Here is a 144179-nt window from a genome sequence, read left to right as displayed (position 1 = left end):
TGACTTATGTGTGACAAACACTCCCGACAAAATTAGTAAGTCAGGTGTGTATCATCTTGGCATCAGTGATCACTCTTTAGTATTCATGACGAGAAAAATTCATTACGAGCCGTCAAAGGCTCGCAAAATTGAGGTACGTAACTTCAGAAATTTCGATCAAGACAAATTTTTGAGTGATCTCAAACAACTGCCATGGTCAGACATCAAGTCTTACGATGATCCGAATGATATGTGGATTCGCTGGAAAACCTTGCTAACCGAGTGTATTGATTCCCACCTGCCTGTTCGCCACAAGCGTGTGGGAAGGAAAAACTCACCATGGATCACAACGGAGCTAATACAGAAAATGCGGTCACGTGACCAATTGAAAAGGAAAGCCATTTCCACTGACAGTGACTTATTTTGGAAAAAATACAAAGAATCGAGAAACAGGATTAATAACGAAATTAGATTAGCGAAGAAAAAATACTTTACGGAAAATTTAGCACTAAATAAATCTGATCCTCGGAAAACATGGCACCTCCTTAATGATCTAAGTGCTCGAAAGGCTAGCAAATTTTCCGGCGTTTCCGAAATTAAAGTTGCCAATAAATCAGTAACCTCACCAAGTGAGATGGCCGAGATTTTCAATGAACATTTCACAAGTATAGGCCAGACTCTAGCCAATAAATTACCTCCATCTGACATTAAATTTGAATCATTTCTGAAACCTACAACTGGTAAAACTTTCGCTATCCAACCTCCAAGTGAGCAAACTGTTTGCGACTTGTTAGGAAGTATAAAGGAAAAGAAAGCTGCAGGCTTAGATAACATACCCAACAAATTGCTAAAAATGTCCGCCTCTATAGTGGGACCATCTCTCACTGTGATTTTTCGACAATCTATTAAAATGGGCATTTTTCCTAGGGAGTGGAAAATAGCGAAAGTAACGCCTATATTTAAAAAAGGGGAGAAAACTGACCTAAACAATTATCGCCCAATCTCGGTTATTCCCACTGCTTCAAAGATATTTGAGAAGATCGTTTATGATCAACTATACGATTATTTGAATGAAAACCAGTTATTGACGGAATGCCAGTCAGGCTTTCGCTCCCTGCACAGCACTGTCACCGCGTTGCTCGAAGCAACGAACGAATGGTCAGTTAATATAGACAAGGGACTACTTAACGGAGTAATCTTCATAGACCTCCAAAAAGCCTTCGACACCATAGATCATGAAATTCTTTTGTCCAAACTATCGAATTATGGTGTAGATGAAGGCTCACTCAAGTGGTTCCGTTCTTATTTACTGACGAGGTCTCAGCTGTGCAGTGTTAACGGAAGTCTGTCTGAGCCTTGTACTGTGAGCTGCGGTGTACCACAAGGCAGTAATTTAGGCCCACTTTTATTTCTCCTGTATATTAATGACTTACCAAATTGTTTGGCGCAAGCCATAACAAGAATGTTTGCTGATGATACCAGCATCAGCGTTCATGGTAAAAATGTAGGAGACTTGGAACCAAGCATCAACACTGAACTCACTAATATACATCAGTGGTTGTTAGCAAATAAGCTAAGCTTGAATGTAGCGAAAACGGAATTTATGATTATTGGGTCCCGCCAAAAGTTCACAGCGCAATGCGATTCCACTATTAATATTGCGATTAATGGAGCTAGCGTTAAACAAGTTGATCACACCAAATCTTTGGGTGTCACTATCGATAAAAACCTTAATTGGTCAGAACATGTTAACAACATTTCGAAGAAAATCTCTTCAAGTATAGGGGCTCTAAAACGTGTTCGCCCATTTATTTCGACCGATAGTGCCATCCAAATCTACGAAGCCTTAATTCTACCCAAACTGGACTATTGTAGTGCAGTTTGGGATGGATTAAGTGATAAACTATGTGTTCAACTACAAAAGCGTCAAAATCGAGCGGCTAGAGTTATCACAAGATCTAACTATGACATAAGATCTAGCCATCTCCTTGACCAATTAAACTGGGATACACTTGCAGTTCGTCGTAAAAAACAAAAAGCCCTACTAATATTTAAGACGATGCAGGGACGTACACCAGTTTACTTACAAAACCTTTTCTCCGACTACCATACTAAATACAACCTTCGAAATCATGATCATAAACTGTCAATACCTAAGCCACACACTGAATATCTAAAACGATCATTCAGCTATAGTGGGGCAAAATTGTGGAATGACCTACCGTTAAATATAAAAGAGGTCAAGTCAGTACGAAAATTTAAAACGGAAATTGATAGTTTGTACAGTAAGAAAAGTTGTAACTAAGGGCTCCACGGCAAACATGTAAAACAGTAACTAGCTTTTTAATCGTAAATCTTTACTTTTAAATATTTTTAGGCAATCGACTGATGTTTTTACCGTGGCAAAAATAAAGAAGCTTCCTTCCTAACTTATTTTCGCTAACACTGATTGGCTAGACCAAAGACAAATAACTGTCAAACGCAAATGATTGACGGCATTGAACTCCCTTGAGTCATATCAGGGTAAATATTTTGATTGACACCACTTGATACATAGTTAATATTAACTATTCTTGATATGACCAGGAAAACTCGTGTTATCGCGATAGACTTTATTGTGTTTTTTCTTGACAACCGAAGTTGAGAAAAAACGTAAGCGGCTTTATTTGGGTAAGAGTCAAAGTTTCAATGAATGGTCACAGGAACTGATCATTTGTTGCATTTTTCTTGAAAACCGAAGTCGAGAAGTAAGCTTAAGGTGGCTCGACCCCCTCACGCTTGACCGCTACCTTCCACTTTTGGAACGCTAGTGCATTAACGTCTTTTATCCGATTGCAAATCTTTTTTGCACATAAGTCACATAAAGATTGAATGAATGTTTGATGCAGTTTTTTATGAGATCGGACGTCATAACACGTGATTAGGATGACATATTTGATTTCGTTTAGAAAATAATTTTAGCCTTGCAGAGCGTTCAACACTTAAATGCTTCGTACCACATAATTATATACTAGATGCCTCCATTTGTGGGGATTTTTGAAAAAATCTATCTAGCTAATTATGAGACATTTGAGATTATTTAAATATAGTACATAATCTACTTCAAAACTAAACAATGGATTTCATACGGCCGAAATTAATATTTCAGAGCTATATATTCACAAAAGTCATTGCTCATTTAGTTTTACTCTGTATCTAGTTTTAAAAGGAACATTTTGAAGGTAATCGACTTATGCGATTTTGTGAAAACGTATAGTGCAGAAGACGGGGTAAACATTTGATGCGCACTTTTCATCGCAGTTTTCTAGTCAATCTTACTAGATCTTCCATTATTCTAAAACTTCGCTGATCATTTCTCTCAAAATCACGTCAGAATACAAATTTGAACTTAAACTAATATTACACAAAATTGCAAGACTATTGAACTCATTTAAAGCGATCTAAAGCGAACGAGAAATACAGAAAACATTGATCGTTTCCCAACGATTTGATGCTCTGGGAATTCTATTGTTTGCTAATGATCATAACATCAAATTCTTTCGCACCATGCACGGTCTCATCTCGATTGGCTGCTTTCCGATTTATTCCCGAAGTTTGGTAACAAACAGTTGTTTTTTTTATTCAAACGTGGGACGTTTGTCATGATGTACTTTGTCAGTGTGAGTGAATAGAATCGGCGAACATGCCTCAAATTAAAACTTCAAGAAAGAAGCGAGAAAGACTTTTGAGTTTAGATAAAGAACCATACTTCTGGAGTAAATCGGAAAGCAGCCAAGCGAGATGAGACCGTGCATGGTGCGAAAGAATTTGGTGTTATGATCATTAGCAAACAATAGAATTCCCAGAGCATCAAATCGTTGGGAAACGATCAATGTTTTCTGTATTTCTCGTTCGCTTTAGATCGCTTTAAATGAGTTCAATAGTCTTGCAATTTTGTGTAATATTAGTTTAAGTTCAAATTTGTATTCTGACGTGATTTTGAGAGAAATGATCAGCGAGTTTTAGAATAATGGAAGATCTAGTAAGATTGACTAGAAAACTGCGATGAAAAGTGCGCATCAAATGTTTACCCCGTCTTCTGCACTATACGTTTTCACAAAATCGCATAAGTCGATTACCTTCAAAATGTTCCTTTTAAAACTAGATACAGAGTAAAACTAAATGAGCAATGACTTTTGTGAATATATAGCTCTGAAATATTAATTTCGGCCGTATGAAATCCATTGTTTAGTTTTGAAGTAGATTATGCACTATATTTAAATAATCTCAAATATCTCATAATCAGCTAGATAGATTTTTTCAAAAATCCCCACAAATGGAGGCATCTAGTATATAATTATGTGGTACGAAGCATTTTAGTGTTGAACGCTCTGCAAGGCTAAAATTATTTTCTAAACGAAATCAAATATGTCATCCTAATCACGTGTTATGACGTCCGATCTCATAAAAAACTGCATCAAACATTCATTCAATCTTTATGTGACTTATGTGCAAAAACGATTTGCAATCGGATAAAAGACGTTTATGCACTAGCGTTCCAAAAGTGGAAGGTAGCGGTCAAGCGTGAGGGGGTCGAGCCACCTTAGAACTTAAACTAATATTACACAAAATTGCAAGACTATTGAACTCATTTAAAGCGATCTAAAGCGGACGAGAAATACAGAAAACATTGATCGTCTCCCAACATTTGATGCTCTGGGAATTCTATTGTTTGCTAATGATCATAACATCGAATTCTTTCGCACCATGCACGGTCTCATCTCGCTTTCATTTCATCATAATCACGTGTTATAACGTCCGATCTCATTATAAACTGCATCAAACATTAATTCAATCTTTGTGTGACTTATGTGCAAAAAAGATTTGCAATCGGATAAAACACGTTTATGCACCAGCGTTCCAAAAGTGGAAGGTAGCGGTCAAGCTTGAGAGGGTCCAGCCACCTTAAAAATATTAATGCCTATTGCCAAAATTAGTTCATATAATTTAAGAAGGTGAGTACTACAATGTTACAGTGCACAAAAATTAAAAATTGTCATTGCCTTTATCCTTCACACTGCTCCACTAATAGATATATTGTTTTATGAAGCTATAAGATTTTCCCTGCATGGGTATCGCTTAATATAATGCAAAGAAAGTGAAAGTAGCACACAAAAAAGTTCTTATAAGATTTTTGATCCTAAAAAAAACATTCGACGTGTAAACAGAGCGATGTCTTTCCCACTATTTATCTTAGCTTCTGTTTAAGTCTGTACTTACCGTTCAAATTCGAGACAAAAAAGCTTTGCGTACGGCAAGGAAGAAACCAAATGCCTTTGTGATAAACACTAGGGGAAAATGTTTGCGCATGCGTGTCTTTCAGTTTGTTTTCCAAGAATTCAAGATATTTAGTTTATATAAAAATAAATGTTCGTTTTCCCCGAGTACGCAATAAGTTTTGCGAGTATGCTTTCGTGAGACCAAGGTACTGTATTGATATAGGCAATAGTTTCAACAACTGGCTAAGTTTTTGCATTTTGTGAAGTCCATTTGTCAGGAATATTAGGAAGTCAAATTTACATTTGTTTACAAGACTCAAAGACATGAGAATTGTTCAGTAAAGGTCAACATTGGCATAGTGAAGATATATTTGTTTACGGAAGACGTTCCGCAAAGTGCTTCTTAATTAAGATTTGTTTTAATCTCCCGTGATTAGACAGTCTTTTAATCGAAGTTTGGTATCACTTCAAAGTTAGTTGGGCCTCATAGTGGGAATAGTGGGAAAGATATCGCTCTGTTTGTCGATTGAATATTGAGAGCAATAAATTGTATTTCTTTGCTCTTTGCGACACACGCGTCGGCACGATCTATATAATACTTATGAACAAGCCCACATAACTTCAAAGTTCTAAAAAGAGTTACATTTATGTCCAGATTTAGGACATTTAGACTAAAAAACACCGGTAGATCCGACCTAAAAGATAAATTGCTTGATTATTGTTCATACCTAGTACTGAATTTTGGCTTCTATAGTTTTGCTCGTCTTATCCTTGTGTTGTTTTGGTGTTGCTTGATCTTTCGGCAGCGTTTGACACGGTTAATCATAAGATCTAGTTAGAAAGGATATCTTCAAAGTTTGGTGTGACTGGCATGGCCTTGAATCTTACTTGGCTGATAGGAACTTTCGTGTTGCTGTTCAGGGTGCCACCGGGTGTATCATCCTGTCGCTCTGTGCATTGTGGTGTGCCACAGGTTCTATCTTGGGTCCCATTTTGTTTCTGATGTACATGCCACCTATTGGGGACATTTTGAGAGAACATGATGTTGATTTTCACTTGTATGCTGATGATACTCAGTTGTACATCACATTTGAAACATCCTCTTCTGCCGAAATGGAATCTGCCAAATTCAGAATAGAGCCTTGTGTAAGCGAAATTGATAATTGGATGACTAGAAACAAGCTCAAATTGAACACTGACAAAACAGAGATTGCTGTACTGTCGGCTGCTCATCGTCCCAGGCCACCTATTGATTCTATCAAATACTGTGATCATAATATTTCTTCTTCATCAGTTCGCGATATAGGAGTCATCTTTGATGACAAAATGTCTCTTGAAGACCAGAACACCTCCATTTGCAAATCCTGTTTCTTCCACATTAGAAACATTTGGAAAATCCGTAAATATATTTCTTTTGAAGCCTGTGAAACTCTAGTTCATGCATTCATTTCCTCTAGATTAGACTTCTGTAATTCTTTGATGTATGGGTTGCCAAAACACTTAATTCAAAAACTTCAGCAGGTTCAAAATGCAGCAGCACGTTTAGTATCCTGCGGTCACAAATACGATCATATAACGCCCATTCTCTATCATTTAACGTCCTTTTTTCACGAGGGTAGCACTTCATAGCCAGTGGCTAACAAACCTGTGGTCCTCATTCCATGATCGAATTGGAATTTAGGAGTTCATTATTGCGGAGGGAGGAAAAGCGGAGAACCCGGAAAACCCTCGAAGCACAGGAGAGAACCAACAAGCAACTAACCAACAAACAACTACACTAGCTGCCTGTTGAACAACGAATTGACTACAAGATACTTTTATTAACTTTCAAGGCTATGAATGGTTGTGCTCCCTCATATCTTAATAAACTGGTAAAACCGTATGTGCCAGCTCGTAAATTGAGATCGCAATCATCCAATCTTTTAACCAAAGGTTCTTTCAAACTTAAATCCTATGGTAAAAGAGCATTCTCAAATGCTGCGCCTGAACTACGGAATAATGCACATATGAGGTCATGCAGAGATATTTTGTGTTTTAAGCGTGATCTTAAAACCTTACTTTTTAAGAAGGCTTACTCTTGATAAATATTTTTATTTAAAGTTTTTTATAACTTTTATTTGCATATGTTGGTGGTTTGAATGTTTAGGTTAATTTGAAGAGGTATGTAAAACAGGAAAGTACAAGTAGATCTACGAGTCAAAACAATCCCGGTTACTAAAGTAAACATGCTAGACTTGCAGAGTCATATACAAAAAGCATTATTCATGTAAACAAATCATTCCTAAAATTATATTGCATAACACTATAATGAAATGTAGTGAATGACGTAAATAGAATCTCTATTCTCTTGAACATTCCTGCTGTCATAATACACAAATAATAATATCAAAACAAATTTCAGAACTGAACACCAAGAAAATATATTAAGGATATAGTTATGTCTGCCTCGAACAGGTTTCGTCGCATGCCGAGCGCAAACAACCCAAATTTCTCTGAATTCGAGAGTTTCGCATAAAGCGCTCATTGAAAAACCCAAGCTGAATCTTACATATGATTTAGCCTGTCAGTCGAAAGTATCAAGGATTATGTTTGATTTTTACAGACATTGCCTCTTAATCAAAGTCATAACAACATAATATGCAATAGCCCTCCATGACCAGTCATTATAGAATGAGAAGATATAACTAGCTAAAAGCTAGTGTGAGCTGCGTCGGTGTTTCTAATGAAACAGTAATGATAAAAAAGTAAATGTTAACTCCGTTTTTGAAATAGGTCGTGATATTGCGCTCAAAAACGAAGATAAAGACTTGCAACAATACCCGCAATATATTGAAATTTATTAAAAGATCTCCAGAATAATAGCAACCATTTTAACAAATGACAGATGACTTCCGCTTAGGTTGTCGAAACGTCAGTACTATCAAATAGTCCTTCTCAGGACTACATCCACCCGGATGATCATAACATAAATATCGTTACTTCGATAAAGAAATAACAAACAATAGAATTCTTAACACCTGAACACTCGTCAATCGACTTTATGCAACTCTACTTATAGGTATTTTTTCGTAGTGCTGATTATCGATGGCTACTTTGACGATACGCGGAGGGCAAAACAAGAATGACGTACAATATATAGAGTTTCGTGTTTTTATCTTTCTTTTATGGATAAACGTGATCGGTGTGCCGTCTTAATTTATCTTTTGTTGTATTCTCTTTTGGTGAGCTGTTATATTAATCGAGTTGATTTTTCATGGCTTGGCTGTCGTCACTTCCGTCCGTACGTCCGTACGTCCGTACGTCCGTACGTCCGTCCATGTACACAACACAGGAATCCCGCTTGATGTCAAAGCAAAACTACTCACAAATGCGGCTCTCAAATGCACAGAAAAAATCGCTCTAGGACAAGTTATAGACCAAAAACAATTAAAAAAATACTTTCATGTAGTCAAAGATGGATCAAAAAGTGTTCTTCAAGAATTCGGGTGTGTTTTTTTTAGCAAACAATCGTATATTATTATTATTTTTGACAAGCATTTTTCTCGACAAATCGACAAATCAAAGCTTTTTTCTCAAATCTTTTTATATTTCTATAGCTTAATTTATTTTAATGTTGGAGGAAATATAACACGGAGAGCATATTACGACAACAAATATTCGTCCTTTATTTAGCTTTGTAAATCTTTTACAATTCGGTTGTTTTTAACCAACTATCGTATATTTTTCGTTCAAAAAAAAAAAAAAAAGAAAAAATGCAGCTTTGCTTGCCTCCTATCGCGGGGTCCCATCGGTAAAACAAAGAAGACTTTCATTCAATAATTTTATATCTTTCTACAGATTATTTATTTATTTTTGAATGAAATATAAGTTTTCACCAAATATTCAACTGTTTATTAATCTGTTCGAGCAAGTATGATTATAAAAATGAGCTTAAATTTGTGTTGTTGAGAGATGTATAAAGACCTAGACTTTCACTTTAAAAAGCTAAAAAAAGATATTCAAAAAACATTTACAAACGCCAATTTACTTACAAAGAAATTAGTCATTTTGTATTTTGCATTGCCTTTTGCATTATTTTCTATTTTGTCTCAGTTGTTCTTGTCAAGTTTAAATGAATGTAAGCTTTGTTTTTGGAAAACTGCAACTGCAAAAGACCTAATTAAAAACCTTATTTTTTTGCTCACCTTAACCGCCAGTTTTCAAGTCTGTTTTTAAGTCTTGATTTGCCCTAAATCTCCTGATTTGTGATTTCCATGAAAGACATCCGAGGTAAACTTCACTAAACTTGATATTGTATTGGATTATCTGTAGTTATCTTTCGTTTTTTTTAAGTAAAAGAGATTTAAAGCCTAAAACTGTCGGCCTTGGAAAACTTTGTCGAAGAATCTTCTAAGAACAAAACTAGCCCCTGGGGGTGGTGGTGAGTTGTGTACAAAATTCCTAAGTGGGAGAGTATACTCGCGCAAAAAAACAAACAAACAAACAAAACAAAACAAAACAAAAAACAAAAAAACAAAAAAACGAAAAACAATGTAGGGCATTTCGATTCGATTTCACTGCATGGATTTTATTATGGGAGAAATTATCTTCATCTCGAATAAGAAATAATTGAAAGATTTTTTTCCCGGTCTTATTTTTACCTTTCAGTTTCATTCACATTCGAGAGCTCCGCTTTTAGGCAGTGCCTAAATATATATATTAGTATATTATCTATTGGCTGTTGGTGAGGTGGAGGAATTCTCAGACGCATGTCCCGGCAAGCTTGAAGAGAAGTTTGGTGTTAGTTTTCTCTGGGCTTTTCGGAGTATGGGTGCGTTTGAGGAGCAAATCACTTCTTAATCTTTAATTCAAATTTGCTATTATAATTAATCATTATTTAGATGATTGAGATTCCGCATATTTATAGGTTGCTATGAATAGACGTCACTTCCGGTAATAGCTCTTTTTTAATGGCTTGTAGAATCCTGGAGGTTGTTTTGATCTCTTGTTTTCTGGCTTGATGTCGTAGAAATAGTCAAATACAATAGTTTGAGGACTTATTTGGCATGTTTTGACTTAACATCCGCTAGTTGCCCCTCAGTCAACCGCTTGTTTGCCCCCCAGTCAACTCCAAAAAAGTCACGTGATTGATAGTAAGCAATAGGGATAAACTAAAGAAAAGGTCGTCAACCACACCTTTTCCAATAACCAGGTTTTCATGTCCTTGGATTTACTGAATAACCCTTACCTATTGCTATTTTTAGATGTGATTTTATTGGCCTGTACAGCGCAGAACTCTACAATTGTCGAGCCTACATCAAAAGGTTTGAACACTAATTTTACTAACACCGTAGTAACTGTCGTCGGGGATCTCCAAATTAATAGGTTATCAGATACCAATTTCAATGGTCATGCACACATACAAACACACAAGAATGAAATTGTAAAGACGAAGATGTTTAATTTTAAAAGTATCTTTATTTTTACTTATCAGTTGAAATTCTAGAGAGCCCATTTGGAAACTGCACCGTACGAGAAATATGGAAGATACATACTACTTGTGACAAACCCCTTAATATTGGTCTCCATCTATCTACCCATTCCTACCTCTATCCATTCTACCATTCCTCCCTCCCTCAATCCACCCACCCATCCATTCTTTCATGCATTCAACCATAACCGGTTTTTGGAACACCAGTATATGAAAAACTATTGAAATCCGTTGCCGCGAATCGAAGGGGCTGACCAGATATCTATCCTGAAACGCTTAAAGAAAATAGTTAAAAAATTAAAACCATTCCAAAAACGATGAATCCATAATATTCACTGGGGAAAACATTTGACCGCCGTGAACGTATATGTTGCATTTTGATTGGTTGCGGCATTTAAATACTTGCGCATGGTATTATGGGTATACATTTGTCCCATGAGTCCCTTTGGTCGTCACAAGCAAAAAAACATGGAGGAGTTAACTCGAGAGGGGACGAGAAACATTGCTATTAGACGGTAAGAAACGTTTAGAAGCTAAAAAAATAACTCTCGTATTATTTAGTTTAGATGTTTTTGCTGCTCTGTCGGCTTTTTTTCCTTATATTTGCGGTGTTTTCGTTGAATTAGCGAGTGTTTCTTGTGGCACGTGTGAAGTTGTCGTGGGCGTAAAAACATGTTTTCAAACATACATTTTGTTTTCGTAGGATGGTTTTCTTATCTTTGAACAGTTAAAATATGTGTATTAATATTTTTTCGATCATCTTTGCCCAATTTTCCATTTGTTTAAAAGAATTTTTAAAACCAATTTTCTTCGTACTTTGAAGACGAATACCTCTCCCCTCACCTACTCCTCCCTGAGAACAAAAACAACAACAATGGAATGATTTGTGTAGGCATATTAGGTTTTGTGACAATATATTTTTTCTTTGAATAATTAAGCTTATGGAAAACATATTTCATACAAAATAGTACTAGACAGTTTTTTTCAAATTATTAATTAGAGAGATTCCATAAGTCATATTTCTCTCTCCTTTGTGCTTGGTTGTCACTCAACTAGCGACTTGTCCCAGTCATAATAGGCACTTTACGCATCGATGACGGGAGAACAAGACGACAGTATTTTTGACCGAAAAAGACTAGGTCGAGAAACGTCGTCGTCCACGTGTCAACGTCGAGTCACCATAATTACAAATCAGTCACTAGAAAGGAAGCTTATTTGTTGGCTTGAAATTTAAATTGTACCGTTCGTGATTGTTTCATTGCGAGAAGTCCGAGATATTTTGCTTTGAAAAGTTTCTTCTTCTATGTGACTTGAACAGTTCCAACAACCTTGAACTTCCATATTGGATGAAACAAACCATTTGAACTTGATATTTTGACAGACGATGAATGCAAACCGAAATTTTGTTTTTTGAATAATGATATTTACTTACTTGCTTTGAAAATTCAATATGGCTGACGCTCGCATTCGTCTGAACAACGTTCAAAAATATGAAATAGGAAATATCCAAAATATCGTACTTAAAAAACTTCTAGTCATTCTTTTTTTTTCGTATATAAGCTTTTGGCCCAAAGAAACATTTTCACATAAAATAGGAAGGAAGATAATGTACTAAAATTGCTATCATTTCATCTACCCGGGAGAATATTCAATAAAGAAAGATGTCACCACGAAACTTTTATTGAAAAATACAAGGATTTATTTACCTTGGAATGTTGATGTTCACCTCTAGACATGAAACATGAACTTCAGAAGTCGTCAAGGTAGACACAACGTAGATATACAGTTGTATGACAGACTTTGACTTATGCATGCGTAATAACATTTTATGAAGTCAACGTCATGTAAATGCGGTCGTCAAGCTCTCCAGTAGTATAGGGGATGGGGGTTCCAGCGCAACGACCACCGGAGGATTACCCGTCTAAAGTGAATTCCTCGATTCGTACCGCGATTACCCGCATCCCGTGTTTATGTAGTTAAATATGTTAGTCTATATATGGAGTGCGAAGAATGTAAAGAGTTTGCTTATGATTTCTGTGTAAAGTGCTTGAAACCCAAGTTTGTACCTACTAAGCCAAATAAGTATATTTGTTGTGGTAAAAAAATGCAAATAGAAGACGACACGTCAGCACAGTGTTACGAATGTGGTAAGAATATTCGTAATGCCGTACCAAATGCTACCAGAGAGCAATATTACGCCAATGGAGGTCGTAAGAAAACACCTTATAAGAGAATAAAATACTTTAGGGACTGGATGAGTCATATCCAAGGTTATCGACCGGTATATTTAAACAACGAAGTAAGGAAGAAAATCATAGACCATTTAGAAGAGCCAACCCCACAAAGTCTACGGAAAACGCTGAAAAAATTAAAACTAGGGAAATATTACAAAGCTATTCCCTATCTTTTGTCTGAAATTACCGGTAAGTCTATTCCCGAGGTTTCTGATATGACAAAAGCCGAGTGGATGTTTTGTCGGCTGAATAAGGATATTCCTTATTACCCTGACGTAATTTACGAAATATTTTACAAAATAGACCCCAACCACCCCCTGTTAGGATGGATTCCGAGAAAATAAAAATGCAAAACTGGCGTTTATTTTGCCAGAAACCCCACTGGGGAATGCATCGCGCAGAACACCAAGCTATCCCCAGTGGGGTTTTTTGCATTTTGGGCTTACGGGGCTTATTTCATCCCGCGCCAGAGGCCCTCTAGTACATACACATATATCTTTCTTCACCAGAGAGTGAACTCCGGACAGCGTCCCGAGACACCCCCTGACTTTTCCAATCGCGAAACCCCCCATCGCGGGGTTGAATCGCACTTTCCACCCCTCCCCCCACGGTTGCTGTGAGTGGGGGAGGCTTTTTTTTTTCACTCACAGCAACCGGTCCAAATGCGTCTACAGCGAGGCTCGAACTCGGGACTTTAGGCCTCCCCAGCTCCAAAGTCCACGATCACGAGCGAACGCCAGACACATCTGGACGCTTATGTATGTGAAAATTATTATATTTAATTTGCATATTTTCTAGACTGACGTTTGATATGTAAATAGAATCCTGTCACGCTCTTTTCAAAGCAGATGTTTACTGAGCAAGCTTTCTTTGAAGCTCTTCTTTCGCTTCTTGGTAGATCTTTTTGCGAGATTCCTCGGAAAGATCTTTTACGACTGTTTTTTTATTCCTTATGTCCGACTTTAATTTCTCGTACTTTTCCTCTTCGGTCAGAATAAGCGAAAATTCTACATCATCTATCTTTCTGTCACGCAAAGCCTTTGAGACAAGATCGGTAATTGTATTTACTTTAGCCCTTGACAGAGCTATTGTCGTGTCATGCTTGGATATTTTGCTTGACAACTGTTTCATAATACCCGTAGCAACAGCAGAAATAATACCACAGGCTGCCCCAACGCCGGCCAAAGGAACTCCAACGATTATTCCCGGTCCAGTAAGCGAAGTAGCAACGCCGGAGCCCGTTAACACAACAGAAATGGATCCTGAAGTTATCGCAATCTTATGTAGCGTACTCCGGGTTCTGACGTACTTTTTTCGGACTTTTTCGTAGTGTTTTGTTTGCCCTTCCAAGTAAGCCAGGATTAAGTTCGCTTTATTCAGACGAAAGTTTTCGGCGTTTAGTTCGTTAGGTGTAGTATAGGGAACGTCTGGGTACAACTTAGGTGCTGATGGTATAACATCCATTATATATACTAATGTACGACGTTTTTGGGAATGATATTGAGGAGCAGCCACATCACGATAATCGAGATTACTGGAATTGGAGAGCATTTAGGAAGATGTTTCCACGCGCAGACGCCAGTAAGTTTGAAAGAAGACCCGATGGGATTTACTTCAACGGCTCCAGAATGTACAGCAATGAGGATTTGAAACCTACGCTGGTCAATCAGATAGACTCTCAGCTGAAGCATCCTAAGATCTTACCGCATAAGCCTAAACCCGTGCAAGGTTGGTCAAAGGAATTATTGCTGGGTACCAGTACTTATCCGATACCCGCGGTGTCATTCGATAAACACCCAAGCCTGGACTTAACGTTGAACATGCGGGTCTCTAACAATCATTCCTTTCCGTTAAAGGTGCGAGATATCTTCAAAGACGTACCCATTAATCATACCACGGCGAAAGAAGCCCACGAATGGTTAAGTGGTCCTAACATGCGTTATTGGCCGCAGCAGTTGAACTTTGCAGTTTGGTGCGCCATCAGTGGCTGTGGGGTAAGCGCGAACTTGATGAAGAATTCAATATTCATGTTTCACTTTCACTTCACGGTTAGAAGAATACTACATGAAATGGGTGTTATTGCGCTGCCGGGAGATGCCACGTTTTATCCAAGAGATAATAAATACAACGTTCCTGCTTACGACCGACTTTGTAAGGAGTTTGGTGTTGTAGGGAAGGATTTCAGGTGTACCGCGGGTGCTAACAATGGTTTGGGGCACATTTGGGCTTATTGGGGGATTGGCGGGCATGTGCTAAGTGATAAGGAAGTCCACGCATTGAATTTACAATGGACCATGGCTTCCCACCCAGAAACCCATTATCATTTGAAGAATGAGTGGTGGTGGTTGGAGGGTCCAGTTAAGGATACCAAGCAAGTCCGCGATGGACCTTTGTTCAAAGACGAGGGTGGTAAGTATGGTGGAGCTAACGCGCTGATTATCAAAATGACCAACGACGAGCAAACGAAGCAATACTTTAATTTCATACCCCCAGAAGGTAAAGGACTAACCAAAGCCGGCCTTGCTCGTTTGAACCGCAGCATAGAAGCTTACGTGTATTCTATCCTTGGAGCCCAAGTAAATACCCGATCAAGCTTAGTGGGGAATACCGGCGCCGCAGAAGAGACGCGAGCCGAAGCCTTGGTCTTATTCGAAAGTTCGATCTTGGAGGGTGACATTAGCAAGGGCGTACAGCGTTACCAACTAGCTATACAAAATTCTAAGGCGAGGTTGGACTATGCAGTAGCCCCGGGTTGTTGGTTAATGCCTAGTGATTTATCTATAAATACTGGTTCTGTAGTAGGATACAACAACAAACTTCAACGAGCAACCAAAGACATGAAGTTTGGGGCGAATGACGTAAACTCTGATACTACCAAGGGCATTCCTCACTTCGTAGAGGAGCCAAAAAAGTCACACGAAACGAAGCTACCCGCAGTTAAGAAACCATCAAAGAAGGTTTTGCCTACGATACCTGAGGAATATGACCATAATTTACTAAAAGCCGGCTTAGCAGCTGCAAGCATCGGTCTGAGTTATTATATATGGCGATGAACAACCCCTACGTAGCTGGAGTAGATTGTGTTTATACGACTTACACAGGCGAGAAAAAATACAACCAGGCGGCTTGGGTTGATGTCACGGGGATGTCCGTGGATCTGAACTACTCGGGAAAGAAGTTAATCCTTTGTAGTATTTGCATTGGCACGAGTAGTCATGCCAACGTGGGATTTAGGTTCCTGGATGAGAATGGCGTACTGCAGCCTATGCGTGTGAAGACAAACAACAGGGAGCCTGCGCATTTCTCCGTAGAGCCGCCAACGACGAGGGTCGAGAATCTTTCCGTTTGGACTTTTCACATGGTTGCTGACTGCCACGGAAAAGTAAAGCTGCAAATACGCGTAGATGACAGCGGGACGGCTACCGTGAATAGTATATATGACCAAAGGGATAATGATTACAATCACGCGACCATTAGCGCCCTTGCGGTGTTAAGTATATGAATCCACACGTAAGGGAAGATTGGTTTCTCCATTACTTGGAGGAAAAGGAGTACGTGGGCGACAAGTGGCAGGACACTGGATTATGGGTGAGGGTTGGGGGCCTGGGATTGATAATGTGTACTATTAGTGTCAGTACGGGGTATGGGTGTCACCTCGGCTTTAGAATTTTAGATGAAACCAACACCCCATTGCCGCCTTATGAAACGAAAGGCAGCAGGCATGCAGTTCACTTTTCGACGCAGCCTAGTCCACCCAGCGTAGAAGATCTAACGCCCGTGACTTTTTACATGGTAGCCAATTGCCAATATGCGAAGCTTCAAGTTCGACCCAGCCATGGTGCTCTTGGTCGTCCCGGCGTGTTTCGAATGAATGCTGCTCCGGGGGCCGGTCCTCCGACGGATGCTGTTTGGAATCATAAGACCATTAGCACCATGAGCGTCATACCCTTGATACCAAATTACCAAGGCGGTGCGAATACTATCTTTACTTATCCCCAGTCGAGAACACCTCGGGTACCCGACGACGATAAGCCCCCAGTAATACACGAGGATAAGATTAACCCTTCATCTTCTTCAAAAGGACCACGCCGATAGCGACGACCAAGATCCAAATGTTGTTACCCACGAACTTCAACAGTTCTCCGCCGGCCCTAAGTGCCAAGGAAACAACCGAACCCAGCAGCCCAGGAAGACCGGCTGCCATCTTTTTTCCCAAGTCCGTCAGCCCATTGCCTAATTTCTTTACGCCCGCGCCTGTAGCCTTAAGCGTGGATAGGATTACTCCTACTACGCTCGAAATAGCGACCGCAAATGCCAGCGGAACGCCATACTTCAAAAGGGCTCTTTTTACCTTTTCCTTGGTGGTAAGCCCCAGCTCCTTTTCCAGCTTTTCCTTTTGCGCCTGTAATTCCGCAAGGCGTACCTCTAGATTTTCCGTTTCCTTTTGAGCTGCTTCCCTTTCCTCTTCGGGACGAGTTTGGTCCTCGATTACTTCTTGCTGCCGCTCTATTTGTCCCTCCAGGTCTTCAATAGCCTGATCTCTTTGCCGGATTTGTTCTTCCTTAGTGTTAATTTCGGCAACCAACTGCCGCCGCTCCTCTAAAGAGCCAGCTATGGTGGTACGTAAGTTCTTAGCTTCTTCCTTGCTTATGTCTAGGTCTTGCAGGGCAAGTTCGAAGGCCTTTTGGGCTTGGTCCCTATCGCGTAGGGCTTTGTCTGTTTGTTCTCTCATTTCTATTATTCTTTGGTTTTTATCGTTAAGTTCTCTCTTTTGAGCATCGAGGAGTAGTCGGTTTTGTCGCATGTATTCTGCCTCCCTTTCCTCCATTGTTTCCTTTAGTCCTTCGACTTCCCTTATCGCTTCGATGCCTTTTTGTTGCCGCTGCATTAGGGTCTTGAACTTTTCAAAGGCTTCGCTGGTGTTTTCATCGTTTTCTCTTAGTCTTTCCACCAAATTAGGTCTTCCTAATGCGTTTTTGATTTCTTTTGGGAGATTACTGGTGAGCCTGTCGGAGTCTCTCCTTTGGTAGAGATTATACCACTTATCCCTTCCTTGATACTGGATTTGAATTTGCCCCTTATCTCCGGTTTGGAAATTAAGGCGGGTCAAGTCCACATTTGGAAATTTCTCCCTTACGTCGTCTAAAAGCCCCCTTAGCATTTCAGTTCTTAGGTCCGTGGAATCCAAGTTTTGCAATTCCAAATATTCTGGAATAGGTCGCCCTGGGTTCCTTGATTGCCACTTATCCTCTAAGGAACGCCAGGCCTCGCGGGCCCTACTGCCATATTTGCGTCTTAGCTTGTCAAAAAGGCCCCGCCCGTCAACGTTGTCATCAGGAAGTAAAGACTCGTATTCTTCATCGTTAATGTCGACTTGGCCTTCTTCGGTAAGGGGATCAAAATCCGTTCCTTCTACTTCCATTATATATGATAAGCTCAAAGTTAAACCCCAACGTATTACCTAAGCAGGTTGGCGGGCTGAAAGCAGAACGCACTTTTCACCGGGTCACCTTTACCCCCAGCAGCGCTAAGCCAGGGGAAACCCTGTACGTAGGCGTGCCCCGCCTAACGGATAACCTAGTCTTAGTTCCTGGCACCTTGGCTTTGAGGTTTGACCTAGCGGTGCAGTCAAGCCCCACAGATGAAAGGATTATCGTTAACAACGTGGGCCGCAACATTGTTTCTAAGATGCGCGTAAAGTTCGCCGGGGAATCCTTGCTGGACTTAAATAGGTACGATCTGTATACCACGTACAAAGACTTATGGTTGACAGCCTTTGACCGCGCGCAAAGGATAGAACAAGGAATTGGTAGTGTCATTCTACGTAAGGTTCGCACACCTACGAAAACGCAACCTACTGACGGCAGCGGAGAAACCGCAGTGGCAGACGCAAAGCGAATAAAGACCGCCTATGGTAGCAAGTATGTCATACCATTAGACTTTGAAGTGATTACGAATCACGGTGTGTATTACCCAAGACAGTTATCCGAGCTACAGTTTGAAGTAACTTTAGCAGATGCTAATAACATCATTGGTGGGCTAAGCACTGCACTTACCACAACAACCCCATACTCTATTACCAACTTAGAGCTACAGTACGAAACGGTGTACAGCGAAGAGCTGGCCTGTAGCGCTGGCATGGAATACAGCTCCGGGAAGGCATTCTTATACGACCACGTAGTAATGTATAAGACGTTTAGCTTCTTGGATAAGACGGATGAGGTTATCAACCAAAGCATTAACCTCCCCCGAAGAAGTCTTACGGGGCTAATGCTGGTGTTTGCCAAACCCTACGAAGCCGGCAAGCGCAACTCCGAAGCCTTTCACAGCCCCAACATTACTAACGTCGGCGTGAATATCAACGGCGTTCCAAACAAGGTCTACTCGCAGGGAATAAAGCCCGCAGACGTGTACAGAGAGGCAAAGCGTAAGTTTGGCGACCAAATTAGCCCCGAGGAATTCTTTAAGGATAAGTATGCGCTGTGGATTGACATGCGCACCATTAACGACGAAGACCTACATGGTCAGGGTTTACGTCTAGTAAATACGCAGGATGGCATAACATTGGAGATCAAACGCACCAAAAACGCCAGTGCCGGCGACGGCGACAAAATAAACTGCTACGTCTTCGTCGTGTCTGACGCGCAACTGAGCGTAGAAATGAATCAGCTAAAGAGCGTTGCCTATTGATCCACTCGCTCATCCTTTTGATAAAAAAATATCGTTGGTATATAATGCTTCGCGTATTCGAAAACAACGAAACCAAACTGCAATGCATAGTGCAAGGCGATAAACTATACTTCAAAGCAAAGGAAGTGGCGCTGGCGTTGGGTTACGAACGCCCAAAAGATGCAATTAAGGTGCATGTTCGTGAAAAGTATAAGGTAAAGCTTAGCGAACTTAGAGTGGAGGTGAATCGCCTCCCCTCGTATTCACAGCCTAATTCCCTGTACGTAACCGAATCTGGGTTGTATCAACTAATATTTAGCTCTAAGATGCCAACGGCAGAGACATTCCAGGATTGGGTCCTCGAGGACGTTCTTCCCGCATTGAGAAAGACAGGTAAGTATGAAATAGAAAGGCGGTTCGATAGTCCTAACAAGTTAGTCTTCAAAATGGAAAATGAGTTTGACCTGCATAAGAAAGTCGTGGACTACATACGCCGCTTCTACCCACAGATGCTCATAGCGCCCGGCTTAGGGGAATTGCAGGATTCTGACAGCAAACGCATAAAATGCTGGCAGAAGGGTTATCAAAGGGGTCAACCCGACCTCTTAATACTGAACGCGCATTTAAGGTATGAAGGGCTTTGCATCGAATTAAAGACGCCGAAAGGAAATGGCATACTCTCCGCAGACCAACGCAAGATAATTTCGCAGTATGACGCGAATGGTTACCTGACCATGGTTAGCAACGATTATGACGTCATCTGTCGTGCCCTTAGCAACTACGCGGAAGGCATCCGTATTCCCTGTCGGTGGTGCTGCAAACGCTTCAAGACTACGGAGACAAGGGCAACGCATTTAAGAATATTTCATAGATATAATGATCGTCAACCAAATACACTGGCGTGACCTGATTTGCGGTAAAGCATACGAAATAAAAAATTACGTCGTCTTCGAAGACATCGACCGTTTACGGTTAGTCCTCAAAGACTTAGAAGGCAAGGAATATTCCCTTTGGGCGCCGGATTGCGTGCGGTACGTAATTCAGGGCGAGGAATTCACCCACTTACGCAGCTATGGTAAGGTAAATGGCCGATGGAAGTTTGACATTGAAAGAAGAGTCACTCCATCTCCTCTTTGTAGTTAAGCGCGTCTGCTAAAGTCCGCTGCGCTTTAGGATCCGCAGAGCACCAATGCCCCACAAAGGATCCTTCGGAGAATACCCTGTCGCAATGAAGGCAGGTGTATTTTTTACGCGGTTTGGGTATCGGTGGCTTACGAGGGGTAATGCAGTCGGCAGGTAGTTCGCAAGTAATACAGTCCATATATTGAAAGGGTAATTAGAATGCCTCCCAGAAAGGCAGCTGCGTAGGCTAGCATATATCCTACAACCTTCCTTAAAAGGGGTTCCTATTATTCTTGTTGTTTTGTTAAATGTTGTTGATCCCTAACAAACAACAAGAAAAAATAAGATCAGGATTTGAGACTCTTTGCACAAACCCTGCTTTACTATTAAAGGCCCCAAGAAATGCTATTGCGTATCGTCTCAGAATGTTAACAATAAGGTTAAATCTTTGTTAAGACACCCATAAGCTATTCAAAAAAGTGTCTCAGAATGTTGACAATAAGGTTAAATCTTTGTTAAGGATGCCTGGAAACTATTTCAAAGAGTGTCTCAGAATGTTGACAATAAGGTTAAATCTTTGTTAAGACACCCATAAGCTATTCAAAAAAGTGTCTCAGAATGTTGACGTTTAGGTTAAATCTTTGTTAAGGAAACTATTTCAAAGAGTGTCTCAGAATGTTGACGTTTAGGTTAAATCTTTGTTAAGGCAGTTGAAGATATGTTCCTCTTCTCTAACACAACCACAACGATCGCACTCCTGCCTCCAATACTCCCTTTTAGTCCACGGAACGCCTTCGGCGCGTTCAAAAGAGGGGAAAGTACGGACTATCTTCTTATGGTAATCTATGCGATTCCTTAAGTAATCCTCTTTATGCGGGCAGCGACACATCAAATCCGCACATTGGTAGCAATTCACGCCTTCCAAGTCGTAAGCGCGGGAGAGAAACCTATAATTCACTTCATGCGTTCTCCGGTGCGTCTGTAAACGTTGACGACTACTAAGTATCTTATTACAGAAACTACACTGTCTGGTTCGATTACAGACGCCCCTTTTCAGATGCTGCTGCATTTCGAAGGGGTTGTGGAATTCCTTATTACAGTCCTTACAAAGCCCACAAATGCGTTTATCCTGATGTTGTTGCATCTTTTGAACGGTGCTGAATTCCTTACCGCAATCCTTACAAGCGCGGCTAAGGGGTTTCTTCGTACAAACGCCGCGACGAACGTGGTATTGAAGTCTTTGTTTGGTGCTGAACACCTTCTTACACAACAAGCAGTCCATATATACTTAACAATATCTTAGCCTCCATTTAACATCCTTAACAAAGATTTAACCTAAACGTCAACATTCTGAGACACTCTTTGAAATAGTTTCCAGGCATCCTTAACAAAGATTTAACCTAAACGTCAACATTCTGAGACACTCTTTGAAATAGTTTCCAGGCATCCTTAACAAAGATTTAACCTTATTGTCAACATTCTACAGGGGATATCGCATGAAGTCCTTAACGGACTCCTTAGCCCACGTTGCCATCGTTATCAGCGCGCCAAACCGTTCTGCACGCTTCAGACCGCACATTTCATCGTACAACTCCTGCACGCGCTCTTTTAACCGGTCTATCTCCTCCCTTTGCATTTCTATGGTGTCTCTTTTATCTTTTGCGTCGGCGACAATTCTTTGCACTGCTTCCACTGGCTCCATATATATCAGGGAACAAGTTCCCTTCGAGAGAAGGGATATAAATGAACCCAAATCACATGCCTTGTAACGCTCTGATAGTAGGACCCACCGGCTGCGGAAAGACCCAGTTCGTGGTAGAGCAGCTATTAGGACCCTTTAGATACCGCTTTGACTACATAGTGCTGCTTTGCCCCACCTACGTGAATAACCGCACCTGGACGGGCATAGGAGTGAAAGACGACGACTTCTTCGTAGATATCTTAGACCCTAACGAGTTATCCAGCCATTTGAAGTTCTGGCACAAGCAATTCCCTAAAGATACACAGACTTTACTCATATTGGACGACATTGCCTGTGGGGACGACGTAAAAAAGCGAACCTCCGAGCTCGTTAAGCTCGCCTTCAGCGGTAGACACGACAATATCAGCGTTTGGTTGCTCTCGCAGCAGCTTACCAGCGTCTCTAAGCCCTTCAGGGAAAACATAGGCTCTCTCGTAGTATTTTATACTCCAAGTAAGTCTGACCTGGAAACCATCTTAAGCGACTACGGCGGTGAGATATCCAAGGAACAGTTACACGAATACATGCGGCACCTAAAAACGCACCAACATTCCAAGATGATCTTCTCTTTGAGGTTTCCGTATTCCATTAACATATATGGAGATTGAGCAGCTCTTAGATGAAGTCCCCACACAGTTAGACGAAAGTAACCTCAAGGAACAACTTAACATCCTTGTGTCTTCGGGGAAGTGTAAAGAAATGATAGGCAAGGAACTTACCCATGAGCAGGTTAATAAGCTGTCGGAAGAGGAAGTCAAGAAGTTCCATAAGAGGTACGAGGCCGCCCTTGCAAGTAAGACCACCGACGCCGTAGCAGACTCAGCCATTAAGCTGGCCACCAAGCTTCTCGGACTTGCGCTGCCCATAGACGACGTGGAGCAACTGCGGAAGGACATCAGCGAGGACTATGTCATCGCCCAAGAACTTAAGATAACCTGCGGGTGGTTGTCTTTGAAGTGCGGTAAGTTAATGGCAGTCGCCTCTGCGGCTTTGCACGTAGCTCAGCACGTCGACTTGAAGGAACTTACGGCCTCTTGGAAGGACTTCAAGAAGGATAGAGAAGTCGAAAAGGTCTTCCAGGCGGCACTTGCTGAGGTACCTGATCAAGTCGCCTCAAGTACCTAGTTAAGTCATTCGTAAGTACTTAGTCAGGTCATTCGTAAGTACTTAGTCAAGTCACCGTAAGTACTTAGTCAAGTCATTCGTAAGTACTTAGTCAGGTCATTATTAAGTCGTTCTCAAGTCGTAACCAAGTTACTTGTCAAGTCCTTCAAGTCCCTTAATATAAGATGAGTGGCACCGAAGAACAACCAGAAAAGGCTCCCGTAGAAGATACCAAGATTACCAAGGCTAAATCTCCAGGCAGAGTCGCTGCCGGAAAGAAGCTCGCGGAGATGAACAGGAAGAACAAAGCAAAAAAGGAGGAAAAGGTGGAAGAGAAAGAAGAAGAATCCTTTATTAATCCTGGGTACGTCATTGGCGCGTTAGGAGTTGCTATAGCAGCAGGCAGCCTCTACTTACAATGGCGGGCTACGAAAAAGGTAGGACCACCAACATATCGCGCGCCCGTGCACGCACCTGTGGAGCCGGCTGTTAGAAAAAGTAAGATCCCTGAAATGGAGTACTAACCTTCTCGCTTTGTAATATAATGTCGACCGCGTTATTGAAAACTGTTGAAGAAGCAGCTATTATTACTTCCATCGTTGCGGGTATTGGTTGGGTAGGTAAGAAAGTGCTCAAAGAAGACTTTACTGAAGACCCAAGCAAGAGCTTCGCTAATTTCGCCAAAATGACCGCTGCCGTAGGCGGGGCTATCATGGTAAAGGATTACCTACGGAAGGAAAAGTACCTGCCAACGACGTAACTCGTGAAAATCTCTGTGATTTTCTAATATATAATGGCTAGCGTGGTCGTAGGTGGAGTCATTGCAGCTTTAGCATTCACTGGAGCTAATTATGGTGGTCAATATTTGGATAGATTAGTTAGAGGCGACAAAAGCGGAGAATTAGCCGCTGAGAGGAAAAGGCATGATTTAGCGCTGGAGAAATATCAGCGAGACGTGGCGGCTTGGAATGAAAAAAGACAAGCTTACAGGGATTGGTTGGATAAGAATTACCAAGACAAGATGCAGGCAGACAAGAACTTTGAAAACACAGACTACGCCTTTAAGCTCTATGCGCAAGCACACCCCGCGGCATCGACGGGGTTAAGAAAGCCTCAGTTTAAGAATTACTACCAGCCTTCTAAGAAACAAAAAGACAATGAATTGGTCTTTGTAGGAGTCGCAGGGCTGGCCGGAGGCGTGGCTTTGGCGTACCTGCTCTGAGCGCAGCTCAGATCACTAGAGGGGAACTGTGTTTCCTGAAATATATGATCGTCTTTTTGGAAAGCGACAAGAATGACTTTACCACTTACTTGAATCCTCCCATCAAAGCCCATAAGGTTAGGCTGGTTAGTTGCTCTTTGTACAATTCTTGGTATAATTTAGTCAATGCCTTGGTCACTGAGCATAAAGGCGGCGGCAATTATCAAGGCGTAATGCTACCCGATGGACATTACACGCCAATCACCCTTGCTAAGGAGCTCGCCAAGCGCGGTTATACTCTCACCACGGGATTGCCGCACGAAATGACCCTCAAACATAATATGCCAAACTATTCAGTAACTTTTGGAAAGTCTGACCCATTGGGATCTTTATTATGTGCCTCGGGCAAGACAATTACCGACACAGCCATACCCGTGAAATGGAAAGTCGCATCCTCTTACGAAGTCTATTGCGATTTAGTCCATAGTTACAACAATGGAGAAAAGTCTTCTCTTATGTCCAAGTTTCTACCCAAAGGTAATCCATTTGACCCAGTAGAATACACTCCCATTTCTTTGAGCTATGACTTGTCTCATTTGGTAGAAAGCATAAACATCACCATTAAAGTGGACGGAAAGACGGTGGATTTTAACGGACGCAAGATCAATCTTGTTTTGGAATTCATATAATGGGCCGCGTAGAGGACAAACTTAAAAGGATTTACTATGGACCCGAAGGCTATTGGAAAGGAGCGTCGGCCATCAAGAAACTCGCGACCGCGGCCAGGGTATCAGAAGAAACGGCTAAGAACTGGCTAAGAAAACAAACCCTCTGGCAGGTTTATCTTCCCGTGCCCAAGTACATTCCCAGGCCCAGCTTTACCGTAAATACCCCCAATGAAGTCCATCAGGCGGATTTGCTTTTCTTACCGCACGACAAGGTGAGAAGAAAGACCTATAGATACGCTTTGACCGTAGTCGATATCGCAAGCAGATACAAGGACGCCGAACCCATAACCAGCAAGGATTCTGGGGAAGTCGCAGAAGCCCTAGGTAGGATTTATAAGCGCGTCTTGAAATGGCCTAAGCTGCTGCAAGTGGATGCGGGGACGGAGTTCATGGGCGTGGTTACTAAGACCCTGAAAGACCACGACACTAAGATTAGGAGAGCTGAAGCTGAGTACCACAGGGGTCAGAGCATCGTCGAAAGATTCAATAAGACCTTGGCCGAGCGTCTCTTTGGGTACCAGTATTGGAAAGAGCTGGAAGATCCCTCCAAGCGCAACAGGGAATGGACTCAGAGGCTCCCCCAGGTCGTCGCGGCTTTGAACAACGAGGCGGCCAGGGCTACGGGAATGAAACCCAAGGATGCTATAAAAAAGAAACACGTGGAACATAAGTCCTTCGTCAGAAGTTCAAGGGCGGTCTTCCCCCAGGAAAAGAGATTAGGTGATGTCACGGTTCGATATCTCTATGAGCCGGGTGAATTAGAAGGAGGATCCAAAAGAGCTACGGATCCCAATTGGTCTTTGGAAACTTACCAGATCCGAAGTGCGATAGCTAAGAAGGGTCAGCCCATCTTGTATTATCTTCATGATGGTCCCACTCGTGGGTTCGTCAAAGAAGAACTGCTTATCGTGTGATGTCCGAATGCTATCGTATGGATACCATCATCACACATCCACCTCTTACCGTCAAATGCAGACAGTGACACCTTCTCCTGTGTAACGTTGTGTATTTGATGTCCGTAGCTGCGCAGGCTGTTCATTTTATGTCGCTGTTCCTTACGCGTACGCAGGACCTTTAAGTAGGAATCGTGGGTTATGTCCTTCTTAACCACGTATTTTTTTACGCCTTTAGCTTTCTTTTCTACACCGTCCAGCTTTAGCACGCTGTACATCTTGGGTTTCAGGCCCACGTATTCCACGATGGGTTTTCCTTTCATCTCATCCTTCATTTTCCCGATTACTTTCTTGTTTTTAGGGGAGTAAAGAAAGTGGTCGCGTGGGTAATCGCTGGTGTCGTATTCATCGATGTCGGGAACACAGTCTTCGTAAATGTCTTCCGTCTGCACCTCTAGTATCAAGGAATCGGTGTCGGTGTATAAAAGGCGGCACTTATCACCGTATTTCGGTTTTAGCTTGTCGTAGTAAAACTCATACATGAGCAGCTTTGATAGGTCTAACACTGTAAACCCCGTGTATACGGGTTTATTCAGGAATAGATTCGCTTTCTTCATGTGAATCACGTAGAAGTTTAACATTTCTACGTATCTAACGAATCCAGGCTGTGACACGTATGCTTCTGCTTCCTCTCTGGTGCTGGCTATCTTTATGCTTACGCGCTTGCGGATGTTCTCCATCGTCTTACCAAATACGCTATTGTTCATTAGTTTAAACAGGTTCTTTTCGAAGTCATTCTTTGCCTGCGTACGCTTTTGTGTGTTAAAGTCAATGTAGGAGCGCATCCATGGTTCCTGCGTGAACTTCAAAACGCGGTGGATCTTCTTCACGCGTAAGCCGTGGCGCACATAGAACTGCAGGTTGCGGTAATGCACCACGTACTTTCGCTTGTCCATCAGGTTCATCGTTAGCTTCCTGTATGGCTTGTAGCCAGGGCACATTTCCCTCTGCAGCGGACTCAGCTGCTTAAATGGTATTTCTATTGCTTCTGGTGCTAATGGGAACTCATTGTGCGCGTCGTGCAAGTGCTCTGGGTATTCCAGGTCCACCTCCAGCACGTAACCTTTGTCGTCTTCTTTACCTACCTTTAGGTAAAACTCTATGGGCTTTATGTTGTCCCATTCGAAGTCGCGTACAGGTAAGTACTGCGACATTGCCCAACCGTAGAGGTTGTTTGCGTCTAAGTAGAAGATGTATGTGGTTGGCTTCTCCGGGTCGTGCTCTACCAGGGGATTGTTTGCGCGGGCGTAACGTCTGCTGGGTCCGCAAACACCGCCGCGGATACCGTCTTCCATAAAGCGGTACATGTCGTATTCCGTTAGGAGATCCAGTTGCGCGTTTGTCTTCTTTAGCAGCGCACTCCAACTAAGCCCAGGAGCCGTGTAGAAGTTCGCTGGATCCAACCCGTAGTATTCCATTGCCATCTTTCGAAAGCTTTGGAAAACATCTGCGAGCAGCACTACGTCTGAACGTAGGTAGATGTCGTGGTATTCTCCCATATTCTCACAGGAGTACTTTTCCCACACATCTAACGCATGCTGGTACTCCTCGTCCTTTATACCGGACTCGTTTAGGGTGCTGTAGAATCTCTCTTTGGGTGGTAGGGGTTCTTCGAATCGCTCCCAGGAGTCCATGTATTCGTATGGGTACACTCCTTTCCTTTCCGCGCCGTACTGACTGGAAATGGGGAACTCCGTGTTGTATTTAACCAAGTTTGCTAAGGAGTCCGCCATGAACTGCTGCGAATCTAAGAACTTTAGCTTGCCTACGGTTACGGACATGTACCTTTCTTTGTTGTTGGGTATGCACTTTACTTCGGAGCCGTCTGTTCCTTGTAAGAGTAAGTGACTGTCGTAACCCCTTAAATTGTGAAAGAATACGGGTATTTCCATTTCTGGATCTACTTTGAAGTTTATATTACATTTCCAATGAGCCGCACCTCTGTATTTACCCGTGATGTGGCAGTGATCTCTAACCTTATCCACATAGAAATCCTCAACGAATGCTTTATGACAATGAATGCAGTGGGTGGAAGGCTTGTTGGGCTTTTCCCCCTTCCTTGCATACCTGCCACATTTGAAATGAGCTTCTCCTAGATACTTTCCATCTTCGTCCCACGCTTTCTTGGCTCGTCTTCCAAACTGGAGAAGCGTATGTTGGCAAATGTGGCATTTCTTTGCCTTGGTAAAAGCCTCCTGGTTCTCTTTGGTAAATACCATCTTCTTTGGGCGTCTTAATTGTTCTCTTATCTCTTCCTCCTCTTCTCGCAATGCTTCTAGAAACTCATTAGCTGCGTTCTTACCTCGGTAAATCACAGGAGGGTCGGCCTTACCATCTGATCTGACTACTATGTAACCAAAGGAGCAGATCTCGTGTAATCCCACCTTATTCGTGGCACCACTTTTCTGCTCTTCCTTAGTTATCAACGCTTCAAAGTCTGCATATATCACGTAAGGCACCTGCATCTGCTTTTGATGGTCTGAGTACGCTAGGTTCTTATCTGTGGGCATCTGGATCCGTTGCGCCACTTCTTCGACTCCGCGACATATTTCGTCGTGATCCTTTAGAGCTTTAACGCTGGTAAAGGATAACAAACAACAGTCGCAGAAGTATTTCTTGCCTTTGTGTTTGGTGTGTCTGTAAAATAGTCTGCTAACATGTTTGACCCACGAATAATGTCCGCCGTGGTAGAAAAGGTGTATTCGTTCTCCTTTACTCTTTGACAGCACTAGTGGCACTATCGTTTGGTCTCTGACTCCGTAAACGTTAATGGCTAGGTCATTTTCCTGCTCGAATATCGGTATGTCTGTCAGCTGCATTGGGAACTCCACGCCGTCCCACTCCAAATCGTCTGTTGGGTACTTGCTTGGTCTACATGGATCCTTATCTACTGGATACAGTGCGGATCGTATTGCCCACATAAAGCAGCGGTTGTCGTCATTCTTTACGTTCACTATGGCTTTCTTCCTTTCTACCCACACCGGCAGGGGCACGTAACTTCCTCCTCGTATTGGCACGTACCTTGCCATGCTAACCTCCATACCTTCTACCTCCTCCACTGTCCAACCTGATCCTTCTTTCGTGTAGTTAGACAGCGACTCCATTATTGCTTCTAAGGCTTCGCTGAGTGACCTATCCAGATTCGTGGACTCTAATATAACCAGTGACTTTGATCGCAGCATTGCTGTCGTCGTTACCTCATCTTTTGACAAACTTACTTCTACCATTATACTCGATTTCAGGGCTCCTAATTCTTCTATACCTTTTCGAAGCGTTCTCTTGACCTTCCTTTCTGACTGACGCCAAAACTGTCTAACGTCAATCTCACCGTTACCGGGTATTGACACCGTTTCGAAATTGCTTTGGGATTCCATCTATATAATAGGAAATATCTTATACCTAATTCCAGACCCTTTTCAGATCGTCGTAGTCATACTCACAATCCTGACAATGCCAAAACAATTTAACCTTAGTCTCAAACTTCTTACCACATCCACAATTATAGCTGCTCATACATTTCGACTTCATCTTCAAATGCTTCTTTAAGTCCACTTCTTTCTTAAAAGTTCTCTTACATTCTTCGCACTCCATATATAGACTAACATATTTAACTACATAAACACGGGATGCGGGTAATCGCGGTACGAATCGAGGAATTCACTTTAGACGGGTAATCCTCCGGTGGTCGTTGCGCTGGAACCCCCATCCCCTATACTACTTCTCCCGTCATCGTTGCGTTAAGTGCCTAATATTGTTTGTTGTGCCTTTAGTCATGATAATAATGATAATAATAATAGCAATGAGGTGCTTCTATAGCGCATTTCACAGTTGTCTCAATGTGCTTTACAATTATGAATAGTGGACTTTATGGGCTGCATATTAAGGCGCTATTAGCAGCCGCCGTGCAGCTTACAATCATGAGTGATTTGTTAGTACATTAGTGTTATGCCTCCAAATTGGAACATGAAGGTCATGAAGGTTGATTGCTTCCAATGACATCATATCCAATTTTTTCGCATGTTTTTGTTTTAACTGGTAATGCTGAACACTAGTCATAATGAGACACCAATGGACAGCAAACATTGTGGAAAACTTCAGTCAGTAATGATGATAATATTTGTGTGAACCATTAAGGTGACTGAGTGGTGATAACTCGTAGAGTACTAGCGTGGAATGCGTCAGTGTTTCTAAATAAAACAGCAGGAACTTGTAGATAAATTGAGTCACCGTAAAAAGCTTTGTGAAACTGACGTTTTGGACATTAGTCCTTCGTCAGAGTAAGTGGATTAGGTGACTGGCTATTTTGAATGTTCAATTTGAGCCCATGATTAGTGTGTGCTCAAAAACCACTGGATAATCAAGGGCGGATCCAGGGGGGGGGGGGCAAAGTGGGGCTGAAGCCCCCCCTTCAGCAGAAAAAAACAATGCTTTTTTATATTGTTTTCTGTTGTGTTGACGGAAGAAACTCAATTAGCCCCCCCCCCCTCCTCCCCCCCGTAAACTTAATTAGCCACCCCTAAATTTTTTTCTGGATCCGCCCTTGATAATCTACACAATTTTATTGAAAAACCTTACACATTTTGAACTTCAAGAGGGCAAAATCCTCAGCTTTGCATGAGACTTTATACTTTTTATAAGCTTATTCGAAAAAAACTTCTAAAAATCTATATCAAATTTGAATTTTCTTTATTCATTTCAGGTGAGGAACAATATCCGGAGATGATTATGGTTGACTTACTTTGCTCCCTCAGTGTTGTTGCTAACCATATTCACTGGTATGTTAATGTATTACTATTGCACATGAAAATAGAAGACACTCTTGAGCAAAACATTACTTATGTGGAAGGACTCATGAGTGAGTGCTGCTGGTTTTTGAAATTGAAAAAATGATTTTCTTAGATTATCTTTTGATTGTTTACAAATTAATACTGATCCTGTAGTTTAGTGCATTCTGGGATGGGCTTCACTCCTCCTTCCTCTGCTTCAACCAAGGGCACTAGAACACCGAGTGTGGTTGGATTTCTATAGTTTTTTTTCCTTTCTATTATTTGAATTAAATTAAACGTATATACTTGTTTACTTATCTTGTTTCCGTGTTCTGTCGCTGTTATAATGCTTCTTCCAAAGGTCGAATGGTTTGAATAGCCGATGAGCGTTACTTCTTTAACGGCCGTATTACTTGACTCTGTTTATACCAACAACGACGCGACCGCGCGATGCTCCTTACGTCAGTAATATTCAACCATCCATAGTTAATATGGTTAATCAAATTCACCTTAAGAGAGGATGTCAGCAAAAATCGAACATATGCCGGCAACAGTCGAAAAATCGAATTTGCTCATATTTTAGTATTAGGAAGACCTTGATGCAATATAAACCGTGGTATACTTCATTTGCCAAAATATCGCTTTATTTCCGAGAAAAACAAGGAAAACCAATTTGTGCATAATTGACCCTCTGAGAGAGCCAAAATATCATCCAACTTCGAGTGCCTCGCGTGCCTTTGCAAAAATGCGTATGGACATCATTGTTGAAAAACTTTTTTTAACATTGTTTTAGCTTTAAATCTGTGAAATTTTATTATTTTCCAATAAATTTATGTTGGCGAAAAAATTTTTATTACCAAGTTACTTTGACACGTCATCAAATATAAAGAACTTTCAAAAAATATTTAAATCATGTGCTATATAAAATAAAACGTCGATATTTAGAAATTGAGAAGTTAAAACAATGTTCTAATCGTGAGTAAAGTGATTGTTTTGGGTATTTTCGATTTTGTTTGATTTTTGCTGACATCTACTCTTAAGTGCCATATATAGAGCCCTGGGGTAGGCTACTAACTTGCTTGCCATTGTTCTCTCGTCTGCTCGTGGGGTGGCAGTGTGTTTACACAGCGACGACAGATGCAGCACCAACGCTACTGTACGAACCACTGCCGAGCCTAGACATTGTCAAAATTTAAAAGACTTGTGTGAAGAACTATTTTCATGCAAAGTATATATGCTTAGCTTAATGTGGTCACCAATATAAGGATTGTTTGATTGGTTATGTGAATACAGAGACAGTGGTAAAACCAAGGGTTTTGACAGTGAATGGAACGTACATAGGGGTGTAAGGCTACAGTGGTTTGGGTGGAGCAGTTAGTAGAACATTTGGGTGGGATAGGGTAAAATCCTGGTCATAAACTCCCGGGTTACATATACTCAATTGTAACACATTTCCCTGGAGGGCTTTTTTGGCACATGTTTTGAAAAAATGGCAGGCTCATAGTCCATAGTAAAGCTTCACCCTACCATTTCTCTAGATTTAAACCTAAAGAACTTGATTATATATTAAATATGAAAATTTACCATTTATTAATATCTAGGTGTGTAATTATAGTTAAGAAAATCTTTCTTTGGTCATGAAAGTCTTACTTTGGAGTTTTCAAACTAAAAAATCATCTTATTACGTACCAAATATTTCAGAAATTCCTTTCTGCTGTGTAGTAAAAAGTAAATAATAACTTTACTTCAAACCCAATATTCTTCCTGGAACTTTAAACCTTGAAAATGTCGATTTTTTTCTCTGTTTTTCGCTGGCATGGCAGGGATGCAGTATGCTTTAGCTTGTGCAAATGTGCTGAGTTTGCCATGCCATTTTGTATGGTGTGTAACGCTTGTCATGCATAGTTTTGGTATAAAATTTACCCCTAATAATATGCTTTAAAAATTCGTATCTCTTAAAAAACGCCTGGATACCTCTATTTTTTCTTCGTTTAAATTGTAAAGTAAATGACAAATTAGCCTTGTGAAATAAAAATTATATAAAATGGTTTTAAAAAGAATATGGACAGAATCTCTATGTATCTAAGGGTTAAATTTTCATCAAGTTATATATAAACTTGTTTTGTTTTTCCAAACTGTTTTTAGTGTTTTAAAATGACAAAATAATGATTTAATATTAGGCTAAATACCAAATCAGGCAATGTGTGAGTAGTGTTTAATGTGAATTTAACCATCCCCAACCCCACCCCCCCTTGAAGGAGTTTGGAATTTCTGAGGGGTGGGGGAGGGATCAGAGTAAGAAAAAAAAGTAACTTTGTATGGAATTAGATTGAAATTTCATGGGGAATTCCTTTGAATTCAATGGGGTATGGATTGGCTATCAAATTGGGCACATGCAAACAGCTATTTCTCCAGCTCCCCCCTCCCCCCTTCTAAAAATACAGATGATAATAACTTAATGCTTATAACGCACATTTTTATGATGAAATGATCTAGTGTGCAAATGCACAAATGCTTCACAAAGAGGTTCTATTGGGAAAGAAAAGAAAATTGAAATTTTGATTCTCGGTTCTTTCAAACATTCCTTCTTATAAAATGCTTATTTCATCTGTGCTAATAATGCTAATTAATGTTGATTATCTTGTTTAAATGCATGGCAACCTCCATTTTTTTACAGATCCAGAGGCCTTTGGAGCTTGCCTGTAACTGCAGTCACTTGACCAGTTAGACAGAATGAACCAATCAAAATGTGTTATGAAAACAATGCATTCCCACTATGAGTGCTGGAGCAGCGACAAGAACCTAATCCCTTTGCATGGTGTTTTAGCACAAATCAGGCAAGTAAATATTATAGTAAGTTTCTCTGCCCTGCAGAATAACCTGGGTTTTAACCCCATGCAAGGAAAGGGGGAAGGAGATCAGAGGGAAGAAAGGGGACCTATCTCTAATGATATTCGGAACTTGCGTTGAGTTTCCTGAATATGCAAGGGTGTCACTCACTCACATACTCACTCGTTAAGATGTTAGCAGAGCAATAATCAAAGGTTTATGAATCTTCTTAAAGGGGCACTTGCTGGATAAAAAATGCCCTGATTTTTGAAAGTCCGAATAATTGAAGTATTTGAGGATACTATTACTCAATTGCTTTAATTCACTATGATGTCATAATTGCTTGTTTATGTGGGGGATAGAATCGCCAAATCCAATCGAAAATTTAACAAAATTTGCTCCTAGCAAAACAGTTTAATCTATTAAAATGGCCTGGTTTTCAGATATTATAATATGTATTAATACATACTAAAAAAAATTCTGAGCATTTGCTAGCTATTCTACTTCTCTTCATGGATTGATACAGTTTTAGAACAATTTTCGGTGAATTTGCGTTGCTTTGACCCTGTCTGACGACCATGATCCTTTGCTTTTAAACAATAGATTATTGAAGATTGTTTTGATGTGACGTCGTAGTGAATTAGAGCAATTATGATCATGAAAATCAGATTAGTGAAAATTTTAGCCTCTGAACCACTTGCTATTGAGATATTTTGGGTTAAAAGCGAAAAGAACAATAGGGTTGAGTAAATGATGCTGCTTTTGACTGGGATGGAAACATGTTGCTTGGCTACTATGTGGGCTATGTAGATAAATTTAAACAAGTTTCAAGTCATTTCCAATTATTTCATTGATTTTCATCCAAGTGCCCCTTTAAGTCATCTGCTTACGGAGGTTACATGAAACTTATTTTCGGACTTCACACATTTCTAAGGTCTAGCATTGATCCTAGCATGCTTACCCTAGCACACTGACCTTAGGATTATTCACATAGAAAGAATCAGGGAAAGATTGATGCATAGGGGTGGTGATGAGGTGTGGATAAACCTCAATAGGGTGAGGTGTGAATAAACCTCAATAGGGTGAGGTGTGAATAAACCTCAATAGGGTGAGGTGGGGATAAACCTCAATAGGGTGAGGTGTGAATAAACCTCAATAGGGTGAGGTGTGAATAAACCTCAATAGGGTGAGGTGTGGATAAACCTCAATTCTCTAGCTTCCCATACCCATAATACTTTGCGTCTTTGTGGGGTAACCAGAATGTAAAAACCCACTGATTTTGCGGAAGGCTGATCAAGGCAATGTTGAAAATACCTTGTTTGATAGAGTGCAAATAATATACCTGTGAAATAGCTAGCTAGCTAACTAATTACTTTCTTTTGGTTGTGCCTAATTAGTTAAAATAGGTGAGCCCTGACAAGTAAACTGGTGGATGTGTGCTACTCAAGGGCGCACATATTTTTAAACACACTTACCAAAAACTGAAACACTATTTATTGAACATGCTTTTCCTTTGTATAATAACATGTTCGCATTTTTGTATCCATTTATTTGCATATGGAGTTGTTACTCTAGTAAACGCGGTATAATATTTGTACTCTATCCAAATATAAAATGAAGTAGTAAAAAACAGAAAAAGATAGCAGCTTGAAGAAGTTTAAGGTAGCTCCATATAGTAAATTGTTTACCTGGCTCGCTCAGTTTCACACATGCGCAAATACGGATCTTATTTTGATTACGTAATTGAATTTTTTTGTGCTCAATTTTTGAAATTTTCATAGGGTTTTTTCAATATCAAAAGCAATCAGCTTGCAAAATATTTAGCAAGTTCTAACGACAGAATGTTTTTAATTGTGAAAAGACAGAAATTGTGTTACATCTAAGGTTCTGTTGTTGGGATACTTAAGTCGCGGTGTCAAATGATGAAGTAAGTAGTATGATTTCACTTAACAAATTTAGGGAAAAATTCACTGGAAAAAACCCGAGCTTTAATTTTTTTATTACAAAAAAAGCCTCAACTAAGACTGTTACGTTGCTATGGTGACCCGTCATGTGATATTTTTTATAAGAAATGAAACCTTGATTTACTAATATTAGTACAATGCACAAAAAAGGGTCAAAACATACTGTTTTTTTTTTTTTTTTAATACAACAATATGTAACGTACGTCAAAAGCCTTTTAACTATATGGAGCTACCTTAAGGTAAATTTTCAACACCAAGACTCTTGATCTGCACAAACATTTATTGGAATAAACTGATAATCAATATTGTACAGTTAAAAGCAGGTATGGTATAAATTCAATGGGAAAAAACGTTTCAATTTGGGACAGTTTTTCAATTGGTCACCCCACAAGGTGCAAAGCATTATGGGTTATGTGCAAATAGAGAATAGGGAGAGGTGTGGAAAAACCTCCATACTTGTATAGGGTACTTGTAGATTTTCTTGTAGAGTGCACATAATATACCCATGAACTAAGTACTAACTTTGTGCTATTTGTTGCCTAAGTCTAATTAGTTAAAGAAATAGGTGAGCCGTGACAGGTAAACTAGTGCACGTCTGTTACTCAAGGGTGTGCATTTTGAAATCTTTTTGGACACACTTACAAAAACTGAAACAATATTTTATTGTACATACTTTTCCTTCATATAATTTTACATGTTCACATTTTGGTATCTATTTATTTGCGTATTGAGTTGTTACTCTAGTAAATGCCCGTGCCCTTGTCATGCCTCACTGAATTTTTACTATGTCTTGTCTAATTAGGTGCTATTTCCTATTTCTTCCTAACTATTTCACGGGTATATTATTTGCACTCTATATTGTTTTCAGACAAGTGATGGATTTTTTGGTAGAGTACAAACAGTGTGCAACACTCTTCACTATTTAGTAGTAAATAGTGCTAATTAAACAATAGAAAACAATAGGATTAGCATGATTTAGCAGTATTTATGTTACACACTTACAGTGTTTGTACTCTAAAATTGCAGAATTTGACACTTAGCATTTTTTCATACCTAGTTTTTTTGACTTAGAAATTTTTTAGCTTTAAATTTTCTGAACTTGTAAAAATTGTCTTGCTATGTATGTGGTGTTTGGAAAATAAAGATTTACTTTGGACTTACATTTGGTATGTGTATTTTTAATTAATTCCATCTTTACCCTCTCCACGCCCTTTTTTTTAATCGGCCCTCTAAGGTGCCCCATCATCAGTACCCCATCATCAGTACCCCCTCAAGGTCTCACCAGCTCCAATATCTCTTCTGAGGCCTCGCCAGCTCCAATGCCTCCTTGAGGTCTCACCACCTCCTCGAAGTCCCACCAGCACAGATTGTCGCTACCCCCCGCTGACCAGGACCACAGCAGTAAAATTACTGTCCCAACATCAGCCAGCTTATGAAACCATACCAACTAACTCCTCTAATGTCGAACACTGGTGATAAGAATATCAGACTCTGAACTCCCTACAGACCCGTGAGAGTACCTTGGTGACAAGGCAGCCTTTGTACTGTGAGGATTATTGCAAGTAGTAGAATTACAAAACAACCACACCCCACTATCCATAGGTTTTACTGCACAACAGTGATTTATAATATCAGAGTGACGTGATCTATAATGTATTCAAATGATGTATTCAGAGTCTGCTGCGGCATTGGGTCTTATTTAATGCAATTAGGTATTAATGTGTTAATCACATGGGTAAACGTGAGGCTGCTGAAGGAATGGGCCTGTAATGTTGTCAATTTAGTAATACATTCAGAGTCTGCTAAGGGACTGGCTTATAATTTATTTAATTAAGTATTAATACATTCAGAGTCTGCTAAGGGACTGGCTTATAATTTATTTAATTAAGTATTAATACATTCAGAGTCTGCTAAGGGACTGGCTTATAATTTATTTAATTAAGTATTAATATTCAGAGTCTGCTAAGGGACTGGCTTATAATTTATTTAATTAAGTATTAATATTCAGAGTCTGCTAAGGGACTGGCTTATAATTTATTTAATTAAGTATTAATATATTCAGAGTCTGCTAAGGGACTGGGCCTTTAATTAATTTAATTAAGTATTAATATATTCAGAGTCTGCTAAGGGACTGGGCCTTTAATTAATTTAATTAAGTATTAATATATTCAGAGTCTGCTAAGGGACTGGGCCTTTAATTAATTTAATTAAGTATTAATATATTCAGAGTCTGCTAAGGGACTGGGCCTTTAATTAATTTAATTAAGTATTAATATATTCAGAGTCTGCTAAGGGACTGGGACTTTAATTAATTTACTTAAGTATTAATATATTTCAGAGTCTGCTAAGGGACTGGGCCTTTAATTATTTAATTAAGTATAAATATCTTCCAGAGTCTGCTAAGGGACTGGGCCTTTACTTTATCTTGATTAAGTATTAATATATTCAGAGTCTGCTAAGGGACTGGGCCTTTAATTAATTTAATTAAGTATTAATATATTCAGAGTCTGCTAAGGGACTGGCTTATAATTTATTTAATTAAGTATTAATATTCAGCGTCTGCTAAGGGACTGGGCCTTTAATTAATTTAATTAAGTACTAATATATTCAGAGTCTGCTAAGGGACTGGGCCTTTAATTAATTTAATTAAGTATTAATATATTCAGAGTCTGCTAAGGGACTGGGCCTATAATCTATTTGATTAAGTATTAATATATTCAGAGTCTGCTAAGGGACTGGGCCTATAATTAATTTAATTAAGTATTAATATATTCAGAGTCTGCTAAGGGACTGGGCCTATAATTTATTTGATTAAGTATTAATATATTCAGAGTCTGCTAAGGGACTGGGTCTATAACGTTTCAATAAGGTATTAATATATTCATCACATGAGGGAATGCGAGGCTACGTGTGGAGGAACCTATAGTTTCAGGCGATATGGCTGTCGCGTGAGTAAAGCTCATTAAAAAATGATGTCATCATGAAATAGAACAATGTTTTAAAGCAGAAAACTTGAAGTAAGATAATTTTCATTTTAAAATATGATTTTAAGGTTTATTTTCAGGTTGTGGTTACTGTAAATTTTGGGTAATGAAATTTTTCCATATTGTGGCATTTTAGAATTTATATGATAATTTACATTTTCACCATGCCATTTTTTATGTTTTTTTATTAATTTTAGTTAGGTGTTTTAGGGGCTCAAACAAAATGGACTTTTGAATTTGGGTCCACTCAGGAAATCCCTGGCTATACCCCCTACCCCCCCCCCCTCCCCCCCCCCCCCCCCCCCCCCCCCAATTGCTGAATTCTTGATATTAAGCGTTTTCCATTTGTTTTTCCTTTTTTAGTTGATATAGTTTTGCTGCTGTAAGTAAACCATAAACTTATCACTGTCGTACACACCCATGAATAGTATTAGGTATGATTATTTATACTCCTACTCACACTAACCTTCGCAGTGACTGTCATTTACGTCATCAGCGCACTCCCATAGAATCTGCAAAGAGCCATCACCCGGTAAACTTACACACAACCTTCAGCAAGAGAACAGCTAACTGATAAATGGCAACAAGTTTAGACTCTGTCAGGTTAATCGGTAATTTTTTTGCACTGTCTGACGATGATACCTAGCCTGGTAGGGCAACTTCGGTTAGCACTGTAGGGCCTTGTGGGATCACTCTTAGTCTGGCCCCTACCCTTCGACCTGTCCAGCACGGGTGACCCTAACAGGAGTACATGACTCCCGCCGGCATAGCTCTAGGGGTCATTGGGGCACGCAAACCGCCTCACCACGATAAGGTGGTGATCCCAATCGAGACGGGTTAGGACCTTGTGTGAGGTATCAAGTGTATAGACTGAGTGCAAATGTGTGACTCAAAATTGAGATATAAATAACAATAAAACAGTTGATTTAACAAGACAAGCTAATAAGGAATGCTTAAGTTTGTTATCGTCAACCAAGTTGATTGCTGTGACGTAATGTGCACCTGCTCTATTTCATTTTTCTGGTGAACAAAAAATAAATAGTATTATTATATACCAAGTGTCAAAGTTCAATTTTCCTCAATTTCTATTGGTCGAGAGTATGTCACATGAACGTGAAGATATTCGACTGTTTCCTGGCGACCATTCTGGGAGGGGAATGTTATGTTATGGACCGGGAATAACAAAACCGGAAGTCACGTGATTGAAAAAATATAAAAACTGGAAACAAGAAAGCAACACATTTGAGCGCACGTTTGCAAAATTCATTCACATTTTCTTTCACAAAACATCAGATTAAACATGGAGTCTTCCCGATTTTCTCCATTTTTGTTTTGTTCTCTTTGACACTTCGTGTGATAATAAAGCACTTATTTACTGGGACCCTCAGGGAAAGCAGTATATTTTGTGGTCCCTCGACCACTGGGACCATAAAACATACTGTTTCCCTTGGTCCCAGTAAATATAAGTGTTAAATGTTACATGTAACAATGGATATCAGAATGATAATGAGGCGGTATTCTTTGATGTAATTAAGTTCAATGCATGGAAAGTTCGACATTTGCCCTAGGCCTTATTGGGCTATGTATCATCTTATTGGGCTATGTATCATCTTATTGGGGTATGTGACATCTTATTGGGCTATGCATCATCTTATTGGGCTATGTATCATCTTATTGGGCTATGTATCATCTTATTGGGCTATGTATCATCTTATTGGGCTATGTATCATCTTATTGGGCTATGTATCATCTTATTGGGCTATGTATCATCTTATTGCGCTATATATATCATCTTATTGGGCTATGTATCATCTTATTGGGCTATGTATCATCTTATTGGGCTATGTATCATCTTATTGCGCTATATATATCATCTTATTGGGCTATGTATCATCTTATTGGGCTATGTACCATCTTATTGGGCTATATATATATATCATCTTATTGGGCTATGTATCATCTTATTGGGCTATGTATCATCTTATTGGGCTATGTGACATCTTATTGGGCTATGTATCATCTTATTGGGCTATGTGACATCTTATTGGGCTATGTATCATCTTATTGGGCTATGTATCATCTTATTGGGCTATGTATCATCTTATTGGGCTATGTATCATCTTATTGGGCTATGTATCATCTTATTGGGCTATGTATCATCTTATTGGGCTATGTATCATCTTATTGGGCTATGTGACATCTTATTGGGCTATGTATCATCTTATTGGGCTATGTATCATCTTATTGGGCTATGTGACATCTTATTGGGCTATGTATCATCTTATTGGGCTATGTACCATCTTATTGGGCTATGTATCATCTTATTGGGCTATGTACCATCTTATTGGGCTATGTATCGTCTTATTGGGCTATGTACCATCTTATTGGGCTATGTATCATCTTATTGGGCTATGTATCATCTTATTGGGCTATGTATCATCTTATTGGTTTATGTATCATCTTATTGGTTTATGTATCATCTTATTGGGATATGTATCATCTTATTGGGCTATGTATCATCTTATTGGGCTATGTATCATCTTATTGGGCTAAGTATCATCTTATTGGGCTATGTATCATCTTATTGGGCTACATGTATGTGACATCTTATTGGGCTATGTACCATCTTATTGGGCTATGTATCATCTTATTGGTTTATGTATCATCTTATTGGTTTATGTATCATCTTATTGGGCTATGTATCATCTTACTGGGCTATGTATCATCTTATTGGGCTATGTATCATCTTATTGGGCTATGTATCATCTTATTGGGCTATGTATCATCTTATTGGGCTGTGTCATCTTATTGGGCTATGTATCACCTTATTGGGCTCTGTGACATCTTATTGGTTCATGTATCATCTTATTGAGCTATGTGACATCTTATTGGGCTATGTATCATCTTATTGGGCTATGTATCATCTTATTGGGCAATTGTATCATCTTATTGGGCTATGTATCATCTAATTGGGCTTCGTATCATCTTATTGGGCTATGTATCATCTTATGTAAGTATCCTCTCTTCACTAGGTTTAGATTTCTCGAATCGACATCTGACCAGAAAATTTATAAGTTTCAATACAATTATTTCAATTTATCGATATAGCCTCAAAATTAATATACGTGTCGTCACACATCTCGGCCCACAATTTCTTCCATCCTAGGAGACATGCTTTTTAAATAACCAGACGTTTGAGTTGAATTGCAGCTTGCAAGCTTGTCACAACAAAGGTTTAAGAAGAATTTCCTGTTGTTATCAATTGTCATAACCTTTTCTGTCACCAAAATGGTATTAAGAATCATTAATAGGATTTTGTGGCCACATAAAAGAGGTAATAATAGCATTTGGGACCGGAAAATAGTGGCCGTGGACATTTAATAGAGGTGGCCGCTGAATAGGGATATTAAATCAATGCATGTGTGACAATTATTTTGGAACTTTGAAAAGTGGCTGCTTAATAGAGGTACCACTGTAGTTTTCTTTTTTTTCTAAAATCTTAACTAAATTCAGTTTATAATTTGTTACTCCTGAAGGCCTAGGTAAAGTCCTAATATTCTTACAAATTCATCTCAGAATTGTTGAAATTGTACGAATTTTTTTTTCAACATTTTTGTTTATACTACGGAATTCCAATTATATACTACAATTCCACACTGGTAGATTCTGCAGTACGAAGTATACTTTTCTCATAGCCTAGGTAGCTATATTGTTTTAGTTAATTTTTTGATTACTTTGTAATTTCTGAAAAATGCTAGACTAATTCTTCTTCTTTTAGTTGTTGGATGATTCTAGATTTTAACCTCTAAACCATATATTATTTATATTGTCATACCTTATCGTTGGTCAATGATTCCTGTCATCAGTACTGATTGACTTGATCTTGATGGTGCTACATCATCTCACAAAGGCTTTACAGCACAACAGCTTGATGAATAAGAAATATTTGGCGAAGCTGTAGAAAATAAAAACAAAAGGAATTGTCAAAATCATGTTGACTATTTTAGTAACCACATCAGATAGGACCAAATGGCAGAGATATATCTTTGAAAACTACAGTAAGCATAGGCAGCACAGCAGTAAGAGTGCTCTCCTCTCATGATCACCAAGGCAAGGTTTGTTACTGGATTTGGTGTCATATGTGAATAGAATAGACCTCCTCAGCTTGAGCGTAATGTTGTCCCATTTCAGACCACATGTCATTCCCTTGAGAATATAATAATTTTTTTTTTGCGTTGTTTCCAGATTCATGTGTTTTCTCATGTGCAACCAAGCGCTTAAACAAAGAAATTATACTCTAAGGAATGACAAGTGGTCTGAAATGGGAAAACATTACATCAGAGCTGAGTATCAGGTCTATTGCTCAAGGTTTCCCTTCTGTGCTTCAAGGGTTTTTCTCTTGAGCTCTCCTCTCATGATCACCAAGGCAGGGTTTGTTACTGTACTTGGTGTCATGTGGAATAGATTTGCTCAAGGTTTCCCTCCTGTGCTTCAAGGGTTTTTCTCTTGAGCCCCAGTTTCCTTCTCTACACGAAATCAACTTTCCAATTATCAGGGTTCACTGGAAGAAGAGTAACTCATAATTGAGTTATATTATCCTCAAGTACTTAAATGATTTGGACTTTCAAAAATTGGGGCGTTTTCATCCAAGTGCCCCTTTAAGACCCTGAGTGTTGGTCCAGCCAAGACTTGAACCACAACCTCTCGCACTAAAGTCTGATGCTCAACCAACTGAGCCAACTGGTTGGTGATTCAGCAACTTTTAACATATTCTGGCTTCTTGGAAAAGAATGAGAAATGTGCGCATACATTCTTGAAAAATATGCCTTAACCCTTTGACTACTAAGGTCCAACCTCGTTATATTCTGCCTGTGTTCCTAGAGCTATTCTGAAAGTTGACCAAAAATTGTGCTCAAACTCATTTATGTGAAGTTTCTGGATTTTGATTGAATAATACCTCAAGTATGACAACTGAACATAGGTTACAGTAGGGTATTGTCTTTGGTGGAAACAGGCTGATGAAAAATAATGATAATTTTCAGCCTGTTTTGGCCAGCTCAGGAAACTCAGCAGACTTTGTAATGGCCTGATTTGGCCTTTATAGTAGTCCTGGGTTAAAATTGTGAGAAAAGTTGTTGGAGGGGTGATACACTGTGCAATTGTTGATGTGTCTAGCATGAGTATTTCTGCAATAGACAGAGCGAGCAAAAGAGATTTTGCAGGTTGTCAAATGTTCATATTTAGGAGACTGGCCTTTATGAGAATTGAAGTTTTCAAATAAACTTGGATGTAGCTTTATTTCTGATAAGTCATCCTCATTAAAGTATTCTTTTTGTATAAAGACACGAGTCGTTATATAAAAATTAGTTGAATACTGAAATAAAGCAGACTTTATTGGGAACAAAGCTCCAAGAAAGTGATGTGAGTGGTCACTATAACACTATTTACAGTATGTCACTATAATGTCACAGCTTGTTCATAAGGCAAAGAATGGTCAGCAAAAAATAATTGGGATCCTTTTCTATTATAGCTGAATTGATAGCTCTGAATATGTCTGGTTTTCAAATATTTTATAAACCTGTGTTTATCCTATAATATATACGGTATATGTTTGGTATTATTGCTTTCGTAAGTTTTAAGAAGTACTTATTGGGCTTAACTGGGCTATTTCGACTAATCTTATAGCTTAAGTAAGCTTAAAGTGCAAATGAACCCTTCAACAATACTTTCAGTACCGATTCTGCATAATAAACAATATAATAAAAAAATGTTCTTGACTTGAGTGATGCATCTCTAAGTTATGAAGATTTATACTTCCAATATGTTAAGATGGTGACGTCAGGTAAGGTATTTGAGTGTTTTTGTTGTGACTAATAAAACTAAATGCTGACCATTTTGAAAATAAGAAATTAAAATAGCTTTCATGTAAACCACGAGTAAAATAATGATGCTTTTTAAATACTGTTTCTATGAACCAGTTGGATTTTGTATATTTAATTAAGCCTTAATAGACGTCACACTCATTAGCATGTTGGAAGTATAAACCTTCATAACTTAGAAACGCATCACTCAAATCAAGAGATATCTTAACATTCAACTATTTACTTCATGTAGAATCAGTAATGAAAGTATTTTCGAAGGGTTCATTTGCACTTTAAGATTTTTAGTTTAAAACTGATTCAGTGCAAAAATGAAACAACAGTTCAAAACAAAATGCTTTTTTGAAGGACGAATCAACCCAGAAAACAAGAAATAAACCTTATCTTTGCATTTGTATGGATTAATGTAGTATATAAGTATTTCTTACCGGATAAAAGGTAGGTTTTTTCAGCCATGCTTTTCTTCTTCTTCCGCCATCTTGTATGTTTACGTTTTTGACAAAGCCCACACAGCATTGTGGGACACCACAGGAATACCACGAAGAAAACAAACCATAAGTCGATCCGAGTTATCACTCCTTTGTGGTATTCAGAATAGACAAGATTGAAAACCTTATCTAAAGAAATCAGTACAAATATGATTCCTTAAAAGCTCACAGTACTTTGCCACAATACCAATAAAAACATTATTCACCACCATTGGTCATCATTGTCATCATCATATTACCATGACAACCACTACCACCATTATTGTCATCATCAATATTACCATGACAACCACTACCACCATTATTACCATCATCAATATTACCATGACAACCACTACCACCATTATTGTCATCATCAATATTACCATGACAACCACTACCACCATTATTGTCATCATCAATGTTACCATGACAATCACTACCACCATTATTGTCATCATCAATATTACCATGACAACCACAACCACCATTATTGTCATCATCAATATTACCATGACAACCACTACCACCATTATTGTCATTATCAATATTACCATGACAACCACTACCACCATTATTGTCATCATCAATATTACCATGACAACCACTACCAACCATTATCCACCACGTCCTAATTGTCATTGTCATTATCCTGTCAATCATTGCCACTATTAGAGTGCACGCACTAAACCCATGAAGCATATTTAGTACTAATTAGTAGTAATTCATACAGAATCCTTTGTTTCCTAGTCACTATTTAGTACTAAAAATCAGTATTTGTTTCACGGGTTTAGTGCGAGCACTCTACTTTCAATATCTTTATTAAAAACCATCAGAATTAACCAGGATTAAGGGCAAACCATGTATCTGTAAGCAAAACCAAAGTGCTTAATAGCAGATATCAGAGTTACACTCTATTGCCTTCAAACAATTGCCTTCATCAAGTCCAGACATTTGGGGCAATACAATAAAATTTACAGACAATATGTAATTAACTTTTAACCGTGATACCAAAAGGTTCCTGTGGGAACGAGCGAAAAAACGACTAGTAATTTAAATCCCATTTATTTTCACCTTTAATTCATAGGGTGGAAGAGGGTGCATATAAAGGAGGGACTTATGCAAGGGAATTTTAATTGGTAATTTATATTTTCACTTATTATCATGGGTTGGGGCTTGGTTATGGATTTTATTTCAGTAGGGTTGGGCTTATAGTAGTATTTAGGTATTATTAGGCCTAGGGCAAACGTCAAACTTTCCATGCACTGAACTCATTAAAAACAATGGATATCAGGTGATAATGAGGCGGCATTCGTTGATGTAATTAAGTTCGGTGCATGGAAAATTCGACATTTGCCCTAGGCCTTAGTCTCTTAGTTTAGTATCCAGGGCCCGGGTGTACAAAGCCTGGATAGTGCTATCCAGCAGATAAATGCTTATTCAGTGGATACCAGTCGATGCTGTTTTCCAATAAATTTATCCTACTGGATAAGATTTATTCATTGGATAGTACTATCCAGACTTCGTACATCCGGACCCAGACGTATAGCTACTCTGTAGAAAAGCTGGAATAAACCATTATTATCATTATAAGAAAACTACTGAATACTCAACCATTTCTTTTATTTATCACTGTCAAAATCTCTTGTGAAATGACCAACCAGGGCTGTTGAAACCATACATGTACAAGCAGTAGACTAGCTCGATATTAATTTAGTATTTATGCTTGAGTCAATGAAAACCCTGACCCATTCTTCACAACTCTGGGACAATGTGAGGCTTATAGAGGGGGATATTTGGGGAATAGACTGCCAAGCACCCACCTACAAGGTGGGACGTTAGTCACTTTTAGCAATAGGGCCTGGGGAAGGGGCATAGGTGGGGGATGTATACTGAGTCTGCAATATCACAATCAGTGGCTGTCCACAAGAAATCAGAGTGAAAGCCAGGCAATCATGTATGGATAATCAAGACAGCTCCGAATGTGTGGGTTTTCAAGGTATTTGATATCCCCCTGGTGGGGCATTAGAGGGTTGACCATGCTTTTTTTCTAAGCCCCACATTGTCCCAGGGGTGGTGGGGTCCGGGTTTTCGTTGACTCATGCATTACCCACAAAAAACAAAAAAGTCTCCAAGGAATGTCACACAGACTTTAGCAACAGCTCTTCCAGGACATTTGAATATGGAAACTTCTTTATCTTCAACGTACTGCGATATGTTTACTCATGTAATGCAATTTCATTTGATTAGGATTCTAAAGACATCATAGGTGTTGCTTGATCAGGGTTCGTGCGGGAATGCCATGAAAAAATTCAAGGAGTACATATTAACACATATTATATGAAAACCAGGCCATTTTAGATTAAACTGTATCGCTAGGAGCAAATTTTGTTGAATTTTCTATTCAGTGGATTTGGCGATTCTATCCCCCACATAAACAAGCAGTGACGTCATAGTGAATTAGGGCAATTGATACACAACTTTTTTTATGAGGTTTTCAAGATCTCACTGACTTAACTGATTTTACTGACTTTATGGACTATGACAAAAAGACATTCATGATGACGCATTTAAATATAACACGCCTTAGCTAGTTTGGATCTAAATGTTGACAGCTCAAGGAATGCTCTACATTTATACGATACACAGCTAAGCTTCATCTTGTTGTGAGCAAAGTCTTTGTTGCTTTAGATTTAGATCTCTTGATGGGTTTTCCCATTTCAGACCACGTGTCCTCCCTTGAGAATAAGATTCCTTGTTTGAGCTGTATCCATATTAATGTGTCTTCTCATGTGCAACCCAGCGCAAACCTTAAACAAAGAAATTATACTCTAGGGAATGACATGTGGTCTGAAATGGGAAATTACGTCAGAGCCGAAGAGTTCTATAAATGCAACCGTAGTTATTACTCTTTCCCCGGAGCCTCAACTCGGATTCGGTTTTGTGCTCACTCACTCAACCAGAATCAAAAGTTGGCTATTCTATTCCAAAGCAGCTACGTTACTGAAATAATCTCAAACCACAGAATCAAAACTCAAAATATCTATTTTTGCTTGCAGTTATGCACAGAGTTAACCCGAGAGAATGAAAAATGAGTGTCGCCTCTTTAGCATGGGTGTACCGTATTCCCATTTCAGACCACAACGTGCCATTCATTCCTTAGAGAATGGAGTACAGAATAATATTATTTGTTTGAGCTGTAACCATAGTCAAGTGTCTTCTTATGCGCAATCGATAAACAAAGAAATAATACTCTAGGGAGTGACACGTGGATTGAAATGGGAAAACAGTACATCCAAGCTAGAGATATTTATTAAAAGGAATTGGGGATACGATTAATGTGCTATGAACTTGCCTCTTGTCCAACACGATGTTCTCGTCTTAAGATTCTTTTGACTGTAGTTTTAACTCGTTTGCGAATATCATTCATGCGCCACAAGTACAGCACAGGATTCATTGTGGAGTTTATTGCTACAATCAGGTCACTTATCAGTAACACCTGATATGATACCATTGAATGAAAATCTTTCGCATTCTCGAGGGCATATGTAACAGCCGAGCAAAAACTAGGCAAATATAACAGTAAAGATGTCGACATGACAAGTGACATGGTATTCAAAGATCTTCGGTATTGCGAGACATCAAAGGTACCGTTTTCATTTTGTGGTTGCTGACTGGAAGAGGATACAGAAGACGTGAGCTTCTTCAGTGAGTAAAACGACATGGAATAACAGACGATTATTGTTGTGAGAAACAAGAAAACAAGAGATGGTAAAAGGATACTTTTTTGGTAATAAAATGTATTCGATAGAAGTAAAGTCAACAGCAGGAAAAGTATCCCCACCCAGTAAGGGACAGTCACCATCCAAATACGTCGAGATGTCACAAACGATCGATATCTGTTTTTCAGTCTAATGGCCAACAATCGATCAACACTAATAAGAGTCAAACAGTACAAAGACACAGAACCTAACCAGTGTCCAATAACATGAGCAATCGCAGCTATATAACAGTATTTTGTGCTCCACTCCTTAATGTAAGCATAGTGAGCGAGGATCGTTAAAGTTTCTGCAAACGCTCCAAACATAAGATCCGATAATGCAAGATTAGCAAGAAGAAGATATGAAGGCTTGTGTAGAGATGGATTCTTCCAGATGGAATACAGTATTAAAGAGTTCAGATATACGGCTGTTAGTGATGTAACTGCATATAACGTGGATAGAGTTATCCGAAACGATGGCAACTGAAGGAAGGCGTTGTAGCGGAACGAATAACAACTGTGATTCATCTTGGTCTAGAAGAGCAGATACTTAGCGTTCTGTTGCTATCGATTTGAATGAACGCTATGTTAACTGAGCTTCACTAAACTTGTTTTAGCTCAACACCTGTTTTGGTTAAATATTATTATACCTGTTTTATGCCATCAGTAGAAAGACCATATTTTTTACTTGACAACTGCAACGCTTCTTTTGACCAATGAGACGCGTGAATTTTTTGATTTGGTACACGCATGTTTGCTTTTGATGTTGAGTTTTCTTTTTGAACTTAAATTAAAATCAGTACTGGAAAAAGAGAAGCAATTGAATGGAGAAAGTTGACTGGATAGTCCTAATAAATCATATCGCGCAGACATGTTTTTCGACTTTAGTAAGGCTTCAAAAAGGTTTTTTTCACGATTCATTCTTTAGTCAATAACACGTCTCGTCTCAATCAAATATTAGGTTTTAATTAATAATAAAAGTACTAGTGATCTGACAAATTTATTTATAACTTAGAAGACTTATATAAAATTCAGTACTTTTAAGTAATGTTTCAAAGCCGACAATGAGGACTGGACGGGATGTTAAGTCCAAGCAATTAGTTCCAGTCCGAGGCGTAGTCGAGGACTGGAACTAATTGCGCGGACTTGAAATCCTGTCCAGTCTGATATTGGAGGCTTTGAAATGACTTCTCATGCTCATTAATTATTCGACTTGGAGTAACTGGAACAAAATTAATTCAGTCCTAGGACTGAATTAATTTTGTTCCAGTTACTACAGAATCTTCTCTTAGTTTCTATCAATTGCCCTATTTCACTATGATGTCACTGCTTGTTTATATGGGGGATAGAATCGCCAAATCCAATAGAAAATTCAACAAAATTTGCTCCTAGCAAAACAGTTTAATCTAAAATGGCCTGTTTTTCAGATATAATATGTGTTAATATGTGCTAAAAAATATTGTGAGCGTTTGCTGGCTATTCTACTTCTCTTCGTGGATTGATACGGGTTTTTAGAACAATTTTCGGTGAATTTGCGTTGATTTGACCCCCTCCGACGACCATGATCCTTTGCGTTTAATAGATTGTTTTGATGTGACGTCATAGTGAGGGCAATTGGGATTGAAATATGGATGTTTATTTCTTCAAAGGCAACCAGCTGATCTGAAGTGTCACTTTCAATTCCTTTTGAAATTTTGGATTTCAAATCAAAAATTAAAGTGATAACGTCGCTAATAAGCGCTTGATAACAGTGACACAATAACTAACGAGAGACTTAAGGCATTACCATATTAAGGCCTAGGGCAAACGTCGAACTTTCCATGCACCGAACTCATTAAGAACAATGGACACAGGTGATAATGAGGCGGCATTCTTTGATGCAATTAAGTTCGGTGCATGGAAAGTTCGACGTTTGCCCTAGGCCTAAGAGGTATGAAGTTACCTAGTGAACAATAATCCAGTTTCGGGCGTTCTCTATTTAGAGCTAACATCGATTTTGTGCAGAATATTCGTGTGTTCCAGTCAAGGTCCACGGAAATTCAAAGTGCTGCTAGAACGTCAGTGGACAAAGCGAAGAGACGGACGCAGTCCAAAACTCAGTTCAACAAGATGATCCATCACCGGTACACCCTGGCTCTTAGTTGACTAAGTAGAGACATTTACTGTACTGTACTGTTGAAGTTGTGCATTCTTTGCTTTGCCGTTGGTATTTGTGCATATTTAGACACTGATTCGAGGCTAACCCTGAGTAAATGAGTCTGTAATGAAGAGACACAGCGCATGACGACATCGCTACGGACAAACTCGTGAAACTCTGAATCTGATATCCCACTGAAGTGGGTACGCTCATAAATTTAGCTTATTACTAAGCAACAAGATGAAGTCATAATGGTAATTTGGAACTCGAACATAACACTTTCGGGTTACATATTATTAATCAATTTGAAATCTTTATTGCAAGAAATATAATAAGGTATTCTAGCTAATAAGTTAAACTAAGCTAAAAGAAATATCGTTAAAATCAAAGACATAGAAAATGATTTCAAGTCTTACACTTTAGTTGCATCTATCTAGTTGCATATCCTGAAAACAAATGTTTTTTTATTCATTTCTTAGTCATTAGACGCTTTACTTTGACTTTTCTTTCTTACATTCTTGTACCTTGTCGTTTCGTTTATTCCACGGTTACTTCTTTTTTCCCCAACAGTCTAAAACATTAAGCATTACAATCTCGTTGGAATGGCAGTGTTCTTCAGTCGGCAAAGTTCCTTAATTTTGCAGCAAAATGCATCGCTCAAAAAACCCAGGCAATCAGTCGTATTTGTTAATTCTGCTCAATATTTTCATCCACTTTCAATCCAAGGATCTTTCTCAAGGTAGTTTTCATTGCCTTTCTAAGATCTTTAATGCGCCAGATATACATCAAAGGATTGATTGTAGAACTAACCGCTACAATAAACTCACTAGTCATCAACAATTTATAAACTAACATAGATGTAGGATTTTCATCAAACTTTTCAACGCCCTTAACGACAACGGTAGTAGCTGCACAGAAAAAAGGAAGAAAAAGTGAAATAACATTACAGAATAAAAGCAACATTGTTTTCAAGGATTTTTGGTACTTCGAACGATTAAAATTACTATCTGTTCTGTCTTCGGTCTTGTCAGTCGATGCAACTGAATTGGACAGCTTTTTCAAGTAGTAAAACGACATGGAATATGATACACTCAGCACTATGAGGAGAACGAAGACGCCTGTTGCAATTGCAATGACTAGGGTCCTGATAGATGCGTGAAAGACAAACACCGACAATACAGCAATAAACACCATGATCCACCAGGGAAGAAGAACAGCTTTCACTCGTTTCATGGTAACCACACTTCGATATCTATTTTTTAGTCGGATTGCTAACAAACGATCGACGCTGATAACTGTTAACGTGTAAAGAGACACGGAACCCAGCCAATATGCAACTACTCGAGCCGCTAACGAACAGACACAGAACACATTGGACCAACCTTGGATTGCTGCTATATTTGTGACCAAAATTAACGGTTCTGCCACACTGCCTGCCAATAAATCTACGAGAGCAAGATTTGCTATAAGCAAAAATGAAGGTTTGTACAAAGATTCGGTCTTCCAGATGGAGATCAGCACCAATATATTCAATAACGTAGCAGTAAAAGATGTCAGCGAGTAAAGAACAGAAATTGTTGTACGAAAAGTGGGAAGTTTTAAAGTCAGCGTGTTGAAATAATATTCTCCATTCATTTTCAGAGATTTAAGATACTAAAAGAATGTACACCATTTTCGGAGTTTTACTCGCTCCCTGAATACCATCTTACACGATGTGTAGGATTAAGCAATCCGTGCTATGGTCTTTTCCAGGATATAGTTACCGAGAAGCATGCTGTGAAAGGGATTCAACTTCAGTTATTAATTCACCTTTATTACCCCGTTTTTCAAATTTGCATATCAGCTATTCAGTCAAATCCTTTCAATAAACATTGTTATTATTACAGTTAAAAATCATTCAGTCAATACAGAAGTACGTTAGACATCAAGCAGGTTGCGAATAAAGCTTGTTGTTTGGTCTATTCTTTTTATCCAATCCTAACTTATATTATATAAACTTATGTGAAGTGAAGGCAGTTGCTCCACTTGTCTCCGTGGTGGGCTTTTATCGCGTATAAGAAATCTTAATTCAAATAATTATGCTATTTGTTTAAATTGGAAGTTAGATAGAATCATGATGATGTTGATGTTGATGATGATGATGATGATGTTGATGATGTTGATGTTGATGTTGATGTTGATGTTGCTGATGATGATGTTGATGTTGATGATGTTGATGATGATGTTGATGTAGATGATGTTGATGTAGATGTTGATGTAGATGTTGATGATGTTGATGATGTTGATGCTGATGATGATATTGATGTTGATGTTGATGATGTTGATGATGATGTTGATGATGTTGATGCTGATGATGATATTGATGTTGATGTTGATGATGTTGATGATGTTGATGATGTTGATGGTGTTAATGATATTGATGTTGATGTTGATGTTGATGATGTTGATGATGATGTTGATGATGTTGATGCTGATGATGATATTGATGTTGATGTTGATGATGTTGATGATGTTGATGATGTTGATGATGTTGATGCTGATGATGATATTGATGTTGATGTTGATGTTGATGATGTTGATGATGATGTTGATGATGTTGATGATGATGATGATATTGATGTTGATGTTGATGATGTTGATGATGTTGATGATGTTGATGATGTTGATGCTGATGATGATATTGATGTTGATGATGTTGATGTTGATGATGATGATGTTGATGATGTTGATGATGTTGATGTTGATGTTGATGATGTTGATGATGATGTTGATGATGTTGATGTTGATGTTGATGTTGATGATGTTGATGATGTTGATGATGATGTTGATGATGATGATGATGTTGATGATGTTGATGATGTTGATGATGTTGATGATGTTGATGATGTTGATGCTGATGATGATATTGATGTTGATGTGATGTTGATGATGTTGATGATGATGTTGATGATGTTGATGCTGATGATGATATTGATGTTGATGTTGATGATGTTGATGATGTTGATGATGTTGATGATGTTGATGCTGATGATGATATTGATGTTGATGTTGATGTTGATGATGTTGATGATGTTGATCATGTTGATGATGTTAATGATGTTGATGATGTTGATGTTGATGTTGATGATGTTGATGATGTTGATGATGTTGATGATGTTGATCATGTTGATGATGTTAATGATGTTGATGATGTTGATGTTGATGATGTTGATGATGTTGATGATGTTGATGATGTTGATCATGTTGATGATGTGATCATGTTGATGATGTTAATGATGTTGATGATGTTGATGTTGTTGATGTTGATGATGTTGATGTTGTTGATGTTGATGATGTTGATGATGTTGATGATGTTGATGATGTTGATGATGTTGATGATGTTGATGATGTTGATGATGTTGATGATGTTGATGCTGATGATGATATTGATGTTGATGTTGATGTTGATGATGTTGATGTTGATGATGTTGATGTTGATGATGTTGATGTGATGATTGATGATGTTGATGATGTTGATGATGTTGATGATGTTGATGATGTTGATATGATGTTGATGATGTTGATGATGTTGATGATGTTGATGTGATGATGTTGATGCTGATGATGATATTGATGTTGATGTTCATGATGATGATGTTGATGATGTTGATGTTGATGATGTTGATGCTGATGATGATATTGATGTTGATGTTGATGATGTTGATGATGTTGATGTTGATGTTGATGTGATGATGTTGATGATGATGTTGATATTGATGTGATGTTGATGTTGATGATGTTGATGCTGATGATGATATTGATGTTGATGATGTTGATGTTGATGATGATGATGATGATGATGTTGATGATGATGATGTTGATGTTGATGATGTTGATGATGATGTTGATGATGTTGATGTTGATGTTGATGATGTTGATGCTGATGATGATATTGATGTTGATGATGTTGATGTTGATGATGTTGATGCTGATGATGATATTGATGTTGATGTTGATGATGTTGATGTTGATGTTGATGATGTTGATGCTGATGATGATATTGATGTTGATGTTGATGTTGATGATGATGTTGATGATGTTGATGCTGATGTTGATGTTGATGATGTTGATGTTGATGTTGATGTAGATGTGATGGTGTTGATGATGATGTTGATGATGTTGATGTTGATGATGTTGATGTTGATGATGTTGATGTTGATGATGTTGATGTTGATGATGTTGATGTTGATGCTGATGTTGATGTTGATGCTGATGTTGATGTTGATGATGATGTTGATGATGTTGATGATGTTGATGGTGATGTTGATGTTGATGTTGCTGTTGATGATGTTGATGTTGATGTTGGTGTTGATGGTGATGTTGATTTTGATTTTGATGATGATGACGATGATGATGTTATTGACGACGATGATGATGATAATGATGATGATAATGATGATATTGATGATGATGATGTTGATGATGATGATGTTGATGATGATGATGATCATGGTGATGGACGATGATGCTGACTGGACGATGATGATATTGAAGACGTGAGCTTCTTCAGCGAGTAGAACGCCATGGTATAACAAACGATTACGGTTGGAGGAAGGCATGTGTTAATTAGTAAAGTTAACATCAGCGCAAAAGCATCCCCACCCAGTAAGGGACAGTCACCAACCAGATACGTCTAGATGTCACAAACGATCGATATCTGTTTATTCTTCGTCCGTAATATATGGCCAACAATCGATCAACACTAATAAGAACCAAACAGTACAGCTAGAGATACAGAACCTATCCAGTATCCCTAATGATGAGCAATCGTAGATATTATTGAAGCAATAGATCAGAAGCAAAGTTCCTATGACTCTCTATACTACCGGTGAAATAAAGCACGCAAGATGTTGGGAGAAACACGAGAAAAGTTCAAAAAACAGTCGCCGTATAGGTAAAGACTCAGCGGCTCGGTAAATATTGTATTTGCCGATATTCACTTCTCCTTCGGCTAATAATTGCTAAACATTTCTCAAAATATCAGGAGAATGTTGATAAATTCGAGTTTTACAAGTGCTTTTTATATAGAGTGAAATTGCAAAAACTGTTTCAAAAATGTCTGATAGTAAACACAAGCCATAGAGGAAGACACAGAATATCTTTTAAGACTTAAGATATTTTTTAAAAAAAGTTATGTTAGTAGAAAAAAAAAGTAATTTGTCTTAATATATAGTTTTCAGTTGAAAAACAACTATTGAATGTTTTTGTTCACCTGTTAATTTCCCTGCTGTCTTATTTCTTATTTTTCAATACTATAGTAGTATAGTGTCTATCTGGTGAATCTGGTGGATGGCAGTGAACTATTTTTAGACAGTACCGCGCAACCAATCATATTACTCGAAATTAAGCACGCTGTGCTGATTGCTTGATTTGAATTGAGGAGTTGAACAGACGTCAAACTGACCAAAGCCAGAGAAAAAGAAGATGTTAATGGAACTGTAGTTGTGCCTTTGATATTAGCATATTCGTTATTAAAAAAATATATTTCTGTGTAAAATAAAATTGCTTCGGACCCCTTCAAAAGTGACTTTCTGTAAAATGAAGTCCCAAAATCGATATGAAGTCATCACATTCGACATAGACTTCAACTCGATTTATGTAATTTCAGCTGTCAATTGCGACTCAAACATACCTATGACTTGTGGCACGTTCAGGAAGCCTTTCCGATACAGTTTTCGCTCGAAATGGTCTGTCAAATTTATTTTTTGTTTCTTTACTAATAGGCATTTAATAGAGATTTTCCAATCATATTCTGTTTTGTTCTCATGCAAGTTATTCGTCAAGCAGCCAAAACTAAAGTCAAAAGAATCATTGAAAAGACAACATAACTTTGCTTAAAACGAGGAAGATGAACATTAGTGTGCGTAAACTTGCGAGGTATCAAAAAACCCTAGATTCCTTGCTCATATGGACCGTTCAGACTCTTCCATGAGGTCAAGTTCACTCTACACGCAGTACCTTTGAGTTCACTATTTACAACGCTCAACTCACGTGCTGATTTTTTTACGGGCGACGGAGGAAAAACCGAGTACTCAAAGAAAACTGTATCAATAAGTAGCAATCTTTTATTCCTCCTTTATCTTAATTTGCTGACCGAAAGTCATAATGACTTGAATTAATTTCAGATTTTGTCCTTAAAAGCCCATTTCAGTCACAAGCTCGCGCAGGTGTTGTTCGCACTTGGACTAATGAAAAAGCAAATGGAGCAACTGTTTGACTTTCATTTAAGATTGTGTGAAAGAAGCTATGATTGGATGAAAATAATAGCCAAAAAAACAAGGTTTATTCGCATGCTGCTTGATGTCAAAAGTACGTATTCAAGCGCAGGGTTTTGACAGTGATTCAATCGCTGAAGTTCAATCCAATCACAGCTTGATTCTTGGTAGCCATATTTTGAACCAGACCATAGCACGAACTGTTTAATCCTACATCGTATGAGAAAGTGTCGTAGTAGTATAAAACACTGAAAATAGTGTAACGCATTCTTTTAGAATCTTAACACTAAAAATGAATGGAGGATGTTATTTCAACACACTGACTTTAAGACTTCCCACTTTTCGTACAACAATTTCTGTTCTTTACTCGTTGACATCTTTTACTGCTACGTTATTGAATATATTGGTGCTGATCTCCATCTGGAAGACCGAATCTTTGTACAAACCTTCATTTTTGCTTATAGCAATTCTTGCTCTCGTAGATTTATTGGCAGGCAGTGTGGCAGAACCGTTAATTTTGGTCACAAATATAGCAGCAATCCAAGGTTGGTCCAATGTGTTCTGTGTTTGCTCGTTAGCGGCTCGAGTAGTTGCATATTGGCTGGGTTCCGTGTCACTTTACACGTTAACAGTTATCAGCGTCGATCGTTTGTTAGCAATCCGACTAAAAAACAGATATCGAAGTGTGGTTACCATGAAGCGAGTGAAAGCTGTTCTTCTTCCCTGGTGGATCATGGTGTTTACTGCTGTATTGTCGGTGTTTGTCTTTCACGCATCTATCAGGACCCTAGTCATTGCAATTGCAACAGGCGTCTTCGTTCTCCTTATAGTGCTGAGTGTATCATATTCCATGTCGTTTTACTACTTGAAAAAGCTGTCCAATTCAGTTGCATCGACTGACAAGACCGAAGACAGAACAGATAGTAATTTTAATCGTTCGAAGTACCAAAAATCCTTGAAAACAATGTTGCTTTTATTCTGCAATGTTATTTCACTTTTTCTTCCTTTTTTCTGTGCAGCTGCTATTCTTGTCGTTAAGGGCGTTGAAAAGTTTGATGAAAATCCTACATCTATGTTAGTTTATAAATTGTTGATGACTAGTGAGCTTATTGTGGCGATCAGTTCTACAATCAATCCTTTGATGTATATCTGGCGCATTAGGGATCTTAGAAAGGCAATGAAAACTACCTTGAGAAAGATCCTTGGATTGAAAGTGGATGAAAATATTGAGCAGAATTAACAAAGTAGGTGAAAATCTGAATCTCTCAACTTTTGGGTTCCTTCACTTTACTTAGGAACAAAAAAAAATTATATGTATATATATATAACTTAAAAAAGAGATCAGATAAATTTAATTTATCTAAGCTTACATGCGCAAAGATAGCCTTCATCATCGACTCGATCGCTGATTGGCATCATAGCAATAACAATTGTACATCACAGTAACTAGTACTATATCAGGGTAGTTGAAAACCACGTCCTATATATTAGCAGCCTGCATGTAATATGCCGTTATAGAAACTAATGCTGTAAAATACGATTTTTTAATTAAAATTTTAAACTTTGTTTTGGCTGCCTACAACGCACGAAAATCGATTGCCAATTCTCAAATTGATTATGGTGATGACAATCAATGGTTCCGGGTAGAAGTTGGACGAATTTTTCATACATTTCCTCCATTTCTGGAGGTGATCAATTCAAACCTCTACGTGGAACCACTGCTGCATATATTGGTTTCACATTTCGGGAAGTTTCTCAAAACTTCCACCCGCATTAGAAAATGCCATCTCTGGCTATTCAAGCTCGCCTTCTGGAGCTTTTTCGTCTAATATTATTTCAGTACTAACATTTTTTTGGCTTTTCGTGATGCTTAAGGTCGTAATCTCGGAAGCAGTGAGGGAAATCCATCGACATGGGAAGAATTTCCTTCTTGAACAGGTACCTCATCAGGTAAGACACCACCACAATGTCGACGAAAGAACAAGCCATGGCAAGGAGGGTACGGAATGGGAACATCTGATCATGTACATCAGGGTAGTATGGGTACTTGATGGTAGGTTGCAAGCCGATCACCGGTTCTCCTTCAAGAACCCGGAGAACGAGACCCAAGACGTAACCAGCTAATGATCCGTAGGTATTTGTATGCGGCACATAGGTGACACAGCATAGTTGAGGGAAGAGAACCACGTAGACTAGGTCACTGCACAGCGCGAAGAGGGAGTACACCGAGTCGGCCACGGTCAGTCCCATCAGGGTAGCCAGGGTACCAACTACTAATACAGACACTTGAATCACCCAAAAGCAATTCACGACTGCTAGCCTAAATGCAAGTAATCAGATATAATCAGCATGAATCTTAACTTTGTAGGAAAACGAATTATGCGCCTATTTCAATAAACGTTGTCATCGCCAAAGGCGATAGGAAATAGGTCATTCCGATATGGAAATAGTTTTGTCGACTACAAACAACATTGAATCAGTCTCAACACTAAGGTCCATGTTCTTGACGAGAATAAGAAGCAGGAACACAAGTCATTCCAGCTATTCTTGGATCCTGGAATGACCTATCTCCTATTGCTTTTCGTCTATCGCCTATCGCCTTTCGCCTATCGCCTTTGGCCTTTGGTGATGACAACGTCAAAAAAGGTTGTTATCGCCAAAGGAAATAGGAGATAGGCCATTCACAAATCTAAGAATAGCTGGAGTGACTTGTGTTTCTGCTTCTTATTCTCCCCAAGAACATGGACCCCATTGTAAGACTAATTCAATGTTCTTTGTATAGTTCAAAGAAACCATTTCCATCTCCGTATGACCTATCCAATCCCATATTAATCTGTTTAACTTTTTTGAACATTTTTGTGTAGGAAAATTCCCGTATAACAGGTTTTTGTAAACAAAAATGATAGAAATCTCCTATTGCTTTCGCCTTTTGCCTTTCGCGATGACAACGTTTTTTTGAAATAGGTGTATGTTATTTGTGAGGCATCATCTTACTTTTGACCTGAAGACTGCCTTGTAAATGTTGTGTGAAAACATGCTGCTGCATGAAGGGACGCTGGAGTCCGTTGATGACATGACGGGAGCAGAAATGGCTCCAACTCCAAAGAAAGCAATATGTAGTTAGGAGTAAGATGATGGAGAACTAATGGGATAATAAGCAGTCCATCTGGCTTTGAGGGGGTCGGAAGTGTTTGTAAGTGTAACATTAATGGGGGCAACATAGTAGCTCCTTTGTCTCCAGTCTGCAGTGAAAAAGAGAATAAATTACAAAAAGAAATAAAATAATAATAACTTTTTTTAAATGTCAGTTTGGCTTCAATTTGAAAGCTGAAAAATGATTCAAATAAAGATAGGAAACATATAAGGGATGTTTTATGAAACAGAGCAACGTAATAACAAAAATGGTAGAATTACAGAGGATTCGTCCGAATTCAGTGCACAAACAAATTTACAGATTTGTTTCTACGTTTGCCCAAAAAAGTGAATCTGGTTGGATATCTAGAGAATGTATGTTCCAAGAAGACAATGGAAACTCAGAAATTGATGTCTCGCAATATCGCAGATCTATGAATACCATGATCATTGTCACGTTGACGACCTTGCTGTGGTATCTACCATACTTTTGCGCGGTTCTTATATATACTCTCCGCCAATATCTTTATTCCTGATTGTAGCAATCAACTCCACAGTGAATCCTCTGCTGTACTTGCGGTGCATATTTGTCAAGCTATAAAAGGTACAGTCAAAAGAATCTTGAGAAGAGAAAACCACTTGGTTCAAGTCGAGGAAGATTCAGACGGACGGCGATCTTGAAGTGCACCAAATCTAATGCATGAATTGCAAGAGAATATTAAGTAAGAGAGCACATCTCCCATACATGGGTCTGTAACCATGAAAGTTTCTTGAAAATCTATTTTTAGCAGCGCACGCAAGCCTGAGCTATTTTTAACACGCGATCCCTTATTGCTGCTCAGAGTTGTAGTGACTTCCATGCGAGCGAAAAATGTTTACTTCCCGACGAGAAGAATGCCTTCAAAATTAGTAAAAAGTTGAAATGATTAAAGTATCATGTGTTCTTCATGGACGAATTAAACATTAACTTAACAAGTGGTGTAAAAGAACACCGAAAAAGATCAAATCAGGATGGTTTTCAGTCACATACGAACAAGCGCTAAAAACAGCGAAGACGCCATGTGGAAGGAAACCGCAAAAAAAAAAACGATGAAAATAGCGAAAAACCTACAGTGAATACAGCCAAACTTGAAGCATTTACCGTGGTGTTTTCTATAGTAAATAAAGTTTAAGTTAAAGTAATTAAGAAGACGATGAACAAGACCAGTATTTTGTTTCACACACGAATCAGAAAAACTATTTGCACCCAAATGTGCCGAAGAAAATTTTCTGTTTTCACAGAGGAAAAAACTACAAGAGGCACTGAAGTGATTTTTCACAATTATTAAATATGCTTAGCTTGCCAAAATACGGTGTGTCAGTTTATGCAAAAGACATTGCCCATTGAGAAAAGGTGAATTAATGAAAAACTTTGACTATCAAAACTAGAACTTTCTTTCAAATTTTGCACCATGAATTTTCGCTCCGCCTCAATGTTCAGGTATTTTTTCATAACTTTTCAACTTCTAAAGTCCCAAACAGACAATAGAAATACAATCACAATATCGGCGAAGTACAAAGAAGTGAATCAAACTTAGCATTTGAGGATTCAAACTAATAAAAAAGAGATTATTTTTACCTGATTGAAGGGCATTTACTTGCGTTTTTTTCTGCCAAATGCTCTCAGTTCGGCGTATTTGTGCCTTTATGTTTAATTCTTCTATTCCGAGCAGCTTGACTGTTTTCAGCTATCTTAAAACCTCTTCTTTTTACTGCTAAACAACTGATTCCAACAGTAAATGCTAAATTTATCTCAAGTTTAAAGTTTTTTAAACTCTTGACTCAGTGAATTCAACAAGTTCATCGAAAATCCGGCTCTTTTGTAAACGAGTCCAATCTACCTTCATTTTAGATGTCCATTAGATAACTTGTCATTTTGAAAACACTGAAGTTCAGGTCAGAAGTACGTGTTCTTGGGATGCAGCAATATTAACTGTATTTCAGTTTAGGTGGAGAATTGTGGAATAACTTACAGTCTCATCTATAACTGCAATCAACTCCAAAATGATTGAGTCTCAATCGAGCGACCATTGTTTTAATTTAAAAACAAGCTTGAATGATGTTGTCTCAGCTGAGTATTTTCCTTCAAATACCTTTCAGAATTTCTCAGGGAATTCCTCTAAACACATTTTCTCGTCAAATTGAATAAAGTTTGGTTTGGTTTGTCAACTGCGTGAAGCTTGCTTTGTCACTGCCGATCTCTTCTGTACCTATGACATCACTACAATCTGACCAATCAAGATTCGCATGCTAAAATAGCTCAGACTAGCGCGCGGAGCTAAAAATAGATTTTCAAGAAACTTTCATGGGTCACAGGGATATGCTCTCTTACTTCATATTCTCTTGATGAATTGTTACAACGTAACTGAACTTAATTACGTTTTTTTTCGGTCCGGTATAACAAAACTCGTGTGTTATGATTGGCTGTTTGGGCGGGCGGTGTTTTCTCAGTACTTGCAAGCGGTCCGGTATCCTGCTAAACTAGCTTGAAAGGAAAAGGGAAAAATAAATTAGTTATTTACAGTCTTAAAGTTAGTCGTCTGTATGAAAAAATAACTGTTCCCTCTATTACACAGACTTAACGGCCTCAACCCTGATATGTGTTTTCAAGCCGCCTGGCCAGTAATTAACATATATACTTATTTCAATAAAGTTAGTCACCAAAAACCTAGAAAGCTGAGATCACTGAGCATCATGAGAAACTTTTTATATAAAAAAAGAATATATATACAAAGCTTTTTTAATACAAACTTCAGCTCGATGATGCTCTGAAGAGGTGAGACTGTAACCGGTAAAAGATTCGCAAGTCCATGAACAGTTATTAAGCGGTTGAACGTGTAAAATGAATCTACCCATAATCCTTGTCGGCCTCAGCTTTATAGCTTTTCAGGTGACTAACTTTATTGAAGTAAGTGTATATCTTCTTTTCCTCCAAGCCTTTGTGAAGAGGTGAATTATACTCTGCGCAAATACGTCTCTGGGATCTATTGATTCTCAACCCTGCTTGGCGTAAAGTGAAGGCCGACTAGAATTTAATTCCTTCTGCTTGGAGCCCAAAATATTTATTTGAGTTTTCTATTCAGATTATTAATTTTTCGATAACTTCTGAATTGCTCGGTGACAGAAGGTAATAATTTACTTTAATAGCGATACTCACATCTCATAACGGAATAATACTTGATTAGTTTTCGTTTTGTTTTGTTTTTGAAATTAGATTTAACTATTAAACACCTATTCTCTACATCGAAAACCCGTTCAGTTTAACGTGCTATTTATGAAAGCACACTGTGAAAGCAAGAGAAGCTAGCTAACTAATTCGTGTGACAGATGAAAGAATGAAAGACCAAAAAAGCTATTAGGTATAAACGGAATCGAAATATGGCGACCAATTTGAATAACTATTGTTCTGGACTGATTAGCGACTGACTAGCTTCGTGTTCGCTTGGAAACAAAAGAGCTTTCACATGCATGAGACGCTAGTCAGTCGCTAGATATTGCAGAAAATTAGTTGTTCAAATTGGTCGCTATATGTGGATTCGGTTTATTGAATGAGACTTTAGAAGTAGCGCAGAAATAAGACTGCCGAGCTTCAAACGCTTCAGGTTTGATAAGAGAAGCTGGTCAAAAGATGAATAATACGTGTTTTTCTTTCCGATACAACGCCTTCCTTCAGTTGCCATCGTTTCGGATAACTCTATCCGCGTTATATGCAGTTACATCACTAACTGCCGTATCTCTGAACTCTTTGATACTGTATTCCATCTGGAAGAATCCAACTCTACACAAGCCTTCATATCTTCTTCTTGCTAATCTTGCATCGTCGGATCTTATGTTTGGAGCGTTTGCAGAAAATTCAACGATACTCGTCAACTATGCTTACCTTAAGGGGTGGAAAACAAAATATTGTTACATAGCTGCTATTACTCATCTAATTGGATACTGGTTAGCTGCTGTATCTCTGTACTGTTTGACTCTTATTAGTGTTGACCGATTGTTGGCCATTAGACTGAAAAACAGATATCGATCGTTTGTGACATCTCGACGTATCTTGATGGTGACTGTCCCTTTTTGGTTGGGGGTGTTCGGAATACTGCTGTTGACCGTATTTTTATCAAATGCATTACCTTACCAGAAATATATCATTTCTTCATTTTTTCTTTTCGGGTTTCTCACAACCATAATCGTTTGTTATTCCATGTCGTTCTACTCCCTGAAGAAGCTCACGTCTTCTGTATCCTCTAACAGCGAACAATCAGACAACGGAAGATTAAACTTTGATGTCTCGCAATACCGAAGATCTATGAACACCATGATGATTGTCATGTTGACGTCCTTACTGTTGTATCTACCATAGGTTTGTTCCGCTGCTACATTTTCTGTTATTAATGGAAAAGGCATTTCTTCGATTACAATTTACAAGATAATTCGCATAAGTGACCTGATTGTAGCAATGAACTCCACAGTGAACCCTCTGCTGTACTTGTGGCGTATGCAAGATATTCGTCAAGAAGTAAAAACTACAGTCAAAAAAATCTTAAGACGTGAAAATCACACCGTTCAAAACGAGCAAGCTTGACAACCTGGATAAATGGAAAGCTCTTCCTGAATGTGCGTAAATTCCTGCTTGTGGTTCTTGAAAACCTCCAGACGCCTTGCTAGATATTGCTCGATTATGGACAGTTTTGGTTTCAGGGTCGTGCTATATTATATGAAATGGTCGTGCTTTATTATTTTCAAATACTTTTTCTTAAGGAATACTTACTATTTTCCCATGTCTTTTATTCGTGTTACTCACTACAATAATCGTTTGTTATTCCATGGCATTTTACTCCTTGAAGAAGCTCACGTCTTCTGTATCCTCTTCCAGTCAGCCACCAGACAACGGAAGCAATAACTTTGATGTCTCGCAATACCGAAGATCTATGAACACCATGATGATTGTCATGTTGACGTCCTTACTGTTGTATCTACCATACGTTTGCTCGGCTGCTAAATTTTCTGACATTAACGGAAACAATATTTCTTCAATTACATTGTACAAGATAAATACTACCAGTTATCTGATTGTAGCAATAAACTCCACAGTGAACCCTCTGCTGTACTTGTGATGTATGCAAGATATTCTTCAAGAAGTAAAAACTACAGTCAAAACAATGTTAAAAAGAAAACATCGCTCCGTTCAAAACGAGCAAGGTTCACACTCTGGATGAATGGAAAGCTCTTTCAGCATGTGCGTAAATTCCAGCTATGTTATATGAACTTGTATTGTACAACCATAACTTCTCATAAGGGGCTCTTCTTTGAGTTTCGATGTTTTTTAGGTTTTAATGTCCATTTCACCCTGCAGACGGGAAGGATCGCCTCCCAAATTCATCGACGTCGAATTCTATCGTCCAACGTATCCGCCCTTCTCAAAAACTGAAATGTCTCATAAGGAAACACTTCCACCGTGATAGTATTATCTCTGATTCTCACTTATGAAAAACAGATAGTTATAAACGCTCTCGAACGAAATAATTACAAAGACAGACATTTTTTTTCTCTACCGAAGACTTTTAAAGCCACTGATATCGTTTCATTTATGAATCACCAATTATTGAAACGCCAAAGTCGCCCTAAAGTTCTGCAAGACTTGCCGTATTATAATGCGACAATGGAATGACAATTGATCCATTCAGACGGCAATTTTGTCATGTTGTCATGTTTGTCAATTGTGATAACGTAGCTGGATCTTCCTTTCCCCCCTCGCCATTGTAAAGAAGCGAATTAGGCTAAGCACAAGTACACTGTTGGAATTAATGATCTTTGCTTACAAGATGCTTTAGGTTCGAACTTGTAATAGTCATTTTTCAGCACGTGACTGTTTGTTTGGCAGTGCACCCCTCTGTGGCTTTAGAATGTTAACTAGAATTTCCTTTTGTTAGAAGCCCATTATGTTTACTCAAGTTTTCTATTCAGCAGATTATTAATTTGTCGGTAACTAGCTCATGAATTGCTCGGTCACAGAAGTTAATAACTTACTTTAATAGTAATAATGAGATCTCTCAACGGAATACTTGATTAGTTTTTTTTCTGGAAATTAGTTTCAACTATTACGAAACCTATAATTGATGGTTATTCCTCCACGTCAAAAACCAATTCAGCATAGCGTACTAACTACTTCGTGTGACAGGTGACAGACCTCAAAAGCTATCTATATAGGTAGCCATACGTCGATTCGATGTACTGAATTAAACTTTATAAATAGCGCAGTACATAAGACGAATAAGTTCATAACGCTTTAGGATTGATAAGAGGAGAAGGTCGAAAAATGAACAATACGTGTTACTCTTTCCGATACATCGCCTTCCTTCAGTTGCCATCGTTTCGAATAACTCTATCCGCGTTATTCGGCATTACATCACTAACTGCCGTATCTTTGAACTCTTTAATACTCTATTCCATCTGGAAGAATCCATCTCTACACAAGCCTTCATATCTTCTTCTTGCTAATCTTGCATTATCGGATGTTATGTTTGGAGCATTTGGAGATACTTTGGCGATCCTCGCCAACTATGCTTACATTAAGGAGTGGAGCATTAAATACTGTTATATAGCTGCGGTTGCTCATGTCATAGGATACTGGTTGGGTTCTGCATCTCTGTACTGTTTGACTCTTATAAGCGTTGATCGATTGTTGGCCATAAGACTGAAAAACAGATATCGATCGTTTGTGACATCTCAACGTATCTGGATGGTGACTATCCCTTACTGGCTCGTTGTATTTCTCCTGCTGTTGACTTTATTATTATCAAATACTCTTTCTTACGGAGTACTTACTATTTTCCCATGTCTTTTATTCGTGTTACTCACTACAATAATCGTTTGTTATTCCATGGCATTTTACTCCTTGAAGAAGCTCACGTCTTCTGTATCCTCTTCCAGTCAGCCACCAGACAATGGAAGCAGTAGCTTTAATGTCTCGCAATACCGAAGATCTATGAATACCATGATCATTGTCATGTTGACGACCTTGTTATTGTATCTACCAAATATTTTTTGGGTTGCCACATTTTCGATTATTAATGGAAAAGGTCTTCCTTCGATTATAGCTTACAAGATATTATGTATAAGTGAACTGATTGTAGCAATAAACCCCACAGTGAACCCTCTGCTGTACTTGTACCGCATGCAAGATATTCGTCAAGAAGTAAAAACTACAGTCAAAAGAATGTTAAGAAGAAAAAATCGCTCCGTTCAAAACGAGCAAGGTTCACACTCTGGATGAATGGAAAGCTCTTTCAGTATGTGCGTAAATTCCAGCTATGTTATATGAACTTGTATTGTACAACCATAACTTCTCATAAGGGGCTCTTGTTTTGAGGTTTGATGTTTTTTAGGTTTTAATGCCCATTTCACCCTGCAGACGGGACGGATCGCCTACCAAATTCATCGACGTTGAATTCTATCGTCCAACGTATCCGCCCTTCTCAAAAACTGAAATGTCTCATAAGGAATCACTTCCACCGTGATAGTATTATCTCTGATTCTCAGAGATAATACTCAGATAGTTATAAAAACTCTCTCAAAATAAATGAATACAAAGACAGACAGACAGAAAGCCATTGATTTTGATTCAACTATCAACGAAGGAAGACAATTTGCTTGGCTTGCTGTATTGTGCGACAATAGAGCGAAAACGGATTCTGATTATTTGTTGTGGACAGCATTACCATATAACATGGAAAAACTTTTATAACTTCAAGAAGCCAAACTCAAACTATGAAATTTTTTCGGGTTATTCAACATCTTACCCCATGTATAGAATCAATACTGAGAATATTGTCAGAAGGAGGATAGGCACTTTAATGACGATAATGATGATTTTTGTCCTAATAAACTAGCTAAAGTAAGTATAGATAGCATTTCAGTAGGAACCGTCTTAATGTCAACCCACCGTCTGTCAATAGCAACTTAGGTAACTGGTTTGATTCTAAATTAACTATGTCCACGCATATTAGTAAAGTTTGTGTGTCATCATTTTATCACCTGCACAACATTAGGCGTATTCGTAAGTATCTGTCAGCTGAAGCGACTCGAACGCTTGTGCACGCTCTTATCACGAGTCGTGTTGACTATTACAACAGTATAAGTTATACAGCGCTTAATTAATGCATCCGCTAGACTTATCTACAAGGCACCTACATTTTGCCATATAACTCCTTTTTTGCGCGACCTTCACTGGTTACTGATAAGATCTCGTATTGATTTTAAGATCATGTGATTTACATTTAAAGCTATCTATGGGCTCGCGCCTAAGTATATCAGTGATCTTGTGGTTGTTAAGTCGTCTTCATATAATCTTAGATCTGCCGATAGTTTGATGCTTAGTGTTCCATCCATTAAATCTAAGACGACCTTTGGAGATAGAGTATTTGCCTTTGCAGCACCTAAGTTATGGAACTCTTTACCTGGGGAGTTGCGTCATATAAAAAGTATAGCTTCATTTAAAAGGCTTGCTTATTGTTAGCCAATTCCAGATTAGTTATTATTATATTATTACTATTATTATACTCTAGGTTATTTTATGCTGATGCTATCATTTTAATAGTAATTTTAAATTTTAAATTGGTTTTAATATATTCTAATTTGTATGATATAATATCATATGACTTAGTTTATATCTAGCATCTTATTATAAATGAAATACACGATAGATCACTCCTATGGATATCGAGCAGTATAAGTGATTAAATATTATAAGCCTTATACACGAATTGTAATAACGTAACTGGAGCTTCCTTTACCCCTCGCCCGGCTTTGTGAAGAAGTAAATTAGGCTTAGCACAAATACCCCGCCGGAATCCATCCATGCTCAGTCACGTCTCGAGTCGAATTTTTCATTAAGTTCATCACATGAGTGTTCGTTTCAAAGGAACTCTTCTGTGGCTTAACAATGCCGACTAGAATTTCATCTTGTTTGAAGCCCAATATGTTTAGTCAATTTGTCTATTCTTTTCTATTCTTTTCTATTCAGCAGATTATTAATTTTTCGTTAACTTCTGAATTGCTCGGTCACAGAAGGCAATAATTTACTTTTATAGCAATACTGACATCTCGGCATAACGAAACACTTTATTAGTTTTATTTTTGGAAATTTTTAGATTCATCTATTAAGAAACCTCTCCATGTTCGTTATTATCCACATGGAAAATTCAGCTGCGTGCCATTTATGAAAGTAAGGGAAAAGAACTAATTCGTGTGACAGGTGTGAGACCCAAAAAGAAGTTATTAGACAATGAAACATTAGAAATAACACAGCACACAAAATAGTTTCATAAGTCAAAAACGCTTTAGGTTTGATAAAAGAACATCGAATAGTCCGGTGCATTACCATTTTCAAAAATGCTGTGACGTCACAAAATGGCGGCTATTTCGTTGTGTCTAAGGCCTTTTCTTTTGGTGCTTTTTAATTCTATGGTAGTCCCTACCAATACGCCTTTGCCAGTTTAAGACTCTACATAAAGAAGGCTTTCAGTTACTGTGTTTACATCCACGTAGTAACAATTCAAACGAAGAAATTTCATCGTTTGAAAGTTTTTGCCCCCTTAAAAGGGCAATTTGCATAGGAAGCAAAAATGGTTGATTCACGACGTGAATAGGACTGAGTGGAGTCCATTCTGTCTGTAATCAAATATTATACGAGTGATTAGCAAAACTGGATGACCGCGACAACGGAAGATCAATTAGTTAATCGCGAGTATGATTATACGACATGAAGTTCAATTGCCAAATCATTATGACTATTACACTTTCCGAGAAAAAGAATAGTAAAACTCTAAAAAGAAAGAGCTAAAGACCGTACTCCTCTTCACAATCAACCAATATCGACTTCACAAGCACAACTATATTGCAAGGCTTCCGAAAATGTAAACAAGAAATATGAATCACCACGAAAAGCTTTATTTTTTTGAAATGAATTCTTATATTAAATGGATTGGGCTGATTACTGGGTTTATTGAAAAGCATCAAAATGATTTGGCTATGAAACTGTCCGACTACCATTGTCCAGTTACAACCAACTTTTCAATTATACGGGTGCCCAATTACAATTAGCACAGATAGATTAATGGAAAATAGATAATAGTAGTTTCTCAGGCAATCAGATTTGAGGAATTGAGGAAATTGATTAACCACCAGTTTGCAAATAGAATACCGCTCAATGGTCAGAAAAGTCGGAGTTGTCAACTAAACAAATATATATATTTGTAATGATGGAACGCATATAATTTCATTTAATAACCCCTTTGCAAATAGAATACCGCTCAATGGTCAGCAAGGTCGTGGTTGTCAACTAAAATTCAAATACATATTTGTAATGATGGAACAGACATAATTACATTTACCTAAAACAGGTGTAGAGCTAAAAAAACTAGTGGAGTTAGACTAAGTGAACATGACTACTTTATTTAAACTATATTCAAATCGCCTGAGTTTCACACCAAAACTATGAACCACAGCTGTTTATCGTTTTCATACAACGCCTCCCTTCAATTGCCATCGTTTCGGATAACTCTATCCGCGTTATATGCAGTCACAACACTAACTGCCGTATCTCTGAACCCTTTAATACTGTATTCCATCTGGAAGAATCCATCTCTGCACAAGCCTTCATATCTTCTTCTTGCTAATCTTGCATTATCGGATCTTATGTTTGGAGCATTTGCAGAAAATTCAACGATACTCGCCAACTATGCTTACCTTAAGGGGTGGAAAACAAAATATTGTTACATAGCTGCTATTACTCATCTATTTGGATACTGGTTAGGTACTGTATCTCTGTACTGTTTGACTCTTATAAGCGTTGATCGATTGTTGGCCATAAGACTGAAAAACAGATATCGATCATTTGTGACATCTCAACGTATCTGGATGGTGACTGTCCCTTTCTGGTTGGGGATACTTCTGCTGCTGTTAACCTTACTCGTATCGGATGCATTACCTTATCAGAAATATATCATTTCTTCATTTTTTCTTTTCGTGTTTCTCTCAACCATAATCGTTTGTTATTCCATGTCGTTCTACTCACTGAAGAAGCTCACGTCTTCTGTATCCTCTAACAGCGAATAATCAGACAACGGAAGCAGTAACTTTGATGTCTCGCAATACCGAAGATCTATGAACACCATGATGATTGTCATGTTGACGTCCTTACTGTTGTATCTACCATACGTTTGTTCCGCTGCTACATTTTCTGTTATTAATGGAAAAGGCATTTCTTCGATTACAATTTACAAGATAATTCGCATAAGTGACCTGATTGTAGCAATGAACTCCACAGTGAACGCTCTGCTGTACTTGTGGCGCATGCAAGATATTCGTCAACAAGTAAAAGCTACAGTCAAAAGAATCTTAAGACGTGAGCATCACACCGTTCAAAACGAGCAAGCTTGACAACCTGGATAAATGGAAATCTCTTCCTGAATGTGCGTAAATTCCTGCTTGTGGTCCTTGAAAACCTCCAGACTCCTTACTCGATATGGCTCAATAATGGAAAGTTTTGGTTTCACGGTCGTGCTATACTATATGAAATTATATTTTGCAAACATCACTTCTCGTAAGGGGCTCTTCTGTGAGGTTCGATTTACACGCTTCTTGGGACTTGGCAAGGACCCAGAAATTAGGGAGTAACCCAGAATGAAAAAAGTAAAATTAGAAATTATTAAAATTATTAAAACTTTAAGGAGGCATGTAAAAATCGGTAATAATCCCTAAATAGTTTTTCCTTTTTTTAATTGTTTTTTTAATTATTATTTTTTTGTTGCACTTGTCTGTTGTTTCAAATTAGACTTGGGTATGTTACCATGCATTTATTACTGAGTTGATAAACTTAGGCTACTTCTTGATCTCCGATCAGTATTATGTAGTCTTTAAGTAAACTTCATAACATTTTTTTTATTCTGGAAAGAAGCGTTTATTCTCTGCAGAAAACTCTAGATTAACTTTAAATGATTTGTATAGGAAATCGCACGATCTTCTCGTACAATTTGGAAATTAATAGACACGAGTAATGTTTTGTAAGTTCTTGTAATTGCACGAGCCTTTAGGCGAGTACAATTAAAGAACTTTCAAAACATTACGAGTGTCTATTAATTCCAAATTGTACGAGAAGATCGTGCGATTTTTTGTTTATAGTTTTTGTTTTTAAGTACAAAATGATAGAAAATAATTGTTTTGACATTGTTTTGGCCGTGTTGCCATAGCGACTTAATTCGGTACTCCTACGGAGTACAATTAACGCTATAATTGTACTCCTCTCGACCAATCAGAGTCGAGTAATTTTGTTGAGTTTACTATAAGGTCAGATATCGGCACCGAAGATGGAAATTTCTGTATAGAGCTAAGCTCGATAAATTTAAATATTTAGATAAATCATAGTTAATTAACTATGGATAAATTAAATTTAGCAGCCTTTATAGTAGAAAGAAGATTAACTTTATCGTGAAAAGAATTTTGCTTCCGTTCATTGACACTTTTGTTTGATGTTATGTATGTATGTATATAGCTGTCATATTTCTGTCAAGAATTATGCATGTGGCTATTTCTTAAAGACAATAGCTGAATAAATATCAAATGGCACGTAGCCTCTTACTGAAATCTTTGTGTTTGATAATCGAAGCTTATCTCATTCGGAATATTGAGCTATTATATGCAGAAATTGGGCTTCCTTTGGTGTTTATATGATACATATTTTATTTATATATTTTTATGTATATTTCATATGTTATTTTATTCTTTAACTTTTTATGCTAAAACTTTTAATGTAAAGCGTTGTTGAACTCTCCAGGATATTGATGCTATATAAAATATCATTATTATCATTTCCCTGGATTCACAAGCCCATCTAGCATAACTGGTGACAGTCTGCGTCCTGATCTTATCTTATCCATTTGTAATAAGTGCTTGTACATACTTGAATTAACAGTTGGTTTTGAATCGAATCTTGACAATAACATTGAACGTAAGAAACTTAAATATTTGGAACTCGTAAATCGACAAAAGAGTCGATTCACGGATGTCAAGTTTGTCAATCTATCCATCAGCACCCTTGGTGTCTTCTCCAACAAATCATCAGAGTTTGTAGAAATGATGAACGAATTAGGTTTAGAGAAAAAGCAGCAGAATTATATGTTTAGGAGCGTAACGAAAATCGTCATCAGATCCACTTATTACAATTTTTGTTGTCGTAACTAAGCATGGGATGATCCTGAATTGATAAAGTTTTAGTTTTGTAAATTTTTAAGAATTCATAAAGTCATATTCGAGTAGTCACTTGTAAATTGTTTTTTTTTTTTTGCTAAGCTTTGTATGCTAGAAGAAGAATTATTGAAGACCAAGACTGAAGCCGAAGACCAAGCAAGAAGCAGTCCGCAGATGAAAGAGTAGCCACAAAAGTGAACACGAAGGAAGGAAAGCATTCAAAGTGTTAAGTAATTTAGTAAATGATTGTGTTTAGATGGGCAGAAAAGACCTAGAATAGTCTTTTGGCGGGGAAGCGTGTAAGATTAAGAATTCCGCAGACCATAGGCCCCGGAGGCGCCTTAAATAATTAACATCAAGAATCAGTCGAGTGAGCATCATTAACTTGCAAGTTTTTTTTTTTTTTTTTTTCTTTTTCTTTTTGAATTTGTCCTTTTTTATGAAGCTCATTAATTGTAAATTGTTTGTTGTAGCGAATCGTACAATCTTCTGTGTAATTGTAGAATAATTGTCAAACTGGAGTTAATAAATACGCATGTTGGAGTCAATGGCTCGACTATTCATGTAGTTGGAGACTACGGTCCGAACGGTCCGAACGGTCCGAACAGGTGAATTGTACCTTTGAAGCTTTAAATAAGCATTAAAAAGGAGATCTCCATTCTCGTTTCGGACTATCTGTCCTCAAAGTATGACAAATTAAGGATATGGCTCATTTTCTCGTCAAACATGGAACTGTGCTTTATGACCAAGTTTTCCAAATGTTGCATGAATTGAAATGGAAATCGTGCATTTCAGGCGCTATGTCGCCCAGCATGAGATATTGTTCTTGTTTTTATGTACAGAAACCTATTTGAGCGCCTGATAATTCAGCTTGTTACTAAAACCTTTGGTCAGTACGTATTTCCTCAGTACGTATTTTCCAGCTGCAGTGAGGTATAATCAAATTCACAAAAAATCATTTTAATAAATAGCTTTATTCTCTGGGAACTGGCACATGGTATTGGGATCAAACAAGTGTTTTCCCAGCGAATGGACTTCTTTCGCTTGTGTCATTTGTCATCTCTCAAAAATACGATTCTTTGTTTGAACCCTATGTTCCTGAGTCATCTCATGTCCCCAGTACGTATTTACCAGCTGTAGTGAGGTATAATCAAATTTGCAAAAATTCACGAGAACAAATGACTTTGTTCTCTAGGAGCTGTCACATCAGTGGTATCGGGATCAAACAAATGTTTTCCTAGCGAATGACGGATTACTTTGCCTTGTGAAAAAATGGCTAAACATCTACGTGCATTTCTTGAAAGCAAAAATATCTCAATATTTGGGCTTTGATGATATCATAATATGAAACCAATCTGATAAAACGAGTTTGAGAAGCAATGTCGAAGACCGATCTACGCGTTTCATCAGGAGTTCCAAAAAATAAATATCATTAATAGGAATAATACTAGTAGAGACTGATGTGCGAAAGGGTTTCTCGAAAGGGTTTCACGTCAACTTGACACTTTCAATATAGCTGATGAAGATACTATTAGTACGAGTACATGAATTGAGGACCGCATCTGCTTGTAAGACCATGATGCACTTGGAGTTATGAAGACTCCTCCTCCTAAGCCTGTACACCCCTCGTGGGGTATAGGCCATCAACAACATCTGAACGCCTCAGAGCCCTGTTATGAAGACTATGGGTGTGACGTTGTTTGCGTTCGGCGAGCGGTTTGATCGACGAATAACACCTTTCTGATCAACAATCTTAAACTTTACTTTAACCTTTTCTTGTTTACATCGATTTACATTGATCAACAATAAAAAAGGGATCACAAATGGGAATCAAAGGGATCATAAAGGATCATAAAGGGTCATAAAGGATCATAAAGGTTCGACCATTTGCCCGCCAACCTCCCTTCTCTCCGCTCTCGACCATGTGCTTCTATCCCATAATTTCACTCCACAGGTAACCCATTAACAATGGGCAAATTAATACTATTAAAGCCTGGCACAAATCCAAATTTTTAATTTTGTATAGCATTGTTTTTGTCAGTCTCGTCTTACACAGTTTGGTGGGTCCATTCAATGCACCCAGCTTGGATAGTTCATCGCGCTTTCAGTTAAAAATTCATTTCAAAAATAACGCTGTATCTTAATTGTCTCAGTTCAAATCATTATAACTATTACAATTTCCGAGAAAAAGAATAGTATAACTTAAAAAAAGGAAGGAGCTAAAGACCGTACTTGATCTTCTTCACAATCAATAAATGTCAACTTGACAAGCACCACTACATTTTAAGGGCTTAACTTAAAAATGTTAACATAAATCAAAATCATCACGGAAAACGTTTCTTTTTTAAAGAATTCTTATATTAAATAGATTGGGCTGATTACTGGGTTTATTGAAAAGCATCAAAATGATTTGCCTATGAAACTGTTCGATTACTATTGTCCGGTTTCAACCAACTTTTCAATTACACGGGTGCCCAATTACGATTAGCACAGATAGATTAATGGAAAATAGACTGAGTAGTTTCTCAGCCAATCAGATTTGAGGAAATCGTAATATTAGATTAACCACTTTGCAAATAGAATACCGCTCAATGGTCAGCAAGGTCAGAGTTGTCAACTAAACTCAAATATATAATTGTAATGATGGAACAGACATAATTACATTTAATAACCACTTTGAAAAGATAAAAGCGCTCAATGGTCAGCAAGGTCGTAGTTGTCAACTAAACTCAAATACATATTTGTAATGATGGAACAGACATAATTACATTTAACTAAAACAGGTGTAGAGCTAAAAAAACTAGTGGAGTTAGACTCAGTGAACATGACTACTTTATTTGGACCATATTCAAATTGCCTGAGTTTCACAGCAAAACTATGAACCACAGCTGTTTATCGTTTTCATACAACGCCTCCCTTCAATTGCCATCGTTTCGGATAACTCTATCCACGTTATATGCAGTTACATCACTAACAGCCGTATCTTTGAACTCTTTAATACTGTATTCCATCTGGAAGAATCCATCTCTACACAAGCCTTCATATCTTCTTCTTGCTAATCTTGCATCGTCAGATCTTATGTTTGGAGCGTTTGCAAATACTTTTACGATACTCGCCAACTTTGCTTACATTAAGGAGTGGAAAACAAAATATTGTTACATTGCTGCTATTACTCATGTAATTGGATATTGGTTAGCTATTGTATCTCTGTACTGTTTGACTCTTATTAGTGTTGACCGATTGTTGGCCATTAAACTGAAAAACAGATATCGATCGTTTGTGACATCTCAACGTATCTGGATGGTGACTGTCCCTTTTTGGTTGGGGGTGTTCGGAATACTGCTGTTGACCGTATTTTTATCAAATGCATTACCTTACCAGAAATATATCATTTCTTCATTTTTTCTTTTCGGGTTTCTCACAACCATAATCGTTTGTTATTCCATGTCGTTCTACTCACTGAAGAAGCTTACGTCTTCTGTATCCTCTAACAGCGAACAATCAGACAACGGAAGCAGTAACTTTGATGTCTCGCAATACCGAAGATCTATGAACACCATGATGATTGTCATGTTGACGTCCTTACTGTTGTATCTACCATACGTTTGTTCGGCTGCCACATTTTCTATCATTAATGGAAAAGGTCTTTCTTCGATTACAATTTACAAGATAATTCGCATAAGTGATCTTATTGCAGCAATGAACTCCACAGTGAACCCTCTGCTGTACTTGTGGCGTATGCAAGATATTCGTCAAGAAGTAAAAACTACAGTCAAAAGAATCTTAAGACGTGAACATCACTCCGTTCGAAGCGAGCGAGCTTGACAACCTGGATAAATGGAAAACTCTTCCTGCTTGTGGTCCTTGAAAACTTCCAGACGCCTTGTTCGATATGGCTCAATAATGGACAATTTTGGTTTCAGGGTGTTTTCTACATCTACATCTTTATTACTCGATAAAGTTTGTAAAATATCACATCAACTGTACGTACATGATAATAATAATAATACAATACGTTTCTTAAGCTATACTATACAGTCAATTCAAAAAACGTTGTCGTCGACCGGTTCAAGCCTACGCGACTGGACCGAAAGGAATATGGGTAAAAATCACTGAAGCGGTTAAATATTCGTTCTGAATTAATTGCTCCCGCTAGTAGTAAAGATAATAATGGCGAGTAAAAAATCCATCAAATGCATGTCTTTGGGTTTAGGAAAAGAAAAACAAAGTAGTTGTGATTCAGTTAACAATCCCGAAAATGTGAAGGCACTGAAAAGTCTCCTTCAACATTTCCGCACGCCTACGAAGTTTCGTGCTTTAAACCAGGCATAACTAGTCAGATAAAATTATGGAGTCAACTCGGCTTCAATGATTGCTACCCAGAGTTCCTTTCGGTCCAGTCGCGTAGGCTTGAGTTGGTCGACGACAACATTTTTTGAATTGACTGTATGAACTTATATTTTGCAAACATCACTTCTCGTAAGGAGTTCTTCTGTGAGGTTCGATTAACATGCTTTCTGGGACTTAGCAAGGACCCAAAAATTAGGGAGGCACCCAAAATAAAAAAAAAGTAAATTAAGAATAATCAAAATTATCAAAACTTTAAGGAGGAGGTATTTTAAAAATCGGTCATAATCCGATTTTTCCCCCAATTTTTTAGAGCACTCACCAGGTGCTCTACTTACTATTGAGTGTATAATAAAATACAAAAGCACTGAAAAGGTTTTTATTTTGACATATAATTCATTAGTTTCTGAGTTGTCTTAGAGTTTCCTTTCTCGTCATCTTCCTCATATTTGACAATTCGTGATTGAAACCTTTCTCATAAGGTCTATATATCTTGGCTGTTTCTTGACTGAATACGGGCTTCTCAAGGTAATTGTCCATTCTTTTCTGCCCTTACGTAACTAGGGGTCAGAAAAACAAATAATTGGTTCCAGCTGTGCATTTTCTGCTTTTGATATTTACTACCGATTCCATTCGGTCTTTGCAGTCTTTTTTTTAATACATCGCCTCAGTAAGTAAGCGAACTAATGAATAAATAATTTAGGCAGCTGAACGATTCCTTTCGGAAGGCACTGCTGGATAGCAACGACTGAACATTGGCAGGAGTATCATCAGAAGGATTATTATTATTATCAAATTTTTTTTAAATTTAAAAAAATTAAAAAACAAGAAAATAGAAAAAAAAAAAAAAAAACACAGTAAGAATAACAAAAAAGTGAGTAAAAAAATAGAAAGGAAGGAAAGGATAAAGCAAAGAAAAAGCCATATTACTAAAGCTCTGATCAATTCATTAACTCATACAAAATTTAACGGCGAAAACTCTGCTCTCCTCAAGCGACTCTTCTCAACGACTGCATGCAAGATTAACGAAAATTGACGTTTCTGATTTCGACTCTTGTGAGTAAAAAGAATGACAGTTCTTTGATACATTTGCTATTCCCACTTATACTTAACTACTTTACTTTATCGTCCCACTTATTAGGCAGAGGAAGACAGGGCAAAGGATTCCACAGCATTTTCTCCTCTGAAAAGTTTCCTTGCTTGGCTCTTCGCTGCTTCTCGAAGATCTTTCATCCGCCATAAGAATAGAACAGGGTTTATTGTCGAGTTATTTGTTATAAATATTTCTCCAATCATAAGGAATTTGAAAATCGTTATTGCTGTTTCGCTCTCATCAAATTTCTGCACGTTTTTGAAAGCCATGGCCATAGCTGAACACATATATGGAAGGTATGAAAAAAGAATCAAGCAAATAGCGAGAACCATAGTTTTTAAGGACTGCCGATATTTAGATGCATTGAAATTCGATAAAGCATTTTCACTAGGTCTTTCAGACGACACCGTGAGGTTTTGATATCTTTTTAAGAGGTAAAAGGCCAAGGAATAGCAGACGGTCAGAGTAACCAGCATCAAAACTATCAAGGTGCCTGCAGCACCAAGAAGGACGCTCATCGGCAAATCTATTGTCAAAAATATTAACACCACAGCAAAGGAACCAACCCACCAGGACAACAAGGTCCTCCAGATAAGTTTGGAAGTAACGGCGTTTTTATATCGACTTTTAAGCTTGACAGCCAACAAACGATCAATGCTGATAACCGTAAGAGTAAAAAGTGATACAGTTCCCAACCAATAACCAGACATTCTGCAAATGATCATCGAATAACAGTGTAACTCTGCCAAGTCGTACATAGCTGCAAAATTAACACCTAAAACTGATGTTTGTACTAATGTTCCTACCAAGAGGTCGACGAACGCAACGTTGGCTAGCAGAATATACGAAGGTTTATGAAGATGAGATGTCTTCCAAATCGCCAAGATGACGGTGAGGTTGAGAGAGACTGCTGTTAGTATAGTTACCGCGTAAAATGTGCATAAGACTGTACGGAACACAGGCAGACGCAGGTAAAAATTGTCGAAAAGACAACTCTGGTTCATTTTGAGTTATTCTTTTACTCGTTTCGGGTTTGGGTGTAGAGTAAGGTCACTTTAACTGTTCTACACAATTTTAAAATGATTAGATTTGTGTGAGGATTTAATAACCTTGATTTGCACCTGTACTTTATTCTCCAAATGCATCATGGTCCTACGAACAAATGCGGTCCTCAAGTCATGCATTTACTCTAATGGGATCTTCATCAGCTATATATTAGAAGTGTCAAGTTGAAGTAGGGAAATCTTTGAAAAACCCTTTCGCATTTCAGACTCTGTCACTTCATTTAATTATATTTATTTTTTGGTTGCTCTTGATGAAACGCATAGATCGGATATTTTACAGTGCTTCACGAACTCGTTTTATCAGATTTGTTTCATATTATGATGTCGCATAGGAAAGGGGCAAATATTGAGATTTTCTTGAAGCAAGAAAATTGCAAAGATATTTTGCCATCTTTAGCTTTGTCGTGGTAATGTTTCTTATTTTAGGCCATGTGTCATTCCGGTCGGAAAAGTTGCACATGAGATGTCTCAGAAATATAGATGTAATCGTCAAACAAAGAATCTTGATTCTTGAGAGATCACGATGACACAAGTGAAAGAAGTCCATTTGCTGGGGAAACATTTGTTTAATCCCAATACCAATATGAAAGTTCCTAGAGAACAAAGTTATTTGTTCTAGTGGTTTTTGTTAATTTGATTATACCTCACTGCAGCTGGCAAATAAGTACTGGGGAAATACGTACGAGTTCACCGAAGGTATTAGTAACAAACTGTATCAGGCGCTCAAATAGGTTTAATAGAAACGAGAACGATATCTCACAATGGGCTACATAACACATTTCCATTTCAATTCATGCAATTTGGAAAACTTAGTCATAAGACACAGTTCCATGTTTGTTACAATTTTGATGCGAAAATGAGCCATATTCTTAATTTGTCATATTTTGAGGACATGTAGCACGAAACAAGGACAAGGACTTAAAACCGTAGGCCCTGTCTCCCAACCCTTCCTAACCAACAGTAAATGGGGGACATAAAAGAACCTGTTGAATTATTTGTATAAGAGTAGGGGATTGTCTCACGGTTCAACAGCCTATCCCAATCTGGAGGCATTAATACTAACTTACTAACAAATCACTCATGATTGTAAGCTGCACGGCTGCTACTAGCGCCTAAATACGCAGCCCGTAAAGTCCTCCACTGGTCATGATTGTGAAGCGCATTGAGACCATGTAAAAAGCGCTATATAAGAACCCCGTTATTATTATTATTATTAAACGAGAATGGTGATCTCCTTTCATTACTGCTTGTTTAAGACGTCCAAGGTGCGATTAACGATTCTACAAATTTTGGGGAAAATGACTTTTCTCCTATTTCAAGGGAATTTCCTTAAGAAACTTAACACAACATGATTAATTGAATTAGTTTGTGCGGCTGCGCTGGGAGATCAGGGAAAAGTATATAAGTTTGTTGTAACCAATCCGCTGCGAACACAGCCATATATGATATACGTGCTGAAGAAATAGACGATGTTTATTTTAACCTGATAACCTGTGGTATTAAAATATATAGTGACCAATACATTCGTATTTAACCTTGTTTCTCATTTTATCAGCATTTAGAAATAACACTCGATCGATTATTTTAATATGTATGCCAATTACAGCCAGAATCAGCTCTTAATATGTAATACATACGCGTTATTAGTGTTCATTATAAAGCAACTTGTGTGGGTTTAACGACAATTTTTAGTGACTTTAATTTTTTTTTTACTTAATGCAAATAAGGTGTGTAAATAAATGACCAGGTGCACAAAAAAGGTAGAACAATATGCATTCAACTTAAAGGAGAAAAATTGAAACAATATTTTAAAAAAACTATATGAAATGGAAAAAATGGACAAATAAAAGAAAAGAAAAGAAAACCAGTTTCATTGGTCATTAGGAAAGAGTTAAGTTTGCTCCTCTTCATCTGACTGATTTTTTCGTCTTAAAATTTTTTTGACCATTATTTTTACTGCTTCACGAATATCTTGCATACGCCACAAGTACAGCAGAGGATTCACTGTGGAGTTCATTGCTATAATCAACTCGCTCGTCGACAGCATCTCGTATGATATCACTGAATATGAGTTTTGGTCAACTGTTTCACCATTCTTGATACTATAAGTTACGGCGGAAGCAAAATATGGAAAGTACATTAGCAAAGTTGTCATCAGGACAAGTAACATGGTGTTCAAGGATCTTCGGTATTTTGAAACATCAAAATTAGTACTTTCTTCGTCTGGTTGCTGACTGGACGATGATACAGAAGACGTGAGCTTCTTCAATGTGTAGAACGCCATGGAATAACAAACGATTATAGTCGTTAACAACACTGAAAGGACTAATGAAGATATGATGTTTATCACAAGAAATGGGACATTTGCTATAAATAAAGCCAACAAAAAGGCAAGTATCCCCACCCAGTAAGGGACGGTCACCATCCAGATACGTCGAGATGTCACAAACGATCGATATCTGTTTTTCAGTCTAATGGCCAACAATCGATCAACGCTTATTAAAGTCAACGTATAAAGACACGAAGATCCCAGCCAGTATCCCACAACTTGAGCACTTGCTGATACGGAGCAATAGATTGCAGTCAAGTTTTTCAAGTACGTAAAATGTGTCAGAATTATTAACGGTTCTCCAATCGCACCATACATGAAATCTGACAATGCAAGATTAGCCAGAAGAAGATACGAAGGCTTGTGTAAGCTTGGAGTCCTCCACATTGTGTAAAGTACTAAGACATTCAAAGAAACGGCTGATAGGGAGGTAATAAGGTACAGAGTACACAGACTTGCACGAAATTCCGGCAAAATGAGGTGGTTTCGGAGAAAGGAGCAGCTCTGGTTCATTTTGACTTTTCTTCGTTTAAAGTTAAGATGGTAGTGTATATCTAAAACTGTTGCCTGTCTATCATTCTCGGTTGTTCCAGATAAAAACTGCGGTGCACCTGTTTGGTTAATTAAATTTAAAATATTCGTTGACATCTTCGTTATAACATCGCTAGTTCGATCATGTGGGCTCATATAAGCAAGATTAATTTGGGGGGGAAAAAAATCCAAATCTGGTGTAAGTTTTCATGAAGTAGTTATTGTTGTTTTGCTAACTTGTATAGATATTAATCTTATAAATACTGATATTCACTGTGTTCTTACGATGTAAATATTACCTTGTTGTAGGAACTTAATATATATTAAAATTAGGTTGCTTCCGGTGTATATTTCAATTTCCGGCTTTACATCTCTACTGACAACAAAATGTTAACATCAGCCGAGGCACAGCTGAAACAAGCTAACAAACTACATTGAATAATGTGAATATATTTATTCGTAAGGCGAGACATATAGCATCTAAACAATATGATAACCACCATATAAACACCAAGGAAGCCCAATCTGTGAATATAATAAATGCTTCGCTGATCACTGACACGCCAAGGTTTCAGTAAGAGGCTACGTGCCATATTATATTTATTCAGCTATTGTTTTTAATATGACAAATATATACATACATAAAATCAAACAGAAGTGTCAATGGACGGAACAAAATTATATTTGCGACAAAATAAATCTTTTTTCTATTATAAAGACTGCTATATTTATCTAAATATTTAAAATCATCGCGCTCAGCTTTATTGAGAAGTTTTTTTCCACGTTAAGTATAAATATCTGCAAGAATCACTACCAGTGAATCTAGAGTTCTCTGCAGAGAATAAAAAAGCAACTTTTGTTTCCAGGATAAGTAATCAAATAAATAAAATACCTATTCTAATTGAAAGTTATAAATATCAAAAAAAAATTTTTTTTTTAATATAAAAAATCGGAACAAAATTATTTTGGGTTTATTACCGATTTGTATTTGTATTTTTATTCTGGGTGCAGAATTACAAACAACACAGGAGAGCAGGTACGGTGTTGGAATGTTTAGTGCGAAAGGAGTTTAGAACTACAGAAAAAAGAAATACAGACTTTCATCAGTTAAGAACTAGACGAATATCTGCGTGATCTCGGGCTTCTTAGCAGAAAATCGAAAGAATTCTTTGTGTACACTGTCATCCTTCTGACGAAACCTTGAAAAATTCCGCCATTCGACCATGTGCTTATGTGGCGCATACTACGCACGCGCATAGAACTTGCGCATGCGATTTGAACGCAACTGCGATTTGTGACAGAACGCAAATAAAGCCCAATTTATACCTCGGGCATTTCTTTGAAAGCCCGAGTAAAAAGAATTCGGAAGAAGACGAAAAAATGGCGACAAACAAAGGCTGTTTGCTTTTCTCCCCTTTTGGTTGCGAGATACAATACCGTATATATGTAGTGGTATTTGTAAAAATCATATTTTCATTTTCATAAGTTACGTTAAATAGCCTGCTAAAATAAAGTTTTTATTTTATAATCTGACTTCTCAATATTTCTCGGTTGCTATGTAACAAAACACTTTTTGCATCATTCCTTGGGGAATTTATTTTAGTTAGTTCCGGCCCAATTCACTTGTTTTTCTTTGTTCTTCATAGGGCTGTAAATATAATTGACGGTTTTCACGGCGGCCATGTTGGAGGAATTTAACAAAAGAATTGTCAATTAATTCTTTTGTTATATCCTCCAACATGTCCGCCGTGTTTTTTGTTATTTAATTCTCTTGGGAATGGTTGAAAACCATTAATAGAGCCCGCTTGAACAATAGAGTAGTTTAAAACCCCGGGAGGAAGTTGATATTCAGCAGGGAAAGGCATGGTTGATGAATTGAATTGAATAGCTGATTATAGATTCACCGTGCTACATAAATAGCCCGGTGAATTTATAGTGAGCTATTCAATTCATCAACACTTCTTTTTCCTACATTTAATATAGTACATTCAACAAAATTACTCGATTATGATTGGACAAGAGGAGTACAATTAAATTCCAAATTGTACTCTGTAGAGTCCCAATTAAGTTGCTCAATTTTGTTGAGTCTATTATAGACCAAGAATCGCACAATCTTCTCTTACAATTCAGAATTTATAGATACTCGTGATGTTTTCAGAGTTCTCAAATTAGACTCGCCAAAATTAAAGCTCGATCGTCCAATTTTAAAAAAATTCAAAACATCACTCGTACCTATAAATCCCGAATTGTACTCGAGATCGTGCGATTTTTTGTGCAAATATGAAATGTACTAAGTTACTTAAATACTACACCACTAGCAATAACTTAGCTAATTATAAATTATTTCAATTATATACTAGCATGAACTCAAATGCAATGAAGTACTTACCATGTAACGTCAAGCTATTCCCATGTCGTTCATTTCCTTTAGCAAGTTCTTCATCAGCCACCACTGTAATGTTAACGTTTCTCTCGTTTCCCCTTCTTCAGAAAAAATATCATCGGTAGCTGCCGCAACACGTTCAGTAAATAACAGCTCCAAACCAGGAAATAAATCGCTAATATCCAACCTCGGGAATGATAAAAAGCTAATATCCAACCTTTTGAATGATAAAAAGCTTATCGTCACGATCGTCACTGCTCGCAAACGTTTCCACTGATGATCTAAATTCAATTTCCAATTGCACCCTTTTTCATATGCAAGGGTTTTAAGTAACTTATTGTTTTGGCTAATTGTACACACATTTACTATTGTCTCCCACCATCCGAGGAATATTTTCTACAAAGAATTCTATATATTGTTTGTCGGTCTTACAACTAAATACTTTTCATTTGGTCTGTTGAAATTTTGCGAAAACCACATGAATTGGAAACTAAGTCTGGTTGGAATCAAGGAAAGACAATCCACTCTATGGAACAACTGACAATTACCGTTTAAATTTTCTTTTAATTTATTTATTTAATTGACTTACAAGGAAATATTTCAAAGGTATTCGGTACTAATCTCATCTTATGCAGGTCGTATTTTCATCTCACCTCTTTTAGCAGAATAGTTATGTCCTTTCCAATGATACCAGTTGACTCCATCAGCCGAAGAACTATGTTGTCCGTGATGGTACATGCCGTTGAGGTTAGAGTTATGACAGTTTTTGTACCACCAGGCACCTTTGTTAGACACGGCAGAGTTTATACCACTATAGACATCATTGTCACGATCTTTTGTAGTAAAGGCCATGCCACGATGTGTGGACAGCGAGTCTCCAGCAGTACCTGAAGAGATGAGTACGAGAGTAGAGTCTAAATAAGTAGCTCACATATTTAATGGTTTTCTACCTCAATCCGACTTGCGCAGTAGAACCTTAAAGTCGTTCTTCAACGAAAACAGCCTAAAATGCGTTGGGGCTGACTGCAATATAAATTTTTACAATAACTTAAACATTTTTCGCGCGCTAATTGTTTTTTTTTTAAATCGTCAATAAGAGGATAGACAGATAAAGCTGACCGTCAACAAGCGCGCGCTATTTCCGTTGGTTGTTTTGAGCGTCTTTATCGTTTTTTGTTATTGTAGAAAAAAAAAAACGCCTCGTGGATCCCGCCACATTACTTTGGCGATGTGATGACACAATTTATCTTCAATAAGAGGACAGACACCTAAGACACATATGTTAATTTGTTGAATTGAGTGGCTATATTCTACCTAAGTAAGTCCCAAGGCTCAGCTTGTACTTGTTTCTTTCGCTGGTCACAGCAAAGTAGTCGTACTCAGCATAAGCGCTGTGTCTTGTAGGTCAACACGAAGACGGTTACGAGTCTGGTGGGTCAACCGGTTGATTTTATCCAGTCCCAACCAGAACTCGCCTTTCAGGTTACCAAAACCGTTCTTATAGTCAGCCCAACCTCGATAGAAGTCGACTGAACCGTCTTGCCTCTTTTGAAAGACTGTCCATCCACCTCCACTCGTCTTCTGGTCACAGTAAACCTACGAAAGAAAATGTCACATGCAAACTTGCAATTGGTTTTCTGAGTTATATCCAAACTTTATAATTTTACCTTGAACGGCCCTTTGCCATCAGGATCGACTGTGTTGACACCCCTTTTGTTTTTACCTCTTTTAAGAACTTCTGCACAATTTTTCGGCACCTGTGAACAAATAATATAGAATATGTACTGTTTAATAAACGAGCAGGAGTGTTTTATCGGGTATGAAACACGAGGCGTAGCCGAGTGGTTTTAGACCCGATAAACCACGATCTGCGAGATTATTGAACGGCTTAGAAAACTTATGATGTTTGTTCTCATTGTGTACCGATTTTTTTACGAAATGAACCAAGTTTGATAGAGAAAATCCAAGTTACAGTTTATGCAAATGAAGACGAATCTATATCAGATATAAAATCCTCCTTCATGGTCATGATTTCTATTGTGTTTCCTTCATGAATTATTAATGAGTTTTTTAAATATATATATAGTGTTCTGATTTTGCACGACATAACTTGCGACACCTAGTATTGACAATGATGCATAAATTCAAGAAGATAGAAATGTCAGTCTTTTCTTACCAGTTTTGTTTAAGGATGCTCCCATTTTATCCATGATGGTGTTAAGTTTCTCTTCTATATTCTTAAGGGCGCCAAATAACTTCTTTGAATTAGCTGCAGTACCAAAATATTGATATTGGTAGACATTCCCGTGTGTTTTGGTTTCGGTGACTGGTTTTCCTTTACTGACAAGAAACGAACCGATCAAAATCACTGCAAAACTCAAGACTTTCATTTTAAGTGTTTTCTTCTTCCATATGCACTCGCGAAGGACAGCAGGTCAGCTAATGGTAAAACTCACAGGGGTGTTGTGCAATAAAGACATACAAACTCAAACACGAATTTTAGACTTGTTTTAGAACGATCTTTCTTTGTCAACCAATCCTAGCCTGTCTATTATTATACTTTGAATGCCGTTACATTATCAGCGACTTTGAATTTGGAAAGAGCTCCGATCCATTTCCCATTGTTCATAACATCCCTTTATTACGTACGACAAAGAAGAGAAAAATCCAACTTTACGTCCTTTCCTCCCAAATCAAATTTTTACCATTAGCACATGTCGCAAAGTATATTCTACTAATAACCTACGAAAATTGAAAGCTAAAGAAAAACACTTCCATCAAAGTAGTTAACATTACAGCTTTATAGTTTGCAAAATGGCTTCAGAATTCGGCTAAAAACAAATATCCCATTGTGCTTTAACAAGTTGTGTCAATAAACTATGCCAGTTTGTTTAGTTAGTCTAATACCCCATTCACACCCAGGCTTATAAAACATGTTGTAAAGTGGTTTAACTAAACAGGTTTGGAAAACTATCTACGAACACTGCACAATATTTGGTAAAATAATGCGTGTAAACTATCCTTTGTCTTGCTCTGACAATATTTTAGAAAGTTTTATTATATTGTAGGTTTCTGGTTTCTCATTTTTTTTCCTAATGAAAACATAGTTTAACTAAACACTAGTAAACAAATATTAAATTTGTTCACCCGCCAAAAAGTAGCAATATTAATATTAATCATGTCGATCTGGCCTTCGAACGCCATTGCATTCCTTTTTTTGAATTTTCCGTCATATTGTGAAGTAAATTCCGGAAGGCAAAACAAGCAAAAAACATTTGAAGTCTTGTTTCCATATTCTTGTATTAGTAGCACTTGCATCAATTTGCATGAGAGCAAAACCTTCAGTCGACCTGAGTGCTCGATCTCTCGTACTGAGTTACTTAAGTAAAGGTCAACAAAATCAGCCTCTTACGTTGCGGAATAAACGCACTTATACACGAAAGGACATGTTTAATTGCCAACGATATGGAAACTAGTCAGACATTAAATCAAAATAAAACAAATGTTAAAAATGACCTGAAACATGACGATTGGCTAGGAAGAAAATCTGGGCAAACTTAAATTTAAACAAGTTAGAAATTCATGTTAAAGGCTTTCCTAAGTGATAAAGACTAGAATAACTTTATGTGTCATTTGACTATACTCGAGTGCAAAGGTACAACGCGTTAAACACACTAACCTGAAATGAAAGGCTTAGCCTTTTTGTTGGTGGTTATAACTGGATTTTTCCTCGCTACTGGAGCAAAACAAGTCTCCAAAGTCGAAAAAGATGGTAATGTGTATTACAATGGCAATGTCTATTTCGGAAGTGCAGCTCACTCAAAACAGTTTTTGGATATCCTGAAGAGCTTAGACAAGAAGCTGAATAAAATCATGGACAAGTTGGGGACATCTTCTAACGAAACTGGTACGCCATTTAAACTTATGATTATTTAAGATAGTGTCAAGCAATCTTGTGGCGTGTCTTTTTTGCAAAATGGAGAAAGATCGGTGGAAGGATCAGTTGTTCAAATCATTTGTTTTTGAGGAGGAATAAAACTCAGTCCTTACTCGGTTTAGGCGCATTTCCTCTTTATTCAAAAATCAACATTTCACTTAGTCAATGCATAATTATTCAAAATGATACTACCCGCGCCCGAAGTAAAGTTTGAAAACCTTTTATCTGTAATTCATTTCAGTGTCCAAAAACTGTGCTGAAGTTCTCAAGAACGGCGGCAAGAAAAGTGGCGTTTACACAGTCGATCCTGATGGCAAAGGAAAATTCAAGGTAAAATTTATCAATTTATCAATTCAGTAGAAAAACCAAAGTTTTATGTGATCTTTGTTTTCACAAACAGGTTTACTGTGACCAGAAGACGAGTGGAGGTGGATGGACAGTCTTCCAAAAGAGACAAGACGGTTCAGTCGACTTCTATCGAGGTTGGGCTGACTATAAGAACGGTTTTGGTGACCTGAAAGGCGAGTTCTGGTTGGGACTGGATAAAATCAACCGGTTGACCCACCAGACTCGTAACCGTCTTCGTGTTGACCTACAAGACATCAAGGGGAAAAGCGCGTATGCTGAGTACGACTACTTTGCTGTGAGCAGTGAAAGAAGCAAGTACAAACTGAGCCTTGGAACTTATTCAGGTAAGACAAAAAAAAAAATTGTTCGATCACTTGTAAAATACTTCCTTACTCGGAGTAAAGGGAAAAGAGCTTGAAACAAGCATAAGCGTTAATGTTTGTAAAATTTACTCATAAAAATTCTCTTAAACATTTTTTCTTGATTTTATCTAAATTTGTGGCACCAAAATTATATCAATAGCTGGTCTTCCGCCAATAGACGTTCTTACCGATACGGCGGCCATCTTTAATTAAATCGATGGGATGCCGAATGCGCAAGCATGTAGAAAATTTATAAAACATGTATAGTGGCGAGGATGCGTTTTCAAATAATTTAAAGTCTTGGTATTTCGCATACTGTTCCAACTACCAAATTCAATTGTATTTTAGATGTGCTTCTCATAGAAAAGTTATCAGTATAAAAAGACATCCTGACAGATGTGCGGAATATAAATTTCCCAATAATTGCCCCCTCGGCATCCCATAAATTCTTAATTAAAACAATAGAATTCAAGATGGCCGCCGTATCGGTAAGATATAAGGTTTATTTAATAATAATATTACTGCCAGGAGCAACTTTAGAATACCCCGTCACTCTTCGAAGCACATCATTCAGTGTACCCGCGGTCCGAGGTCGCGAAGTGATTTGAAAACGAAGCAATTACTAGAACGCATTATAAGTGTACCCGCGGCCCGAGGTCCCGAAGTGATTTGAAAAAAGTTTTTATAATTATTGGGCTTCCTGTGACCAAGAACCGCGGTGACAGTACCTGAGGTGATATTAATGAGTGACGGGGTATTCTAAAGTTTACTGCCAATCGAAACTCCTGATAGGGACTTGGCAAACCCTTTTTTTTAAATCATAAAGGTACTGCTGGTGACTCACTGTCCTACCATCGTGGCATGGCCTTCACTACCAAGGATAGTGACAATGATGCCCATAATGGAAACTGTGCAGTGTCTTACAAAGGTGCCTGGTGGTACAAAGACTGTCATAACTCTAACCTCAACGGCCTGTACCATCACGGACAACATAGTTCTTCGGCTGATGGAGTCAACTGGTTTCATTGGAAAGGACATAACTATTCCGCTAAAAGAGCTGAGATGAAAATACGACCTGCATAAGATGAGATTAGTACCGGATACTTTTGAAATATTTCCTCACCGGCCAAGTTAGATTTCACAAGCTAGTTAGAATTCACTTTCTCCATAAATATTTCATCGTAAAAGATGAGGCAGAAACGAAATATCTGTTCAGTTAATTATTAAAGCTACTAGTTAATTAAGTTTAAAAAGTTAAATAATGAATAAAATAGTATAAATAAAGTCATAGATCATGTAATATGGTATGGAAATTTCATTTATTTTTATTTGAGATTTAAAGCATAGAAGCTTGTCCTGCACAACATGTTCTCATCGAGGGGCATCGCACCAGTTTCCAAATCCCGGCCATTAAAATCCTTAGACCCATTCCACAATGAAGTCATTAATAAATTAAAATCGTTCACGATACAGTGTTGCAAACGCGACACATACCTTGAATCATTGACAGCCACACAGGTTTTCCATTATTCAATCAGCGCATCGTCATGATGTCCAAGTGATCTGACTAGGAGCACAAAGCCTGATTTCAAATCAATCCCATCAACCACCGCACGCTGAATCACTTCATGTTTCGTGGCTTCCACCTTTAAAAAAAGATAAATATATGAAACTTTCTCGCAAATGACCCTTTTCTTGTTGAAAACGGTTCCGGTAAGGAGAAGTTTAGAGGCATGTTGGCTTCATTTCTCATCACAACAACGGCCATATTTGCCCTGACGTTCATTCCATGATACATCGCACGTGCAAAGTTTTAGTGTGACGTATGCATGCAATAAACCAAAATTGGTTGTTGCACAGGGAGCCCGGCTTTAGAATTTGTACATGAAGAAATAAGTCAATAAAGTACTTTGGGTTTCCTGTGTTGAGATTTGGTAACTTGATAGCAGATTAATGTAAGTAACTCGAGGGCAGCTTATAATTCAAATTTAACGTAGTAAATGGTAAATGGTAGGGCGTGCGTTACACTGATACGTTACGTTAATCTGCTATCAAGTTACTGGTAGTACGATTACCGGAAATTCAACGTATCAGCGTCTTGTTTCAAATCTCAACACAGGAAACCCAAAGCACTTTATTGATTTATTTATTCATTTACAAATCCCAAAGCCGGGCTCCCTGTGGTTGTCGCACTTTCAGTTGATTAAAATGCGTCATCACAATGCGGCGCGTAACCTTATCAATAACCATATCACTAATCTGCTCTATATCCTGTTGTCATGGACGGAATCCAAAATTTAGGGAAAAGCCTTTTCGTAAGACCTCAACATACCAGGAATCATTCAAGTGTCATAATTAGGGCCACCAGAGGAGCTCCGTCAGCTAACACTTTACTATTTTCGATTCCTTCAAAACACATATTTTTCGGTACTTCACCTCATCAGCCCTCAGCACCTCATCCGTGCCGCTCATACAACTCAGAAGAACACCACTTATGGAAATCAATTTGCACGTTTAAAAATGTAATTCGGTCCTATGCCTCGTTAGTCGACCTTTTAAACAGATAAATGCTGAATGCAGAATGATGCAAATCGCACAGTGCAAAGTTTTCAATTGCCTTAACTACAAACTTTCATGCTTCCAACTTTTATTACCCCTTCATTATTTAAATTTTAAAGGATTCTTATATATCCTCTTATTACAACTTACATAGATTACAATAATATAACACGCTTTTATAACCTGTGTTCAAGTGAATATTTAACATCCTTGCGTTAAAACTAATAGCAAATTAGATCATGGAATTGTCCGGCCAGTGAATCGTGTCGTTCTGTTTTTGGTGACGACTTTTTTTCTTATACGGGTCGTATCTTCATTTCTGCTCTCTTGACAGAGTAGTAGTAGCCTTTCCAATGTTTCCAGTTGACTCCATCAGCAAAAGACTTGTGCTTTCCGTGATGGTACAGGCCGTTCAGGTTAGAGTTGTGACAACTTTCGTACCACCAGGCACCTTTGTATAACACTGCACATTTTCCAGCGCTGACATCATTGTCACGATCTTTGGTGGAGAAGGCCATGCCGCGATTACGTGACAACGAGTCACCAGCAGTACCTAGTGATAAAAGTACTAGAATAAACAAAGACATTATGCAACTACCGAACATTTGATTCCAATTGAGATACGCAAAACTCGATCAGAACTCGATTTCTAAGCCAAATTTAAGTACGCCATTTCTTAGCTAGTGAACACAGCTTCCATCGAAGCTATGCTACAATGTATTATATACTAAATCCAATCCATAAATTCAGGAAAACTGCTCATATTTCTAGCATATATTATACTTGGTACTTGGGGGGGAGGGTCCGACGGAGCTTCATATTGCAACCCCAAAAAAATACTCAAACCTGAAATTTTACACCCAAAAAAATACATGGCATCCAAATTTCTGATCCAAAAAAATACACGACTTAAATACTTCAAAACTGATTTATTGAATTCATCAGGCTCTTCTAATGCATGATTTTGCACGCTCTTAAGCATAAGGGCTTACACGTGCAAGTAATATGATGAAGCGATAAAGTGACATGAACGATTGACGTGTAATAAATTAATATGGAACCAAGGAAAAGTAAACAAGATTACGTTACAAATAACGTTGTTTTATCTTCTTTTATTGTTATCAGTATGTTTCTTGACGGAACTCACTCACGCCTTGCTGGAAAATAATCAAACAAAATAATTTTCTGATAAAAAAATCGAAAAATACGGGTTTCATTTCGAGACCTAAAAAAATACGTGGCTGGTCTCTTGACCCCAAAAAAATACCGGGAACGAAAATTGTCAACCCAAAAAAATACGTCGGACCTCCCCTTCATGTTACCCACCCGAGTACACTCCCCGAGGCTCTTTCCTGCTCTCTAATCAATCCACCACGTTCCCGAAAAAAGCCTTTCAAAAAGCGGGACATTATTTACCCTACCTGAATAAGTTCCAAGACTCAGCTTGTACTTGTTTCTTTCACTGGTCACAGCAAAGTAGTTGTACTCAGCATACGCGCTGTTCCCCTTGGTGTCTTGTAGGTCAACACGAAGACGGTTACGAGTCTGGTGGGTCAACCGGTTGATTTTATCCAGTCCCAACCAGAACTCGCCTTTCAGGTCACCAAAACCGTTCTTATAGTCAGCCCAACCTCGATAGAAGTCGACTGAACCGTCTTGTCTCTTTTGGAAGACTGTCCATCCACCTCCACTCGTCTTCTGGTCACAGAAAACCTATGAAAGAAAATGTCACATGTAAAGTTGCAATTTGTTTTTTCTACTTATATCCAAACTTTATAATCTTACCTTGAAACGCCCTTTGCCATCAGGATCGACTGTGTAAATCCCACTTTTGTTTTTACCTCTTTTAAGAACTTCAGCACAATTGTTTGGCGCTAAACATGATCAATGCATGAAAAGGTTATCATGAACTTTACTTTCAAGCAAAGAATCAATATTTGCATTTTGGATGATTTACCGCCAATCGGGAAGGTTGGTTTCAAATATACGTCAATGGCAAACAGTTGGAATTGGGATTTTATCTTCTTGATGAGAAACAAATTGTTTGAATTTAATCCGCCATTTTGTGCAATAAGACCAACTGGTAAATCTTCTCCACTTTCTAAATTTCAAGACACACCTAATGTACATGCTTTTAAAAGCTAGTTATGCTTATTTAAGAAGTAATGGCATACCCATTTCATTGGAAGATGTCCTCAACTTGTCCATGATTTTATTCAGCTTCTTGTCTAAGCTCTTCAGGATATCCAAAAACTGTTTTGAGTGAGCTGCACTTCCGAAATACACATTGCCATTGTAATACACATTACCATCTTTTAGGACTTTGGAGACTTGTTTTCCTTCGGTGATCAGGAATACTCCGATTAAGATCATAAACAGATTCAAGACTTTCATTTTCGATCGGTCTAGGTGTGAACACAATCAAAACACAAGAAGCTGTGCAGGGATAAGTAAAACGCAGCGGAAGAAAGAGCGCATTATCATTTAACACGAATTTTATACATGTTTCGGCCAACGTTTTGAGGCTCTACCCTATCGTCATGCATCTTCAACTCATTTCTGATGAATTAATTTTTCTGTCATGTATCTAACTAATTCATTAGCCGAGAAAGTGAATAACGTCAATGAGTCAACGCATTTCTGATGAGATGAATTATTTTTTCTCAATGAAACTAACTTATTCATTAGGAAGTAAATAACGTCGAATGACTCCTCACTGCCACTTTATTTGCAAATTAGACTCTGATTTATAAATTGTCTGCATGGTATTAACATAAATTTCCAAAAAACTTGGTTGAAATATTTTTCTGATCTTTCCAAAAAATGTTTTCTATGAGGTTCTCTACTATGGTTGAAGGTAGATTTCGTTTATAATAATAAAGACACCACCATAACTTAGAAAACAACAATTACTGACACTTTTTCACTGGTTTTAATGCTTTACTAACAATGGATGCTGAACAAATGTACTTCCATCAGAGTAGTTAATATTAATTATAGTTTCATCATTTGCAAAATGGCTTCGATGCCACGAATAAGGTTAACAACATACATCTCGTCGATCGTGTTTTAACAAGTTGTGTCAATAAACTGCTATGGATTGTTTAGTTAACTAAGTGAATAGGTCCTTAAAACTCACGACTAAATAAACCTCATTGAAAAGGCTTTTTAATAATCAGAGTGGAATAAACTATAGCACTGTCAATAGGATCTGCGTTTATGTACTATTTACCAGCAACTTGATTTGAACATCAGTGGTTGCGGACGTTGCTTCTTGTCATAAACAGGATACAGTCAATTCAAAAAACGTTGTCGTCGACCAGCTCAAGCCTACGCGACTGGACCGAAAGGAATATGGGTAAAAATCACTGAAGCGGTTAAATATTCGTTCTGAATTAATTGTTCTTGCTAGTAGTAAAGATAATAATGGCGAGAAACAACCCATTAAATGAATATCTTTGGGTTTAGGGAAAGAAAAACAAAGTAGTTATGATTCAATTCACGCTTTCGAAAATATGAAGGCATTAAAAAAACGTCTCCTTCAACATTTCCCGCTCGCCTACGAAGGTTCGTGCTGTAAACCAGGCATAACTAGTCAGATAAAATTATGGAGTCAACTCGGCTTTAATGATTGCTACCCAGAGTTCCTTTCGGTCCAGTCGCGTAGGCTTGAGTTGGTCGACGACAACGTTTTTTGAATTGACTGTATACAATTTCACTCAAGTTTTAAGTTCTTCCCGAGTTTCCTGTCAAATTCAGGGTTTCTGCCGAAACTGGTTATTATGGTCGTCAAAAAAAACCAACAAAAAAAAAAAAAAAAAAAAAAAAAACCAACAAAAAAAAAAAAACATGAGCTGACACGATAATTGAAACAGGAACTCAGTGGAATTAATTATATCTTTTGCCATAAACAGGGTCTACAAATTTGAGTTTTTCTATCATAAACAGTGTTTTCAGAATCCCAGCGGAACACCCCTATACCCAAATCCTGGCGGAGTACCCCCCCTCCCCCCCTCCCCGGAAAATATATTCATGATCCAACTGCACTCAGTGGAGTACAAATATTGCAGGAGAAAGCCGAGTGCGAGTAAAAATATCCTGCGGTATTTGTACTCTGGGTCATTTTGGTTATTTTTGTAAAATATTTCAATTTGTAGATACCAATAGGTTTTTCATTAATCTTTAAGAGGACTTTATTTTACGTATTTTATCAGTGAAAAACAAATCAATATTTAATCTAGTTGCAAAACTGCTTTGATATTAATGGTTTAACGTTCAATTGAAAATTATATAATATTCAATAATATATTAAAACATAATTGCAAAAACTTTGTCATATTAAAAATAGAAATTAATTGGTATATTTTTCGTTATTCTGATTCTAACAGGTTGGTAATTATAGCAGTATTGTCTTATTATATCTTTAAAAAACTCATTAATAATTCATGAAGGAAACACAATAGAAATCATGACCATGAAGGAGGTTTTATATCTCATATAGATTCGTCTTCATTTGCATAAACTTTAACTTGGATTTTCTCTATCAAACTTGGTTCATTTCGTAAAGAATTCGGTACAGTATGAGAACATACATCAGGAGTTTTTTAAGCCGTTCAATAAACTCTCAGATCGTGTTTTATCGGGTCTAAAACCACTCGGCTACGCCTCGTGTTTTATACCCGATAAAACACTCCCGCTCGTTTATTAAACAGTACATATTCATACTACGTTTATGTATTCCATATACAAAATGGTTGTTTGTATGGAATAAAGATATCAATTATGTCCATCCCCATTTGCCGAACCCGACAGCTGCTGAAACTTTAATTCAGGCTTTTGATGTTGGATTTGACCGTGTCTACGGATCGAGACGGACGTGAATGCTAAGAATGGTAGAGCGCAGCACTTAAATTAATGAAATCCAAATATTTTCTCCGTATAAATACGCGATATAGTGTAAAGCTACATTACGGTTTAGCTGTCCAGTTCAATGATTTCATTAGATTCTAGCTTGAGAAATTCTTTCAATTTCTTTATGGAAGCTTTTCGGAAATCTTTCACTCGCCAAAGGTAGATTACAGGATTGGTTGTAGAAATTAGGATAACGAGAAGCTCGCTCAAAACCAGTAATTTTACATGAAAAAGTCCTGCATCGTCTTCCATCCATTTTTCTGTAAATCTGAATGCCATTGCGATAACAACGCACAAATAGGGCAGATAAAAGATTAATATAGAGATAAAGACAAGTAGCATGGTCTTTAGCGATCGTCGATATTTACAGACATCAAAGGTGTAGTTTTCTGGAATCGTGGGCAGTTTTGGATCAGCATTTTTAGCAGCAACTCTTTCGCCTGTAGTGACTTTAACTACCGGCTTGGATAGTTTTCTTAAGGTATGGAAAGATAAAGCATAGCACACAGTAATGACTGCAAGCAAGCTACAGATAATGACAGCAGGAACGATAAACAGTAGATTAGATGACTCTCCGTTCGAATTCATAAAAATGTTCAACACCGTCACGACCAGAGCTTTAAGCCACCAGAACACCAGAGTACGGATAACTCGCTCCAAAGAAACAGTGGTGCGATATCTGTTCTTGAGATTGATGGCCAAAAGACGGTCAACACTTATCAAAGTCAGAGTAAACAGAGACACGGAACCCAGCCAATACCCAACTACGCGAGAAGTAGCGGACAACAAGCAAAATAGCTTATTCCAGTTCTTGAGTGCTGCAATGTTGATCATTACCGTCATGGGCTGAACAATTGCTCCAACCAATAAATCTGTCAAGGCAAGATTCGCTAGTAGAATATACGAAGGCTTGTGTAGCGTCGAAGTCTTCCAAATCGTGAAAAAAACCAGGGTATTCAGAGAAACTGCAGAAATAGATGTCAGTGAATAACCTGTAGCTACACCCATTCGATAGCCATGCGACTGAAAGCTGAAGGCATTCTGATAGCAAAAATTACTTTGGTTCATATTTATCGAGCGTACGTCTGTCGACTAGGTTGTGCTAATGATATTTGAAAGTGAATCAAATCTCTCACCTCCTCCAAATGCCGTTTTTTTCCCCCTGCCGCTAATGGGCAAAATATACTAAAAGCAGGAATTTTATTCGTCAATGATGGACAGTTAGGCTTTTAGGCTTTTAGCCTTTTGAAGCATTGCACTTTAAGACGTCATACTGATTAGTTCGCGTTAATAGTATTTTTATCCATAAAAGGGTTTAAAGAATGAATAATTAAGAAGAATAAGCATTATTTTAGACATTTTAGTATTTACGACAACGCTAATTGAAATCAATTGAAGGCGGCGGGATTTGATTGTTCCTTACTTACTTCAACGAACTGAAGTTTGAAATATATATATTGAGGGAGACTTCTGACTGAATTAAGTAAATATTTTAATCCAAAATCCCGCCTCAAGCTCAGCTAATCGATAAGTTGTATACAAATATATGTATGGTCATCAGTACTACTAACTAGGCATTTGCCAGAGCGGAAGTAATTAATACTAAACCGTTTTTTTTTAAATTTCAGTGAATTTCGTCTTTTCTTTGATATTCAAGTCTGAAATCATGGTCCTCTCTAAATGGGTCACAAACAGCCTGAATGCCGGACGCAAGCAATATGTTCAGAAAAATGACAGGCTATCAAAATATAGATGTTGCTTTTGGTGTTCCCCAAGGCTCAATTATGGGCCACTAGTCATTTTGTTAAATCCTTATGCCAACGTTTTATCTCATAACAAGATATCGAAAAATGATAAATGCTATTAAATATAATAAATCAAATATTTTTAATGATTTGTATGGGAAAAGTGTTGGCTGGCAACCCCTCCTTGCCATCCAGCGCATACAAAGCTTTACTGAAATATTTGATTTTATATTATTAAATGTCATTTCTCCGTTTTCGGCGCTCGTTATGAGATAACACTCGGCCACCCTACTAATCTAGAGGCGCTCTTTTCATCTCCGATGTTCATTTTTGCACAGCTGTTTATATCAAGAGAGGTAGGGTCACGTGACTTGTTAGTGCAAGTCGTCTTATTCTGGTTTGAATTAGCCATATACTATGAAGTTTACCGCTGTACTTTTCGTTAGCGATTTATACTCTTTGTAATAAGTTTATCAATACTCCGTACAGTAAAATAGAAAGAAAGTTCACTAATGCTATAAGTAAACCACATTAAGTAACTATTACTGGAAAAAAAGCATACATCACTTCAATTCGAACAGACAAAAGAAGTTCCATACAAGTCCATTTCATTGATTTTGTTATCGATTTTGTTACAAATAAAGCATGATTCCTAGATAGCGAATTTTCGCAATATACATAAAGACAAAAAACGAGATTGGGCTGCCTGTGCTCTAAATATAACATGTCAACCATTACATTCCGTAAATTCCTGAGTTTTGACGCTGTCCTGACAACGTTGATAAAGGTCATTTCTGGTTCAATGAGTATCGCGTATTTGTCGATTCCTTCTCACGGTCGTGCACAGCTTTGGAGTCTTGCTTGGATGCATCACTGAAATCTCTGGCTTGCCATCGTTTTAGTTTTTACAAAGAGTCCCATATATTTTCTTTGAGATTGTTTCTTCAAAGATGGCGAGAATAGACGAAACCTCGCGTAATCTTGCTGTAGTGGATTGGGTGATCATCGCTGCTTACTTCGTCTTGTGTCTAGGAGTTGGTTTATTTGTGAGTATATTTGAGTAAAGTTAGAGACCTATTCTCACTTAGAATATATATTTGAATATATATAACTGATGCTTCCATGAGGATACGTTGGTCTATAATATGAACAAACGAGTCTTTATTCTAGTATTTACGCATTACGCGTCAATGGTATGCATAGTAATTAAGATAGCATACTCTACTTACAGAGAGTTTGCAGAGATATTTTAGCCTGTAACTCAGCATTACGCAGGGAATTAGAAACGCTTACTTTTTAAAGCTCTAAGTAAATGTTTTTCACTTTTTAACAATAGAAAGCTGCTGAGGAAAAATATATATATATATAAATTTTCATTGTTCTATTAAAAATTACATGAATTCGTCTGTTGTTATTTAGAAAACAAAGTTTGTATTCCGAACACTATAATGTACGAATACTTGATGCACTTAAAATCATATTTCCAAAATCTATACATTACGGATATTTTTTTGTTCAAATTACAGAGTACTCGGAAATAGAGTTTTCGTGTGGTGTTTAGCGAAATACGTCTCTCAATGCATGCTCGATCCAAGGTCTATTGTGAAGTGTAATCAAGTCTATGGTGTATTTTGGTCTACTATTTATGAACGGACTAAAGTTTTTATTTAATCGATATCGATTTATTTTCCCGTAAAATTGTGAGGGATCATTGCTGTTTATGTTTTGAACTTTTTATCTCAATTGAAATTCAAAGGGACAAAAATAGTTTTGTAAAGTGAATTTAGTTTAAATAATTAATATGAGATTCATTAGTATAGGAAATCGCACGATCTCGAGTACAATTTGGAAATTAATAGACACGAGTAATGTTTTGAAAGTTCTTGTAATTGCACGAGCCTTTAGGCGAGTACAATTAAAGAACTTTCAAAACATTACGAGTGTCTATTAATTCCAAATTGTACGAGAAGATCGTGCGATTTTTTGTTTATAGTTCACTCAACAAAATTTCAGTAAAAAAATGCGAAGCGACGCCGTTCGTCTTTGTCTATTTGGCGGCCGATTTCCAGTCCATCGTGCAACTGAAATGCATAGAAATATTAGTTCTTACGGCTTTAAAATTTTATTAATGCTTTTTAAGTACAAAATGATAGAAAATAATTGTTTTGACATTGTTTTGGCCGTGTTACCATACCGACTTAATTCGGTACTCCTACGGAGTACAATTAACGCTATAATTGTACTCCTCTCGACCAATCAGAGTCGAGTAATTTTGTTGAGTGTACTATAAGTGAGGAAATCGAATGAAGCGTTAAGGAAATAACACGACAGATTGAAAAGTTTGAAATTCGTTGTTTTTCACCATAAAATCGCAGGGCTTCCCATAGATTGTGTAAAATAATTTAAAGTAAACTTTTGCTTAATTGAAAATAGACTGAATATTGTGTGCGTGACAACATTTGAGTTTCAACCAGAACATTGTATTACTATGACTTCATAGTTTATTTTACCATTCCCCTCTCCATTATATGATAAGTGTTCTGATTTCGTGTCATTATACATGGGATTTCATCTGTCCTTGACCTATAGCTGGTACCCGAGCTGGTATTGCACAAATCCGAGTTGTTTGATGAAGCAACACAATGTTCAATATGATCGTGACCTTTGGGATGAACTAGAAAAATCTTAGGCCCCGTCCGTACGTATCCGCAAATATTTGCATCCGCAAATTTTTTTTGCGGATACGAAAATGTTCGTGCCCACACGCAGCGTATTCGAATCGTTTTCTCTGTCCACACGTATCCGGAAATTTCTTGATCCGCCCTAATGCACGCTAGTGCCTAGTCCCTTTGACGGATAGTTTTTCTTATTGAGCATGCGCAAAATCGTGTTTACGTCAGCATATTCGAAAATTTGTGGATACGACCGTCCACACGTATCCGTATTCGGAGCGTTTCCGAAAATTTCCGGATATCGATACAAAAATTTCCGGACACGTGTGGACGCAATCCGTATCCGCAAAAAAATAAATTGCGGATACAAAAATTTTCGGATACGTCTGGACAGGGCCTTTAGAATGACGTTGGGTTAATAATGCATGGCATGCATACTTAATTATGCGATCAACATACGAGTTTTTGGATTCGGTCAGACCATTGGAAATTTGAATGACAGAAACCAAATTCGAATGATTACTCTAGTTGTCACAAACGGATTGAAATTACACAATATTCTTACTACTTAACCTCTTAGCCTTCAATCATCCTTTATTGTGTTTATATCAGTCCAAGTTCAGAAAGCAAAGGGGAGAAGCTGAAACCGCCGAAGGGTACTTCTTGGCTGGACGAAAGATGCTATGGTGGGCGGTAAGTATGGGATTCCTGTGTTTTTGTGGTTCATGATGTCATTGATGTTTTTTGTTACGAAATTTTGAATTTATTAGTGATAAACATAGTAGTGATATTAGCGATAAATTAAAAAAGTCCCCTTGCGACTAGAAATAAGATGAAATCAAAAACTCAAAGCAAGGAAAACGTTTCTTTTCCATTGAAAATGTGAAGCAAAACGCGCCCTTAGCCCCTCCCCCCCCCCCCCCCCCTTCTCCATTTGGGATATCTCTCTCACTATCTCTAAACTAGAGGTGAGAATATGAAGCTCCGCAAAAGCAGCAGTTGAATGTTGCTCCCAAAGAAACTCAGATAAACAATAGAAATCGAATAATTTTTTCCACTGTTAAAAACTCACGGTATAGTACAGACGTGCTGTGCCGTAACCGTGACGATGCCACGTCTCAGCATTTCGATTGGATGAGAGCGATCCTCCGCGTATGTGATTGGTTCAAGTGATATACTCGATGCCGCACTGTGACGGTGCCGTGTACATGCCTTTTCGTGTAAGAATCTAGGTTAACAGTGCACAATGTTAAAGTGCCTATCACCCTTCTGACAATATTCTCGGTATTGATTCTACATGGGGTAAGATGTTGAATAACCCGAAAAAATTACATAGTTTGAGTGCGGCTTCTTGAAGTTATGAAGGTTTTTCCATGCCATATGCTAATGCTGTGACGTATGAGGAGGCATTTATGGTTATTTGTTGTTCCTCGTAATTCGAAACACCGGCTTCTATGGGAAAACTAACTTGCAATCATTTCTATAAAAGCAATGGGGAAAACAATGACGTATTTCAAATTTAATTTATCTGTACCAGTAATGTTTTGTATATTAAATGATTACTCCTCATACGTCACAGCATTAGCATATGGCATGGAAAAACCTTCATAACTTCAAGAAGCCGCACTCAAACTATGTAATTTTTTCGGGTTATTCAACATCTTACCCCATGTAGAATCAATACTGAGAATATTGTCAGAAGGGTGATAGGCACTTTAAGCTGTGTATACGACGCTCAAACTGTTATGTAAAAAAACAAACTTAACTGAATGAAATATAAATCCGTTTCAGGTGGGTCCCAGTCTTTTCGCGAGTAATATGGGCAGTGAACACTTTATAGGCTTGGCAGGGTCTGGTGCGTCTACTGGCATTGCTGTGGTATCCTACGAATGGCAGGTATGTCTGCGCACGTCAATCCAAAGACCAAAAATTGTTTTAGTCGTTTTCAATGTTCTTTCTTTCTTTCTTGAAAGGCCGTGTGGGTGTTGTTGCTTCTTGGCTGGGTGTTTGTCCCTATATACCTCAGGTCAAGGGTGAGTATTTGCTGCCATCAAGTAATAACTTGAGAAGGTTTCTATTATTAGTAAATAGACGCCCTGATATCGAATGTCATAATACAACGCTGTAGATAAAAGCGAGCGAACGGTCTGTATTTTCTATTAGGACATTTTGTTATTATCATAGAGAACATTGTGTGCGCGCTTTTGTGTTGGCCCGCAAAACTGAAGCCAGCAATCTAGGTAATCGTTTCGATAAATAGAATCGAGTTAAACTGTTCGCAGCGATGGCGGCAACAGTTTTAAAACATTGCCTTGCGTAACGTACCGTGTCGGTGCAACTGCAACGCACTGATTTTTGAACTCTAATCCGTGTAGCTTCAGCTTTCAATACAGAAGGGGGTAAAGTGCGCACCGTCAGTTTCCTAGAAGACCAGCTACTAGCTAAATGAACACAGACGCTAAATGAGGCCTTTTTCTAGGTTGCCTGTGGCAAACCAGTCTTAAAATACGTGGTTTTTTTTGTCCGCCGAGAAATCCGCAAAGCTGCGCAATACCATCCAGAAGTCAACACGTTAGTATCTAAGAGGCCTTTGCAATTTATGCCACAACGTTCTCATAAATTACGTGACAAATTACGCTGTCGAGTGGTGTGACATGCATGACGCAACACGTACGCAAAAATCCAGGCAGCCCAGTTTACGATTTTAGAGCGTCTTGTTCACTTTAGGCCTTGAATACCCAAGATATGAAAGAGTGTGCTCGAGGCTTTAAGCCATGGTTGACTAGATGGTTCTACTGACATTGTTCCCTTTTTCTCAAGGTATTTACCATGCCAGAGTACTTAAACAAGCGATTTCAAAGTCGTTCAGTCAGAACGTACCTCACTATTGCCGCTCTCTTGTCGTATGTGTTTACCAAAACATCTGTAAGTATCTCTCTTGCCTTTCCTTTCTTTTGAAACACGATTTCTTAATAATAACAAACGGGAGGTGCCGCGGGAAGAAGAGAGGGTGTGAAGTCTCATCCCCTCTTCCTTTCCTTTTTCCCTCGTAATGAATAATCTACATTTTGTTCGGTTGTTTATTTGTTAAGTTGCTTGGCTAGTTAATGTTGGTTGGTTGGTTGATTGGTCAGTTAGTTTGTTGCTCGGTTGGTTGGTTAGCTGGTTGCAATTGGTTAGTTGGTCGGTTGATCGGATGGTTGGTTGATTGGTTGGTTGATCGGTTCATTGGTTGATCGGTTAGTTGGTCGGTGAGTTGGTTGGTCGGTGAGTTGGTCGGTTAGTTGTTGTTGGTTGGTCGGTTGGTTGGTCGGTTGGTTTGTTGGTTGGTTAGTAGGTTGGTTGGTTAGTTGGTCGGTTACTTGGTCGTTGGTTGGTCAGTTGGTTGGTCAGTTGGTTGGTTGTTTGGTTAGTTGCTCGGTTGGTTGGTTAGTTGGTTGGTTGGTCGGTTGTGGTTGGTCGGTTAGTTGGTCGTTGGTTGGTTGGTTGGTTGGTTGGTTGGTCTATTGGTCGGTTGGTTGGTTGGTTGTTTGATCGGTTCGTTGGTTGGTCGGTTGGTTAGTTGGTTGGTTGGTCGGTTAGTTGGTTGGTTGGTTGGTTGGTTGGTTGATTGATTAGTCGGTTGTGGTTGGTTGGTTGGTTGGTCGATTGGTCGGTTGGTCGGTTGATCGGTTGGTTGATTGGTCGGTTGGTTAGTTGGTTGGTTGGTTGATAGGTTGGTTGGTTGGTTGGTGGTTGGTCGGTTAGTTGGTCGGTTGGTGGTTTAGTTTTTTGGTTGGTCCGTTGATTGGTTAGTTTATTTTGTTGGCCAGTCGGTCAGAGGATCCATCGATCGGCTGTTTGCAAAAAAATTGTATTCATTAGCAATTTCATAGCAAACTTTTATTTGATGAATCCTGAACAAAGAGTATTATATATACATTTTTATTACCCAGGTCGACATCTACGCTGGAAGTTTGTTTCTTTACGAAGCTGTAGGATGGAATATATATGTCTCTGCTGCTGTTATTTTAGTCATCACCGCCGTCTACACACTTCTCGGTAAGATCAGAGATTAAGTTAGATGGTTTTATGACCACTGTGTACGTTACATTTTATCCTACCCTTCTGATTGGATGAGCTGCTGCGGTCCTTAGTCTCTTGAGTGTTTGATGGGCTGCAATTCGCAATGCTGTATTTGGCGTAATGACAGTTGTAGCACTGGTTTACGTACGTAAATGTCTGGAAACAAAAAACAAAAAAAGCCATCGATTAAAGGGGGGATCCAAGTCTTATGACAAGTGATTTCGAGTCTAGGAATCGAACCCGAAACGTTCCCAGAGGTGAGTGCACTACCACCACAACACCCTTTAGTCATGACACCTAAGAGTAATACGATACTGGGATATAATAATTTATATTTTCTCTCTTTTTGTCAAGGTGGTCTTATGGCTGTCATTTTCACCGATGTGCTACAATGTGCCATCATGATCATCGGAGCTGTTGTGCTGTCAATACTAAGTAAGTGCTGCAAGCATCAACACCCAGATTAACTGGTGCCAGTGTTGAAAGAATGTCGATCATGGACATTTTGTTCTGGCCTGAAAAATGCCAATGTTCTGATCCTTTCGTCTTATGATTGTTACCACATGAAAACCCGCGAAATGAAGACTCGCATCTTAAAAAGGACTTGCCCTAGATCCTTGTATGTCATAAATAACATGTCCTTTGCACTTTGTTGTGCAGGTTTTATCAAGGTTGGAGGCCATGATGGATTATGGTCAAAATACGACAGTGCTTTGGGAACACCATGGAAAGCCCCCGTGGCGAATGCTTCAAACGCCTCCGTCATGGCAACAGTTGCACTTAACGGTAGTAACGTCACACAAGGTTGCTACAAGATGACTCCATACTGGGGCAACATGTTCAGGCCTCTAGATGACCCTGATTACCCCTGGTTGGGACTGTGGACGATCCTACCCATTATGGGTGTATGGTATTGGTGTACTGATCAGGTAAGGGATTAGGGGGTATGGGGGTTGGATTTTAAATAAATAATAACCTTTTTTTACGTGAAAAGTACACTTAGCTGACCGCTAATTTACAGTGTAGTCCACAAATTAAAAAACTGCAATGAAGAAATAATCTAAGAAACATGAGACCTGGATCTTGACATCTGCCAGCTTGATCGAGTCAAAAGTAAACACTTGTATAGAACCTTATGGGATGTTTTCAGTTAGGTGTAGTGGTCATAAGATCAACCGGCTGGCACTTGAAGCTACTAATTTTGTTGCGATTTTAGTCAGCACCACTTGAGATTTCGTTTGACTTTGAAATTGCAAATCATACGACATTCCAGCGGTACGAAAATCGAAGACCTACTTTGAACCAATCAAGCACGCAACTGAACATGCTTGGAAAACGTTAACCAAACCGTTAACGTCATGATCAAGATCACGGCACGGCAAGTCCGTATACGTTTTTCGAGTTAGTCCTTCAATTAAACAAATTCCATATTATTTTCTGGTTTGGCGCCTTGCAATAGAATAGTCAAATATTCCCCTGTTCTTTTCCTTAGATGGAGGGGCATTTGAGAAAAGAATCAAATTTAACTCGCAATCTCAATATTCCTAGGTCATTGTGCAACGTGCACTTGGGGCCAAGAACAACTTGCATGCCAAAGCTGGAACCATCTTCGCTGGTCTCCTGAAAATCCTACCTTTATTCATTATGGTTATGCCTGGCATGATTAGCAGAGTGTTATTCCCAGACTCCATTGCGTGTGCAGATGGTCCCAGCTGTCTGCATTACTGTGATAACAAGTGGGGATGTACGAACAATGCCTACCCCAAGTGAGCTTTCAATATATTAAGTAGAATCAATGGCGGGTCCACATCAATTCGAAGGTAGAGGGAGGGAAGTGACTGTTACCTAGGAAGGCATCACATAGCGTCCTTTTTTTATTTTACCTTAAGACGAAATTTTTTTCAATAATGAACAATAATGGCAAAAAGTGCCAAAAACTAGACTTGCGTATGAGTTTTCATCCCAATTTTCGTTTTGGGTAAACACTCAAAACCTTTTTTTAACAGTTAGAAACTGATGTACTATGATAAACTATAACACTTTAATTCCACTTGCATCGGTCATCTCCAGTTCCAAACAAGTTAAACTTTCTGAATAACAAGATTTTAGCCTTGTACAGCAGCCTTTCTTCAAGAAAATAGTTTTTGGCGCTCACCGCTTGAATACGAAAAGAATTCTCTCTTAATATCCTTAATTATCATTATTTTCTAACTCCAAAGGGGGTTGACTAGTCACCAAAACCGACCTGAATGGTTTCACGTGTGTTGGAGAAAAATACAATTAAATGTTCTTCTTTGGGAATTAAAATATTTTAAAATATTTCTCCTGCCCAATAACTTGGCTGATATGAATTTCCTGTATAGAATATATCGAGCGTGTAGCATTCTTAGACTTTCAATCTCTTCCCTGCCAATGTGCATTGCACCTCGGGGAAGCGAAGAAAATTAAATCTAATAATAATAAATAATCTAATAATCAACAAGAAAGTAAAAATGATAACTCCTTTACTGCAGGCTGGTTCTGAACGTGTTGCCAACTGGTCTTGTTGGTCTGATGATGGCTGTCATGATGGCTGCTCTCATGTCATCTTTGTCTTCAGCCTTCAACAGCAGTGCCACCATCTTCACCGTGGATGTTTGGCTACTGCTACGACAAAGTGTGAGTCTACCTTTAAAGTATCACCTTGCAATTGGCTCTTTAGAGTGTTGTGGTGGGTCTTTTTGCACGATTATATATTGACTTGCATCAAGCCCTCTGTCTTGGTGTTGCTTGGTGTCTGAAAATCGGATAAATCTCGGATGCAAGTGCTTCAGAATCGAATCCATGCTTAGTGACAATCACTAGTTTGCTCGTCTTCATGAATATGGATATTGATTTCTTTTAGGCTTCAGAACGTGAGAAACTGATCGTTGGTCGTGTCATTGTTGCGGTACTTGTCGGAGTGAGCTTGTGCTGGCTTCCTATTATCCAAGGTACTGTATCATCACTCACCACCGCGACCATACAATGTAATCTAAGATCCGTGGAAGATATACTTCAAGATACTCCTCAATCATCACCAACGCCAACACCAGCACCATCAACATTATCAACAACAACATGCATAACTCTTTGTTTGGTAACAGATAAAGACACTTTCATGCAAACAATGCAACGGTTAACCTTAAGCCATACAGTGCAATCTAATATCCAAGCAACTGTAAAGGAAGGCAGGACGAAATGTTTTATTCCAGAAGCTTAAGTTTGCAACAAGGAAATGAATTGATTTTTTCTCTTGACGGCGCAGGTTCCGCAGGCAGTGAGTTATTCGTGTACATCCAGACAATCCAGTCTTATCTTGCTCCACCAATCACCATGGTATTTGGACTGGGTATCCTGTGGCCTGGTCTGACCGAGGCTGGTGCTTTATGTGGACTCATTGTTGGACTATTTCTTGGTCTCCTCAAGTTCATCTTTGGTAATGTGTACCCTAAGCCTAACTGTGGATTAATTGACGATAGACCAGACTTTGTTAAGTTACATTTCATGTGGTACGGTAAGTACGAGTACGGAGCCTTATATAATGTGCATTTACTAAAAGTCTGATTATATAAGGTTGGATAGAAACACATTGCTCCAGCAATGCTCCATTTTGCGCCTGCATATTTGTTTGGGGATTCCTCTAAACGGTAACGAATGGGCCGAGAAAGAAGACTGGACAGAGCTTTTTGGCAAACAAGATTTGGTTACACCTTGAAAAATTTCCAGCATAAACAGTAAAATTCTAATTGTTAAAAGAAAAAATTAAACCTTGAGTGGGTATATTGTTGCTGGATCGAGCTGTATCCTTGAAGAAGTAGAAAACGCGCGTGCGTATTGTGTGCTGTTATAAAGCAGCAGCGAGAAGTACGAAGCGTAGCTTATACTGATACCTGCATAACTGTTATTTTATAATATCTCTTAGTCCATACACGATGTGTAACTTAACTCGAAATGTTTTTCCCCCCTCAGGTCTGATCATATTCGGTGTATGTGGCATCGTAAGTGTAGGAGTGAGTCTCTTCACTTCAAAAGTACCTCGTGAAGAACTTGGTGGTTTGACGTGGCCAACGATCAACGATCCTCCAATCTCTCACGGAGCAATTGGAGAAAAAGGCTCGTCTTTGCATTCTGGTGGCAATAAGTATGAACTGCCTCAAATAACCAAATCTGCCTCGAATGGTGTGGAGATGGGTAAGTTAAATTGCATCCTAAGTGTTTTAAGCAGAAGGACTTAGTCATTCGGAACCTCCTCTTTAGTTGTCCCATAGTAAACCACCTCTTTCGCTACATTAGGTTTAGTTTCTTTGTTTGTCCAATCTATTGTCATTTTAATCCTATGTATAGGTTTTCAAAACAACGCCCCTGTTTAGCAAAGATCGCTTTTCGAAACAACCCTAACTTTTATTCTTTATTGCCATGTGTTTTCCAGGAAGACACAACCCAACCATCGACACTAAAGACGAAGTAGAAGTGCGTCCAACATTTAAAGGCCACCTCGAAGGACAAAATTTCCAAATGAAAGAGTACCTTGATGTCGTGCCGTTCGCTGAGGAATCTGCTCTCACCAAGTGGGGTTTGAGATGCTTCAGCGTCTGCACCCTGGGAGCTTTGATCTTCCTGTGGATCTACTATAGATAATGGCCGAAATACTTGACAAACTGGCATTAACGGACTTCTTAGGGAACATTCATTTTTTTTAGAAGGGGGAAGGGCCGTAAACATATGTGCCCAATCCTCCGACCCCTCCCCCCTCACCTTATCTTTGAAATTTTAAAATCGCTATCCAATACCCAGCTGATAAAATAATAATAAATTGATAATAACCAGATAAAATTTAGAACGCCCCTCCCGTTTTCTCTAAGTAAAAATGAATCTTCCTTAGGACATTGAACCAAATTTCTACTTCTGTGACGTCACATGCAACATCGCACCGTGTGACACACCAAAAACAGGCTTTTTTATGCAACTTTGCAGGCATTGTCGCATCGTCTGTCCGCCCCTTAATAGTTTTGTTTACAATAGAGCAACTGCTGCTCGCAATTTTTTTATTTACTTCACTTTGGCTTTGTATCACTCCTCTAAATGCAATCGTGTGAAAGTTTTGATCGATGCTATCAGTAAAAAATACATTTTCTTCCTTTACAATTGCCATAAATACTATGATCTACGATTCTTTACACTTGTTTCATATTGTTCTAAAAACGGTGGTAGATTTCTCCGTTGCGCATAACAGTTACAATACACCTTGCATTGCATCAGATCTTTCTTGTTCTTTGCTTGAATATTCTCTATATTCTGTATATTTGCGAGTAAGTCAAGTAAAGAGAAAAAATCACAGGGATTTTATAGGTGGGAAGATTAAGTTTGTAGAAAACCTTATAGAACAGTTTTTAAATCGCCGTGTAACATCTTCAAGTATTATTAAAACCGATTCTTAAACTGTGATGAGTAGCAATTTCTATGAACCTTATCGATACCCTGAACAACCTCTGGGCTGATTTAAGTCAGGGCAAGGCTGTAGGCGCGATTGCACAGAGCAATTTTCTCTGCGACTTGTGTTGCAACGGCGTTGCGACACAAGTTGCATGGAGCATTGCAGCGTGTAACCTACAGCTCAATTTGAAAAAATGTTGCGAGACAAGTTGCAGCAATTCAGTTGCAAAAAGTATAATTCGTTTCTACTTTTGGCAACGATTGCGTCTCCGTTGCACCGTGTAGACACTTGCAATTCAGTTGCGAAGACAAGTTGCAGAGAAAATTGCTCCGTGTAATCGAGCCTTAAGTCACAGATTGGATTGGAATTCAGATTGTTATGTTTTGGAGCGCATTACAATTTTGCCAATTTTGTTTTTGGAAAACCCGGATAAAACACTCGCAAAACGAGGTAAAGACCTAACAAACTCTATTCTGAGTCCAAGAATGGAACGTCACTGCAGACCACAGTGGTGAGTGCGCTACCATTACTTATTGGTTCCCTCCAAATTTTTTTCTTTTTCGGATGGGATTTACTTTCAATAATTGTAAAATTTAACTGAAATACGAGTTAAGGCGCAACCAGGGCGCAACATTGTGCACAATATTGTAGGCAATGTTGCCGAATAAGGTCGTATTCTACTTCAGTAACATTGCGTCCAACACTTGCATCGTGTGACATGGTTCACAACATCGATTTCCTGCAACATTGCGCACAATATTACAGGCAATGTTGCTGAAGTAGGATAGTTTTCTACTTCAGCAACGTTACGTGCAACACTTGCATCGTGTGACCTGGCTAGCTCACGACATCGATTGCCTTCAACACTGAGCGCAATATTACAGGTAATTTTGCTGAAGTAGGGTCGTCTTCTACTTCAGTAGCATTGCGTGCAACAAATTGTGTCGTATGACATGGCTCGCAACATCGACTGCCTGCAACATTGCGCGCGCAATGCTGCACCGTGTCCGTAGCTTAAATCAGATAGAACATCGAAAAGCCAAACGTGAAACCTTGTCTGTGATAAAATCTAATTGTAGATTCAAAATTTCCGTTGTTTCGACTTTTGAGAATTCCATGCACAGGCTTTTTAAAATTATAACGAACATTTTAAAATTTTGCCCTTAAAACAAACCACTGATAGAGAGAGGTGAAGTGCACCAAAAAACGGTTACACTTTCATTATAAGCAGTTGAACTTTGACTTACATTTTAGCCACGTTCAGTACAGCGGTGAATTATTTTACCTTATTCAGCTAAAATACACGACGAATAGGCGAAGAGACACGAATATCGGTTGTAAGACCACAACAGAATGATACAGTCCTTGGATTTATATCGTATAGGTTTTATTACAATTATTGGTGTTTACGTACTTATTTTGGTTTAGCTTGAGCAGCGGCCTTCTTTGCTTTTATCATCTCGACAAGTTCCTGGAAAACAGCAATAGAAAGAGGTTTAACTCAAAGCCAGACAAACAGGCCAATATTGACCTACAAATCGTCAGGCTGAATGACTGACCGAACGGCCAACTGACTTGCAAATTGAGAAGACAGACAGTGAGACAGACCGACGGACCAAATAACTCAACGACTGACTGGCTTACTAAGCAACAGACCGATAGGCCAATATTGACTTGCAAATAGACCTTTTTCTCAAGGTTGCGTGCGCATCCAAATTTAAGGAACTTGACGGGCCACGATACCAGAACAAGAGATTTATAATGAGAACTATCATACATTTCTATTAGATTTTTCAATAAAAATTTATCAAATCGATTATTCTCATCTCCAAATATAAAACTGGATTGACTTAAATTTTACTGAATTTGCGTTTTTCAGTTTTGTGGCCCGTTAAGTTGGATGCGCACGCAACCTCGAGAAAACGGTCTATTGTCAGGCTGAATGACTGATCAAACGCCCGACTGACTTGCAAATTGTCAGGTTGATTGACTAATCGACCCACCCACTTACTTACTGACGTACCAAGTGACCGACTCACTGACTGAGCAACCGACCAACTGACCGTCTTAATACAGATCGAATGACGAAGCAAACAGACCAATCGTCCTCTTGTCAGAGAGTAAGTCCTTCCTGGACAAACCTCCTTCAGACATTTACAGAAAGACATAAAACAAAAACTCATTCATTTTACCTTGTATCTTTTCATGCATTCTTTTTTAGTTCTGCCAGGGATGGACTCAGCGATTCTGTCCCATCGTTCAGGAGTATTGGCTGGGAACTTGCGAAGAGCCTCTTCTAGAAGCTAAACACAACAAACCAATGCATGGAAATTTGTGAATATCTTGGCACCGAAGAATAGACTTTTAGGTCTGACGTCATAGCAATAAAACATGACCTCCGGGTCATAAATGAAAAGCTCTACCGACTTTAAATGAAAAAGATCTTGCAATGTACTGTTACACACCGATCATTAAACCTCCATTAGTTTTCGTTTTCTTTTGTAATGGAGAAAAGGGACCGGAAATACGTCACAAACATTAATAGCTCTATCCTTCGTGAAAACGAGGGATAAGACCCTTAACAATTATGTACCTTCTGTTCATTTGACGACCAGGGTTTTTCAACAGGAGCTTTTTCTATTGAGAAAAGGGTTAAACCATACGAAGAAAAGTTAGATGTAGTTTTACTGAGACCGCGGTGGGCCTACAGTGACATATTTTGTTAGTGTTAAAGGAAATAGTTTAACAAATTGCTCATAGATTTCCATTGTCTGTCCTCTTATTGATCATAGATGACGTCTTAAAATGTTCAAAACTCAAGTGGAACCACGAGCGCTGCGAGTCTTATGTTTCTTTATGTTCTAATGTCTCTTGCTAAATTTAATCGAATGGCTCGTTTATGCGGGTTTTTAATGTACTTAATGTTGCGTGTTTTAATAGACTCACCATCGTATCTTACAGTAGGTACTGATTCACTAGGGACAATGTTGTGTGTTTTAATAGACTCACCATCGTATCTTACAGTAGGTACTGATTCACTAGGGACAATGTTGCGTGTTTTAATAGACTCACCATCGTATCTTACAGTAGGTACTGATTCACTAGGGACAATGTTGTGTGTTTTAATAGACTCACCATCGTATCTTACAGTAGGTACTGATTCACTAGGGACAATGTTGTGTGTTTTAATAGACTCACCAGCGTATCTTACAGTAGGTACTGATTCACTAGGGACAATGTTGCGTGTTTTAATAGACTCACCTTCGTATCTTACAGTAGGTACTGATTCACTAGGGACAATGTTGTGTGTTTTAATAGACTCACCATCGTATCTTACAGTAGGTATTGATTCACTAGGGACAATGTTGTGTGTTTTAATAGACTCACCATCGTATCTTACAGTAGGTACTGATTCACTAGGGACCGTCTTGGTCTGAGAAAGCGATGAATCAAACTTGGAGAACGCGTTCTTGTTGCATTCATCCTTCAAAGAGGCATCTGTACGAGAAAATCGTTAATGAACACTGCTTGAAAATAGTGATAGAACGATAAACTTGAAAGCATTGGTGTCGAGGATTTTAGAGGAGGGAATGTCAATCTTAGATCCTGGAAGGGAAACTTTTTAAAGTGCCTATGACACCTAATTTTAACGTCACATCATTAATATTTTGGAAGCATAAACCTTAAAATCTCTAAGATGCATCACTCAAATCATATAAAGATATTCTTACGCGGGGAATTTCAGTCAATCCCGATGATGGATTTTTTCTCTTTTCGTGTCCATTAAACTCATGAATAATATTGCGTTAGCAATGAACACCCCGCGCATTTTAACTCCATCCCAGGAATAGTCTGTCTGAATTTACCAGATTTCTTTAGTTATCCTGGCATGGGGTTTTCTCTTTTCGTGTCCATTAAACTCATGAATAGCGTGTTCGCAGTGAACACCTCAGATAACACCCCGCGGATTTTAACTCCATCCCAGGGATAGTCTATCTGAATTTCTGCTTTACCAGATTCCTTGCTCCACATTGTGTAGTTATTACCTACCGGACTTCTGTAGAGTTTTGACTTTCTTGATGACATGTTTTGGTTCGCGAGGTTTGCCAGCCTTTGAATGATCATTGATGTAATCGGCTATCACGCGCCATCTAAAATAGAAAGGAAAATCATCACTGAAAAAGACTAGGGGTTACCATAGTTGAGACTGTGTTGGTGTTGAATACCACAAATGTAATACCCCGACGAAGGACTAGCGTCCGAAACGTCGGTAAGTTTTTTCATCTTTTCATGGTTTATAATTTACCTTTTCATCATTACTGTTTCATTAGAAACACTGACGCAGCTCACACTAGTTTTTAGCTAGTTATCTCTTCATACATGTGAAACGTTTTTTTTTTTTTTGTTTGTTTCCATGCTTACCAAGGAGAGATAACTTGCTAATGAAACAGTAATGATAAAAAGGTAAATTATACACCGTGAAAAGATGAAAAAACTTACAGACATTTCGGACGCTAGTCCTTCGTCGGAGTAAAAGAGCATACACCGTGAAAAGATGAAAAAACTTACAGACGTTTCGGACGGTAGTCCTTCGTCGCAGTAAAAGAGAGTTATGAAGATCTTACTGCAATTTTCATAAACATGCGAATCGCGAATCGTGTCTCCAAGTTGCACGCTGAAATTTGGTTTTATTCGCTGCCGTCAATCAAAAATATGAAAGGTACCGACTGATTAACTTAACGACACATTATTCAAATAAAAAAATATTTCACCATTCAACTATTCACTTTATGTAGAATCAATACTGTAAGTATTGTATCAGGGGTTAGGTAGACTTTAATTTCAATGGCATTAGCTGTTTGGTTTGTCAGCTTTACAGGGCATAGAAAAACAAACTGTACTCTTCAAAACCTGGTTTTCATTAGCGACCCTCGAGACGGAAGCATAAGAGCATGCGCAAGACAACGCACGAAAGACAAAATCTTCCGTTCTCTCGTGCTTGCGTCGCTTCTTTTCTCTATTAGTATAGGAAATCGCACGATCTCGAGTACAATTTGGAAATTAATAGACACGAGTAATGTTTTGAAAGTTCTTGTAATTGCACGAGCCTTTAGGCGAGTGCAATTAAGAACTTTCAAAACATGAAGAGTGTCTATTAATTCCAAATTGTACGAGAAGATCGTGTGAATTTTTGTTTATAGTTTACTCAACAAAATTTCAGTGTAAAAAATGCGGAGCGACGCCGATCATCTTTGTCTATTTGGCGGCCGATTTTCAGTCCATCTCGCAACTGAAATGCATGAAAAAAATTAGTTCTTACGGCTTTAAAATTTTATTTATATGTTTTTTAAGTACAAAATAATTGTTTTGACATTGTTTTGGCCGTGTTGCCATAGCGACTAAATTTAGTACTCCTACGGAGTACAATTAATGCTATAATTGTACTCCTCTCGACCAATCAGAGTCGAGTAATTTTGTTGAGTGTACTATAAGTGAAGAAATAGAAAACACGCGCGCGTGCTGTGTGCAATCATAAAGCACGCGGGGGTTGGCAGAACACGAGAGAAGTGTTAGGAGAAGCACGACGCGTAGCGGAGTGCTTTTGGACACTTCTCGAGTGTTCTGTTAATCCCCAAGTGCTTTAGAACGGCACACAGCACAGCAAGCAAGTTTTTTATTTCTTTTATAAAATACAAATTACAATAATAGATAGGAATGACGCAACGCAAAGTGCGCGCGCGTGCAATGTGCTCTCATAAAGCACGCACTCCAAACCAATGAGAACGCGACATTCATAACAGTTATTTCATAAAGAGATTTAGCCTCAAGACGCGTACGTCAAGTTTCGTGCGCGCGCCGTCTTCAACGTAGTTAGCGTTCTAGACAGGACGTAAAAATGCTGCGTCTTTCAACCACGTTAAGAAAAGCAGACGCACGAAAAAATTCGCTTGCGCCGTCGTCTTTGACGTACGCGTCTTGAGGATAAATCTTTCTAATGAGAAGATGAGGTTGCGTCGGCTTGCGTTGCTAGTGAGTACCAGGATTAAAGGAACCAGTGTACCTTGAAACTGTTCCCGCAGGGAAAAGATTGACAGCTTTAACGAGTAACTGTGTTTGTTCGATTGTCCACTGGTCTTGTTCTTCACGTTCTTCGCTTTCTTTCTTACTTCGCGCAAGAGTAGCCTTCTGGTTTTCTTCTTCCTTTCTTCTTCGTTCTTTTAACGCCTCTATCTGAAAATAAAAATATTCAATATATAATATATAATACATTCATTATTATTTGAATATTATATTGCTAACCCATAACTTGGATTTTGTTCCAGTATTTTAGGAAGTTGTAAACCTTTTTAATAGATATAACAAAAAGGCATTTTCGTCCAGTGTGATAACAAAAAAATTGGAAACCATATAGTTATAGGCGATTTCTACGACCCATAAAGAAAAGCTTTTGTCTGAAGTGAGCTTTTTTTTCCCAAGTTATTATCCTTTTCCCCAACCAAAAGAAACTTCAAAGTATTTTTCGTTAACAGTATTTCAAAGTTGTGCATGTGTTTTCCATAGCGCACGTAGTCTTGCCCGAAAATGCATCACTTTCGAATCTGAGCACGGGATACTTTTGACACTCGTCTTAAAGCGCTGAAATACGAGACACAAAAACGTCCAATTTGTCGCGCAACATTGTTGCAGTGCAAGTTCGAAAACAATGTTGCTCGTTTTACATCCTATCTATCCAACTTGTCACGCAACAAAATCTAATGTTGCAAGTTGGGACTATCAAGGTGATATTCTGCACGCTGATTGGCTACAAGCTACATCATTCAAGATGGCGGCCGCTTCTGCACATAAAATGTTGCGTGACAAGTTGGACGAGTGATGAAAAACGAGCTACAAATCGCAAATTTGTTGCAGAAAGTTGATCTACGTTCTACTTTTTGCAACAAGTTTTCCCAACTTGCAACAAACGATTTTGTTGCGTGACAAGTTGGATAGATAGGGTGTAAAACGAGCAACATTGTTTTCGAACTTGCACCGCAACAATGTTGCGCGACAAGTTGGACGTTTTTGCGTTTTTGTGTCTCCTATCTCAGCGCCTTAAACTTCACTATTCTCTGTGTATTTTTAGCGTGATCTCCCGGCGTTAATGCGCTAGACGTGAAATGTCATTTTGGCCTGAACTACACAAGTCTAAACGATTGAATTTTTTCCTAATTTTATTTGTCGTCTAACACGTGTCCCTGTGCTCTGTTAGACACGTCAAGAGCTTGTTTTACATCGAAAACGAGCGAGCGCGCGCGCAGTAGCTTCTTGGAAACATCAGCATACATTCGAAGTTCAACGACTTGAAGCAAGTGCTGTGATGAAGAGAAATGCCATCAGATATGGGGGATAATCTAAGTAAATATTGGACAACAACTGACATACAAACACAACGTAACAGGTAACATCTAAATGATATATAAATGTAAAAGTTGTCTAGTTTAAACATAGTTACTAGAGTGAAATTTCCTTTGCCTCGGCTCGGAATATTCGGTTTTAACTTTTCTTTTGCAGAGTTTTCCATTTAAAAAACAAATAACAATCCAATTTCATGTCGACCATTAATATAGCATGTTAACTACCCCTCATGCACTCCTCCAAAAAGTTACACCGAATCAAAACATGGCGACCAATTTGAATAAATAAAATAAATAAATAAATAAATAATGGGTTCTTATATAGCGCATTTTAAATATCGCAATGCGCTTCAGATTCATAACCAGTGGAGGACTTTACGGGCTGCGTATTAAGGCGCTAATGGCAGACGTGCAGCTTACAATCATGGGTGTGAAATGTTAGTAGATTAGTAGATTAGTATTATTATTAGTAGTATGCCTCCAAATTGGAATAGCAATTGTTCTGGAGCGACTAAGCTCGAATAAAATGAGCGTTTTCACACACATGAGAGTCTAGTCAGTCCAGAACAAACGTTGTTCAAATAGGTCGTCATATTTCGATTCGGCCTATTCTATTGTAGAAATTATCCGTGCGTGGTATCGAAAAGTAAGAATGACGCAAGAAACGCAGCAGAGGGACATTCTAGTCCACCAAGAACCAAGAGCATTTGAGGACGACCTTCAACATTTGGATAATCAACCTCTAGCCTTACACTTATTTAGAGGTTTGACAAATGAAAAGTTGGATGAAAAACTAAGGTATTTTAGAATATGATGTCAGAGTAACGAGCTGATCTGAAATAGTGACGTAAAAATGACGTCACTGGTGACGTAGAAATGACGTTACTGGTGCCGTAGAAATGACGTCACTGGTGACGTAGAAAAGACGTCACTGCAAAACTGAGGTGTTATGAAGCTTGTGAAAATTGACCAGCGAAAAATAAAAACCTGTTTACCATTGCAATACAAATGGAAAACTCTTTAGTTATTGTTTTGCTGCTATCAACCTCTTATTAGTAACGTTATTTTTTAATTATTTGGTTGCCTGGAAATCCATAATTTCAAGGGGTAAAGTGACACCTCACTTTTGCAAATTTTCTTGATTCTGATTGGCTAAAATTTTCTCTCGGATCAGCTGGAAGTACGTTGCTTTTTATGGGAATGTTTTTTGGTTTCCAACACCAGTTTTTTTAAGAAAGACTTTTCTTGGTCCTCTCCCCCCTCCCCTCCCACTCCAATTCAGCTGGTACGAGAGGGTAGAACATAACTGGATTTTAGCGGATTTTTAAAAGTAAATAACAGACCTTTTTACCTTGGGCGGAAACTAAATATTTTTCGATTTCAGACCACGCGTTTTGAGAATAAGATTCTTTGTTTGAGTTGTGTCTTCTCATGTCCAACCATTAAACAAAGAAATAATACTCTTGGGAATGAAACGGGGTCTGTAATGGGAAAACATTGCACACCGGCAAGGTAAAAAGGTCTACATAATTGCGTCAAAATTGGTTTCGTTCTTTCCTAGAATGATACGCAGCCAAAGGAGTCTTCTTCAATCTCGAATCATTCGACTTTTGGATGAACAGGCGATGATAAACAGACGAAGAGCAAGGTTATTGAAGCTTAAAGGAAACATTGATGAAAATATGTGAACAGATGCAACGAAACTATTTCAGTACGGTAGTCAGAAATCAATGCAGCGAAACATCAAATATTAAAACTTTGGAAGGCACTTTCTCTTGGTTTGTTGTCCTTTTTCTTTTAGATTAGAAGACTTTTAATGTAAAGATAATTGTAATAAACTTCACATCGAACACACAGGGAGTGATTGCTCAGACTACCGAGCCATAGTTTCACCTCTAAAGCACTCGACGCCAGATTGAATGGACTACTTCGACGGTACGGTGGCCATCTTGGATTTTATGGCATTTTTGGGCGTCCAGGGATCAAATCGAGCTTTCTTCCAATAATGACTCACCATAAGATAATACAACAACATTCTCGTACCCAAAGCCTTCTCAGCTTTCTAACGAAAAATCGAAGGTGAATAGGTGGCACACCGATCATCTTTACCCATAAAAGAAAGACAAACAAACGAAATTCTATACATTTCAACAACGTGTTAGTTACCTGTTGTTGGTATACTCCATACACTTGTTCCTTGGTCTCTCCCTTCTCCATATCTTCCCGGAATGTCTGTAAACTGATCAAAATAAAAGTAATTGATGGTTTATACTCATTCTAAAAAGAAAACAGAATGCATGGCAACCATGTTGGTTAGACAGCTTACATCATATTATTATTGGAAGCAAACAAGTCAAAAAAAAAAAAAAGAACACATTACAGTGCGAATCGAAAAACCTTGGGCACCTAGAAATATTTCAAGAATGTTTAAAAGCCAATCAGAAGCGTTATTTTTATCTTTCCGTTATCTTGTGGTTAGAGAGTCAATTCTGATTGGCCAAAGAAGAATAGAACATTTCTAGAATATTCCTAGGTGCCCAGGGTTTTTCGATTCGCACTGTAACGCAAACATCTTGCGTTTTTTTTTTTTTTATGCGAAGGAACTTACTTTTCTAAAGAGAGTGATTCTAGAAGCAAATCGAGTTGCTGCATCTCTTCTAGTCTCTTGGGTTCCTCTTCACAAAAATAGTTGTGATTCTGGAGAAAACAAACGATTTCTTTGCATTATAGTGCGAAATGAGATATAAGAGGTTAACCTTATCGAGAATACCCTCCTAAGATCGAATAGGGACTTTAAAATTGAGAAAGGAAAACGGGAGAACCCGGAGAAAAAATCTCGAAGCAAGGGAGAAAACCAACACAAACTCAAGTCACACGACACAAAGTCACAAGGGTGATAGGTGAGTATGCCCGCTGCTACGCTACTGCTGAAAAGCGAAGACAAACTTTTAACGGGTTCGGAATTACCTTTCCGAAATAACATATCAACCCTCAATGCTGTTTTGATGGTTCTGCGATTTTAAAATCTCCTAAACTAGAATGCCAGTTACTGCCTCCCACCCCCTTCCTCCCTCCCTTTCCCCTCCTTCCATGCCACCTTTCCCCCTTTCCCCCCTTTCTCTCCTTCCCCCTCCCTTCCTTCCTCCCTCCCTTCCCCTTTCCTTCCTTTCCCCTCTTTATTTCCCCTCCTTCCATTTCCCCTTTCCCCCTTTCTCCTTGCTTCATCCCTCTCTCCCCCCTTCCCTCCTTCCCCCCCCCCCCCCCATTTCTTACCCCCTTCCTCCTTTCTCTTCCTCCCTCTTCCCCCTTCACTCCCTTCCCCCTCCCCCTACTCACCACCTCAACTATTTCCAGGGGAAAAGGGTGGGAGGTTTGTTCAAAAACAGGTTTCCACAAAGCAAAATACCTTGCAAACAGTTCTTATCGCTTTTCTCTCTTTTTTCATGGCTGCTTTCAGTTTCTCTTTCTCTTTTTTAGCAGTTGCTGCTTTGAGCTTGGCCTCTTGTTCTTCTTTTTCCTTTGCCAACCGTTCTGCTTCTTCTGCTTCTTGCTTTTTCTGCAACCGTTAAAAATATAATGAATAAATGTATGGTTTGCTTCATCGACCCAACAATTGTGTTTTAATACTACCTAGCTTTCGACCTCTCCATTAAAAAATATTACCTTATTAATTATTTCTTTGTTCTCGTAAGAAAATGATGGTAAGAGTTTGCAGTGGTTAGAGGCGACGCATTAGCATCAGCCAACCGTGCTTCCCTAAGGAATTATCGCTTTTTGCTGCGATTTTTTTTTGCGATTTTGTCCATAATAAATAATGGCAAAGAATTTACTTGTAAAGTTTTTTTCAGGATACCAAGATTTTCCTAGACGAATGTCTCTTTTGAACTATGAGACAAAATATTTCATATTTCCGAAAATTGCCACAAAAATCGCAGCAAAAATCGCCAGTGTAAACGGGGCTTAAGGCGTGCATGTGTTATCATCCGTTACCTTGATCTTTTCTTCTGCAGCAGCTTTCGCCGCTTCCTCTTTCGCTCTTTTCTCGGCGAGTTTTCTCTCTTTCTCTTCCTCTTTGAAACGTTTTATTCGAGGGTCACATGCATATGCGTTATCTGAAGTAATAAATTAAAGAAATAGATCTCTTGTTATTTAAGTGTCTTGCGGTTCTAGCGTTTTCGCACTAATTGGAAATACTTTTTCACTCACACACACTACCGCTACATTCTATGCACACAACGCCCAACTCACATGTTGATTTTTACGGAGGGAGGAAACCGGAGAAACCGGAGAAAACCCTCGTAGCATAGGAGAGAATGCAACTTTGATCATTTTTGTTCATTTTGTGACGAGCCTCAGCCCAATCAAGTGAACAATAATAACAATAATAATGATGATGATGATGATGATGATGATGATGATAATAATAACAATAAAAACAATCATAGCAAAAATTAATTGATCATTTTAGACTGTTATTCTTATTTTACCTATCAATGTTCTTATTCTTGTTACTTCTTCTTTCTTTCGTTTTTGTCTCATTGCTTTATTTTGTTTTTCTATCCATCGCCTTTCATCTCGACTGAAAATAGAAAATAGTTAGATAAGGAATATGAAACGCGCTCGCGTATTTCTGTACAAATAGAAAATGCGCGCGCGTGCTGTGCAGTTAAAAAGCACGCGGGGGTTAGCAGAACACGAGAGAAGTGTTAGGAGAAGCATGACGCGTAGCGGAGTGCTTCTCGACACTTCTCGAGTGTTCTGCCAATCCTCAAAGTGCTTAATAACTCCACACAGCACAGCAAGCAAGTTTTTTATTTCTTTTACAAAATACAAATTACAATAACTGATATTTTAGATAGGAATGACGCAATTGAAAGTGTGCGCGCGTGCTGTGTGCTCTCGTATTTTGTATTAGTGTAGACAAAGAAAACGGAGGCTTTTGAACTGAAACGCTGACTTCATACACACCGGCACGTCTGTTCTTTCACATGCGTAGACGACAGCAATCTGTGTTTTTGATTATTTTGGTGTTCGGCAGCGAAAACGCAGGCTTTTAAAAACGCTGCTGTCACTTACACCGGCACGTCTGTTTTTCGCATGCGCAGATGATGGTATTGAATCATTCCCCATAGTATCTGCGTCCTTGATTGTTTTAGTGTGGACAGGCGAAAATCATATGAACACGCTAGTGTGAACTCGATGCTTTCGGAGCGTAAGTAAGGGGCCTGATTTTTTGGCTTCCATCAATCAAAAACAAATTAACACAGATCGTAAAAATTAAATTGACAGAAGTGAAAAACCCAGGACTCTAGAACTACATTTCGTTGTCTGGATCGTGGGATAATGAGAATGGGAATAACATACTTTTCGCCTTTCTCTTTTTCTTCTTCGTCAAGGTACGAAAACTCTCTCCAAGAATCAAAATTATACCTGTAAATAAAACAGCACAAGATGTACACTCAGCTAGACATGAGTATCTCGAGTGTGTTCTTTTAAGCCCCGTTTACACTAGCGATTTTTTTGCGATTTTTTTTTTTTTTTTTTTTTTTTTTTTTTTTCCGATTTTTTTGCGATTTTGTCCATAATAAATAATGGTAAAGAATTTAATTGTAAAGTTTTTTTCAGGATACCAAGATTTGACGAATGTGTCTTTTGAAGGATGAGACAAAAGATTTCATATTTCCGAAAATTGCCACAAAAATCGCAGCAAAAATCGCCAGTGTAAACGGGGCTTTTTATGCGGGGGTGCAAATACATCTGCAATTTCAAGGTGTCATCAAGAATTCTAATCAGAACATTTGGTTTTCAAGCCCCGTTCAAAATGGGTTACAGAAAGACTTCTTTACTTTGGGAGTAATATTCCCAACTCAGACCACGTGTCATTCTCTTGAAAATAAGATTCTTTGAGTCTTTCAATTTGCAGCTGCATAAGCTGCTTCGCATACTGCGAGGATCCGCTCAATTTGATACATTACAACCGCAGTACAAATATATATTTCATATATATTCTCATACACATAAAATAAGATTCATCGTTTGGGTTGTACCGTGCGTCTTTTCATGCACCCACCTCCCTTTAAACAAAGAAACGATACTCTAGGGAATGACATGTCATGTGGTCTGAAATGTGAAAACATTATGTCCCAACTAAAGAGCATTTCAACTTGTCAAGAATTTTGTAAGGAGTATGTAGACGTTAAATATGCTTTATGAGAGGATTTCAAAAACTTGCCAGAAAGTATAAAATTTGTCCACTTCTTCAAATGTAGAATTTTCATGACCAAGTAAAGGTACAGGCTCGATGTTGGACCATCTGATAAGAGAAATGGGTTTAATTAGTGAGGATATTTAAATAGTCTAGGAAATAAGAGAGAAAAAGAGAGAGAGAGAGAGAGAGAAGTGGGAGGGGGGGGGGGGGAAGGAAGGTAAAATGAGTAGAACAATAAAACAAAAGAACGAACGAATCGACGAACACACAACGCACAATTAATACACAAACGCACGAACGCACGAACGCACGAACGCACGAACGCACGCACGAACGCACGAACGCACGAACGCACGAACGAACGAACGGACGACGGACGGACGGACGGACGGACGGACGGACGGACGGACGGACGGACGGACGGACGGACGGACAAGGAAGAAATAAAATAGAGGAAGGATGTTGCTAAAAATTTTAAAAAATAACGTATCATATACAAAAGCAGTTGGACCAATAGCTATATGTCTACTAAATAACAAAGAAGAGTAAGATAAATTCGAAACCGGTTTCAAAACATGTGGATAAAAATGATGTCAAATATTATATAAATCTTAGATTATAATTACCTGGCATTACTCTCAATAACAGGGCAAAACACATCAAAGAAATTAGCTTTGTTGTTGGAGCTTATTGTAGGCACAACGTCATCAAACGTCGGGTCCACACTGTCGTAGGCTCGTCTTCTATTGGCACTACTCAACACTTCGTTAGCGATTGTTATACACGAGAAATAATCTTGGTTATTGGATGGTAGGCTGCTTGCTTTCTCTCCTCTGCTTTTTTTCTTGTCTGGATGATGCTTCAGGACTTTCTTTTTAACTTTTTAGAAAAAGCAGAGTATTATAATAATTATTATTATATTCAGCTTAGATAGAACGTGTGTGAGTTCTGATTGTTTGAGAACTGTGCTTTATTGACGAAATAGAATGCGCGCGCGTGCTGTGTGCAGTTATAAAGCACGAGGGGGTTGGCAGAACACGAGAGAAGTGTTAGGAGAAGCACGATGCGTAGCTGAGTGCTCCTAGACACTTCTCGAGTGTTCTACCAATCCCCAAGTGCTTTATACCTCCCCACAGCACAGCAATCAGGTTTTTTATTCTTTAAATACAAATTACAACTGTTATTCAGAAGAGAGGAATGACGCAACTGAAAGTGTACGCGTGTGCTGTGTGCTCTCATTAAGGCACGTGCTCTCAACCAATCAGAAAGGGATATTTATAACACTTATTTTACAATAGTGAATGTGTAGCAAACTTTACAAAGAATTGTAAAAAAACAGCATGTTTCTATATATCATCAATAAAACAATTAAAGTAGCTTTGTTATAGTGCTCTGTTCAGTAATAAACAGGGGCGTAGGAAGGACTTGATTACAGATTGGGGGGGGGGGGGGGGGGGCAGTGTACCATTTTCCTGCCAAATTCACAGGAATCCCACATGAATTAAATAAATTTTGGTGCTTAAAAAACACTTTTAGGGAGGCACACTCCCCCCGTTCCCTCCCCGCCTTAAGCTAGTGGTAATAAAGCACTTACTGTAGAAAGTGCTGAAAGCACTCAAAAAGGGTTTTCTTCCATGCTTTCAAATTGATATACAGTACAGCTTACGGGGATGTTAACATTCCACGCGTGCCGACCGCGTGTAGTACACTTAGCGTAGTACACTCCTACACGTGTAGTGGCCGCAAGTACATTGAGTACACGATATTACGTGTAAAAACTACACGCATCTGATTTCCTCATTAACTAGTGCCTATTGTTCATACTCACAAGCATGAAATAAGTTCTAAGGAGTTAATGAAGCATGGAATAAGCTATTTTGTTTGTAAAAAAAAAAGTACATGTTCATGTTGAGGTTATTTCATGGATTTGAATAATTTTACTCTAATTTTAAAAACTAACAACCAAATACAAACATCGCACATATCGGCTGATCATGACTTACAAGCTTTTTTAACTTGGTCTTCTGTTGCCTTGTACCTCAGTTTTGTTAATCCAAGTACGCGGTAGTGATCTTGATCCTAGGAGGCATTTTATTTCATTAAATCAAAATATAATGACAAATTGAAAATATAATATTGATCAGTATATTTTTAGACTTGAATATAGAGTTTCTAGAGCTGTGATTGGTCGAGCGACTAGTGATTCTAAGACGATAATCACCGCTGGAACAGCAATTATGAGGTTTTCCTACGTTTGCTTATATAGCAGCATCAGTAAGCCTGATCTGACTTATCTAATTTGTTCTTAGATTAATTTTTAAGATTTAATCTTACAGCATGCAATTTAATCTCCGAAGTTGGACTAAAAATTCAAGAAACAGAAATCAAAAATACAAGGAACTAAACTGGCAGCATGGGGATGCCCTATTCACCTAGGGGCACATCCTAGATCCCCCCCCCCCCCCTCCCCTGTGATGTATGCTAGTGTTCTTGCCCCTCATCTCATCACGTGAGTAAAGTTTATTAGGTCTCTCCTTTGATTGATTCAAGGGGTTATCTCTTAATCACATATTCACATATTCTGTGTCCTAACTTCCAGCAGCCTAGAGGTTGTTTCAGTTGGGTGAATAAGATTGCTTATCATATGACCCATATCTGCCTGGGCGCGAGCTCTTAAAAAAACCTTAGGGAAAATGGCGTGAGCAGGGCCGTATGGCTTTGAGCAAGCACGGCTGCTCCAAAACTTCGACCGTATTGACATAATTTGCAACTTTTAAAATATCTTTTTTATTTAGGGTCATATGATAAAATGCTTATTGACTGAGATAGGTTGGGCCGTAAGGGAAAATATTTGGTGCTTGGTCATTTGTACAGCATCACCTCAAGCCAAATATTTTCCCTCATGGCCCTTCTACTCAGTCAAAAAGTACATAGTGCTAAAGATTTTTTTCCCCAAGGGGAGGGGATAAAATTTTAATACTGCTACCATACAGTACCTTCCAGTCCTTAGGATCCAGCATTAACAAAAAAGTGTCATCTTCATCATCTGAAGTGATGCTTTCATCAGAGCTGCTTGCCTCATCATCCACCGAGCCAATGGAATGATGTGATAATGAACTATGATGCCGATGATTGATGTATGCTTCATACCATCTACCAACTGGTTCAATCGGTTTCAGCACTGGAGCTATAAAATTGAACCGAAAAAAATTCTCAATTTATTAAGCTTTTCATATCATAGCTATAGGTGCACTTCATCTTTAGACAGCTACACCCATACACACATACATACATACATACATACATACATACATAGACATAAGCTAAGAATAAAAACTAGCTAGATTCATTCAAACTTTAATTCCTAGAATACCATAAAAAGTTAAAACAATGCATCAAGAGTGTAGCATTTTTGTTGGATAAATCAAACATCAAAATTATAATCAGTCGACAAGGCAACATGTGACAACCTCACAAACTTTGTACCTGAAATTCTTGCAAAAGTTGTAGTAGTCTCATCCTCAAACGCAGGCGGTAGCTCAAGCATATTATAGAGATCCCAGATAACCCAAATTGCCTCTAAAAATATTAAATACTGGCGCGAAATTGTAGAAAATAGTGACAAAATTCTGGAGTTTTTTTCCTTCTTTTCCTTTGAGCCAGTATAATGTCCAGCGGTTTAGTGTACTGATCATGCGTAAAAGGGATTTTTCTATGGCGTGCTTTTCTTGTACAAAAATAAAAGTGAAAGTTCTTCAAAGTAAAACTCTTTTTTTTTGGTGAAAAAGTATGCCTAAATATTTAGAAAATCCTAGTCTCCTCACTAAGGATCAACTCAAGTCCGATCTAAAGACCCACGGAGTGAGTTTACCAAGAGGCGACCAGAGAAAACAGGTTTATGTGGACCTTTATTTGAAGCATTTGACTTCGCAAAATAAAAGTCAAACTAACGGGATATTGGGATTCTCGTCCGACGAAGAAGAAGAAGACAAGCCTTCCCCGAAGGTAAATTAGATTATAGCTACGTAAATTGTGAGTTTTAGTGGTTAGTGGTTAGTGACGTGATGTGGTTAGGTTTTGGGGATGTTATTCTTTGTGGTCTTGTTGACTGGCGTTGTTGCCCCAAGTTTGAATATCTGACGAGCTGACACGAGGACGTGATTTGCTCTTAAAAACCAAAACAACAGGTCTTTAGCTCGATTTTGAGGTGTTAAATCATACAAGACCTTCCTGGATCGGAGCTTTGCAAGGCGTTTCTGTAGCTGCTGAAACCTTTGTCTTTCAGTTTGCTCAGGTGAAAGTTGTAATGTTGACAAAGCGGAAGCCATGCTTGTGCACTGAAAACGTCTTGTAATAGAGAAGTTGTTGATCATATGATTGCCATACAACTGCTTATCCAGCTTGGGAATATATGGTACAATATGCCAGTGGAAAAGGTGTGTAAGAAGATAGAGAATCGTCATGCACAAACCTAAACTTATTTCTAACCTAAGCTTATAATGATTTTATCTCAAGATCAATCATCCGGAAGAAAATCAAAGATTATAAAACCTAATTTCAGTTCTTATGAGCTTAAAGTCAAGTAACTTATCTAAGTCTTTTGTCTTTATTTTCGTTGGAAAATATTTATTATGAAAAGATAATTTAGTCTGTAATCACCACTATTTAACACAAAGGTGTTACTTGGCCACTTAATTTACAAACATTTCAAATAATACCTTTTGAATGTCAATAATAATATTTTTTATTTAATAATTTTGATTCGATGTTCTAGAACTTTTATCGTTTTTCTTGTGAAGGGAGCTTTTTTAATATTTCGTTTAGATTATTTATCAGATCTGAACATTAATCTACTCAATACATGTGTATTTATCAATTTTTTTTTTCATCGCAATTTTATACCAGTGCAAACATTCAAGCTTATTTACAGATTTGTTTTGATAATTTTTGAGAATTATTAACGCATTATTTTAAGAGGGGAAAATTTATTGATAAAATACTAAATTATTTTGCACTACATAATGTACGAAATGTACCTTTTTCCATATTGTTTCATCAGTATTATTTATTACTTATAAAATATAAGCTTTATTAGTAAGTTACTTTATGATATAAACTACTGTGATATGAATCCGCTATGGTGTTTGCACACAATCTAGCTTTCAAATATGAATCAGTTATTTATGCAAAATATGTATAATAATAAGTTTACTATTCTTCGTTTGCAATAGACGTCATAGCTGCCATGTTGGAAGAATTTGACAAAAGATTTTTCAATGAATTCTTTTGTTATATCTTCCAACATGGTGGACATCCCTTTTGTTATTGTGCTCTCTTGCTATTGATGGCAAACCAAGAATACTACTAACTTTCCAACTGGCTCACAGATTGATTATTTTCTTGACACTAGTATCCTATGTATTTGGTAAATAATATATAAGTTGTGAATTATAAATTCTTAGTCATGCCTCAGTAGGAAGATATTATCAGTACATAATTGAGGTCCTATTAGGGGTAAATTCAGGCAAGCCACAAGGCCTTGAAACAGAGTTTTCTGTCATATCTTAAAAATAGTCATTTGTTGTAGTATAATATTACGTAGGAGGATTAACAATGATGTACTTTTGCACAAAGAAGGGACATTGAACAGCATACCATTCCTTTCTCAGCAAAAAAACAATATATTTAATTGCTATCTAATCTTACAGAGAAAGCAATTGTTATTCTTAGTATAACTTTTTATTTAGTAGCTCAGCTTATTTTAAAATGCCAGTATATGTCAACTTCTGCTATAATACTGACTCACTCAAAACCACAGGAAGCCCAATACTGGCACCTAAGATACAAAGGGTGGTAATCTTGAAGTTATTGTCAAAGGATTTGTTAGTGTATCATTATACTAGATATTTATGGTGTGCTTGCTATTGAAAGCCTTTAAAAGCACTTAAAATGAAATGTGTAATGCTTTATTAAATAGATAGGATCGTACGCCCACGCTGATTGGTTGAAACTGACGCTGTTTTTTTAGTGAATGGAGTGCTGATGCCATCCGTGTGCATGAAGTGCTGCTAGATCCTGCAACTGTCTTTCGTTTTGCGCAAATAAATTCAATACCGAAATAAAATCAGTGAATATATGATAAAATGAATAAAACAGCTTTTTCTGTCTTCGGTTCAGTAATAAAGCACTTAAGAAGGGCCGTAAGCACTCAAGAAGTTCAGCGCTACTTTCTTGCTTACATAACTTCCTGCGTGCTTTATTACTGAATAGAGCATGGATAAAGTGGTTTCATTGTTTTGTTTAATGAAGTCACAGATTTAACAATGTACAAAGTATGATAAATCAAATACATGTATGGTGTTGTATCATGCAATATCTGTGATTAGAGAAAATAAATAATGAATAGATTCATATCGGTGACTTACCACAGTAATTAAATTAATATATGTTGGTATGTCAGTTTTCTTTTAATTATTATTGGATTTGTGAGTGGTATATGTTGTCTGTGGATTTTTTTTTTGATTTTTTTGATTTTTATTTTATTATATTATTATTATTTTTTGTTGTTGTTGTCTTTTGCTCGTTTGTCTTTTATCAGTGCATCTTAGAAATAAAAAAAAACAAAAAAACATTAGGATAGCTCTATGTGAGAAAAAATGTTCTTATCTTAAATATTTAATCAACTTTAAATTGGTGGAACATGTATACAAATAGCGCAAGATTAATTAGAGGCATAAATACATGTATCTGATTCTCACGATAAAAGTTCAAAGAAAATTTAAAAAATTAGAAAAATATTAAGAAGTTAATTGGTTTGCCTTCAGTAGAAAATTAAAACAATTTACTAGGATTTCGTTGTTCAAAATTAAAGGCATAGATATCTGATTCTCATCTGATAAAAGTCCCAAAACATTTTGCCGAAAACAAAAAATTAAGAAAATAAGGATTTCATTGTTTAAGATTAAGGAATAGTCAATGGCAGCTTAGTGTCGCTTATATCCAGTTCTGGATGCATGCGGGAGGATACTAAGCAAGAAAGGAGTGTTAGAGTTACACGAGGCGTAGCATCTCTAGCTTCTTGAGTGCTTAAGCAACCGTCCAAGTGCATTCAGAACTGGATATACACACAACTAGCATTGATCATTGCTTTATATAACATAGCAAAACTATAAAAAATGTTTCTTGATCAAAAAATCTAAATCTTGTTCTAACGAAATTCTTAATTGCATAGTGCGTGCTGCTCAATCATGTCAGCGTGTGCCATTCGTTTCTGGATACATGCTCGCACATACTAATTAACCAATCAGAACATGCGTTATATCATGGCTATGTCGTAAAAGACAATGGTTCAAAATTTTTTTTTGTATTTTTTTGTACAAAATTTGAAAATTAAAATGCACTACTGATTTAGAATCAGAGCTGTTAGTCACAAATATACAGTAGTAAACCAAAAGTAAAACAAAAACAAAAAACAAAAAGCAAATGAATTAAATAAATGATGTAAAGTTAATATAATTTATTTAATTTATTAAGTAAAATGTTTTATTTAACTGTGTTCTTAAAAGCTGATTTTTGTTCTCCTTTTATTATCATTTTTATTCATTTTATTTGTTCCTTTTTGACTTTTGTCTTATAAAAAACAAATTAACCTTTACAAGAATTCATGGTTTTATTATAATATGTTATCTCGATGATATTTGCAGCTTTTATAGTCATGCATTAAATACCACCCTTTTTAAGCCTATTTAAAACCACAGTATGAATGAATGAATAATTATCAACCTCTAGGTTAAGCCTTATGTTAGTGTCTAGTGTACAATTCATTATATTTCGTTCCCATCTCCAATCAACACTCCACTAGAATAGGACTAATGGACTCAAGCTCCGAGGAGAAAAAAGAAAAAAAGAAAGTATCCAAGAGAAAGACAGTATTGAGAGCAATTTTTGAATATCTTAAGGTTTGGTTTGAGTTTTTTGGTATATGAGCTATGCAGAATTTATAAATAATATGCTCTACCATGTTTCTTGTTTATATATTAACTTACGAATACCACTGAGCGACTTAAGGTTGGGGAATCATTTACATGTATTCTCTTGACACAAGTAACATGCATGCAGAAAAATTACAATATTTTTACAACAAGAAACTGTTTCTCTGAATTAAGAACAACAATAATATAGACTGAAAACAAGAATTATGGTTTTGTACGTGAGGGCAGACTTTAATGGCCTTTCAATTTCCATATCTTGTACACCAACAATGTATTTCACTAGTTATATAAATACTTCACATTTTTATATTTTTTTAATTTGAGTCTAGCTCAAAAATTTTATATGCATTTTAAAAATACCCATTTAAAAAAATTCGTTTTTTAGATCTAGACTAAGATTATCTTTGTATCATGATTAATTTTTACTGTCTCTATACTGTACATTGTTTGTGTTCACTCGTTGTTCCAAGTTGCATTTGCACTAGAAATTGCATGGTGTAATTGTTAACAAACTGCTTTTTCCTGGCCTATTTTCATTGAAAAAAAAAATCATGTATTTAACTTGTACTAAAGATCTGAATTTTCACTCGCCACACTTCAATTTTGCTTTTAAACAGAGACTATTTTCAATTCCAAAATTTTCACAGACAAATTGATCTTAAATTACATTCATTTTGAGAATTTCTTTTGAGTCTAGCCGAACTAAGAATTAGTTTCAAATGAAATAAAAATCTTTGTGTTAAAGAGTAAAAATAATGCCTCACATAGCATAATAAGAAAATGAGGCATGTATTAAATAATTAATTAGATAAGGTTTGAAGTAAATATTGCAAATTTGATAAGAAAGCAACTTTTAACTCATTAGTTTTCTTGAAGTTGACATCTGATATGTATTAAAATCTATAGAAAAATCATTGTTCAAGTAGAATACACTGTAGGATGTAGAAAAATGTTTTAACTTAAGCTTGTGATTTAGTAGCATTTTCATTATGATTACTATATGACCACCAGTAAAAACTTAAACAGATGTTGATGTTAAATTAATGTTCATTTTTATTTTATTCTCATTGAATTATTTTATTTTTATAAAATGTGCTAAATACTTCTAGTTATTTCTAAAACTAATTTTCGCAGTTGTTAAATATGTTTTCATTTTGAGTTGCTTCTTTTTTTTCTATGTTTCTTTAATTTCTTTTCTCTCTCTCTCTCTCTGTCTCTGTCTCTTTCTTGACATGTTCTTTTCTTTCTTTCTTGCTTGCTTGCTGGCTGGCTGGCTGGCTGGCTGGCTGGCTGGCTGGCTGGCTGGCTTGCTTGCTTGCTTCCTTCCACTCTCTCTTTCTTTCCTTGCTGTTCTTTCTTTCTTCTTCTCTTCTTTCTTTCTTTCTTCTTTATTTTTTTTTCTTTTTTTTTCTTTTTTTCTTCTTCTTTTTTATTCTCTCTTTTCCTTCCTTCCTTCCTTTCTTTCTTCCTTCCCTCCTTTCTTTCTTCCCTTTCCTACATTGTTTCTTTCTTCCTTCCTTTCTTGTTCTTTCTTTCTTTTGGTTTTTGCTTGATAACTCTTGACACGATAATCTGTGAATTTTTCTTTTTTGTTTTCACTGGTCAATATTTGCAGGCTTCATGACACCTCAGATTTGCCGTGGCGGCATTTCTTTGTCACTATTTCAGATCAGCTGGATTATATAATCATTGCTTAAGCAATCATAATTTATTTGACTTTATCCTTGTAATACAGAAGCCACCACAGAAACCTCAGAAAATCTTAATTAGGAAACCAGTGAAGGGGCTGCCATATGATGTAAACTCTCTATCAGATGGAGATCTTGCAAGGCAGCTAAGAAGCTATGGTCAAGTTGTTGGACCCATTACTGAAACAACAAGGCCTCTGTACCAAAAAAAATTAAGTGAGTTTGAAAAGTCCCTTTCACAGTTCCCTGTGCCATCTTGAAAGGTAGCAGTGCCTTTGCATCGAAGCGAAAGGAACGGTCAAAGCTTGCAATGATAGAGAGCTTTTTTTACACCCTTGGACAATTTTCTTATTATTCACATGTCTCTATCATTGCAAGCTCACCATTCGTCTCGCTTCTATGCAAAGGCACGGCTATCTTTCAAGATGGTGCAGGGAACTGTGAAGGGGACTATTTGATTGTCCATTGTACATTCATTGTATATTCCCATCTTTTCCTTCCACAAAAGCCAACTTGTACTTTTTTACTCACTAGCTTGGCTCTGATTGGCCAAAATATTCTAAACAGTATCTATATAATTATTCAGATTAATTGTCAAATGAAGAATACTGCTGTTCTAACCACCAATGTTAGCCCTTGGCTTTGGCAGAAAACACAGTTTTAGTCCTAGTAATTTGTTTTATGCTACTGAACCTCATCCAATAATTGCTTATTAATGGTTGTTCATAGCCTTCTCCACAGACATCTCTTTGCCTCTTTTTTGCTCCTTGGACTTCCTGTGGCAAGGACAAAAAAGATGAAGGGGAAAGGGGGAGGGGAGGGAGAAAGTCTCCCTTGTCCCCACTCCTCCTTCCCTCTTGTTCCTAGTTCTTCTCTGCTATAAAATTTAACAGAGGGGTCCCAACAGAGAATGCGTGGGGTAGCCTGCGGAGGAGGCTAGGTTGCTCAATTACCCAGAGATGTTTTCAGATTGCTGAATTCCCTGTTGCTTACCCTGGAGAGCATAATAGTGTCTGCAAACAATAGATAATTGTTAACTAATGGAGTGAAATCTTCTAATTTTCCAGTCAAACTCCTCCAAGATGAAATGAAAAATCCAGCCAGTGTTCAGCCAGTAGATAAAACACCAAAAGCCTGGGAATATTCTGATAATGAGGACGAGGTGCCCAATAGAACATTTGAAGTTAAGAAAGAAAAAGAAGACAAACATGTGGTTAACATACAAGGTATGAACTATTTACCACTGTTTCCATTGCTTCATGCTGCTCGACACAAAATGTATTAAAAAAACTACATTAAAGATTTATTTGGTTAATGGTAGTGTTTTGTCCAATTATCCTGTTGTGCCTGTTGTCGATCAGCTTGCAGTTGCAAAAGCAATGCATTCTCATTTTTTGCAATATTGCATGCATGTAATAATAGTAAAGTGCATGTATCATCACAGGCATTGAAATATGAGACAACAGAAACATATTGCAACTATGCATACACAATAGAAAAGTGTTGTGTCAATTGCCCTGGATAAGTGCTTTACAAATTGTTATTATTATTATTATTATTATTATTATTAATATTGCATGTATTTTTAAGAAAACAATTACATGTTAATAATGCGTGCTACATAATAGTAAAGTGTCGTGAAAGGTGTCAATTGCTGCAATATTGTTTGCATAGTTACAGGCATTGGAATCACATTTTGCAGTCACAATATTGCAGTTTAGTTTGAGCAATGTTTTGTTTTTCAATGCCATATACAACATTGCAAGAACTAATAAGATTTTAAGCACCACAAACAGTAATATTGAGTTGACCTACAATTAACCTCATTAGAATTCTGTCTAACTTTAACGTTGTTTAGATGATGATAAAGTTGATGCTTCATTAGACTTCTGTTTAACTTTAACGTTGTTTAGATGATGTTAAAGTTGATGCTTCTCCCGAGCTGCCGCCACCACAGCTTTCGCATCCAACCAAAGAGCGACCTCTCCCTCCAAGAGAGAGCACGCCAAAAAAGGTAATAAAGAGAGAGACTATGGTGTCTGAATCTCACATGGAGACAAGAAAACGAGTGTTTGAGTCTGACAAAAAACCACTAAAGGAAACCACGGTAAAAAAGTCATCAAGTCCCACCACGACAACTAAGATGAGTGGATCAACCAAAACTGGAGCATCATGGGAGTGGAAAGCAGTTCTTGTAGTTTTAGCCCTTATCACCATCATCTTGCTAGTTTATTACTTCATGGAAGAATCCCGCGAAAAACCAGCCAGCATTACTAGCCAAACGGGCTAACATCATTTTCTTCAGTACTCACTTCAGTCTCAGTTGTAAATAGTTCGTGTCTGGGCTGGTATGACTAGCCGCAGATAAATACTTGTCTTTTATTCGGTATCCTTTTTTGTTCGTTTGATTATTTTTCTTCTTCTTTCATTTGTTTTTTTTTTTTTGCACTCTTTTTTTAGTCATGCATATACTATTTCTTTGCATTACTTTATGTTGATTAATTAACCTGGTTTTCAACGCCGTAAACCTCTATTAAACGACCACCAACTAAGCGATTAACCTCTATTATACGGTCACCTACTAAGCGACCAACCTCTATTAAACGGTCACCTACTAAGCAACCAACCTCTATTTAGAAACAATCAATTGTTTTTTGACGCTAAGGATCATGGTCCCCAGAGGGGACGAAATAGCATCAACGTAAACAAAAATATAATAAAATTCGCTTTTGAGATGGTGAAAAGTAAGGCCCCGTCCATACGTATCCGGAAATTTCTTGATCCGCCCTGATGCACGCTTGTGCCTAGTCCCTTTGACGGATAGTTTTACTTATCGAGCATGCGCAAAATCGTATTTACGTCAGCGTATTCGAAAATTTGCGGATACGACCGTCCACACGTGTCCGTCGTATTCGGAGCGTATTCGAAAATTTCCACTCTGGAGACCGTTTTCGAAAATTTCCGGATACGGATACGCAAATTTCCGGGCACATGTGGACGCAACGCGTATCCGCAAGGAAAAATTTCCGGATACAAAAATTTCCGGGTTTGTGTGGACGGGGCCTAAGATAAATATCCCGAACCCAGAAAGATGTAGCCGGAATACAGCTCAATTTGGAGGACATAAAAACAGGTTCTCAGGAGATTGAAATTCTTTTGTTTTGTCCTCCACATTGAGCTCCTTTGACGTCACATGCAAGAGGTCTATTTTTAATATTTTGTCTACGTAAAGAAACCATGACGTAGTGATTACATAGACCTCTTGCATGTGACGTCAAAGGAGCTCAATGTGGAGGACAAAACAAAAGAATTTCAATCTCCCGAGAATTGGAACCTATTGTAATGTCCTCCAAATTGAGCTTCATTCTGACTTCCTGCAAGGGGTCTATAGGGCAATTCCTCTAGGGTAGACAGTAAATAGAAATTTGACTAGAGGCATCAGATGCCAATGAAAATTCCATTCCATTCCTTGATATTCGGGAATGGCTATCGGTAAAGTATACATGTATTATGGAATAAAAATAATATGCATTTATCCAAAAGGAGGGATACGTGTAAAGCAAACTATATTTATATCTATACTATATTATAGTTTATATAACATGTACTCTGACCACGAGGGCATGTATCAAGGAAACAAGGTGGAAAAGATATACCCAACCGTATCATTACATTAAGCCTTGTTCTCCGTAGCTGCGACGCAAGCCGTTGCAACTAGACGCAGGTCCATGTTCCACTTAGTCACTATGAAAAGAAGCGGTGCAACAGAACGGAATATTTTCTTTTCTCGCATTGGCTCGTGCTTATGCTTGCGTAGCTGTTGAGAACCAGGCTTTAAGGCGCGATTACACGGAGCAATTTTTTCTGCAACTTGTGTTGCAAGAGCGTTGCGCCACAAGTTGTATGGAGCATTGTAGCGTGTAACCTACAGCTCATTCTAAAAAAAATGTAGCGAGACAAGTTGCAGCAATCATTGCGAAAAGTAAAACTCGTTTCTCCTTTTGGCAATGATTGTACCGTGTAGACACTCTTGCAACTTTTGTCGCAACGCTGTTGCTAGACATCACTTTATCGCGATAGTAATTTCTTTGCATCCTAAACTTAAAATCTAAACAAGATGCCCGAGAACTTAATAAGAATGTAGCAAAGTGAAGTCTGTCTTATTTTTTGGCACCTTGGAAACTTATGTCCCCTAAATCAGCCTCACAATGCACTGTTTTCTTCTCAACCTGTTGTACCATCTTCCTTATCAAAGACTATACACAGGGTTCGTGCTACTCCTTAAACTCCTTGAAAACTCCTTGAATTTAATTCACGTTTTCAAGGGCACTTGAAAAGCTCTTGAATTTTATGATTTTAGCGAAACTCCTTGAAAACTCCTTGGACTTTTGCTTTGATCATTACTTGCATGGTTCTGAAATAGATCTAGTCAGAAAGATTGGAAAATCTGAAAGTCGGCCATGTGCAACCAACGTGTAAAACGTTGGCATAGTTAGCTGAACATACTCCTTGAAAATTCATTTTTAGGTCCTTGTATACTCCTTGAATAGTCCTTGAATTTTAAGTGGCTACCTGGGCACGAACCCTGTTTACACCTAAATCCAAAATGGGGGATGGCCGGGTGAAAACGAGGCATCCAGGGCCAAATTTAGAGTACTTTATAATTTGATGCCGCAAAAATGTTGTGTTTCAGAATTTAAGAAAGAAAGTCGGAATAAACGTAGAATTTGCATTGACAACAAATTATTTCTTTTGGACTTGGCCCTGGATGCATCGTTTTTATGTAACTCACTCGGCCGTGCGCCAATTCGGACTTAAATGTATTTTAACGGTAAATTTATCTCGTAGAGAAAATGTTTCAAATAACGATTTTACCTAAATTTCGTTATTGATTGATAGTTTGAATGGAAGGAGATAATTTCAAATCCTCTTATTTTGTAGAAGAAATAAATACTATTCCTATTAGTTAAATCAGTGAAGTTGTTTTCTTTCTTTTTTTTTTTCCTGCTGAAGCCGATTATAATTAACATAAAAAGTATTTTTTTCTGGAAGCTAGAAAAGGGCAATAGAATGTTAACCCTGGTTTACCGAGAATGACACTATAAGGGTCGAAAAAGCATACGTTTAAAAACGCCCTCCAGAGTGGAGGTATTGAAAACGGAGGCATTTGGTAATAGTGTGGACAGGCGAACTGAACGGAGGCTTTTGAAAACGCCTCGCGTCATTCAAAGGCCACATGTCCTTTTTTCGCATGCGCAGATGATGTTGCATCATTTCCGATCGTATCTGCGATTTTGAAGTATGGACTCGAAGGTTTCGTTGCGATTTTGGCGACACAAAAACGGAGCTGTTTTTGGAAACGCATTAGTGTGGGCGTCGCCTGAGGTGTTACGCGCAATGCAAAAAAATCTTGAGAGTCTTGGCCGTGGTTAGTAACCATGCATTTCATAGTCACTGCGTCCCTGCGTCATCTACTGAAACAATACCTAATTGCGTATTTTTTACACGACATTTTGTCTAGTGAACTAGCTGATGCTTGACAATTTTTGGATCAGTCATATGATAAAATTTGGTAATAATCAAGTCGTTGCATTTCGTTTGTCTTGTAACGTTTCAGAAGGGCTTCCTAGTTGCAAAACTACATTCACCATACAATTCCAATTCTCCCTAAGTCTTGCGCAAATTTAGGCTTAGAAAGAAGTGTGTTTTCAAGTCTGGCTAATCGAACAGTAGGAGGTTATATCGTCTATAGAGATTTCCTTTGGCTTCGAGTACTTTTTTTTGAAATAGGTATATATGTAAACCATAGTCAGTAAGTAAATCTGTGTCTCCTGATCAATTTTAGTCTCATTTTTGGCACACAATACTCTAAAATCAGTAGTCTTCAGCAGCGATTTTGGACAGGAAGACCATTGGAAGGTAATTGCTGATCCTTGAACAGTCTTCGAAGGGACGCGCGTATTCCAGAGCATCGCCACGAGTAAATGATAGGATTAACGAGTGCTGAACTGAAGAGCGCCGTCTGAGAAATTGGATAGAGTATATGATAGATTAAGACATCGTTAGCCACCAGCCCAAATGTATGGATTACAACGACGATAGAAACGGGAAAATAGCTGAGAAATAAAGCCGTGTTTATATAGATAACAGTTCTTGTTGCTTTAGTTTGTGCGAGAGCTCGTGCTATACTCTGAGGACAGCGACTCGGCTGAACTATAGCTGTTTTCTGAAGTTTGTTAACTTTCAAGTACACTATGATTGTGAAGAAAAAATTGAGAAAGATGAACGCACTGAGAACACTGGTGTAAGTAGATTCAGGGATTTTAGGTATGAACTTAACTATAGTAATGTAAGCTGTCCATAGGAGCCAAAACGCACCGTATGTGATTGCAGTGCGCACTTTAGTCGCGTGTTTGTAGAACCAATATGGTGCAAATATCGCGGCGAACCGCTCTAGAGTCATGACTTTTAACGTGAAAAACGATAGCCCGGTACACAAGAGCTCGGTGTATAGATTGATAGCAAAGATTACTGTGCAAAGGAGCCTGCCATTCATTAGGATATTGACTTCGTTCGCGATAAAACTGGTTTGCGCAACAGCACAAACTAGTAAATCAGAAACAGCAAGAAATAGAAGTGATATGTTCTTCATTGATCGTAGAACAGGCTGCCTTGTGATCGCAGTAAACATTAGGGTGTTTAGTACAACAGCGAATGGACAAGTGATGATATTCACGATACAAATAACGGCGGTGACCGCGTCATTAAAAGTTGAAGCCTCGTATTGAACCTTGGTATAAGAAAGCGGGAAATCTCGAGGACAGACACTCGGATCTTGACTTGAGTTTACATTCGAATTCATAACTCTCAACAACAATATGATCTATCTCAGATTGGAAAAGAAGGTCTAGCTTGTCAGCTTCAAGTCGTTTGATGATGCCAGCGAAAGTCAGCTTTAAGAGATAAATTTAAAAGCTCAAAACATTCGATATTTGGCGAACAGCATAACAGTACCCTCAAGATGCACTTTATTTCTCACACAAAGTAACTACGCCTTCACTTGGGCTATTTTGACGTAGAACGAATGCCCGCTTTTCCGCCCAATCAAAACCATTCAAAACTTACGTTGTATCCTCCGTTAAGTTTGTTTCATTGAAGTCCACTCAAGGCTATGTCGCACCCCGTCTTCTAGAAACTCCTTTCTTTTTCATTCTATAAAATATCTGTTTATATTCCAGAGAAAATGCATCAAAATATTGGCAAACATGTTATTAATTTGTTGCAATTATAGCCAACAACCTCACTGTGAGGTTCGCCCGGATATTGGTCCTAATGCATTGTGGAAATCTTGCAGACCAGCTCTCATTCGATGTTTTTGTAAGATGTGTATCAGTTCAATAGCCCTTTTTACTGTTATCTCGTAAACTGAATTCTATTGTTTTCAGTTTCTATCGTTTATAGATTGCACAGTGTTTGCTCCCTCGCCACCCCATAATTCAAGATGGCCGCCGTATTAGTAAAAAAAAGTCTATTCCAGCGTTATATAAGTTAAAAAATAAAAAAATAAACATAGAGCTTTACCCTATCGAGAAGTGAGAAACAAAATAGTTGAAATTCGTTATTTTTGCACGTATTTTTATAGGGTTCTCGTTGTATGAAGCATAGACACTCTCATCGATTCGTAAGCCTAAGCGTAGTCCAATTTTCGGATAATACACACCAAATCTTATGAAAACCACGGTTTCTAGATCTTTATGGAATTCTTAGAATTCTTATGGAATTCGCCGCCGTTTCAATCTACTCCAAAGTGAACTCAACGAACTCAATGAACTCAATGAACTTCAAGTAAAAAACTAGTCTCCACTGATTCAGCTCTCAAAATGAAGTAATTGAAATATAAAGAGCAAACTCGAAGAAAAATAACACGAGCTCCGTTTGAACCCTGTGGCCTATACTAGTCTCCATTTGCGTGGAGCATGAGAGGAAATCAATCGTAACCTTTTCACAATAAGTTAATCTTTATAATTTTTGTTGAATTGTGCTCCGAAACAATGACGTGATCGACTGGCAAAATCAAGTAGATTATTCTTTTTTCTCTCTCTGTCTCTGATCCGTTCTTCGAAGTGCAAAGTAATTGCTTCGTTAGTTCCTTAGCCCTGGGGCTCATGTTTAGTTTTAAAAGCTCTTGATGCCAGATGGTATCGAAATTGTATGGCGGCCATCTTGAATCACAAGGCATTGTGAGTCATCTAAAGAGCAAATAGCCAAAACTTTGTTACGTTTACGGTTCATAACAAGGCAATTTGACGAGAAATAAGTTAAAAACAAATTCCCAGTTCCACAGTTGAGGAAATTTCTCAATTATCGTGAGGTCGTCATTTCAGCATCTATTTTTTGTTTTGCCCCCTGGGCGAACCATATAATGCCTTGTGATTCAAAATGGCCGCCTCATCGTCGAAGTAGTCCATTAAGACGTAGGCTTAGATTTCAGCCGTTGGGGTTTCGTGCGCCCGCGATATTCTCCCCCGTAATGGCTGGGCACATGAGATTGACATTGTGCTTCGTTCTCAGCCAATCAGCGATCTGTCCCTCGAAAATCAAGGGGCATAAATTAATAAATTAAAATTCATTCTGAACAAAATGGCGGACGTATCACTCTTTGAAGTGCTTGTGCCAATGCTTTGAAGTCGTTTAATTTCAGTGAATTCAAGGATGTTCAGCAATGGTGTTTGTAAATCTACCCACTGGCTCTGGGAAATCCGGGCACTGATTTTTCAAACAGCTCCACTTGTTTTCGATCACTTGGAAAGGTCGAGTGGATCGATTAATCTTGTAATCTCACCTGTGGTTTCTCTTATGAAAGACCAAGTGAATTTCTTTACTTCCAAAGGAGTAAAGGCCACCTTTATCGAAAAAGAGCAAGATGACGAAGCGGTGAAAGCTGGCGTCGAAGAAGGGAAGTACCAAGAACTTGCAAAAGCACCTTGACAATCAGGTGTCGGGAACTTCATTTACATTACAGCAAATTTCACTTCCGTTTCCGTTTTATATGCTAATTACATGTACTGTAGTTTAAAATTTCTCTATAAAACCCCCTTCCCTCTAAAAATTGTGCTAATAGTAATGGGCTCCTTATCTGTATGGATATAACTATAATACCCTATTCACACCTAAACGTGTTTAGTTAA

At 38.0% G+C, this 144179-nt stretch overlaps 12 protein-coding genes, 2 long non-coding RNA genes and 1 pseudogene across 16 annotated transcripts in view; 6 read left to right on the top strand and 9 right to left on the bottom strand.

The window, feature by feature from the left end:
- The window catches only part of LOC116301602 (uncharacterized), a 42589-nt gene extending 37309 nt beyond the window's left edge, over window positions 1-5280 (bottom strand). The window contains 1 exon segment of the mRNA XM_089035966.1: window positions 5239-5280. The gene's annotated coding sequence lies outside the window, so the exon portion shown is untranslated.
- Window positions 5281-11183: 5903 nt separating this feature from the next.
- Window positions 11184-36130, top strand: LOC148908771 (uncharacterized). Its single transcript, XR_016120632.1, has 3 exons — window positions 11184-11222; window positions 31159-31234; window positions 33903-36130. It is a non-coding gene; the product is annotated as an uncharacterized LOC148908771 (long non-coding RNA).
- Window positions 36131-48691: 12561 nt separating this feature from the next.
- On the bottom strand, window positions 48692-49636 carry LOC116301077 (adenosine receptor A3-like). Its single transcript, XM_031710076.2, has one exon. It carries the CDS (start codon window positions 49634-49636, stop codon window positions 48692-48694), a length of 945 nt encoding a protein of 314 aa, XP_031565936.2.
- Window positions 49637-51932: 2296 nt separating this feature from the next.
- Window positions 51933-52880, bottom strand: LOC116301078 (melanocyte-stimulating hormone receptor-like). Its single transcript, XM_031710077.2, has one exon. It carries the CDS (start codon window positions 52878-52880, stop codon window positions 51933-51935), a length of 948 nt encoding a protein of 315 aa, XP_031565937.2.
- Window positions 52881-57791: 4911 nt separating this feature from the next.
- On the top strand, window positions 57792-58739 carry LOC116301094 (melanocyte-stimulating hormone receptor-like). The gene has a single exon (XM_031710093.2). The coding sequence runs from the start codon at window positions 57792-57794 to the stop codon at window positions 58737-58739; it is 948 nt and encodes a 315-aa protein (XP_031565953.2).
- A 923-nt stretch (window positions 58740-59662) lies between these two features.
- On the bottom strand, window positions 59663-87841 carry LOC116301093 (ryncolin-4-like; annotated as a pseudogene). Its single transcript, XR_016120766.1, has 9 exons — window positions 87833-87841; window positions 87324-87413; window positions 86971-87252; window positions 86310-86543; window positions 85663-85873; window positions 63003-63155; window positions 61074-61324; window positions 60494-60741; window positions 59663-59819 (listed from the first exon to the last, which is right to left on the bottom strand). The product of XR_016120766.1 is annotated as a ryncolin-4-like (transcript).
- LOC116301081 (trace amine-associated receptor 9-like) lies at window positions 79394-80353 on the bottom strand. The gene has a single exon (XM_031710080.2). It carries the CDS (start codon window positions 80351-80353, stop codon window positions 79394-79396), a length of 960 nt encoding a protein of 319 aa, XP_031565940.2.
- LOC116301092 (trace amine-associated receptor 7d-like) lies at window positions 82161-83313 on the bottom strand. Its single transcript, XM_031710091.1, has one exon. It carries the CDS (start codon window positions 83253-83255, stop codon window positions 82305-82307), a length of 951 nt encoding a protein of 316 aa, XP_031565951.1. The 5' UTR covers window positions 83256-83313; the 3' UTR covers window positions 82161-82304.
- Window positions 87842-89281: 1440 nt separating the features above from the next.
- On the top strand, window positions 89282-91603 carry LOC116301095 (ryncolin-1). The gene is made up of 4 exons (XM_031710094.2): window positions 89282-89563; window positions 89835-89923; window positions 89994-90285; window positions 91130-91603. The coding sequence occupies exons 1-4, from the start codon at window positions 89341-89343 to the stop codon at window positions 91384-91386; spliced, it is 861 nt and encodes a 286-aa protein (XP_031565954.1). The 5' UTR covers window positions 89282-89340; the 3' UTR covers window positions 91387-91603.
- Window positions 91604-92933: 1330 nt separating this feature from the next.
- On the bottom strand, window positions 92934-95338 carry LOC116301087 (ryncolin-1). The gene is made up of 4 exons (XM_031710088.2): window positions 95037-95338; window positions 94648-94736; window positions 94284-94575; window positions 92934-93415 (listed from the first exon to the last, which is right to left on the bottom strand). The coding sequence occupies exons 1-4, from the start codon at window positions 95254-95256 to the stop codon at window positions 93159-93161; spliced, it is 858 nt and encodes a 285-aa protein (XP_031565948.2). The 5' UTR covers window positions 95257-95338; the 3' UTR covers window positions 92934-93158.
- A 2003-nt stretch (window positions 95339-97341) lies between these two features.
- LOC116301085 (trace amine-associated receptor 7c-like) lies at window positions 97342-98993 on the bottom strand. The gene has a single exon (XM_031710085.2). It carries the CDS (start codon window positions 98839-98841, stop codon window positions 97837-97839), a length of 1005 nt encoding a protein of 334 aa, XP_031565945.1. The 5' UTR covers window positions 98842-98993; the 3' UTR covers window positions 97342-97836.
- Window positions 98994-100324: 1331 nt separating this feature from the next.
- On the top strand, window positions 100325-111721 carry LOC116301083 (sodium/mannose cotransporter SLC5A10). Its single transcript, XM_031710083.2, has 14 exons — window positions 100325-100564; window positions 102803-102883; window positions 103982-104086; window positions 104164-104223; window positions 105011-105115; window positions 106126-106231; window positions 106610-106690; window positions 106916-107184; window positions 107804-108021; window positions 108769-108913; window positions 109140-109227; window positions 109542-109790; window positions 110246-110467; window positions 110706-111721. Exons 1-14 carry the CDS (start codon window positions 100469-100471, stop codon window positions 110912-110914), a joined length of 2034 nt encoding a protein of 677 aa, XP_031565943.2. The 5' UTR covers window positions 100325-100468; the 3' UTR covers window positions 110915-111721.
- Window positions 106058-129024, bottom strand: LOC116301084 (dnaJ homolog subfamily C member 2). Its single transcript, XM_031710084.2, has 18 exons — window positions 128799-129024; window positions 128309-128499; window positions 127316-127391; window positions 125939-126191; window positions 125337-125417; window positions 124469-124534; window positions 123592-123683; window positions 123095-123216; window positions 122511-122660; window positions 121713-121801; window positions 121271-121343; window positions 117772-117941; window positions 115761-115861; window positions 115098-115208; window positions 114304-114347; window positions 113903-114013; window positions 113125-113181; window positions 106058-106411 (listed from the first exon to the last, which is right to left on the bottom strand). The coding sequence occupies exons 1-17, from the start codon at window positions 128857-128859 to the stop codon at window positions 113125-113127; spliced, it is 1848 nt and encodes a 615-aa protein (XP_031565944.1). The 5' UTR covers window positions 128860-129024; the 3' UTR covers window positions 106058-106411.
- LOC116301088 (uncharacterized) lies at window positions 119476-120872 on the top strand. Its single transcript, XR_004197690.1, has 3 exons — window positions 119476-119541; window positions 119725-119902; window positions 120666-120872. It is a non-coding gene; the product is annotated as an uncharacterized LOC116301088 (long non-coding RNA).
- LOC116301086 (uncharacterized) lies at window positions 129021-139962 on the top strand. Of its 2 annotated transcripts, none has more exons than XM_031710086.2 (4): window positions 129021-129317; window positions 135039-135207; window positions 136059-136217; window positions 136905-139962. In XM_031710086.2, exons 1-4 carry the CDS (start codon window positions 129102-129104, stop codon window positions 137279-137281), a joined length of 921 nt encoding a protein of 306 aa, XP_031565946.1. In that variant the 5' UTR covers window positions 129021-129101; the 3' UTR covers window positions 137282-139962. The 2 variants fall into 2 exon arrangements, with proteins under 2 accessions (XP_031565946.1, XP_031565947.1); XM_031710087.2 differs by lacking the exon at window positions 129021-129317 and adding an exon at window positions 133138-133270.
- Window positions 139963-144179: the final 4217 nt, after the last annotated feature.

Source organism: Actinia tenebrosa, unplaced genomic scaffold, assembly GCF_029948245.1.
Source record: "Actinia tenebrosa isolate PJP-AT-01 unplaced genomic scaffold, QUT_ActTen_1.0 PGA_scaffold3__52_contigs__length_22856419, whole genome shotgun sequence".
NCBI classification, from domain to species: domain Eukaryota; kingdom Metazoa; phylum Cnidaria; class Anthozoa; order Actiniaria; family Actiniidae; genus Actinia; species Actinia tenebrosa.
Note: the sequence above shows the minus strand (reverse complement) of the source record. Positions and strands in the feature narration are given on the sequence as shown.

Coding starts and splice junctions, on each gene's coding strand:
- LOC116301077 (XM_031710076.2), bottom strand. CDS start 49,636: ATGAATCACAGTTGTTATTCGTTCCGCTACAACGCCTTCCTTCAGTTG.
- LOC116301078 (XM_031710077.2), bottom strand. CDS start 52,880: ATGAATGGAGAATATTATTTCAACACGCTGACTTTAAAACTTCCCACT.
- LOC116301094 (XM_031710093.2), top strand. CDS start 57,792: ATGAATGGAGGATGTTATTTCAACACACTGACTTTAAGACTTCCCACT.
- LOC116301081 (XM_031710080.2), bottom strand. CDS start 80,353: ATGAACCAGAGTTGTCTTTTCGACAATTTTTACCTGCGTCTGCCTGTG.
- LOC116301092 (XM_031710091.1), bottom strand. CDS start 83,255: ATGAACCAGAGCTGCTCCTTTCTCCGAAACCACCTCATTTTGCCGGAA.
- LOC116301095 (XM_031710094.2), top strand. CDS start 89,341: ATGAAAGGCTTAGCCTTTTTGTTGGTGGTTATAACTGGATTTTTCCTC. Junction 89,924..89,993: donor ATGGCAAAGGAAAATTCAAG/GTAAAATTTATC, acceptor TTTCACAAACAG/GTTTACTGTGACCAGAAGAC. Junction 90,286..91,129: donor GAGCCTTGGAACTTATTCAG/GTAAGACAAAAA, acceptor TAAATCATAAAG/GTACTGCTGGTGACTCACTG.
- LOC116301087 (XM_031710088.2), bottom strand. CDS start 95,256: ATGAAAGTCTTGAATCTGTTTATGATCTTAATCGGAGTATTCCTGATC. Junction 94,737..95,036: donor GACATCTTCCAATGAAATGG/GTATGCCATTAC, acceptor GATCATGTTTAG/CGCCAAACAATTGTGCTGAA. Junction 93,416..94,283: donor GAGTCTTGGAACTTATTCAG/GTAGGGTAAATA, acceptor TTTTATCACTAG/GTACTGCTGGTGACTCGTTG.
- LOC116301085 (XM_031710085.2), bottom strand. CDS start 98,841: ATGAACCAAAGTAATTTTTGCTATCAGAATGCCTTCAGCTTTCAGTCG.
- LOC116301083 (XM_031710083.2), top strand. CDS start 100,469: ATGGCGAGAATAGACGAAACCTCGCGTAATCTTGCTGTAGTGGATTGG. Junction 102,884..103,981: donor GAAAGATGCTATGGTGGGCG/GTAAGTATGGGA, acceptor AATCCGTTTCAG/GTGGGTCCCAGTCTTTTCGC. Junction 110,468..110,705: donor CTCGAATGGTGTGGAGATGG/GTAAGTTAAATT, acceptor TGTGTTTTCCAG/GAAGACACAACCCAACCATC.
- LOC116301084 (XM_031710084.2), bottom strand. CDS start 128,859: ATGCTTGAGCTACCGCCTGCGTTTGAGGATGAGACTACTACAACTTTT. Junction 123,684..124,468: donor GAAAAAGAGAAAGGCGAAAA/GTATGTTATTCC, acceptor TTCTATTTTCAG/TCGAGATGAAAGGCGATGGA. Junction 115,862..117,771: donor CCTGCGGGAACAGTTTCAAG/GTACACTGGTTC, acceptor TTTCTATTTTAG/ATGGCGCGTGATAGCCGATT.
- LOC116301086 (XM_031710086.2), top strand. CDS start 129,102: ATGCCTAAATATTTAGAAAATCCTAGTCTCCTCACTAAGGATCAACTC. Junction 129,318..135,038: donor AAGACAAGCCTTCCCCGAAG/GTAAATTAGATT, acceptor CTTGTAATACAG/AAGCCACCACAGAAACCTCA. Junction 135,208..136,058: donor TCTGTACCAAAAAAAATTAA/GTGAGTTTGAAA, acceptor CTAATTTTCCAG/TCAAACTCCTCCAAGATGAA.